The sequence below is a fragment of the Pelecanus crispus genome, chromosome 18 (assembly GCF_030463565.1).
Source record: "Pelecanus crispus isolate bPelCri1 chromosome 18, bPelCri1.pri, whole genome shotgun sequence".
NCBI classification, from domain to species: domain Eukaryota; kingdom Metazoa; phylum Chordata; class Aves; order Pelecaniformes; family Pelecanidae; genus Pelecanus; species Pelecanus crispus.
The window spans coordinates 3,284,859-3,387,319 of NC_134660.1; the positions used below are offsets into that span (position 1 = coordinate 3,284,859).

Consider the following 102,461-nt stretch of genomic DNA (forward strand, 5'->3'; position numbering starts at 1 on the left):
TTCAATTTGTCTGACTTGATCTTCAAGCCTTCAGTTCTTATTATTCCTCTCTCAGCTAAGTTAAAGAGCCCTTTAATACCTAGCAGTTTTCTCCCTGGGAAGGTACTTGCACACTGTAATCAAGGCACATCTCAGGCTACTTTTCGATAAGCTAAACAGATTGAGCTCTAAGTCTCTGCTAAACACCCAGCCTCAGGAAAGGGCCAATCTGAGGCGCTGCCAAGCAGAGCGGAGCCGGGTTTTTTTTTTTTTCAGCTGGTGCATTGAAAGGTGAATTGTCGCTTTCTGATGCACTGATGATAAATGAAATGGGCTGTATAAAAATAAATCGTTGCATTCACCTTGCTCTGGAGAGGTCTGTGAGCACACACGGCTGCCAGAGGCATGGGGGTGCTGGGGAAGGAGGATGGGGGTGCTTCTGGGGCTGTGCCCGACCCCTCGCCAAGCCCTGGCCTGACAGCCTGCGGGACGCTCACCTGCGAAAGAGCAGGTGGAAAACACCTTGGCTGCACTTTTGCCAGCAAAACTTGCTGCAGCAGCTGTTTGCTGCAGGTCTAATGGTGCCTGTCTCCACTTACAGGCAGGGAGTTATGATGGCCGGGAAGGTAAGTGCTTCAGGGAGCTGAGATAAGCAAAGATGCTCCAAGCTACAGACTTAAATCCAGAGGTTATTGACAGGGGATGTGTCAGTGCACAAGAACCGGTCCAGCAGCCCTCTCTAATGCCTGGCTACTGACAGGGCAATTGGAGTGATGAAGTGGGGCTTCAGGCTGGTTTAATCACAGCACAAGCCTGCCCGGTGCTGCCCGAAGGGCCAGGTACGTCTGGTGCTCTCCATGGAGGCACAGCCACGCTTGTGTGATGGGGGGGGACGGGAGGGGGGTGGCACAGGGCAGGGTGCAGCCCCCTCCAGGGAGCGCAGCCCTGGGCTGTGAGAGGAGGGGGGGGGGAGCAGAGGGGCCCCCCAGCCTGGGGGCTGACCCATGGGGGAGGACGAGCGGTGCAAAGCAAAGACACTGTGCCGGTGCACGGGGAGAGCCTGCCGGGAGCAGGCTGGGGCTGGGGACGCGCTCGGGTAGCCCCACGACACGCAGACCTGGTCAGACACAGATGTTCAGCCTCCCTGAGTCCCTGTGGCTCCAAAGCCGGTTTATCAGCACGCTCCAGACCCGATCAATGCGGGAGTGACCTGAATGGCTGATCAGGGGGGAGCAGCCACTGCCTCTGCCCTGGGCTGAGGGATGCATCAACAGCGCACTCAGAGGATGCTGCCCACGACAGCCGGGGCGGATTAACGGGGGTCGCAGGGATGCGTGTCCCCGCACCCTCACACAGGCTGCAGCCTGGGAACTCAGCCACGCGAGGCTGGCTCTGAAGGATGCCGGCTCTGAAGGACGCCGGCCAAGGTCGCAGCACCAATCGCTGCAGCTCGGCTGCTCCCTGCCGCCAGGCCCAAGGTGACCGAGCCCCCGGGAAGGAGAAGCCAGATGGGGCTGGTGTTAAAGCAGAGATACACAGGGAGGAACAAGCAGAGGCTGGATGCTGACCCACTTGCAAAACCCCAAGTCCCACAGAGCGATGCTGTCCTGGCCCTGTATCCCATGGGATCAGGTGCACCCCCTCAAAAGCAGGCAAGTTTGGATAAATGTTGGAGGAATTCTGGTTTTGGGCACGAACGTGGACAACCAGATCCATCTAGGCTGGCGAGAGGTCGTGCCACCCAGTGCTGCAGGCACCCATCAGGTTAACTCACAGCCTGGATTCTCCGAGCACAAATCAGGGCAATTTGAGCTTAGCAAAACGATCTGGGGTCCCTGCAGGAGGGATTCCGCCTGGGGAGAGGTAGGAGAGGCCATCCCAGCCCACAGAGAGCTACAAATAACCCAAACGGCCTCATTACCCAGTTTCTGATGAACAGGAGTTTGGTTTCATGTTTCCCCGGGGGCTAACTCCACCTGAAACTGGGCTATGCCTCATTCGGGCAGAAGCCACTGCCTTCAAAGTCAGGCAGGAGCGACACGCTCGCTCCGAGCACGCGTCCTTGCTGGTGGCAACCGCTGGCAGCGGCCCAACGGCGAGGAGCCCCGATGGCCGCAGTGCTGGGGTACCGCGCTCCCAGGGGTGGCTGCCCGGAGAGGGGATGAGTTTTGGATTCAGATCGCGCTCAGGCGCCCCTGCCTGCACTTGCAGCCGTGGGTGCCCGGTGGGAAAACGGCCCCTCGCCCTTCGCGGGAGCTCCTTGTGCCCAGCATGACCGGGCTGGGAGCACGGACAGACCGCGGCCCCCCGGAGCGACCCGCAGCCCGCCGGGCAACCGCGCTGCTTACCGGAGCGGGAGGACCCCGGGCCGGCCCCGGCACGCGTGGCCGCATCCCGCGGGGAAGGGGCACGCACGGAGCGGCGGGCACCGGCTGAGCATCCTCCCGCCGGCGGCCCGCATCCCCGGGCCGGGTCCGCTGCCCCGGGCGTCCCCGGGCATCGCCTTCATCCCACAGCCGGGCCGGGCCGGGGCTTCCCTCTAGCGACTGCGGGCGGGAGAGCACGGCGGGGCGGGGGGGGATGCGGGACCCGGGGCTGCGGCATCCCGGGCCCGGCCGCGGGGACCCCGACCCCCCGGCACCGAGCCCCCCGGGGTCCTGCCGCAAGCCCTGCGGCTCCCCGGCTCGGAAGCGAGGGGCCCGGCCAGCCCCGCTCCCCCGGGGCGGCCCCAGCTCAGCCCTCGGGGACACCCGGAGCTACCGGGGCAGGGGCACGGGCACGGGCACGGGCACGCAACCCCTGCCCGGAGCCCGGGGTGCCCAGGCAGGGCGACTCCAGCCCACACCGTGCCGGCCGCCCCTTTCAGCCTCAGCAGCCCTTTCATTTCTGCCAGAAGGTCAAATCCACCTGCAGCTCCAGGCTGCCTTCCCGCAGGGCTGAGCTGCCCCAGGCGGGGCTCGTCCTGGGCCACGGGAAGGTTTGGTCTCGGGTGGGTGGGTGAGGTGGGTGGCTCGGGCCAGTGTCTGCGGGGAAGGGTAGGGCTGGGGCAGCCCCACACGTGCAGCTCGCGCCAGGCACTCGCAGGTGCCTCCCCGGGGACCCCTGCGCTGCCAGCGCAGTGGGATCTGGCTCTCCAGTCGGTGATGGGGTGGTCCGGCTCCGCTGCGAGGGCTGCCCCGCATCGAACCTGCCTGCGCACAGCGAGCTGTCGCGATGAATGAACTCACCGGTGCTTCCCTCGTTCCCAGCGCACGCACGCGTTTTTAATGGAGGACCATCGAACTCACAAAACAGACCAGAAGCTGCCAGAGAAACGCTGGGCAGTGTCCTGGGCCCGTGTGAAATGGCTGCATCTCCTGGCAGGGCGGCATACCGGCTGTGGAGACAGCCCCCTGAGCCCAGCAGCGTTGGGGGGCAGGAGGGGAAGGCAGTGGCACGGGGAGCAGCTGCCAGCAGGCAGGGAAGGGTTTGGGTGCTTTTCCATCCCAGCGTTTTGTCCTTTTTGCGTGGGCACAGCAAAGCCTCCTCCTGGAGTAGCGGGCTCCAGCAAGGGATGTGCTGCAGCGGCTCGGTCCAGCAAGGAAAAGAGGAGCAAGCCATGGTGCTCTGTCTGCATGGGCCTGGAGGAAGGGTCCCATGCCAAGGGTGACGGGAAGGGTCCCACTGTCCCTGGAAGTGGCCTGGGAATAGTTCTGAGCAGAGCCCACGTTAGAAGGACAGGCCATGGGTGCTGGAGCAGTATTCCAGGTAGTCAAACTCCTCGATGGAGAACGTCACAGCACTCCACTTCTTGTACTTCCTCTTCTCAGCCGGTGTCTCCACCACGAAGTTTTTGATGCAGAGGATGGGCAGCTTCACCTGCCGGTAGATCATCTCCATTCCCCAGTCCTGTGTGGGCAGGGAGGGGACGGTCACACAGCCTGCGGCGCAGCATCCCCAGGCTGGGATGGGCATGGAGGCAGCTCTTTGCCCCCGGGGTACGTCCCCCTTTGGAGACAGCTGCCGTGTCCATGTCCCGCATGCACAGCACGCACATCACACGGACGTGTGCTGAAGGGACATACAGCTCCAGGCCTCAGCCAGGAGCTGGGGCACAAGGCACGGCCCCTCCAACGCTGACTGGGCTGCAGCCACGGCAGATCGTTGCGCTCACCTGGCTGCACTCACTGCACACGATGCGGCAGCCGGGCTCCCAGTCCTTGAAAGTCCGCTGGAACTGTATTTTCCCCGAGGAAACTCTGTAATACAACCTGCAAGGAAGGGGCCGAAAGACACCCTAAGGACGATGGTCCAGGGGACAGAAATGCAGGCGTGCTACCGTAGTCGCACAGTCCTACAAAGCCCCCACGACCTCCCTGGACCCATGTCCCCAAGAAAGAGCTGGCAGCAGGCTGCTGCCACCCCTGCCTGTCCTGGGTGCAGAGCGCAGCAGCCCATGCAAGTGAGGCCCCTGCCAGCACCCAGCTCCTACCCGAAGTTGGGGTTGATGTTAACGTGGTGCATGCCCTCCACGGTGCGGATGTCGCTGCCACGGCACACCGCCGTGTTGCAGTTGACGCAGTAGAGGTAAACATCGTCCGGGTCGTGCAGCTGCCGCCTCTCGCTGATCCTGGCCTCCTTCATTAGCCAGCTGGCCACGGCAGCTCGCTGCAGCTCCCTGATCTGCAGAGGGCAGTGGGAGGGGGGGGGGCAGGACAGCGGGGAGGACGGGGGTCAGCGCAGGGCAGTAGGCACGGACAGATGGCAGACGTGGCAAGACACACGGCCGCGGAGAGATGCACTGTCCCAGAGAGCGCGAGCCGCACGGCAGGATGGGCAGGGCAGGATGGGCACGCACTGCCCCGTGCACCTGATGCTACCCCCTCCCAGGAGCCGGTGCTGCCCCAAGGGGAGAGCAGGCGGCCAAAACCAGGGCGCAGAGGGCTGTGCCCAAGCAGCAGACACGGGCAGGAGCTGCCTGGCCCTCCTGGTGCTCAGGGCAGCACCCAGCGCTCACCTTGAGGCGGTACTCCTGCTCGGGCATGGCTTGCACCGCTCTGATCGCCCTCTCCATCAGCTCCACGAGGTCCTCGTTGAGCAGCTCACGGAAGACCTCTTTGCTGTTGGCTTTGGCGAGGATGGAGTAAACGCTGTTCTCAGCACGGGCACGGCCCCGAGCCTGCAGCAGAAGGGCCAAACGCTGCGGTCAGCCTCCCCGTGCCACCCTGCGAGGATGGGTGCACCCTCCGCACCCCGCTGCGCCTCGCCAAGGAGATGCTCTGCCAGGGGCTGGGCTCATCCCCAGGGAGCGGGGGCGGGATGCGAGAGCCGCCGTGTCCCACTACCGTGGCTTTGGGGTGTCCCAGCAGGCTGCCCCCAACATGGGGCCGGGCAGAGCGGCCGGGGGCAACCCGGGCAGATACCTGCATCATTGCGATCTCGTTGGTCATCAGCCCGTAGCGGACCACGATGTTGCACTCGGGGATATCCAGGCCCTCCTCGGCCACGCTGGTGGAGAAGAGCAGGTTGAGGGCTCCCTCGCGGAACAGCTTGATCACGTCCTGCTGCTCGTTCTGCGGGGAGAGGGGGGTGATGCTTCAGCAGCTGCGCAGGGCTCCGAGCCCCAGGCAGCACCCGCAGCACCCACAAAGCGTGCTGAGAGGGTTAGGGCTGGATCCCTTCCGGGACTCTGTCCGGCTCCTTCCCACCCTCTGCTCACCTGCGTCATGTGCCTGGTCTGGTTGCTGTAGCCGGCACCGGTGAGGACGGCAGCCCTGATGTGCTTCCCGCAGAGCACAGCCGTGTCCTGCAGCCAGCTGAGCAGGCTGTGGGCGCTCTGCCGGGTCTTGGTGAAGACGATGCCGCGAGAAGCGCCCAGGGGCTGGAAGTGCTCCCGCAGGATCTCCTCCAGCTTGCCCAGCCTGGGGTTCTCGTAGCGCCGGTCCCCAGCGAGCGCCTGAAGGCTCGGCCTGTTCTCTGCGCAGGCGAGCAGGGTGTCAGGGGGGCTGCCCACCCCCCCAAACACAGCCAGCGCCAACCCCCCTCCAGGCCCCTCCGTTACCCTCAAACGTGGTGGTGAGGAACTGCTCGGTGGGGTCCTTCATGTCCCGCTCGGTGGCGTAGAACTGCTGGAGGCACTGGAAGGCGTCGATCATCCGCACCGTGTCGTTGATCAGCAGAGCGTCGTTGTACTTGCGCAGGTGCAGCGCGCACACCCGCGTCTTGCGACAAAACGTCTCTGCCGCTGGCGAAGGCCGGGACATGCTACGGTCACAGCCTGGCCCTGTGGCTGCCGGCCGCGCCCCGCCGCACCCGCGCTGCCACCTCCTCACCTCTTTTCTCCAGCTCCATGATGCGCTGCTCGTAAATCTGCGTGCCAAAGTCCCGCGGCAGGCTGGGCATCTCCATGTACTGCTGGATCCGCTCCATCACCTTCTTCAGCCGCTCGCCAAAGGGGTCCTGGGAGCAGAGAGGGGCTCAGGACCCGAGGAATTGGGGACGTTGCTCCTTGGAGGAGCAGCTCAGAGCACCCGGCCTGAGGTTAGGGGCTGTTTGCATGGCAGGACGCGGACGGTTGCGGGATCCTCCTGCACCAAAGCTCTGGATCGAGCGATTCCTCAGACCGGCCTGCGCTACGCGGATGGAGAGACACAGCCCCCAGCCGCCCCTCACCTGCGCTCTCTCCTGGCAGAGGTCAAACTGCTTCCTGGGCTGGGGGACGTGGCTCCGCAGGTGCTGCAGCTCCTCCTGCGCCGATGTGATTTTCTCAGTGTCCAGGTTGGCACAGATCTGAGAGGGCGAGATCCCACTTCCAGCCCTGAGCCCCGGCAGCCCGGGGTGATGCAGCACACGGTGCTCGCTGGCACCCTGGCAAGTTCGGGGATGTCTCCCCCCGTGCTGCCCAGCACCTGCACATCAGGTTATCAATGCCCACCCCAAGGGACACCGTGCTACACCCCAGGAGAAACCGTGCCTGGGGCCGTTGCACCCTGTCTCGGTGCAGGACTGGGGTGCAGGACCCACCTGCAAGATGTGCTTTACAGCCCCCTCGAAGGAGGTTGCCCCTCCGGTGCCGGGGGATGCCGTCAGGCCCAGGACCTGCGGCAGGTCCTGCTGCCCACTGAGCTTGCGCTGGAGATAATTCAGCATGATTTTGTTGTAGACGGCTTCCTTGTGTGTGTGGTGGCACTCGTCTATCACCAGCAGCGAGAAATCTGCACCGGGTAAGGGAGGGGAGCGGGGTGAGCCACGCCGGCGGCGAAAACTCAGCTGGGGCAGTCCCACCCGAGCCCGGCCGTGGGGAGAGCAGCACCGGGGGTCCCGCGCCCACCCGTCAGCTCCACGTGCGTGTCCTCCTCCTTGCTGACCAGCGCGTTCTGCAGGATCTGGGCCGTGCAGATGACGACGTCGCTCTGCTTCACCACGCAGGCAAAGAAGCACTTGTGGCTGCTGTCCCCGCTGATGGCCTTCACCTTGAAGTCCTTCTGCAGCACATGGAACTCCTTCTTGGCGTGCTGGTCGACCAGGTGCACCTGCGCCCGCGAGAGCCCGCTCAGCCCCTGCCCGGGACCACCGCCCGGGAGCCTGCATCCGGCGGGCGCCAGCACCCCGTTATGGGTGGCAGGGGAGCGGGGTCGGGGGGCACCTTGTTGACCAGCACGGCCACCCTGCCGCCCCGTCGGCTCTCCAGGTGCTGCCGGCAGACGTGGACGGCGGCGCGGGTCTTGCCGGCACCCGTGGGCAGCCAGATGATGCTGTTGTGGCCACGCAGGGCCGGGGCCACCGCCTCCCGCTGGTACCCCCCGCAGCTCCATCCCGCTCCGCCGCTGCCGGTGCCGCTGCCGGTGCCGCTGCCGGTCCCGGCCAGGAAACGAAACTCGGGGCGGCGCGTCTGGCCGGGCCCCAGCGAAGGGGGGGCCCCAGCGAAGGGGGGGCCCCGCCGGCCGCGCTGCCGGGCCCGGGCGGGCAGCGGGGCCCGTGCTGAGGCGAACCGGGCTGAGGCGAACCGGGCTGAGCAGCGCTGCCCGCGCCCCCGCCGCCGCCCCCCCCCCCCCGCCCGCCCCGGCGCCTGCCCGGCCCGCAGCGACCGGGGAACCCCCCCCCGGGAGCCCCGGTCCCGGACAGAAACCGAAACCGAGCGGAGCTCCCGCAGCCGCGGCCCCCCCCTGCACCCCAGCCGGCTCCTGCTCCCCGGCCGGTCCGGGCACCCCAGGGCAGCACCGGGCACCCCGCTTCAGCACAGTGCACCCCAACCAGTCCGGGCACCCCAGGGCAGCACCGGGCACCCCGCTTCAGCCCTGTGCACCCCAACCAGTCCGGGCACCCCAGGGCAGCACCGGGCACCCCGCTTCAGCCCGGTGCACCCCAGGGCAGCACTGGGCACCCCAGGGCAGCACCGGGCACCCCCCTTCAGCACAGTGCACCCCAAACAGTCCGGGCACCCCAGGGCAGCACCGGGCACCCCGCTTCAGCCCTGTGCACCCCAGGGCAGCACCAGGCACCCCCCTTCAGCACAGTGCACCCCAACCAGTCCGGGCACCCCAGGGCAGCACCGGGCACCCCGCTTCAGCCCCGTGCACCCCAGGGCAGCACCGGGCACCCCAGGGCAGCACCAGGCAACCCCCTTCAGCACAGTGCACCCCAAACAGTCCGGGCACCCCAGGGCAGCACCGGGCACCCCCCTTCAGCACAGTGCACCCCCAAACAGTCCGGGCACCCCAGGGCAGCACCGGGCACCCCGCTTCAGCCCTGTGCACCCCAGGGCAGCACCAGGCACCCCCCTTCAGCACAGTGCACCCCAACCAGTCCGGGCACCCCAGGGCAGCACCGGGCACCCCGCTTCAGCCCCGTGCACCCCAGGGCAGCACTGGGCACCCCAGGGCAGCACCGGGCAACCCCCTTCAGCACAGTGCACCCCAAACAGTCCGGGCACCCCAGGGCAGCACCAGGCACCCCGCTTCAGCCCCGTGCACCCCAGGGCAGCACCAGGCACCCCAGGGCAGCACAGTGCACCCCAACCAGTCCGGGCACCCCAGGGCAGCCCCGGGCACCCTGCTTCAGCCCCGTGCACCCCAACCAGTCCGGGCACCCCACTTCAGCCCCGTGCACCCCAACCAGTCTGGGCACCCCAGGGCAGCACCAGGCACCCCGCTTCAGTCCCGTGCACCCCAACCAGTCCGGGCACCCCAGGGCAGCACCAGGCACCCCGCTTCAGCCCCGTGCACTCCAACCAGTCCAGGCACCCCAGGGCAGCACCGGGCACCCCACTTTGACCCGGTGCACCGCAACCAGTCCAGGCACCCCAGAGGCTCTCCACATCCTCCCCACATCGAGCTGCTCCTGTCCCTGCTCAAATATCCTCTCCCATCCCAGTCTGCCAGCTGGGATGCAGCTGGGTCTGCACAATGACATTTATTTAAAAAAAAAAAAACAACACAAAAAACCAAAAAAACCAAACCCCAAAACAAGAAACAAAACAACAGTCAAGTGGAATGGATGGCAGGGAAGGGGTGGAGGGGGCTGGTCCCACCCTGGCAAGGCCAGCGAGCTGCAGAGCATCACCAGCACCCACACAGCGAGATGGCGGCATGGGGCGGGGGGGGGGGTAAGGCAGCAGGCGACCAAGCGAGGCTGGGGGACAAGTCAATGCTGGGGTTGGGTGCTCCCCAGCCCAGCACCCAAAGAGGCGGGGGGGGAGCAGGGCCTGCGAGGCGTGAGGAGGCGGCAGCAAGAGGGGAGGGGAGCAGGAGCTGACCCCGCACCCAGGGGCACGGCTGGCTCCCCGCTGGGGCAGAGCAGGGGGAGCAGGGCCCAGCGCAGCACCCGGCAGCCCCCTGCCCCAGGAGCCGGAGCAGCAGCCAGGGCAGCCCAGCCCTCAGCGCTCCCGGCCAGGCAGCAGGAGCAGGCAGGGAGGGTTGTGCAGGCAGGGAGCACTGTAGGGACCAGGGCTGAGTGCCTGCCTGGGGCAGAGCTGCCCCCAGAGGGAGGGAAGAGCTGATAGAGGCAGCAGGAGCTGGGGGGTGCAGGGGCAAAGCACCCCCTCACAGCAGGACCCTGGCCCACGAGCAGCATCTCTGCCTGCAGCCGGGGGCAGGCAGGGCTGAGCCCTGCCGTACATTCAACGAGAGGGGCAGGGGCTGCCTGTGCGTGGACGGAAGCAGAAAACCAAAGCACTTGTGTGCCCCTGCCCTGTTGCAGAGAGCCGGGGCAGAAGGCACGACCCTGGGGAGGAGGGAAGTGCTGGTGCTGGGGGTCCTGGCCCCCAGGGAGAGGCAGGAACTCAGCGCTGCCCCTGCTCCAGCCAGATCCCCGTGAGGCAGCTCCAGGAGAGGCAGCCGACAGCTCGGGGATAAAAGCACCGGGCACCCCCTGCTCCCCTCACACCCCCCGCCAAGGGAAGGCCCAGCTCCCCCGGGCTGCTCAGCAGCAACAAACCCTCCAGCAGCCCCTGCCCACGGCGCGGGGCCAGGGCCCGCGGGGAGCCCTGCCCCTCCCAGGGGGGTGCCGGTGGCCAAGGCGCATCCAGGCCCGCTCCCCTACTTGTCGATGAGCCCCCCCTCCTTGAGCTTGAAGTAGAAGAACTTCTCCAGGGTGTTGGCACACTTGCAGTAGTCGCTGTCGGGCGGGTTGTACTCGCGGCAGTTGGTGATGATGCGCTGCAGGTCGGCGATGAACAGCTTCTTGGTGACGTAGTAGCGGTTCTTCAGGCGCTCGGTCATGGTCTTGAGGTCTGGGGGTGGGGAAGGGTCAGGTCCCCCGCCCCAGACACCAACCTGACGCACCCACTGCCCCAGCCAGGACACCCCCTCCCCAGCACAGAGCCCACAGACAGGGGGGTCTGCAGCCCTCCCTCCGCCACCCTGCCCCGGTGGTCCGGGCACAACCACCTACCGATGGGGAAGCGGATGATTTCGTAGTAATCCGGTGCCTCCGACTTCTTCACCGGCTCCATGAAGGGCCAGGCGCTGGGGTGGGTCTGGGGAGAGGGCAGGGAGCAAGTTAGAGCAGCGAGCGCAGGCAGCCCCTGCCTGCCCCAGCACACAGGGGTCCTGCGCCCCCCGTGCACCTGGGTCACCCCACCTGCCCCCCAAGGGCACAGCCCAGGACAGCCTGTCCCCGGGGAGGGAGCTCCAAGGGCTGTCGGGGGGACGGGCACCCCAGAGCAGAGGGTCCCTGGCTGCCCGCACCTTGATCTGGGCCAGGAGGTTCTTCAGGGTGTTGTAAAGCTGGTCCGGATCCTTCAGCTCTTTTCTGCAGGACAAAGCTAGTGCCCATCAGCTCAAGGGTGGGCAGCCTCTCTCCATCCCAGTGCTCCCACCTCCCCATCCCAGTGCTCCCACCTCCCCACCCCAGCGCCGCAGCGAGGAGCAGCCTGAGCCGAGCCCCCGCAGCCCAGCTGCTGCAGGACACCCACCCCCCCTGCACAGCACTCACCCCTTCTCCTTCCCCAGGGGTTTCCATCCTGTTTCTCCTGCAAATCAAGGGTCAATGTCACCACGTCTGCCCCCACGCCCGCGGGCGAGGGAGGATGGAGTCCTCCTGCCAGACAGCCCTTCCCCACCAGAAGCCGGCAGGACTCACGGATGCCGGGGACGCTCTCGATGGGGATCTGCCGCACGCCCTCCTTGAAGCAGGTCAGGCCAGGGTAGACCTTGCGGATCTGCGCTTGCTTCCTCTCAATCAGCTTCTTGATGATCTGCGGGTGGAAGCGGGGACGGTGGAAGCGGGGACGGTGGAAGCGGGGATGGTGGAAGCGGGGACGGTGGAAGCGGGGACGGTGGAAGCGGGGACGGTGGAAGCGGGGACAACTGCAGGATGCTCCAGGGAGCCAAACCGTGACGTGGGACCCCACAGACCCAGAACACCGGCTGCACCCACTGCCCAGGGCCAGAGCCAACCCCAGCCACCGTAAGTGCCACCGCAGTGTCCCATCTCTGCCCCACAAGCCTGCTCCCAGGGGAGATTCAAGGGACAGTTCTCAGAGCCAACACATCCCCACTTCCCCTCCCCTGCCTTCAGGAGGCAGCAGGCAGGGGCCAGAGCAGGCAGAGCCTGGCAGCTCCTGCCTGCGCAAGGTACCTCTTTCTGCTTCTTGATAATGTGGGAGAGCTCGGTGTAGGGGATGCGGGGGTTCAGCTCACACTCCATCAGGGTCGCCCCCTCATAGTCCTTGATGTAGCCCAGGTAGCGGCTCTTGGGGACCTTGATGTCCTTGGAAAAGCCCTAGGAGGGAGAGGGCAGGTGGGAGGGGGCTGGTGGGCAGGAGGGCTGAGGGGAGCCGCCCCGGGGGAAGGAGCCCACCTGCTTCTTGAAGTAGCCGATGGCGTACTCATCCGCGTAGGTGAGGAAGTAGAGGATATTGTGCTTGATGTGGTACTCCTTCAGGTGGTTCATCAGGTGCGTCCCGTAGCCCTGGGGGAGCCACCGTGAGACACGGACCACCCCCCGTGCCCCCAGGCAGCCCGAGTGGGACAGGATGCACGGTCCCCTCCCACCCACGGACACGGGCAGCTGGAAGACGTCCCCAGAGCAGTTGCTGCCACTCGGGGCTGGCCAGCGCCGAGCGGGTCTGGGCTACCCCAGAGGTTGGGGACACCCCCGTGCTCTCCCAGCTACAGCGGGTGCATCCTGCTCCCCCTGCAGCCCCCCACCCACCGCCCCGCTCCTCCCCACCCTCGCGCTGTGCCGTGCCCACCACCCGCCTCCTCGCTCTCACCTTCACTTGCTCGTTGGACGTGACGGCACAGAAGACTATCTCTGTGAAGCCCTGGGTGGGGAACATGCGGAAGCAGATCCCACCGATCACTCGGCCGTCCTTGATCAGTGCCAGGGTCTTGTGCTTCCTGCAGGCAGCGAGGCCAAGGGTGAGACGGGAGCCCCCCCTGTGCCGGCTCCCCCAGCACCCCCCAAGCCACGCACGGGTCAAAGACGAGGCGAGTGATGTACTCCTTGGGCATGCGGGGCAGCTGGTGCGAGAAGACATTCTGCAAGCCCACCAGCCACATCAGGATCTTCTTGTTGGACTTCTGCGAGAGCGAGTTGCCGATGACGTGGAACTCGATGATGCCGCGGCGCTCCTCCAGCCGGGCCGTCTCGTCCCGTGCCGCGTTTGCCGACAGCAGGCTGGTCTGGGGGGGGGTGCGGGGGGTGTCACTGACCCCAGCATACCCTCTGCGTGGGCCCAGCCAGGCCCCAGCACACCACGAAAGCAGCTCTGCAGGCCCTGGAGAGCGCTGGTGCCGCTTCAGTGCCCCCCACCCCGTACCTCGGGGCCCAGCATGGCAGCGGGGTCCGTGATGGTCAGCATGACCTCGTTCACCAGCTCCATGGGGATGTCTCCCATTACGCGGATCCGCTTGGCGTCTTCCAGCGTCAGGCTCTCGGGCAGCTTCCGCTTCTCCCCTGCGGCACAGAGCAGAGCGGCACATCCAGCACCGGGAGGGACCAAGGGAGGTCCCAGCTCCCCCAGCGCCGGGCTCACACCGGCCCTACCTGGCAGGGGCTCTGGGGTGCTGGCATCCATGCTCGCGGCAGAGCTGCTGTTGCTGAGCTTCTTGCTGAAGAGCGGAGTGGTGGGCACAGCAACGGTGCTGACCGTGGCTGGAAGAGACCAACAATGCCTGTGACTGCCAGAAAGCAGCTCGCCGTGCCGTGGCAGCCCAGCCACCGCCACTGGCCAAGGCTCACCCACCACCTTGGCCCTTTATCCTACGACCCTCAAGCAGGGGGGGCTGCTCCCCGAGATACCTGGGCGAGACACCAGCTGGGCACCCTCCGCAGCCGGTACGGTGAAATCAGCCTCCCAGATTGGAGAGTTCTCACCGTAGATCTCCTCCTCCAGCATGGACAGGAACCTGGCAGGGAGTGGCACGTCAGCCGGCACCAGGCATGCACAGCTCCACGGCTCCGCACACGGTGGGGAGCGCAGGCAGTCGTGCTTGGTGTGCGAGTACCCCGAGGCGGGCAAGCCTCCTCGGCGGCGCAGCAGCCGTTCCCGCATCGGGCACCTACTTGGGGAAGTGGGTGAGGATCAGTGTCCGCTTCTCCGGCACCAGCTTGTCCTTCTCCACCCGGAACTTCTCCAGCAGCTGCCGGCGGGTGACCGTGAAGATGGATTTCAGGAGGCTGCGCCCGAAGACGTGAGTGGTCTCATAGCGGGGAAGGCTGTCGCAGCTCTGCGGCACGTGGCAGTAGCACAGCCACCTAGGAGACAAGAACACGCTCCAGTGACGGGGCTGGGACGCACAACCCCAGAGCATCCGCATCCCTCTGGGGAATACGCTGCTGGGAGCGGGGACGAGGAGAGCTGGGAAGAGGCGAAGACCCCAGGAGTCAGGGGTCAGCCCCACGCAGGGGTGGGAGGAGCGGGCAGACCCCCAGGCTGGCTGGCTCAGACCCCCACCCGCCCTCACCTCGTGTAGTTGACCTTGTAGGTGGCCACATCGTCGTTCTGGGAGCGCTGCCGGAACTGGGACGGCGTCTCCAGCTTCCAGTAGTTGAGGCAGAGCAGGAACATCTTGGAGAGCTCGTACATGGTCTGCCGCTCCTTGGGCGGCAAGTGGCTGAACTTGTACTGGACGAAGTTCAGGACTCCCTGGGGAGAGGAAGGGGTGATGGAGGGGCACTGGGTGCTGCGCCAGACCCTTCAGTTGCTGCCCCCCAAAGAGGGAGGAGACCATGCAAGAGCAGCGAAACACAGGACAAGCCATCAGTGCAACACGTGAGCCTGACAGCTGCCTCACCTGCTCAATGTTTGGTTTCTCGAAGGGGGGGCTCCCCAGGGACCCCTCGACCACAGGCTGGCTCATCTGCAGGATGCACTTCCGCAGGAGCTGCGAAAAGACCGTCGGACACGGTTACGGACCGAGGTCCCAAGACCAGGCACACCATGAGCAGTGGAAGTGGCAGAACGCTGCTGCGGGGCTGCACCGATTTACACAGCCAGGAAGGTGCCAGGGTCCACCTCGGAACATGCCCGTTTCTTCCCTGGAAACCTCCCTCCCAGAGGAATTCAAGGCCAGGAGAGCAGTGGCTCCCAGGACAGCGTCGGCGTTTCAGGCCTCCGGCTGGGCTGGTGGGATGGCTCAGAGCCACAGACCACAGCTCCCAGCAGAGCAGGCAGAGGACGAGCAGCGGGACAGCAGCCCCAGCTGCCCAGCGATGCTGAGGGACCCCTGCGCAACATGCCCAGCCCCAGACACACCTTGAACAGGTAGAAATACACCTGCTTGGTGTCCGTGTCCTCCTCCTTGTGCACCGACATGAAGAGGTTTTCCACGTCCACCACCATACCCAGCAACCGGTTGATCTCCTCCTCCGAGACGTTCTCCAGGTGGGACACGTGATCCGCTGCGGCAGAGAGAAAATTGCGGTGAGACCGGGGGGGGGTCAGCACCGCTCCCCTTCCCCGGGGAGGTCCCGGACGCCCTGCGGGGGGTTACCCAGCGCATGGCCGCAGCTCCGGCAGGGCTCGCTCAGGTTGGTCACCGGCTGCTGCAGGTCCATGCGGGGGGCGGTGGGAGGGTTGGGGTTCTTCCAGCCATTGCACTTGCAGGCATCATTGGCCTGGGACGAGGGACAGGAGAGGCCGTCACGCAGCAGCCCGTGCACCGCCTCGTGCCAGGGCTGCCGCCTTCTCCGGCCAAACAACTCCCCCCGCAAAGTCTCCTCCACCTGTCCCACCCATCTCTCTTTACCCACCCCAGCTTTCCTCAGCACCCACCCTGCATGACCCAGCACCCTAACACTCTCTCGCACTTCTCCTACGTGCAACCCCAGGATCCTGCAGCCCCTGCCCATGGATGTCCTTGCACCTCCCTTACACAACTCAGCGCTCTCCTCCTGCACAGCCCAGCACCCACTCCTGCATCCCACGCACGGTCCAGCAAGCTCTTCCTGCGCCCCCCAGCCACACACAGCCCAGCACCTCCTTCCTGCACCCCACACACGGCCCAGTACCCCCCTCCTGCACCCCCTGTCCACGCACATCCTTGCACCTCCCATCCTGCACCCCCTGCCCAGCTCAGCACCTCCCCTCCTGCATCCCCTACCCATGCATGTCCTTGCATCTCCCTCCTGCATCTCCTGCCCAGTATACATCCTTGCATCCTCCTCCTGCACCTCATGCATGGTCCTGCACCCCATGCATGGCTAAGCACCCCCCTCCCGCACCCCCCACCCATGCACGCCATTGCATGCCCCTCCTGCACCCCCTGCCCAATGCACATCTTTGCACCCCCCTCCCGTACCCCCCGCCCAGCTCAGCACCCCTCTCCTGCAACCTCCTGTCCATGCACACCCTTGCACCACCTTTCTGCACCCCCTACGTGCTCCTCCTGCACCCCCTGCCCATGCACGTCCTTGCATCCCCCTCCTGCACCCCTTGCCCAGCTCAACACCCCACTCCTGCATCTCCTACCCAATGCACATCCTTGTATCCCCCTCCTGCACCTCCCACCCAGCTCAGCACCCCCCTCCTGCAACCTCCTGTCCATGCACACCCTTGCACCACCTTCCTGCACCCCCTACGTGCTCCTCCTGCACCCCCCTACCCATGCACGCTCTTGCACCCCCCCTCCTGCACCCCCCACCCAGCTCAGCACCCCCCTCCTGCAACCTCCCGTCCATGCACGCCTTTGCACCCCCCTCCTGCACCCCCTACGTGCTCCTCCTGCACCCCCCACCCATGCACGCCCTTGCATCCCCCTCCCGCACCCCCCGCCCAGCTCAGCACCCCCCTCCTGCAACCTCCTCTACATGCACACCCTTGCACCACCTTCCTGCACCCCCTACGTGCTCCTCCCGCACCCCTTGCCCATGCACGCCCTTGCACCCCCCTCCTGCAACCTCCCGCCCATGCACGCCTTCGCACCCCCCTCCTGCACCCCCTACGTGCTCCTCCTGCACCCCCCACCCATGCACGCCCTTGCACCCCCCTCCCGCACCCCCTGCCCAGCTCAGCACCCCACTCCTGCATCTCCTACCCAATGCACGTCCTTGTACCCCCCTCCTGCACCCCGTGCACGGCTCAGCACCCCCCTCCCGCACCCCCTTGCCCAGCAACCCCCGCCGGTTCTGCCCGGTGCCGGTCCAGCCCACCTTGCAGGCCGAGAAGACCCCCAGCTTCTCCAGCTTCTTGCCGCGGGGGAACCCCCGCACTTGCGCCTTGCGCTGACTCGCCCGCTGCTGCTGGCTCAGCCCCGGCCTCGCCGGGTCGCTGGATCCCGCTCCTCCCGCCGCAGCCCCGCTCCCAGCTCCGCCGCTCCCCGCCGTCGCCGTTCCCGGGCCCGGCGGGGGCCGCCCGGGCTGCGCGGCCTCCAGCTCCGCCATGCCGGGCCCGGCGTGCGCTCCGCGCTTACTGCGCCTGCGCGCCGGGCACGCCGGGATCGGTAGTCCGCCGCGGCGGGGGGGGGGGGGCCGTCCGGTGCTCCCGGGGCCGGTTCACGCCGCACGCAGCCCCGGGCGGGAGCTCCGCTCCCGCCCGGGGCTGCGTGCGGCGTGAACCGGCCAAAGAGGGTCGAGGTCCGCGCCCGACGGGGACCGACGGCCCCGAAAGTTCCTCCCGGGGCAGCGCCGGGCCATCACTACCCGGAGGAGCCCGCCCGTTCCCCCGGTAACCGGTTACCGCGCCCGGCTCGGCCGTGCTCGGCGCTGCACGGCGCGCTCCGCTCCAAATATGGAGTTCGGCCCCGCCTTCCCTACCAAATATGGGCCGAGACCACGCCCACCGCGCCCGCACGCCCCGCCTCCTTATTATGGAGAAGGGGTGTGGCCACACTGCAGCGCCCCGCCTCCTCCGTCCAATAGGGAGCGTGGCCCCGCCCCGCCCGCGGCGTGTGCCCGCCTCCCGGGCTACTTCTACGACGTGGCCACGCCCCCTTGCAGCCCATTTATGGGAGGACACGCCCATTTGTCCGCTGAGGGGGCGTGGCTTGGCGGCAGGCCGGGTCACGAAGGAGCGGGCAGCGCCTGGAAAGTGCCAGCAATGGCGGGGCGGGGGGCACGGTACGAGGCACGCTGGCACGGCACGGGGGGGGGGGGGATGCTGGCACGGCTCCCGGCCGAGCGTGTACAGCACGGGAGTGTCCCAGCCCCATCCCCAAAACGGGAGCCGGGTGCCCAAAGGCCGCCCGGGGGGGGATGCTCAGGGCCCCCCCGGGGATGCTCAGCGCTGTGCGCGTGCTGCAGCCCCTCAACCAACCTCCGCTGCCAAGGCAGGGCTTGGGGAGAGGTGCCAGGGCCGTGCCCTGTGCCAGCACAGCCCGGCTCCCCGGGCTGCCGTCCCGCTGCGTGAGCTCAGCCAGAAGCGTTGCAAAGCCCGGGGCCAGGCGAGAACAGCAAACGCAGAAGCCACACAAATAAAAGTCGGGAATATTTATTACATATCAAAAATGCTACATGCTTTGCGCAGAGACCCCCCCCACCGGGCTGTCACACAGCCCCCGGCACGGTCCTGCCCTGCGACCAGCAGCTGCCCCAGCAGCCGGGCTCAGCCCAGCCCCGTGCTGCTCCCTGTCACGCCTTGGCCCGCTCGGCTCCGTCGTCGGTGCTGGCTGCCGGCTGTGCCACCGCCGGCCCCAGCTGGATGGGCACGTTCCTCTCCGGGGCGGCCGGCAGCGCCAGCTTGGGGGCCTCGATGCGGAGCTGCCCATCCTTGGACAGGGAGCACGTCAGCGCCTCGGCGTCCACCTCCTCGGGCACGTCCCACTCCCGCTTCAGCACCTCGTACTTGTAGGAGAAGGAGCCCTTCTCGTCTGTGCTCTGCGTCTCCTTCTGCCCCACCAGCACCACCTTCCTGCCCACCACCTTCACCGACAGCTGCTCGGGAGCAAAGTCCTTCACATCCTGGCAGATGGAGAAGCCCTCCCCGGAGCTCTGGGTCAGGGCTGCGCTGGTGCTCGGGGCTCGCTCTGCGGCAATGCCGATCCGGCTGGGGCCTGTCCCGCTGCTCAGGAACTGCTCAAAGCTGCTCATGAACTCCCGAGCTCTCTCCATCTCCAGCCGCAGCTCTCGCTCCAGCTCGGCAAAGAGGGTGCCTGGATGCGGCCAAAGGGTGCGGATGGGTCCCAGCCATGGGAACAGTGAGCTGGACGCGGGTGGCATGAAGTGCAGGCGGCAAAGCATCTCTGCTCCTGGTGCGCGGTTCCGGTGTACGCTCCCGGTGCGTGCGGCTCAGCTCTGTGCAGAGACTGAAGCGGTGCTGGGCTGGTGCCGGGGAGCAGCGGGTTTTATCCTCCCCTGCTCAGGGGTGTGCCCCTTCTAGAACACTCTCTCCCCACGCACCCTCCTGGAGCCATCACCTATTTTTGAGAGGCTGATTATCTGTCAGCCAAAATAGCAGCGCCTGCTTCTGGGACGAGTCACACACCGCAAATAGGGAGCTGCAGTCAGCGCCGGGGGCTCGAGTTTCTGCAGAGCCACCGTGATGCAGCAACGCCGGCGGCCCCGCCGGCCAACGGGGCCAGCAAAGCCCTTCCCGTGGCCCCCACGCCGGGGGGCTCGGTGGAGCGCAGGTTGCGCTGTGCCAGGAGCGCGTCACTTCGGCCAGCGCGGGGCCAGTCCCACCCCTAAAGCAACGTGTTCCTACGTCACCCGCTGCCAGACGCCTCTCGCACTTTCTAGCAGCCCCCCCCCTGCCCCGGGGGCCACCCGCTGTCCTGTCCCAGCCTGTGCACCCCGCCTGGGGAGGGGCCCACAGGCCGGTTTCTGATCTCTCATGGGGGTCCCTCCCCGGGCAGCTGAGGGTCCTGCAAAGCGGGCGAGGGGCAGAGGGGCTCTGCTGCCTGCAGATGGGGGGGGGGGACAGGCCACAGGCAAGCGGGGGGGAAGGCAGGAAAGAGAGGAGCCCGGCCCCGCTCCCTGCCTGGGAAGCAGAAAGATCACAGATTTTTGGCAGGGGTGGCTCAGGCATCCCGTTCGGAGGCTGAGGTGATGCTGCTAATTATAAGCCAGGAGAGCAGAGCTGCAAGACTAAGGGCGAAGGTATGCTGGGCACGACGTAAAAGGTGCCTCTCCTCATGGATGAGTAACAAGAATGAGCTGGAACGGGCTGGAAAGAGCTGAGCTCTTCTCCCGAGGATGACGTGATGTGCAGGATGAGGCCACACCTCCCGGGAAGGGAAATAAAAGCTGCGGGCGGCAGCACCAGGGCACAGCGCTCCCAGTCCACTGGAGAGAGGACAGTTGGAGAGCCAGCAGCAGCAGCAGCAGCAGCAGCAGCAGCAGCACCAGCAGCAGCACCAGCAGCAATGTTTTGCCGAATGCACCTCGCACCATTCGCCTCCAGCTCCCTGGCTACCCGGCTGGGCACGGTGAGGACCCTCTGGCCGCATGCAGAGACCATCTTCACTGAGCTGCAGCAGGAGATGGAGAAAGCTCGGGAGTTCATGAGCAGCTTCGAGCAGCTCCTGACCAGCCACGGAGCCACCGCCATAGAGCGAGCCCCGAGCACCAGCGCAGCCCTGACCCAGAGCTCCGGGGAGGGCTTCTCCGTCTGCCAGGACGTCAAGAACTTCACTCCCGAGCAGCTGTCGGTGAAGGTGGTGGGCAGGAAGGTGGTGCTGGTGGGGCAGAAGGAGACGCAGAGCACAGACGAGAAGGGCTCCTTCTCCTACAAGTACGAGGTGCTGAAGCGGGAGTGGGACGTGCCCGAGGAGGTGGACGCCGAGGCGCTGACGTGCTCCCTGTCCAAGGATGGGCAGCTCCGCATCGAGGCCCCCAAGCTGGCGCTGCCGGCCGCCCCAGAGAGGAATGTGCCCATCCAGGTCAGCCCTGCAGGACCACAGCCTGGACCAGCCTCCGAGGACGGAGCCACCCACAAAGCCTAGGTGTAACGGGAGGGGAACCGACGGCCCGCGGCAGGACCAGAGAAGATAGCAGCAAGCCTTGGGTTTTAGCCCAGACAAGCTCCATCAGCAATTATGTCATTTTTTTCACTATACTGGAATGTTTTTGTATCCAATAAAAATACTTTTGCATAGAACCTGCTTGTGCTCTCCTGGTGTTGATTGATGGGGAGGCTGGGCCCTGGTCTCAGCTCTTGATGCCAGAGGAGCTGGATGCACAGAGAGGGAAGAACCTCTCTTAGTGCCTCAGGGCAGCACAAAATGGGGCCAACAGCGGACCCAGGGGGAGGGAAGGGATCAGCAGGCACGGTGCTGCTTGGGGTGGGGGAGGCAGGAAGCTCCCAAGCAGGGAGGGGCAGCCCCATTCACCTGTACTGGAGCAGAGGCAGGGAGCAGGCAGCTGCCTTCACCCCTCCTCATGCTGCTGCCAGCACCTGTACCAGCTCCACAGCCCCTCACTCCCTGGCCGATGCCACTGAATGGGAAGACAACTGTGCTGGAAGGCCTGGGTGTAGGGTGCCCCTGTTGTAGCCACACCTTTCCCACACCAAGCAGCTTGGAAAGGGGCTCCTGGAGCACCCTCTGGGATCCCAGGAGCAGGGAGGGTGAAGCCCAGTTCCAGGCACTGAGTGTCAACACCCATGCTCAGGCCTGGGCAGGCAGCAGGTATGCAGGCAGGCACGCCTGTTTGTGCTAAGGTGGCTCTGAGCTCGGACAACCCTTCCCCATGGCAGCACAGTGCCAGCAGTGAGGAGGCTCTGGTCTGCAGGGCACTGCTGTGTGGTTTTGTGGCCAGCAACAGCTCCCCAGCCCTGATACCAAACAGCACATGCTCAGGCAGCAGCAAGACAGCCCTTAGAGCATCGCAGGCTCCTTCACAGAGAGGGAGACCCAGAGTCCTGGAAGGAGCCAGAAATGAAGCCCTGTCAACCAGGAACAAGATGCCAGCAGATGGCAACAGCACCCCACTTTGTGCTCACAAGATTGTTCAGAGTTGGGATTGGGGAGCCCTTCTCCAACAGGTCCCTCTCTTGCTGCCTGGGAAATACACAGCATCAGCCCAAACCACAGTGGAAGCGATGAGGCCACAGACAGCCTGCAGATGAGCAGTCGCACTCCCTCGCAAGGGATGGAAACAAGCAGCACCCACAGCACCAGGTGAGCAAAGCCCAGCTGACATTGCTGGAGCCCTCACACCACAGGCAGCCCATGCTTCAGCCAGGCATCAGGAACCAGGTCACTGAGTCACTCCAGACCCTTCCTGCTTCCAGGACTTTAAGGAAATCCAGCATGAGCAAGAGGCACCAAGACCTTGGATAGAGGATGAAGCCCACATGAGCCAAGGCTGTTCACACAGACTTTATTTGCAAGTACCCTGCAGAGCTTTTCAGAGCCCCAACACCGCAAGCCAAGGGCAAGCCCAGCCCAGGGATGGTCACAGTTGACTGCAGCCATGCCTCTTCACAGAGATTCGGCAGCAGCCACACAGCTGAGGAGAGGCAGCAGGTTCAAGCACCAGCACATCACAATCTTCAAGCTCTCCCAAGCGCTTACAGTGCTGGCCCAGCAGCACACGTAGTAGTGGTAGAGCTGCAAGGGGATGCTCTGGTTTCCATATTGACTCCAGGTCTCACCCACGGGTGCAGGGATCTCCAAGTCCATGCAGCAGTGACAGGAGAGTAGCTTCTTTCAAGGCCATCATCCATTTTGTTCATTAACACTTGAACACAGCATTCCTAAGCCTGTCCAGTTATCAAGCTGAGCTCCTCTGCATACTGCTCCCCCCACCTCTTCCCAACTTGAGCCATAGATGGTTTCCCTAGAAGCATTAGGCAATTAAAAATTCCCCACTATTTACCTCAAACTTCCTTGCATGCTGCTGCACAGCACGCCACAAGCTTACCAAACCACCTGCAGCCTCAGTGCAAGGAGTTCCTGCCTCTCGAGGGAGCTGGCTGCTGCAGGAGCAGCTGGCACAGCACGCAGAGGTCCGAGGGCAAGCAGCCCACGTTCCTCCCTGCCCCGGGAAGGAAGGCCACGCATCCCGACAGAAGAGCCGGGTGCTGTACACACCACAGGCAGCCTCCCGCATCTCAGCCTCCAGCACAACTGTACGTTCTGGTCCGCTCCCCTTCTGGTTTGAGCTGATTAAGAAACATGAACATTGTTGATTATGATAGGTTTATAAAAATTTTTTTTAATCACACAAAACTGAAGTTTGTGATGAAGACTAAGTTGACAGTTCCTCTTAAATACCAGTATGCATAAGACATTGCATTAGGCACTAGGCAGCAGCCAACATCAGTTAGAGTGTGGCAACAGAAACCATTTTAATACCTCCCTTCATACTTTGTGGAGTTACAGGCTTTTGTAATACAATTGTTTGACAAGTTATCTGAGGTTTCCCCCACCCCACCTCTGTACATCAGTAAACCATGTGTATTCACACTAGAGTAGGGTTAACAACATTAGTGGCATCACAACCATCAAAAAAAGGACAATTTTCTATACAAGATTTTTGCAAAAGTTGCAACAGGATTAGTGCATTACGACAGAACCAGAGATAGAAAAGAGTTGGCATGCTAGAGTCCAACACAAATAAAGACAACAGGCAGCTAGTTGTATGTACTATATTGACAAGATACTGATTGGTTACATGAAGAAACAGACAATACAAAATACAGAAGAAACCAGTTTTGCTTCCCTCTGCCCCACCCCAGAATACTCATAATTCATTTTGGTCAATAAGTGGCTAAAAAGCCAGAGTTTGTCACTATGTGCTACAGTTTAGTGGTTGTTCTAGGTATTTTGTACTGGCATTAGCCTTAGCTTTTACCTACGGGTAATTTTCAACAAGGTTGTCTAGTCTCAATATCCCTTTCTTTCTAACAGGGAACTACAGTACTGTGGGACCTGGGTGCTGCTGGCCCTCACCCGTGGGAAGGGCTGAGCTGGCTGGGCAGACACCAGGTCATGCATCCACCACCACCAGAAAGAGGGAAGAGCAGAAGTTCGTAATATTAAAAAAGTGACTTAAGACTTAGAATTGAATTAGTATTTGTACAGAAAGGTGCAGGTGGAAGAACTCCCTCCAGCCTATGATCAGAAAGGGATGGAGAAATCACAGCAGCCACCGGCAGCAGCCGCTCTACGGTAAGTGCGATTGTTAGCATGGATTCCAGTCATGTCATTCAAGGGCTCCGTCGGGTGGGAACAGCTGCTCAATTGCTGCAGCACTGGCTCCTGCTAGGCTGACTGCTCTCCTGAAGGTCAACCACCCGATTCCTACCTGGGCCACCAGGAGCATTCTGGGGTTCATTTTTTGGCAGTTTCTTGGCTAGAAAGAAAGAAGACATTAGTAGGCTCCTCCACAGAGGCCAACCTCCTCCCCACCACAGACCGGGCTCAGCCCTCCTCTTCAGGAGTTTGGGATTGGACACTGCTTGCAGCATGAGTACACAGCAAGCAAACCCACTTTTAGTTCTGGCTGTCAATCCTGCTCCTTCCTTACTCACCACCCCAGATAAAGGGAGAGAGGGAACAGGCAGAGGCTCCAGATACTCAGGGAGTGACTGTTCACAAAAGCATAGCGAACTGGTCATCTACTCCAGTAAGAGCCTCCAGACCCTGGCTGACACAGGAGCTCCCGTGGTTTCCCGTGGGCTGCACTGCTGGTGCTCAGAGCTACTCCAGCCACCCTTCTGCACACAAGCTGTTACCTATTGCCATGAAGATTTCATTCACATTCATCGCTGTCTTTGCTGACGTCTCCATGAACAGCAAGCTGTTGTCATCTGCATATGTTTGTGCATCCTACAAACAATCACAGCAGAGTGCTAAAGGCATCCTGCCAAGAGGAGGCCCAAGCAGGCTTCACACGCTTCACTTGTTGGCAAACTAAACACTGAAGGAACCCTGTCCCACCCCAGGCCAGACATTCCACCCCGGTCCCCTGACCCTGCCTGGCCAGGACAGCTGGGAGACATGCACTGCTGACCACACTGCATGGCTGCTGTCCCAGCGGCCGAGCTGGGGTACAGCAGCACAGACTGTTTGTGAGCCAAATGTAGACACAGCATGTCCCGAGCAGCACAACACCTTGTACTTTGGTTAGCTGGGAGAGTCATGCACACTGTAAATGCACCACAAGCAATCCTGTGCAGAGGCCTGAGATAAGAGCTTCTCCTTGAAAGTCTGCCTTAGACAAGGTAAGAGCTGTGAAGAGTAGAGAACAAGCTGGGAACGATTCTTCATGTGTCTTGTATCTAAAAGACGCTGTTTCATACACTGCTGAAGACAGCCCCAGGTGAGTAAGGCACCAGAAAAGACTGAAGACAGAAGCTTGAGCTCTGTGGGCCTTATTCTCCACATTCATCGTAACTGTTACCAACAAGAGCTACAGGTGCTGTGAAAGGAGTGCATGGGAAAGGCAGGCTACAGTTCCCTTTGAGTGGCATCCTAGCATCCTCAGCAGCATAAATCTGGACTTCCACTCTCCCTCAAAGCATTTTGCACACAGCCACCATCTCCCCCCACTTAAGCAAAAAAGCTGCTTTCCTGACTTGCTCAGGTAACAACTGATCTGGTTTCCCACTCACCTGGAAGTCCACAGCTCTCTTGGTAGCAAGGTCTGCCTTGTTTCCTGCTAGTGCAATTACAATATTGGGGCTAGCCTGCCTCTGCAACTCTTTCACCCAGTTCTTGGCTCGTACAAATGTGTCCTGGAAGTAAACAGGAGGCAGCAGTCAGGAAGGGCAGCCTCTTAATCCACAGTGAAGATATGATTAGAACAAGTCTTTCGTGTAAGAAGTGTTCTGCCTCTACAGCACTTTGTAGCAGGGTCCTTTATAGCTTAAGACAGCCTTGGTCAGAACTGAGGAAGAGGCCATTAGCAGTTTTCAAGAAACTCAGTACCTGCAGGCAGGCATCTGCAGGGACTCTGAACCCAGACACTCTCCTGGGGAACGGAGAAGCCTCAGCTGCAAGCACAGACGCCTCCTTCCCCAGCAAAGGCTCACGGCCCTACACAGTACTCACTGTGTTAGTGATGTCGTAGACGACAATGGCTGCCTGGGCGCCTCGGTAATACATCGGTGCCAGGCTGTGATACCGCTCTTGTCCTGCTGTATCCCATATTTCAAACTTCACTGTTGTGTCATCCAGGCAGACTGTCTGTGTTAGGAAGGCAGCTGAAAGAGAAGGTGTATGTTTGCCTTAGCTCCAGCTGGAGAGCCCAGCAGCAAGAGCCAGGAGCTTGGAGCAGTTCTGCTTTTGCATGGAGGGAGCAGAAGCCCCAGGCAGCGGCCAGTGCAGTGCCACTTGCTGTGGAAGTTGCAGCTCTGCTGTATCATCAAGCTCCTCACACACAGGAACCCAAGAGCCACCACAGAGCCAACAGGAAGGTGGCCCTGACAGCCCAGGCAGCAGCCAGCCACTGGAGCAACAGCGCTGCCAGTCCCTTCCCCAGCCTCCTCTCACTGATCATACAGTACAGCTGCAACACGGCCAGGATTAGCTTTGGAGAGCACCACAGCACTGAAGTCAGCCCAGTTACACTGCATTCCCCCATTTAGTAACTGGTTATTTTCTTGTTCTGGTGAGTATAACACCATGCGTTACAACTAGGATGAAGGCAACCAGCCTTGGATACAGACTGAAGCAGAACAGCAGAGTGTTCACATGGCCCTCGGCAACAGAGCATTAAGCCCTGCTTGCCCATAAGCTATACTTACAGCTATACTTACTCCCCGCATGCGTTACTATAGGGACAAATCAAGCCTTTTCTCAGTACACACCTCCTAATGTCACTGCCCAGAGACCCAGGCACCAACTGACCTTTGATTGGTGACACCGTGCTAATGATTTCAAGCTAAAGAACTACTAGACCTGAAAGAGCTGTGAAGTAGTTAACAGTATCAGGCTAGAAACAACCCCAAAATCCCACGTCACAGTCTAAAAAGGTAATTTAAGGGCTATAAACCAAGCTGAAGGCCTCAGTTCTAATTAAAAGCAGGAATTCAAGCAGTGGAAGTGAAGACGCCTTAGAGGCAGAGCACATGGTTGCCATAGCATTATTCTCTGCTGCGCCGATCTTCACACCAATAAACAAGTTGTAAACCAGGAGTTAAAGCATTAGATGCTTGACTATTTATAACAAAAACCCCAGACTGGATTGAAATAGCCATTAATACTTCTGATACCTCTGGACCGCATTAGTGAGGCCAGCATCTTCTAGCCATAGGCATTTGGGGTTGGCACTCACCTCCAATCGTGCTCTCCTGGTACTCGTGGAACTGCCCCTTCACAAAGCGCAGAACAAGGCTGGACTTCCCCACTGCCGACTCTCCCAAGAGCACAAGTTTAAACTGGCAGATTTTGTTTCCAGCAGCTGGTCCATTCGGTCGAGCAGCTCCACCTCGACCTGCCATTGTGGCCTAAGTGCAGGAGTGCCAAGAGTTAAGGATGCTGCTGGTTCTGCACTGGGATCCACCTGGAGGCAGGTTGCAACTGGAAGAGGAGGTCAGAGTTAGTGACACACTCATGGACCAGCCGTACCAGTTCTAGAGGGTGGGTTTGATCTGCAACCACCATCAGCACAGGCAGGTGGCGATTCCTTCCCACAGTGGAAAGTTATCAACTGCGTGTACCACAGCACTATCGGGCAGTTTCTGCCAGTCAGCAGCTCCTTCAGCAGGATCTCAAGTCTTCTGAGCCTCCTCGTAGGAGGGATATTGGTAACACAAGCTCTCCTCCCCCCCAGCAGGCCCTCCAGCACTTCCACTGTGTGTGGATGTCACCCACACCTTGCTAGGGTGAGGCAAGTAAAGAACAGCCAGCACGCCAACTGGTGTTATTAGAGCTTCATCTATTAAAACAACAATTACTCAGTTGATGGAGGTAACTGAGTTGACCTTTAGGTCCTTCCTCCTCTCCTGAGTTCACAAGGTAGCAACTTCAGACCGTCAATGCAACACACGTTCAAGTGACCCTCATAAGCCATTACAGGAAGCAGTCCTGTATGTCAGTCCTTCAGATCACCAGGCATTCAGACAAAGGGAGTTTCTATATTCAGTCTGTTAGCTTAGAGGCACTCGCACCAAGCCACTAAATACAGCATCTTAGATCAGGCCTGAAGAAGGCCTTTGAATTGCTATGCAAGCAAGTCACTTGGCAGCAGCCACTCTCCAGGCACAGGCTGTGTATTCAGAAACTGAAAGCAACTACTCCCCATCCCTGCTGCAAGTACCTACTTACCACCCAAGAGTCTCAACAGCTTGATCCAAATGCAGAGGCAACACCTAATGCTTCCCACACCCTGTCCCAGCTGCCTCATTGCCCTTATCCCACATCATTCCAGGTCATCAGGTTACCAGCCACATTCTTCATGAGAAGACTGTTCAAATCCGGCTACGCTGAACAGCACAAACAGGTAGCATCACCCATGGTCAGAACTCCCCAGCACTCAATTCAACAGCACCAAATCTCTAGAGTTGTGCAGAAGCACAAAACCACGGCAAGAGCAGCAAGACAAGCTGGTGTACATCCATACTTAACCACAAGTGAAGTCTCAGTGCCTTCCTAACCATCTCAACTGCATGCAGCAGAGAACAGGAATGCCTTCAAAGTGCACAGTTATACAGATTTAGGCATATTTCCTGTTCTCATTACAACTCCCACTTCCTGTCAATAAATGCTATAACTGACTGCATCTGCTCTGTACCAGCACTTTCCCTTCAACTCTCATAACCCAAGCTCCTTGTTGACAGAGACAACTGCAAAAAAATCCCCATAAGCTTAACTTCTCCTTGTTCTGAGTGTACCCCCAAGGAAACTCTGGGTACACTCTGAGTACATCCAGCATTCACCCAGCAAATACCAGATTCCTATGAATGAGAAGCTTAAAGCAAGTTGAAATGGGTCTGACCTGGAGCAGTGCGTCTTGTGAATAAGGCTCAGGCCTCATACAGAGGCTTACCAAAGAAGAGCTTCAAATACCTGCTTTCCAGAGCAAAGCCTGTCCAGTTGTGACTGCTGTGAGGCTACTTCATGCCTCAAGTTTCAACTCAATTCCATAGTTTGATAGGAAACCTACAGCCATTTCAGTCTGAGAGCTCATCCAGAGGGATAGCCCATTAGTGTCACCAGCTGGAAAAACCTCTTCAGCTTTCAAAGCACAAAAGCACTTGAGCATACTCTGACCTACAGAGACATCCAACCTCAAATTGTTTTGACCAGGAGGCAAGTTAGAAACCCACTGTTAAGCCAGTACCATTCACTGAAGCTAGCAGGTAGGACAGAAGCCATGAGGAGCAACTTCTCAATGCAGTGAGATGTTTCAGTAGCCCGAGCTGTGAAGCAGCCATTGCTTTGAGCAGCCTGCCCAGTCTTGGGTTAAGTCAGTGAAGAAATTGCAATTCAGAGCTAGGTCCTTGCAAAGGCTAGTAACACTGTCAGGACCCCCACCTCCTCTTCAGACAAAGGACAAACACTGTTTTGACAGGATGAGAAAGCTTAATAAGAAGGAAATCAGCAACTTGTTTTGCTGGATGCTGAGGAAGCAGCATTTTGCAGCTCCGGCCAGGAGCAGCTTGGTTACCACCAGGTTCGAGAGACAGCAGCAGCTCTACATCTCTACCAGCCTGAAAAAGTTTCCACCTTTTAGAGTTTCTCCTCTAACCAGAGTTTGCAAAGGAACAGCTTTTGCTTGTTTAACCTTGTATTCATTTACCAGGGCAGTCTATCAGCAATACGTAAGCTCTGTTGCTGTTTCAGACTAACATTCTGCACATTAAATACCACGTGAATCATGCCTCTACTGAGTTATGACCTCCTGAAATATGATAGGGGTGCTTCCCAGAGAAAACAAGGAAATGAGCTTGTTGACATCCTCAAGTCTTAGTGTGATCTGTATTTCACAGATCTTAAGTCATTTAGCTATCTGGTTGTGCCACGTGAACTCAGAATTAAGCAAGCATGTCTGTATGTCCAACTCATCACTGAGAGCTACTGATCAGAGCAAGCAGTCAAGCACAGAGTCTGTGACCACTTTTAATTATGGAGAACCTGATCATCATCTAAAGATGGCTTGAAGTTTGGCTGCAGGATTATATGAATTCATGTCCACCTGAAGCTGCCAGATCTTTCAGATGTTTGGGTGGAATTTATGCAGTTCAGATGACCCTAACTGCAGCCATCTCTAAGGGTCTCAGGCTAAGAACATCCACAAGATCAGAATGACCAGCTTAGTATTTCTGCTGACATCCAGAGAAAGACCAAATAATTGACATGAGCAACTACCAAAGCTGCAGACAGCGAGAACTCTCCATTACAGGAGGACCACTTTGGCACTTTTTGCTAATGCCAACATCTTTGAGGATTTCTATGTTCCCATCAGAAACAGAACTCCACTCTGCTGAATGCAGAAGTAACAGCCAGCTAAACTACACAGCCTGGATCTGCACTAGATGTGAGAGATCTCACTAGTGTGAGAAACTGAGTGCTTCATGCTGTATGAAGCCATTCCTGATGCTCAGGGAGGCATCCCCTATTCCAGCAGAGTGGATTGGGCACACACCTCTCCCTGCTCCCCATGAGTACGCTGACACTCAAGCCATGGCTCAGTCAGACCAAAATAACTACAGCAGTGCTGTGCAGACAAGTGAAAGCAGCTGAAATTGCAGCTTGCCTTACTAATTCAAGAAGTCAAGACCATGAGAAGGAAGGGTATGATAGGGCACTCTTGTAATCAAGATTAACAAGTATTAGTTTCCCTACTAGCTCCTTGTACCTAGTGCAACTCAGCAGCTCATGATGTCACGAGATCCATAAAAAGGCACACGCTGGTTTGTTTGCCCTACCTGCCTCCTGCTTACTGAAGCACACACAGGAGCACTGCATCACACAGGCAAAAAAAAGTACCTTTTTTTTATTGTAAACTCTTGGAACAGTCTCTTGTTTGCTTTGAGATCAAAGACAAGTTTCAATGCCTGATGCTGTCCAACGTCCAAGAACTCTAGGTCTACCACTTCTGCAGTCTGTGCTCCTCTCAACACCTCACATGTTCGCCAGGATTTGCTGTAGGGGCTCATACACTCCCGTGAATACCGAAATCAAGAATCAATGCCCTACATGAGAAAGTGCATGCCAGCACTGCTGCATTCTCAGCCTACCCAAGAGCAAGGCAGTTCTCCAGAGCTGTTAGGATGCTTGAGAATAGCACAAGAGCTCATTTCAAACAAACCAGCCCAGTACAAGAACCCCAATCTCCACAGGGCAACTACTATCAGATCCCCATGTTAACCCCTGCATGAGACAATTGCTTCCCAAGACTCCCTATCACCAGAAAGCTCCTAGTTTAAGGTGTCAGAAGTTCAGAATTGGGTATTTTTGCCCTGTGTTCACCCAGTAGCAAGGACTACTGTGAAAGCTGGCAATATTTAGAACCCCAATCCTGAAGACTCTAGTTACCCAAGAGGACTGCTTCTGCTCTCAGCTATGCAAGAAACAATTTCACTGGGGATTTGTTGGCTTAGAATCAAAATACTCAAGACAAAAGCCCCAGTGAAGTATTTATCTTGTTAAATAGCTGACAGCATTACATGAATTTCTTGGCAAAGCAACCCCTGAAGTTACTGAGCGTTTTTGCTTCACCTATCACTGAATGGGCAGCTAGCCACCACTAGCAGGAAGCTCCTGCTACCTTGCTCCCACCCAGAACTGGCAAGTCAGCCTTAGGACCCAGATCCACAAGCAACTTCCATGAGCAGGACCAGCAGCAAGCGTGGGACCCACCAGAACAACACGCAGACTCCACTAGCCCAGATTAGCATAACATGGAGTGTCAGCCTGGTTCTTCCAACACATCAATATGATTAATAAGCACAAACTTCAAAAGCCTTACTGCAGTAGGGCCCACACTGCAGAGGAAGGAGTAACAGATCCAGCTCTTGCTGATGAGATGAACCAGGAAAGAGACTTGCAAGTACATACCTCAGCTCCATAAAGTCCAATCAGTTTTAATACTTCATCTTTCTACACACAACATGCACTTCCCTCCACAAACAAAGAACACTTAGTCTCCTGATCAGTAAGGTTATAATCTGGAGCTTCAGTAACAGCCCTAAATTGGGGAACCAGTCATTGCAGTTGTCAGGAGCTGCGCTACAGACATAAAATGTAGATTCACAGACGTAAATCAGCCCAGACAGCAATTTCAGTGTAAAAAACGTGGAGTACTTCTATCATAAGTTAAAGTCACGATTTCTCTGTGGAGTCTCATGCCCAAGCCTCCCAAAGACTTGGGAACACTCAGTTTAATTTAGAGGTAAATAGGATTTACATCAGAAAAAGTTAATTAATTTTCATTGGTAGCTACAGTTCTGAGTAAATGTAGTAGAATCTGTAACAGCAGCTCCTTTTCACACTTCTAATGCACACCCCTGTTTCCTGACACCTGCAGAGCCACAGCCTCCAAAGCAGCCCCAGCAGCTGGCTGTTTTTCAAAACAGCTTTTCAAAAACAATTTTATCAGACATTTCAAGGCCAATACCCTGCAGCTACCACTCAATCCAGTGCAGATGCTAAGTGCAGCGGAGCTAGCAGGACCATACAACATGCAGCCGTGCCCAGCTGGGCAACCCAGGGCCAAGCCAGCAGAAGAGGCCTTTCCATCGCCTCACAATGCAAGCCGAAACCCGGTCTTATGAAAGACAGTTGCCAAGGACAGTGAAATGGAGCCATCTGCCTTTGGTCACGTCTAAAGCTAGATTAACAAAGCCTTAAGGCAAGACAAACCCAAAAGAAGTCACAATGAAGGCCACGTTTCTGATACTTCTCAGGGCCTCATACATGAGGCCCTACTGACAAGCTGCTGCTCAGTGTCAAGCGCAAGTGGTCAAAGGAGATCTGAGAAGATCTGATCTGAACAGGCAGCGCTGTACTTGGACAGGATTGTCTGAAGTTCAGACCAACTCACAATACATTGTTATACACAGAAAGCTACTGCTCAGTTTGAGGCTAAGTCTCATTTGCTAGATGTCATCTGCTGGAACTAGGCAAGTCAGCTCTACAACTCTTCAGATACTATGAAGCCAGGAATACCCATGCATCCTACAAAGCTGATCTGACTTTGGGAAGACAAGGCAAAGATCACAGCCTGCATGACTGAGTCAAGAAGTGTGGTACTTCAGTGAAAGGGAGTTATGAAGCTCCCTCAAGCCTTCTTCCAGACAGTTTATACCCATACACATCCCCTCAGAAGGGGTTCCTAGGTTTTAGTGGTTATCCTTTACCAGGAATTCTTGAAAAGACCTCATGAGGTAAAAAGACATTTACCTTACTGATGCTACCTTGGAGCTACATTTTTTTATACTCAGAGTTGAATAGGTATCAGCAACAGGAGTTATTACCATGTTGGTCACACAGGCACCACAAGGAAGCTCCACACCTAATCCAGTGGGGGTTTTAACTCTGCAGAATAGCATGACTAATTGCTGTTAAAACTGCACTTAGTGTCCTATTAGATCACCGTAGCTGAACAGAGAAACATGCAGTGAGGGCAGGCTGAGGTGTAGTGCTTCCACCCAGTCCTCATGTATCAGGAAAGCAACAGGGATAACACCAGGGCCACCAAACCCCCAGTTGCACTGACACAAGTGAACTCACACCACACGTGAGTGACAGAAGACCCATGAGTGCAAGCTGTCAGCACTGCTTCAGTCAAGCTCTAATTAGCTGAGCTATGGAGACACAGTTGCAAAGATTGCCTTAAAAGAGCTGAATGAGCCACGGCAGCTTTCTACCAAGCATTATCAAGGCATAAATTGCAGCAAAAGACTTCTGTGGAAGAGTTTTGCATCACCTTCATTTTCCATAAGCTTCTCACTAGCTGTAGGGAGCAAAGCCTCCATATTCCCTGTCCTCACATTAACTCCCTCTTGGAGGTCTTACCTACTTTTAGTTACCCTTGATACTGCAGGAACTTAGTCCTACCTCACAGAAGATGAGGCACAGCTATGCTGAAGGAGTAACTGGCAAGTGCAGTCTGGAGCACCTCCAAATTGAAAAAAAGCATCAGTTTTTACTTCTGCAGGCAAGGTTCTTTTAACTCCTGTTCTTGATACTGTCCACTGCTCAGCACACCCTCAAAAGACACAGCTTAATTTTTTTTTCCAGAAGTCCAGCAACATGTGCCTTTAGATAGCACCTACTACTCTGCGAACAAGAAGGCAAGATCATTAACAATGCAGAGCAGAACATTGCCATCTTCACTGCAAAAAGTCAGTGACCTTCATAATATCTTTTCCAGACTGCACAAAGATCTCTTGCCTCTAGCAGCTCCTTATTTGGAGCTCTACCAAATAAAAGCAAACACAAAACCCAGCCTTTTCTTATCTGTTTATGTAGAACTACCCCAGCAGTTCATTCCTGTGCTCCATGGGAGGGAAGCGTTCCTTTCAGGGTTTAGATGAAGCTTTATTCTTCCCCCGATACTGTCACTTCCAGGAAGGCTCATTGTTTCTGGCTAGTATTTGGAGCATTTTCATAGTGTTACTCTGATGACTTAACAGAACTTGCATAAGAGGACTTCAAACTTCATACCCCAAGGGAAGAAAACAGCTGATTCGACTGTTTCTACATTCTACCCTCTTTTAAGTCTGCTGACCGAAATACTTTGGGCTACACCCACTTCATTAGAAGCGTTCCCATTTCATTTCCTGTGTCTGAAAGCACTTGGCATTCTTTCCCCCTCCCTTTTCAGGGAAATGCCATGACCACCTATCTGCTAAACATGTGGTGGTTTAAGAAGTTAGGATCAAGAGTTGATGACTAGCAGGGCCTACAGCAATTCTAGAGCTGATCCCTCTTTTAGATGCAGAAGAGCTTTGCTGTGATGGAGACAATTCCACTTCTCATCACAACAGTCAAGTTTGGCCAAACAAAGTATGAATACATTACTAGACAGTTTTGTTTCAGACACTGCCCAATCCATTACTGTTTCACTAGTAAAGCAAAGGAACCTAACCCAACTCTGTTCATAGTAAAGCTACACAAATGTTTTATTTTACTATATTCATATCCACACATCAAGCTGGCCTTCCCCTTACTGCTCTCTAGTAACTTAAATCCTTCTTCAGGAGTCCCATTTCATCTTGCCTGTGTTGCTCCCTCACCTGAAGGGGTATCAGCACCTACTTAAACAGCCTCGAGGGACCTACACTGCCTGGCACTATCTTAAAACAAATGTAGTCTAAATTAGCCAACAGTCTCTTAGAGGGAAAGATTGCCTCTAGAGGTAGATTTTTGGTACAAAAGTAGTTGACTGTTCAGGCATACTGTTGCAACTCAAGAGAAGTCTGAGGTTCGATAACTGAGTCTCAGCACTGAAATCTAAGCATTGCTTTGCTTAACCTCACAGGTCCATACAGACTTGCGCTTTACCTGCTCTCCTCACTCCAAGAACAAACCAACGTTGTCTTGTAGCTGCCTACACAGGCTATTCTGAATTCTTCACCCCTTTTCAGTCACAGCTCTTTCACCTTATTATCCAGTTAAGCTAAAAAAGGTGAAAGCCTCTTAGAGTCAAGGCAGTAGTGAATATTAATGGGATATTCCAAGAAAGTTCACTCAGACAGCATGCACATCAGGCCAACATGAATCAGAAGTATCTTTCTTTTTTTGGTCTCAACCAAGCTTTGGAGTCCTGCCTTCAGAGTAGGCTCAGGAGTCCTAACTTAGTGCAAAGCAGAATTGATGTCATGCTGTAAGCAGGGCAGCTCAAATATGTGTTGACCCACCACACAAAAAGCTAAGAATAGTAGATGCAAGTTGTTCCACATAAGACTTAAAATAGTACCTCGGCATATTCTCTTCCCTCTGATTTCCTTACATGCTTGGAAACAGTCAAGGTCAGAACTCCCGACAGCCACATACAATGCAACAAGCTAAAGGTCAGCTGAGATCGGGTCAACACTGTATTTGGTCTCACTGCCAGACCAGTTTACAGCAAGAGTCAGTTAGCAGAGAGCAGCTATGACTCTCATGGCTCCTCACAGCTCCCACCCAGCCCCAGAAGTTTTAGCAGCACCTTGAGCTTACCATGAATAAGGTTCAAGCAGCCTTCACAGGATTTAGTACCACAAACCTGTTGCTCACACTTACATCTGCACTATTAGCCTTTGCAGGATCACATACCGGCTACGCTCTCAGCTTACACGCACCAGTCTCTCCTGCTGCACCAAAGATCCAAGGACAGCCTTGCATCCGAGCACATCTGGGTCTCCTTCCAGCCAAGCTACAAGACTTTCTTGTGTTTCAGTTCTTCAAGAGCTTGCAGCACCACTTATTTCACTTCACAGACACCCCTCAGAGGGGGCACAGGGGCTGTGTTTGTCACCAGCAGCAATACAGAATAGTCTCCATTCCACTAGAACCTATTTTCAGCAGATAAAGTCACATCCTTCATTTAGGCAGTTCTCTACTCAGGAACCTGGCCAGGCTTTCAAGATTTCTAGAGTTTCTGTTCCCACCTCAGCAGCTGACTAGCTACAACAAAGTATTATACCACTTCTATCCTTACAGGCACCACACCTTCCCTAAATTCTATTTAACTTTCATGCAGTCATCACTGCAAGAGAGCACTACAGGAGAGACAAAGGAGTTGGGAAACAGCAGTCAGGCAGACCCAGCAAATCCACAGCAGGCACCTGCACTTGCTGCCGAGCGAGCCTTTCCTACTTGTGAAGGAAAACAGCCCAAAGGAATGCCAAACCGGAGACCCCACAAGGCAGACATGACGGGAACATCACCTTTGACGCATTGATCTCTCCAGTTAGCACAGCTCCCTTCCCCGGTTACAGCTCACTACGAGATCAGTGCCACGCTCCACAAGGCCGGAGCCGCCGGTGCACCGTGGCAACGCCACTCTCCCGCCTCGCCCGGCTTCCCAGCGGGACCGCCTCGCCCAGGGCCGGCGAGGGGAGGGTTCGTTCGGACAGCTGGGCAGGCCGGAGCCCCCCGCCCCGCTGACGGCACCGCCAGCTCGCTCCGGACCCCGGCTCACGCAGCCCGACGGCGCAGCCGGGACGCGGCGCCTCCGAGCCCCCGCTCTGCTCCCACCGCGGCTGCCTCCTCCTCCGCCGGCCAGGCGGGCTCCCGGGGAGCCGGGTCTGCGGCGCACGGGCCCGGTGCAGCCGGGCCCCCAGGCCAGGCACCGCCCGGGGCAGGGCTCGGCACCGAGCCACGCCAGGCACCGCCTGCCCGGAGCCCCCGCGGGCCGCAGCGGTGCGGGACGAGCGGGCCCCGCCGCCCCCGGCCCCACTCACCGCCCGGAGCGCCGCTCCCCCCGCCGCAGGTGAGTCTCACAGGCCCCGGCCCTCACTTCCGCCTTTACCCGTTCCGCTTCCGGATCCGCCCACCCCTTCCGCTTCCAGCCCGCCGGCCACAGGCAGCGGCAGCTGCCAATCAGCGAGGCCCCGCCCAACAGAGGCCACGCCCCCTCGGGGGGACGCACCGCCTCACGTGAGCCGGGCGGGGTCAGGTTTGGGCGCGCCCGTCGCGGGGGGCGATGGGAGTTGTAGTCCTGGGGGGGGGGGAAACCCGGGAGTGTCCTCCCGGGAACGGGGGTCCCGGTGCGGGGGGGGCGAGCGGCGACCCTGGGCAGGCCCCGCGCAGGGGCGGGGGAGGCGCGGGCAGAGACTGACCCGGAGCCGGGGCTGGAAAAATAGAGCCTTTATTTCCCGTTGGGGCGGGGGGGACCGGCATAAACTGCAGCCACCGGAGAGCCGGCAGCCGCGGAGGGAGGCGTCGTGTCCCCCGGGGCACCCCCCGGAGCCTCCCCGCCTCGGAGATACCCCCCCCCGCCCCGAGCCTCCGAACCGGCCCCGGGGGGGCAGCGCTGCCCGGCCCCATCCCACGGCCCCCCGGGCATGGCGGGGGTCCCGGGAGGGGCTGTCGGGCCTGGCCTGGTTGTACAAAAGACCCCGTAGGCAAAGAGTATAAAATCGTATCAAAATCCCTGCTGGTGTCAGGCCGGGGCGAGCGCTGCGCCCTGGGGTGCTCCTGCGGGAGCGGGGTGGTGGGTGCGGGGTGCCCCCCGCCGCTGCCCCGCGCCGGCGGTTGCCTCCCGGGGGGCTCGGGCTGGCGGAGGCAGACCCGGAGACCGGGGTGAGGCCGGAGCTGGCGTGTCCCGGGCAGCGAGGAGCGGGGCGGCAGGCAAGGGTGCCCCGGGGCGAGGGTGCCCCAGGGCGAGGGTCCCCCAGGGGTGAGGGTCCCCCGGGGCGAGGGCCCCCTGCCACCACCCCGGTGCCCGCGGGGTCAGTGGGAGCTGGTGGAGCTGGAGCGGGGCTGCAGGCGGGCACGGGGCCGACCGCCGGCCGAGCAGCCGGGGAAGGAGTGGGCAGAGCGGGGCGGCAGTGAGAGGGGCTGCGAGGCCGAGGCCTGGCGGGGGTCAGGGCTGGGGGTGTCCCCCCCCCGCGATGGGCATGGCCCCTCGGCGCCCACCCAGGGGTGCGTGGCGGGGCTGGGGGCGGCGTGGGCCGAGCGGCTGCGGACGGGGCAGCGTTTGGCCCGGGGGCTGGCGGAGGGAGAGCTGTGGGAACTGGGGGGCACGGGTGGGGGCGAGGGGGGCACCGGGGCGGAGGGCGGGGAGGGCCGGGGGGGCGTCGAGGTGGCGGCGGGCAGGCGGTAGGGGCAGGCGGGGGGCTGCGGGGCGCCCAGGCGGCCCTGGAGCAGCTCCATCATGCGCTGCAGCTCCCGGCTGAGGTGGGAAACCTCCTGGTTGAGGTGGTTGATCTGGAAGGGGAGGAAGAGCGGTGAGCCCCGGCGGATGCCCCCAGCCAAGGGGGCTTTCGGGGATGCGTTCCCGGCCCCCACCGCACCTCCTGGTTGAGCCTCTTGATGTTCTGCTTTATCTCCTCCGCCTCCATCGCCAGGGCTGGGCTGCCTGCGTCAGTCCCTGCCGGGGAAGACGCAAGGGTTCCCTGAGCCCCCCAGTCCTGCAGCCAGCACCCCCAGCCTTGCCCGGCGGCTGCCGGAGGTACCTGACGTGGGGGAGTCCCTCGCTGCGCTCTGCAGCGGGGGGTCCACATTGAAGCAGAAAGTTTGTGGCTCTGATGTCCTCCCGTTGTCTTCAATCCCGTCCACAACTCTAGGGCAGGGAGGAGGTGAGGGCTGGCCATCGGCATCCCCTCACCCCTCTGTCACCATTCCCAGTGGGATCCTGGAGACCCCACAGAGCCCGGCCAGCACAAACGTGTGGCAGTGGGACGAGCCACCAGCATGTCCCAGCCTTACCTGGGGCTGAGGTCTGGGGGTCCGTAGGCATGCAGGGAGGGGATGAGGAGCTTGGCCGGCCTCCTGTCCGTGCCACCCTCCTGCGCCGGGAGCCGGGCATCCCTCCGGCACCGTGGAGAGGGGCTGCGGCCCCGGCTGCAGCGGGCTGGGGAGCGGCAGTTGCGCCGCAGGGCTGAGATCTGGCATAGCTCATCGCCCAGGAGGCTGCTCAGGGAGCCACGGCGCGCCGGGCTGTTCAGCTGGGGCAGCAGCAGCTTGCGGCGGGTGATGGTGGCAGGTGAGTGCTGGAAGACCTCATCGGGCTCCTCCTCATCCTCCAGGATGGAGGGAAGGGGCTTCTCCGGAGCGGCACCGCTCTCCGGACGAGGCTGCGGGTGAGTGTGGGGAGGAGGTCAGGGCTGATCTCCGTGCAGGTGCCAAAGCCATGCACGGCCACCCCTGCCCCGTCCTCCCCCCCAGCACGGCACAAACCTGCGGTGCCTGCGACAGCCGTGGGGACCGGGAGTAGCGGCAGAGCCCCTGTGGGGAGAGCAGACGGCACCGGCTCAGCAGCACGCGGGATCCCTGCATGGCTCCACGGGGCCCAGCCGCAGGTAGCCACAGTGCTGGGCACGCATCCACCTGCTCCCCCCCTCGGCACGCAGCCCTTCCAGCCAAACAACCTCCGGCACCGTGCATCAGCCCCGTGCCCATCAGCCCAAGCACTGGCTTCTGCAGCCCCTTGCCCACTCTCCTTCCTCTGCTGCTGTCACGACACTGGTGAGCTGCCCAGCCTCAGCCTGCGTGTCCTGAGCCGGAACCACGGCTGCGCCCCAATTCCCAACCCCGGCTCAGCCATCAGAGCATCGGCTGCCCTGGGCGCATGCTGCTGGCCAGGGGAGGGTGCACAGGGCTTCTGCAGGACCTGGCAAGCTCCATTTGCATCCATCCACCCACCCCTGGTTTATTTACACCTCTCCTGGACAACGGACACATTGGGTTTTGGTAGGGCTAGTTGGGGTCTAGAGAGCGACCTCCTGCCGCACCTCCGCAGGGCCTGGGGGCGGTGGGTACCGGGGGGAGATGCTCTGGAGGAGCCCCCGGCTGCACGGTGCCCGTGCAGAGCCAGCAGCAGAGCTGCGGGAGGAAAAGCGCTGCAGAGCTATTTCTGCAGCAGAACATCCCCCCGGCTGCTGGAATCGGCAGCGTGACTAAACCCGGCAGCCCCCGGCGCTGCCTCCTGCGCTCCGGGGGGGCCCTGCCCCAGCTGGCTGTCCCATGGTGCCCCCCAGTCCCCTCCACCCCCATTTCCAAGCTCTCCATCCCTCTCAGCCTCCTGCATTGCAAACGCTCTTGCTTCCAACTCCCTGGGTTGCGCGGAGCAGGGGGAGCTGGGACGGGACGTACCTGGATGGCTGGGGTGGCACAGCCGCAGCCCCCGTCCCGGCCTCGGAGCCTGAGGACCACGAGCAGGGAGTGGACAAACTCCCGTGCGGAACCCCAGCCCTGCTCCGGTCTCCGGGGCCGTGAGGACGGGAAGGGGCCTGCGAGGGAGGACACGCACCCACCTCCATCTCGCTGCCCTCCCGCAGGTTGAAGGTCAGGTCCTGGTGGATGTCCGCCGTGAACTTGCTGGCGTACTCGGGGTAGAGCTGCAGCACCTCGCAGAGCCCCCGCAGCCCGATGTACTGCAGGTCGCAGTAGGTCAGCGCCTTCACGTCCGCGTTGGTCTTGATCACTTGGTCCGTGCTGCACAGGTCGGCTCCGATCAAATCCCCTTTGCCTGCAGGAGGGGACCGGGGTGGGCTAGCGGTGCGAGCCCCGGGCCCCTTGCCTGGCTGGGGAGCAGAAGGGGCTGGGGGAGAGCCCACGCCGCTTGCCCTCACCCAGGATGGCCAGGACCACGTTGTCCTTCAGCACCTCAAGGGAGCCGGAGCAGACAAAGTAGTTGGCCTGCAGCGCATCGCCCTGGCGCAGCAGGTACTCCCCCGGCGCGCAGAACGAGGTCTTGATGTGAAGCGAGAGGGAGCGGAGGCAGCCCCGGCTGGCCGTCTCGAAGACGGACAGCTGCAGGATGTCTTTGTTGAGGTGCATGGCCACGTCCGCGCGCAGCTCATCGGGGAAGTCGTGCAGCAGCTGGGGAGATGGGGCCGTGGTGCTGGGGTGCGGGTGGCAGGGAGAAGCCTTCCCCGCAGCCTGCCAGCCCCAGGGGACAGATCCCCCGCCGGAGCAGAGCATCTCGCTGCTCAGCTGCCCTGGCTGCCTCGGCAGAGCCCAGCAGTCCCGGCTGGCAAAGGCGGGACAGCTCTGGCCACGGTGATCGTAGAATCATAGAATCATTTAGGTTGGAAAAGACCTTTAAGATCATCCAGTCCAACCATTAACCCAACACTGCCAAGTCCACCACTAAACCAGTTAAGGGGAGAGTAGCAATTTCATGTTTCCTGGCTTGGTGGCTGGATCATTTATAATGAAAGTAAAAACCAGGAATCATTAAGGTTGCAAAGGAGCTCTAAGATCATCATTCCAATCATCAACCCAACACCACCATGCCCACTAAACCATGTCCCAGAGTGCCACGTCTACCCGTTTTTTGAACACATCCAGGGATGGTGACTCCACCACCTCTCTGGGCAGCCTGTTCCAATGCTTGACCACCCTTTCTGTGAAGAAATTTTTCCTAATATCTGATCTAAACCTACCCTGGCGCAGCTTGAGCCCATTTCCTCTCGTCCTATCGTTATCTACTTGGGAGAAGAGCCCAACACCCACCTCACTACAATCTCCTGTCAGGCAGCTGTAGAGAGCGATAAGGTCTCCCCTCAGCCTCCTCTTCTCCAGACTAAACAACCCCAGTTCCCTCAACCGCTCCCTCTGCTCCATGTGCCTGTCCCGCTTCCCCAAGCTAGCAGGAATCTGCCCCAGTCCTGGCACCCAGCTCTGGTCCCTCCAGCAACAGAGCGTGCACATGTGCACATCTGCGCACACACACACACATACTTGCACACTCATAGCTGGCCCTGCCAGCCCCGTCACCCCCACACTGGGTGCAGGATGGGGGGCTGGCCCAGCCTGGCCAAAACTTCCTACCTCGTTAGCATCGATGCCGTTGTTCACTGACCAGGTGGTCTGGAAGTACTCCAGCATCCTCTGCTTGAGCTGCTGGGGCAGGCGGTGGACACGGATGAAGTCCTTGAGGTCCTTCATGCGGGTGTGGTAGAGCGAGCGGCGGGAGTACATGCGCTGGATGATGGCCGTGACGTTGCCAAAGACAACGGCGTGCATCAGCGCTGGGGGCCGGGAGGGCAATTTCAGGCCCACCGAGGGGGTCGGCGGGGTGGAGAGCTGCGGCATACGGGGGCCCGGGCAGGGTCTGGGCTCTGCCCCCACCAACAATGCGGGGCTGAGGAGTGCAGCACGGGGGGCTTCTCCCCTAACCCCAGCCTCAGGGCTGTCCCCCAGGGCACACGTGTTCATCGCCTCCCGCAGTGCCCTGTCCTGCCCAGGTACCCGTGGCAGCCGCTGCTCCAGCAGCCGGAGATGAAGCCCCCCGAGCCCTGCCCCGCTCCCCGCCTCACCCCCAATGAGCATGGTGCAGATGGAGAAGATCTTCTCGGCATCGGTGTTGGCGCAGACGTTGCCGAAGCCCACGCTGGTCAGGCTGCTGAGGGTGAAGTAGAGGGAGGCGATGTAGGCGCTGCGGATGGAGGGGCCCCCCACCGAGTTGTTGATGTAGGGAGCCTCCAGCCTCTTGCCCAGCTCGTGCAGCCAGCCTGCCAAGCACAGCCAGGGGTTAGCGCTCGCCAAGGGGCCCGGTGCTCAGCACAGCTCCCATCCCTGCCCCGGCCTCTCTTTGTCCCACGGGACTGCCCTCTGCTCGCTCCTCCTGCCAGCGGCACGGGGGGACCCAGGCGTCCTGAGCGTGCCCCCACCCCGCGCAGCCCCCGCAGCCGGGCAGCCCCGCTCACCGATGTCCCAGGTCTGGGGGTCGTTGCTCTCCATCTCCTTGCGGCCGATGACGTACCAGATGCATGCCATCCAGTGGGCCAGCAGCGCGAACATGGACATGAGCAGGGTGAGCACCATGGCGCTGTACTGCGAGTAGCGATCCAGCTTCTGCAGCAGCCGCAGCAGCCGCAGCAGCCGCACCGTCTTCAGCAGGTGAACCAGCGAGGTCTGGGGAGCGGGGCAAGCGGGTGAACACAGCGGAGCTGCAGGCAGGGGCGGGAAGGGACCCCCCCACCACCACCACCTCCCCGGGGACAGGGACCCTTCGCCACCCCCCACAGCTGCCAGGAGGGTTGTGGGCTGCAGGGCCGGCTGGGAAGAGCTCGTCCCCAAGCAGGCTTCCACCAGCGCCCAGCAGGCAGCTGGGGTCACAGCTTGTCAGGGCACTGAATCACCCCAGGATATTTGGGGTGTTGGAGAGGGGAGGGAGGTGACCAGCAGGAGGGGAAGCAGGCAGCAGTGGCTTTACTATCAGAGGCTGCGTTTCATGAAGCTGTGCTGGCAGAAAGCTGATCTAATCTATTTGCAAGGGGAAGCCTCAGCAAGATGCTGTGCCTTGCCTGCAGAGATCCTGGATGAAGAGAGCCAGAGATGCCCTGGCTTAGGCAGGTGGGTTTGGTTGTGCAGCAATGCCAAGTGCCCCAGGGCCTCCCACCTCGCACAAAGCTCCTGTCTCGTCCTTTGCCTCCTGCCAGCACTGCACCGGGCACCTCACAGGAGCCCAGGGCTGCAGACCAGGCAGGGGCACTGGGCAGGGGCTGTGCCGGAGCAGACGCCGGGGTCAGACCCCACCGAGGCGGGTCAGGATGGACCCACTCCCTGGCTGGCTCAGCTCCGCTCCCCGCTGCACAGAGGGTCCCTGCCGGGGCTGCCCATCCTGGCAGCCGCAGCCCTGAGACCTCGGTCCCTTGGCAGCATTTTGCAGGAAAGTGCTGCTTGTGCCCTCGCACTGCGCTCTCCCCTCCCAGGGCACTGCTGCCCATGCCCCCCGGCTCATCCGGCCCTGGCAGAGGCAGCGGCGATGACAGCCCCTGCCGCGGTTGCGGTTGTTTTCCTGCCTGGCAGCACCGCCGGGGCACAAGTGGAGCCAGGTTTGGCTCAGGGGGGCAGTTCCAGCCCCAAGTGCCCTCGTCCTCCCTGCACACTGCTCTGCCTCCAATAAGCGTAATTACAGCCTCTGCACTCACCCCAATTAGCAGAGGATGGGAAGAGGCTGGTGCCAGCAGCGCACTTGTGCAGCCCATCGCACCCACTGCGCTGCGGGGCCCCTCGAGAGCCCGGGGAGGCTCAGGCTGGGACCTGCCTTTGTCACCGGCATATGCCCTGTGTGCCCGCACGCGTGGTCAGCCCCCCTGCCAGAGCGGGCGACACACAAGTGCCCCTCGCTGCAACAGTGTGTGCGCGCTGGGTATTTGCACTCGGACGTGGAGCTGCTCCACTGCTTGGGCAGAGAACAGGCGTGCTGGGTGCTGGGTGCTGGGTGCTGGGTGCAGGGCGGGCGCCTGCCTGCAGCTCCTGGAGCGGTGCCTTGGCAGTTACTGTCATTTGTGGCAGCCGCTGGTTAAATTAAGATGCGTGGGAGGCTTCCCGCTATAGCTGCCATCGCTGCTTCCCCTCGCTGCCCGTGCTGCTCCCAGGCAGGTACGTGAAGAGCGGATCCCTGTGAAAGGGGCCACCTCCGCCCCGCTGCCCCTCGCCCGTGGCATGAGTGGCACTCACCACGGTCACGTTGAAGACGTAGAGCAGATCGAAGGGCAGAGCGGCGATCAGATCCACGAAGAACCAGGTGGCCACGTAATGGATGCAGATGGAGCGGGGGTCGTACACCACCTGGCCCGACTGGCTCACGTATGTCGTCCGGAAATTCAGGATGATGTCTGCCCCAGGGAGAGCAGGACCAGCCCTCACTGCCCCGCCATGGCCGGGGGAGCTGGGCTGGGGTCTGCAGCCAACCCGGGTCCCACTTCCAGGGTGCTCCGCACCAGCAGCAGGGGCAAAGTGGTGCCAGCTCCCTTCTCCATCACCCCTCAGGTCCGCTCCTCTGGCCGCATCCCTGCCCTGCCCAGCCGCGTCCCCCATCCCACATGGGTGCTCAGCCCTGCGCACGGACCTACCCAGGATGAAGAGCATCTCCACGGCGATGTCGCTGACGATGGTGCTGCGGGCGGCCGAGAGGCTGTCCTCCGTGCCCGTGAAGCAGACGTTGTAGGGGACGGTGATGGCCACGTAGAAGGTGGCCAACAGGATCAGCCAGTCCCAGAGGGCCTTGAAGATGCTGTAGTGGAGCAGGATGAAGCGGGACTTCTGCACCGAGGCCACTTTGTACTCGGGGATGGACGGCTTGTTCTCAAACACGTTCTGGGGGAGCAAGCAGCAGGGTGGCACACGGATGGCACAGGGGCTGTCCCCCACGAGGGGGTGGAGGCCATCACAGCCCCCCCTCCTCCTGAGTCCCGCCAGCCTGGGGTGATGGACACACATTTCCGACGGGGCACAGGGGCTGTGCTGAGGTCACCCTCAGAGACGGGCACGGAACGCCCGATTACAGCACAGAAATCAATGCTATGCTAATGCTATTAACAGTAAGCCACCGGCACTGCCAGCTGCTGCCCAGAACTGTCCCCAGGTGCCAATTTGCGTGCTGGGGCAAAGCCACCTCCACCCTTTGCAGGGACACGGCACTGCTGGGGGACAGCGAGAGCCCAGCCTGGGCGAGGGGAGAGCTGCGCCCGTCCCCCGCAAGCCCCCATGATTCAAGACTGGCATACTGAAACCCGTTGCCTGCTTGCCAGCTCTGGGCCCCCGGCCGCTCTCAGCCTGTGACAGACCCCCCACCCTGGCCCCATGTCTGCAGGCAGTGCCCATCGCTGCGGCCATGCCCAGGGACCCTGCGCTGGGCCGCTGCAGCCGCGCAAATGGGCTGGCACAGAGACGACACCGGTCCCTGCTGCTGCTGGAAGCCCCGCTGCTTGCGCACCCGCAGCTGCCACAGCCTGGTAACGGTGCTCCCCGGGGCCGGCACGGCTGTGCCATGAGCGAGTGGCTGGGTTTTCCCCAGCTAACGTGTGAGGAGAGGCGCAGCCCTGCGAGAGCTGCCAGAAGATCTGCTCTCCTCACAGCAAGCTCCAGGCACCCGCTGGTCTCTGCTGCTGCCAACAAACCAAATTTGCAGCCTGGACCACAGTGCAGCTGCTGGGGATGGAGGGCATTTTGGTGCCTGGGGAGGCCGCTGAGGTGCATGCATGGGAACAGCATCCCAGCAAGACCGGGCTCTGCTGCGGGGCTGGTCCCAGGAGAGCCGCAGCACTGCCAGCCCGCCCACAGCCCCAGCCTGGGAGGCAGCGGGTGAAGCTGAGGACTCCCCCAGGTCCTTACACGGTTGATTTTCATCTCGCTGTGGTCCCTCCGGGCAAACTGGCTGCTGAGCCGGTGCAGCACCGTCCGGCCCTGCCTCTGTGCTGCCCACAGGTGTGAGCTCCTGGGCTTCTTGTTCCTCTGCTTCTCTGCAGCAGACAAGACACGCTGGGTTAGTGGGAGTGCTGTGCCACTGCTGGTGCAACAGAGCAGGGGCTGCCTCGGGGACCCCTCCTTGCACGGGTGCACAAAGGCGGGCAGGACCCAGCAGGGAACCGGGAGCCCCTTTGCCATGCGCCCACTGCGCACGCCACTCCCCAGATCCTGTCCCCATCCCACAGCCACGGCTCACCCTCTTTCTTGTCACCCAGGTGGCTCCTGCCCCGGGTCTCTGTGATGTCCTTGAAGGAGAAGAGGAAGAGTACCACCTCCCCCTTCTCATTCTTGATGGGCATGATGTCCAGCAGGCACCAGAACGCGGCTCCTGCATGCGGGAGAAGGGCGGTGAAGGCAGGACAGTCCCCTCGCCACTCGGCAGCTTCACCCCGGGGCCAGCACGGGGCCAAGTCCCAGCCAGAGCCGCAGGCAGGGCCCCAGCCCCGGGCACCACTCACCACCCTTCTTGTAGAAGCAGACCTCGGTCTGGTACTCCTGCCTGCCGTCCAGCACCTTCTCGATGCGCTGCAGGACAGGCTCGCTGGTCTCGGCCCCGTAGAGGAAGCGGCAGCTGCAGTTCTTCTGCATGACCTCGGTGCGGGCGAAGCCGGTGAGGTCGCAGAAGCCGTCGGAGCAGTAGACGATGGGGAAGCCGCGGCGGACCTGCGCGTTGGCCAGGATGAAGTTGCTGTCTGAAAGGAGACGCAGCCGCCCCTGAGGGCTCGGGGCCACCCTGGGGGGCTCGAAGGGGAGCCCAGCCCTCCCGGCCCACCTCAGGTCCCTCTGGGAAGATGAGCTGGGTCTCTGTCTGGCTGCCGGCTCATTCATCTCCCAGCCGCTCATTCATCCCCTGCCCCCCAAGGCCCCGTCCTGGGCAGGACCGCACAGTCCACGTCCAGCCCAGCCCCATGCACTGGAAGGGGAAGGAGCCCAGATCCAGTTCCTGGCTCCCATCACCAGAGACACGATCCCAAGTAAAGCGATTCACGCCTCCCCCTTGCCATCTGCCGCTCCCACCTCCCGCCAGGGCTCAGGCAGCTTAGCGGGAGCAGCGGCAAACCCAGCCGGGTGCTGCCAGCCCAGAGGTGCCGGGCTGCAGCGCTGGGACCTCCAGCCCCAGGCACGGCACTGCGGCACCATGGTGGCACCCACCGAGAGGGTAGGAGAAAAGCCATGAACCTGGGGTGAGTGGAAGGCCCATGCCAAGCTGGCACAAGTTGGAGATGAAACGCAGCATCCTTGATCTGTCACAGCACCGCGGAGCCTCCCCAGCATCATTCCTGTGCCAGTGGGGAGATGGCACCAGGAAGAGGAAAGCCCTTGCCAGCCCCGTGCCCTGCCCAGCTGCAGAGTGGCCACTTCCATGCCACAGCTCCCCAGCCGCGGGCCGGGCAGGGGCTCTCCCCCCAGGGCTGCAGCGGCTCCTTGCTGCAGGCTCTGCGCCGGTGGGGCAGATAGCCTCGTGCTAAAAGAGTGCCAAGGAAGCGGGGTGCGTGGCTGGCGCGGGCTGTGTTTGCACCCAGCCAGGGCAGACTGGGGTGTCCCCAGCCCACGGATCCTCAGCTCAAAACCCCTGCACGCCCATGGCCCAGGCACCAGGAGCGGGCGAGACATGGCCTGCCCTCTCTTGCAGCACAGGAGGGGAGCCTGCAGCAGATTACAGCGCCTGGGCACCCAGAGCAGAGCAGGACAGCGCAGGCAAGGCAAGGGCAGAGGAGGTTGCAGGAAGGAGGGGATGGCAGCCGCAGGCAGCCCTGGTGCGATGGGGGTGCAGCGGGGCCACCACAGCACGGCTCAACCCCGGATTAGCTTGGAGAAGCAAAAATAGCTTGAAGCTGTGACTAAGGCCAGATTTTGGCTCTGGGGAGCCAGGATTACAGTGTTGTCCAGGATGTGTTATTAGAAAAGAAAAAAAAAGATCTCGCATTTGAGAGCAGCTCTGCTGAGAAGGGTGAAGCAGCTCGGGGGGGGCTCGGCAGCCCCCTGCCATGGTGGCCAGCTTGCCTGGGTGGGCACCCTCGGGCCCAGCGGGCAGCAGCTGCCTGGGAGAGGCAGGGTTAACTCGCACGGCGTATCGCTGCGACTAAAGCCCCTCTCCATGGCAGATAAAGCCGATAAGAGACACATCAAACCAGCAAAGCCAGACTTTGTTTAAAAGTGCCTGGAAGGCGGGCTGGGCAGCTGCAGGCAGGGTGCTGCGGGGCAAATTCCCAGGGTTCGGGTCATTTCAGGCAGCTCCCATGGGGACCATCCTCCTTGGAGGGCCAGATCCAGCCCTGGGGAGCCCAGGGCCAGCAGAGCTGGGGACACCAGTCCCTGCTGCCTCTGGGGGCTCTGCTGACGCCACAGCAGAGCTGGGGGAACTCCCCCCAGCTCAGCAGAGGGGCAGGGGCGTGCGGACCCCGGCGCCGTGCTCAGCCTCTGCCCCTGTGGAGGGACAGTCGTAGGATCAGCGGTGTGAGGCACCCATGGCTCTGCCCTGGCACCTCTGGGCGCAGCTCGGTCTGAGCTGGGGAGGGCTCAGAGGGTTGGCTGCCTTGTTACGCATTGCAGTCTCAAAGGTAACATCCCAAATGAGAGCTCCTATGGGCAAACGACACCCTGTGTCATCTGGGATGCTCCTCATCATGCCAGGCCAGGAGCTGGCCCAGCATGGCAGCCAACGCGTGTCCCAGGGGTGCTCCTGGTGCCCCAGCAGTGCCGTGGGAGGTGGCTGCAGGCTCCCAGTGCCGGCTTCATGCCGGTCCCTCCCAGCAAGGTGAGAGACATCCAGCCCTGCAGGGAGCTGGCCCGGGAGGCCTCTGCTCCAGGTCATTCTCGGGGGGCCTGGGGTCAGCCCTGAACACGACCCATCCCCGCGTGGCTGCGTGGTGCCAGCGGTGCTGGGAGCTGGCACGTGGCACTCCGGCATGATCCGCTCCCCAACATGCCAAGGCCTTAATCCATCCTGGCTCCAGCACATGGACACGGACATGGAGGGGAGCCCGGATCCTGGGGACACACCAGAACCTTCAGCCATGGCAAGTGGCCCCAAAACGGATGGCGCTGGGACAGCACAGACCCTTCTCCCCGCCCCTGCCAAAACGCCGTTACCGGTATCCACCCTTCCAGGGACGTAACCCCAAGCAAGCGGGCGCGCTGCTAACGGGGGGCTCGGGGTGGGCTGCCCTGTGCAGCACCGGGGCTTCCCAAGGGCCCCACGATGCTGTGGGGGTGACAGGCACAGGCTGCGCCCCACGGCCACCCCCTGGCTCCGGGGGACCGCGGCTGCTCCTCGGAGCAGCACCCCAACCCCGGGGGTCAGGCAGGACCCACACGTGTCCCCCCCCCCCCGGGACCGGCCACCGCTCGGGCACGGGACGGGGCAAAGCCGGGCCCATGGGGGCTCCCGGGGCGGCCTGGGCGGGGTGAGCCCGGCCGTGCCCCCTCCCCGGGGCCCCCCCTGCGCCCCGGGGCCCCCCCTGCGCCCCGGGGCCGGCGCGGCCCCTCCCGCCGCTCCCGGGCTCTGTCCCTGGTGCTGAGCGCGGCCGCGCCGGCCCCGGGCGGGGCTGAGCGGGGCTGCCCGGGACGCGGCGGGTACCGGGGGTCCGGGAGCACCGAGCCCGGCCACGGACACGAGGGGTCCCCGGGACGGCGCAGAGTGCGTGGACGGTCGCGTCCCGCCGAGCCGCGGGGGCTCCGGTACCGGGATGAGCCCCGGCCCTCCCCGCCGCGCCTCCCCCCGCCCCGGCCCCGCCGCGCCTCCCCCGGCCCCAGCCCTACGGGTGCCATCGAAGCGGGTGGCGATGGTGTCCAGGAAGGTGTTCTGCGGCGCCAGCAGCCCCTTCATCACCGGCATGGTCCCGCCGGGCCGCGGCCGCGGGGCTGGGCTCCGCCGCCGCCCCGGGGCCCTCCGCAGGTGCGGCCCCGGCGCCGCGGGCTGATCCCGGCTCGGCTCGGCTCGGCCCGGCCCGGCCCGCCCGGGGCCCCCGCCCCGCCCCCGCCCCGCCCCGGGCCCTGCGCGCCGCCGGCACCGGGAGGGGCCTCGGCACCGGCGGGCACCGGCACCCGCTCGCGGGCAGGTCGCTCCGTCCCGGGGGCACCGGGTTGGTGGCGCCGGGACCGGCTCGGCGCCGGGACTGGCTCGGCACCGGGAACTGCTCGGCACCGGGAACTGCTCGGCACCGGGACCGGCGCAGCACCGGGAACCGCTCGGCACCGGGAACCGCTCGGCACCGGGAACTGCTCGGCACCGGGAACTGCTCGGCACAGGGACCGGCGCAGCACCGGGACCCGCTCGGCACCGGGACCCCCTCGGCACCGGGACCCGCTCGGCACCGGGAGGCACTGTCTCCCCGGGCCCATGGAGGCTGCGGAAGGGGCAGGAGCCCCACCCGGGGCTCAGCCGGGGGGCTGCAGGGCAAAGCCGTGTCCTGCAGGACCCCCCGAGGGGCACCCAGGGGTGACAGGACCCAGCCGGAGCCCTCCCCAGGACCCTGCGCGGGGACAGGGTGGTGGGGTGGGGATCAGGGACCTGAGGCCACGACAGGGTCACCCGAGGCTCCCTGCTGCTGCAGTGGGGAGCGCTCCGAGCCCTTTACGGGGGCTTTGCAAACACCCCCCGCTCCCGGGCAGCCTGGTCGAGCTCGGTTCGCCCCAGTTCTCGCCCTGCATCCACCCAGCTGGGCCTGTGCACGCCCCCAGCGCAGGCACCCCAGGTGAGCCCGCGTCCAGGCACCATGGAGGAAGGCAGCAGCCTCGCCGGCTGCCCCCCGAGCAGAGCCATGCCCCCCTGGTCCCTCCCCAGAATTGAGGCAGAGCCGGCTAACGTCAGGCTACCATTTATTGTAAAAGGCCAGCGGTGCCTGCGGTGCCCTGAGCAGGCTCGGTCAGGGCCAGGCGGAGGTATGTAAAAGTGCTATGTACACCGAGCTCCGGGCGTGTGTCCCCAGGGTCTGTCCCCCCAGGGATCCCCTCTCTGCTCCCACTGCCCCCACCCCTCTCAGTAAAAGCTCTTCGCAGCTCCCTGGGCCTGGCTTTTGGTCAGGTCCTTCCCCGAGTGTCCCTGGCATTCCCTGGGGCTGGCAGGGCTGGTGTCAGCGCCCTGCAGAGCGAGCGTTGGCTGGGCATCCGTGCCCGTGGGGCAACCCGATGCATCGTGGCAGGTGGTGCCAGGGTGCTCCCCGCGCTTGCCCATGGTGAGGATGCCAGCGGCATGGTTGCCGGAGCCATGCAGCAGACGGTAGAGCCGGCTCTGGAAGGCCGGCGGGATGCTCTTCCTCTTGCCCAACGTCAGGATGCCGGCGGCGTGGTTGCCCATGCCGTGCAGGAGGTCATAGATGCGGCAGGAGCAGGTCTTCTGCCGGCAGCACTCGGGCAGGCTCTGCCGGGCCGCGGCCAGGGAGCAGAGCAGGAGCAGGAACAAGAGGCAGGCAGCTCGCTGGAGCTGCCGGAGCAACGGGCAGCGTTAGTGCAGGGCAGCCAGCAGCGGCGGAGAGTGGGGGGCTGCACAGCCCCGGGGCTGCCCCCCAGTCCTGCCATGCCCGCTGGTGTCTCAGCTCCCGTCTGCCCTGGTCACTGCAGCGCTGCCTGCTTGTCCCCGACACCGTGGGGGCCCAGCCCCACACCTGGGGTGCACCTGCAGCATCACCCTCCGGTACCCTGGGGCACAGCCAGCACCGCACCCTCAGGGGAGCTGGGAGTGCTGCTCCCCGCACCCCAGCGACCACAGCCCCCACCCATGCTGTGCCCACAGCCAGACGCGGGTGCCCTCAGCGGCACGCCTGCCCTGCGCTGGTGCAAGGCAGCCGCAGCAAACGCCCTCCGCTCACCGCAGAGTGCCACGGGACGAGCAGCAGGAGTACCCACACTCAATGCCGCAGGCGCCACGCACCCAGCTCCCTCCCTGAGGAGCCCACGCGGGGCTGATCCCCCCCGGTCGGCTGTTGGCTGTGGTCGGGGAGATCCTGGGGAGAAGCCACGCACTCGGGGCTTCCCAAGGAACCAGCCAGGCCCTCCTACACCCCCAGACCCCTGTACCCACAGCCCAACCTCCCCCCTCGCTGCCCTCCCGGCCCCATGGGCTGCAGCACCCCGGCCCCACCTTGGCGTTGGGCACCTCCATCCTTCCTGGGGTCTTCAGGCGGCCGAGCGGCGCTGGGGCATGTCCCGCCAGGCAGCTGAGAGCACAGCGCCCTGCGCTGCCCGCCGCAGCCGCCTCTTTATAGGGCCCGGCACAATAGTGCTGCCAAAAATACCGTCGAGGCCAGGCGGGAGCGGCCAGTCTCTGGGAGACACGGGCGCGCTGTGGCCGGTAGCTCGGAGACCGGCCAGGCCTTTCCCCTCATTTGCAGCTCCTCATTGTGTGGGTGCTGGCGGGCCAGGCACGGTGGCCGGGGTGCGTGGCACTAATGAGGCTGTAATTGCCCACGGGCCCCGCTGCCGGGCCGGCACAAAGGGGCTGAAGGTCAGCGCTGGGGAGGTGCTGGCCTGCTCCTGACAGCGGCAGCGTGCGGGTCCGCTCCTCGTGGCCCCATTAAGCTAATTATCTCCCGAACAAAGGGATGCTGGGCTGCCGCACGGCTCCTTGACGCGGGGAGCCGTCACCCTCTGCTCGGCTGGCGCCGGGGGAGCAATGATGCCACCCGGGTGCCTGTCCCCAGTGCCGCCCTCCATCCCCTTTGGTGACTCCATCCCACCTCGGCCCCTCACCAGGTGCGCGGAGGGAGCAGCAGGGCACCAGCGTGGGTCTCGCACTCTTTATAACGCTCCGCAGCCCCGGTCTGACCCCAGACCGCCCCTCGCCTATTGCTTGTGCCGGGACCCCCTCACCCTGGGGGACGAGCCCCGATGTTTCCCTGATGCCAGAAGCCACATCTGCTGCCCAGGCTGGCGTGCAGCAGCCCCCCCGACCGCTGCACCCCAGAGCCTCCCCGCCCCTCTGCACAGCAGGGGCTCCAGTGACGCTGGGGAGGGGAAGGGACCCGCTGCCCCACGGAGAGGGGACAGGGATCGGCCAGGACCCTCCCACCAGGGAGATTTTCCCTGGAGCTGGCAAGGCAAAGCCTGCAGCCCTGGCCGGGGGCCGCGCCCAGACCCGGGGCTGCTTTTTAAGAGGAGTCTGGCAGAGCAGGCTGGGGGTACATGCACTCAGCACCGGGGTGCCAGCATCCCTGCCGGCCCCGCAGCAGGGCACTTGCTCCGCAAGCGGATGGGGGGGATGGATGAGGCGCCGGGAGCTCGGGGCGGGAGGCAAGCAGGAGTGGGGACACCCCTGCCCAACCTCCCCACCGGGCCCCGCCACAGCCCCTCGGCATGGCAGAGCGCAGGCACCCAGCCCCGCACACCTCCCTCCACGCACACTGAGCCTGCGGGCAGGCAGCTGCCCGTCCGTGGGCAGGCTGGGGCTCCCTGATCCCTGTGGCCGGGGGGGTGCTCAGTCCGGGCCCCCGAGCCCCAGGCCGGGGTCAGCAGGATGCCATGTCGCCACCTCCTTCTGTCTCGGGGATAGGCTCCAGCGGGGCGCGCAGCCGGGAGGGCTCCGGCGAGGCCGAGCCGTTCCTGCCGATGCCGCAGGACTGTCCCGCGTTGTGGATCTGCCACAGGTTGTCCAGCGCCTCCGCCTTGGCGTGCTTGAGGAGGTCAGCCTGGCCCTGCGTGGGGAGAGGGCGTCAGGGGCCGGCCCCGGGGCTGCGCCACTCGGGCTGCCCGGACCCCCCGTGCCAAGCATCGGTTGCCCCACCGGCCACCACCCATGCGGGGGGCTCGCTGGGCGCGGGCACCGCCCAAATGGGCCCATGCCATCCCAGCACTCACGGAGCATCCCCTGGGTGCGGGTCGGTGGGGCGCGGGCGGCAGGGTGGGGCGGGGAGGGGGCCGCGTAGCCCTCGCCCATCACCTTCAGGACGGTGATGTTCCAGGCGAAGCTCTCCAGCGCCTTCTGCAGCTTGCGGCCCCGCAGCCCCTCCTTGGCCTCGATGCGGTGCAGTTCCTTGTGGAAGTCCATGCCTGCGCAGACGGAAGCGTCGCTCAGCGGGCGCAGGCCCGCGTGCACAGGGACGGCCACTGCCCGCGATGGACCGAGCCGGAGGGACGCCCTTCACCCGGCACAGGGATGCAGCCTGGGTGGGCTCCTCACTGCCCCAGCAGCCCCGAGCCCCTTCCACGCCAGGAGCGAGGGGCCGACAGAGCCCCCACCACCACGCTCGGCCCCAGCCCTTGGCAGTTTTGGGCCCTGGAGGCCATGGGGTCCAGAAGGGCAGCGACTATCCCGGGCAGAGGCATGGCTCTTGCGCACCACAGCCCACCTGGGGGGCTAAAAGCGGGGCCGCCAGCCCCCCCCCAGAGCGCAGGCCCCCGCGCTGTGCACCGCGTGACGTCCTCGTGAGCGGGTGCTATATTTACCTCTCCTGACGCAGCACCGGCTCCGGGCCCACATGAGGGCTCCCACGCAAGGCTGCTCGCCCACGCGCTGTCAATCAGCACGCCCCCAGCCCCGCACCCCCACCCACAGCCGGCACCTCCCCGGACCCCGCAGCACCCACCAGCCGGGCGCAGGCCAGGCTGGCGCCGCAGGGGTTTGTCCGCGGCACAGCCGGGGTGAAAGCAGGGACGGGCAGCACCCTGGGCACGGGGCTGGGGGTTGCAGCCCCCAAACCACTGCCTGCCACCGCCTCGAGGGGCCGGGCAGAGGCAGCAGTGGTGGCTGCACACCCCAGAGCCCCTCTGCCCTGTGACACCCCCCCGCAGCACAGCAGCGGGGCTCCCGCAGCCCGAGCGGCGCAGGAGGGCGCAGAGTCCACCCGTGCCCCGCACCCCAGCCCCGCAGCACACGACCCCCCCCGCTGCCGCTCTCCCCGGCGCTGGCAGCAGCGGCGAAGCCGAAAGCCAAGAGCTCGGGGAGATTTCCGGGCTGCCGCGCAGGCAGGGAACAAACAGGGCTGCTGGCAGCAAGGCTGGTACCGGCTGGGGGTGGCAGAGCGGGGCCCCCTCCTTCCTCCCCAGCCCCTCCAGCTCCTGGCTGCTCCCCCAGCCCCGTGGGGAGCCCACACGAGCCCCTGGGCTGGCAGCCCCCCCGCACCTGGGGTAGCCCAGGCTGTCCCTGCAGGGCCCCAGCTCCAGAGGGGCTACGCAGCCCTCGGTGCCTGGAGCGGGGCCGGGGGTCCCGGGCAGCCGCCGGGGTGGGGGCAACACTGGGGGGAAGGAGAGGGGCAGGCAGCCGGCAGCACCTGCCTGTGTGGGTTCAGCCATGTGTCTTGGAAGTCGTAACATTCAGTTGCCACTTCTACCGTCAGCCCCAGTCTGTTATTTCTGGTGCTAATTATATTCGGGTGTTTGGCAGCTAATGACTCTTCTCCGCTTCCTCATCAGCCTCCTCCGCTCCCCTCCCTCTCTCCCCTCCCGCACAGCCCCTGCAGCCCACCCGCCCAGCACCCTGCCCTGCTGCAGGCAGCCCCACACCCTCGCACCCCGGCAGCACCCGGTAGCCTCCCACGCCCACCCCATGCTGCTGGGACATGGGAAAACCGCAGAGCCGGGCTTGGGGCCGCCCCAGCTGGAAATCGCTCTCCCCGGCTGGCCCCAGCTGCTCTGCCACTGAACTCTGGCCCTGGCACACACCCGCCCGGGGTGCAGGCACGCACCCCTCATCCTCCGCCGCGCGCTGCAGGTGCGCAAGTGCATGGCCAAAAATGCCGGCACACTTGGCCATGCCTATGCCCAGGTCTGGAGCTTGGTGCCAGAGCCCCTGAACTGTCCCCTGCGGGGACACGTGCCCCCAGCCCAGAGCAGAGGCACGGCACCCCCGCGCCCGGCCCCCCCAGGGATGTGCCCGGGTCTGCGGCACGAAGCAGTGCCAGGGCTGGGTCTCCCTTCCCGGGACCCACCTGCCTGCTGCGCCTGGATGAGCTTGCCGTACACCGCGTCGGCGGACTCGATCAGCGTCCGGCTGGTCTGGATCATCTGGGGAGAGGGGCGGCGTGAGGAGCTGGGCAGCCCCCCGGCCCCCACCCACCCGCAGCAGAGAGGATGGGGAGAAGGGGCTCAGGCAGGGGCTGCCCCTCGCCCCAGCGCGGTGGCCGGGGTCCGCCCCTCCTCGCCCGGCCACGCGCAGCCAGGTGCGGTGTGACCAGCGCCTGGCCGGCAGCCAGGTCCCCCCTCCAACACAAAGGAAGGAAGCGGCTCCGGCTGCCGCTATTAATGGGATTTCTCCTGCCAGGCGGGACCGCAGGACGCCCCACCAGCCGGCCTCAGCAGCGCGGGCAGGGGAACGGGGGCTGCGGGGTCCCAGGGCTCGCACCGAGCCGGGTGAGCCTGTGCCTCGACAAGACTCCTCCCTGGGCAGCCCCCCACCAGCCTCCCCCTGCACCGGCATGGGTGCAGCGAGTTCGGGGTTCCCCATCCTGGGTAGGGCGATGGTCCCAGTGCCGCCGGCCCCGCAGAGCATCCCCACGAGGAGCTGAGCCCTGGCGGGATGGCGCTTACCGTCTCGTAGGCGGTGAGGACCTTGCGCAGCAGGTCTGGGATGGGGCCCTGGGCTTCCATGGGGGGGTACTGCTCTGCCAGGTTGAGGGTGACGCTGGGCGCGCTGTCACTGTGCAGCAGCCACGCGGCCACCGTCAGGATGCACTGCTTCATGTTGGCGGCGGGCGTCAGCCCGCACAGCTCCTTGAAGGAGACCAGCGCGTTCTGCGGGCAGAAACCGGCATCAGGGGCTCAGCCTGGGAGGGCCTCTAAGAGCCCCCCCGCTGGGAATGTCCCCGTTTCCCCCAGCTCTCTGCTCCAGACAAGGCTCCTCGCCTGCATCCCCGAGGAAGAGGGGCGATGCACGGGCTCCCCACCGCTCACGGTCTGGCCCCGTCCTCCCCCGCAGAAACCAGGTCCCCCAGTGCCTCCACGGGGTCCATACCTGCACGTTCTCCCGCAGGTCGGTGGCCTCCCGCAGCGGCTGGGTGGCCGTCCGGAAGACCTCGTCAATGGCCTTGATGCCAGTGGCCTTGGTGGAGGTGTACTCCCGCACCCGGCGGCCCCGGCGCCCCGCCAGCCCCCGCCGGTGCCCCTTGCCCCCACCGCGGCGGTCAGTGATGGCCACGTGCACGAAGAGGGTGGCGTGGGGCAGGGGCTCCCCAGCCAGGGACTGGAGGGGGACGTGGCGGTAGCCAGGCTGCAGGCACTCGAAGGGGATGGTGTACTGGGCGATGAACTCGTCGCCGATGTAGTCGTCGTCCAGCACGACGAAGCGCAGGACGGCCAGCTCCGGCAGGTTGATCTGGAACTCCAAGCTCTCGTCGAAGACAGGGTTGTCCCCGCTCTGCAGGGCCGTCTTGGTGCGGTGCTCGGCACAGTCGGCCGGGATGCCGTGGATCTCGGCACAGACGTAGGGCTCCACCACCTCTCCCTTGGCCCCTGAGCCCTTGGGCTTGGGCAGGTTCTGCCCACTGATGACCTTGAGGTGCAGGAGCTGGGCGGGCACCCCAGGCAAGGAGTCCTTGGCGTTGGCACTGAAGTAGGAGACCTCCTCCCGCATGATGGCGGGGCGGAGGACGTAGCCGCAGGCCCCGTTCTGCCGGAACCAGCCCGCATTCAGGTCCATCATGAGCCCCGGCGTCTGGTAGTTCATGGCCACCATCTGGCAGCCGCACTTCCAGAAGTCCTGGGGGTTCATGTTGCTGGCGTCAATGCGCATGGGGCTGGGGTAGATGCGGGAGAGGAACCGCTTGTTGTAGCTCACCAGCTCGGCCGGGCACTCGTTGGCGAAGCGTCCCGCCTCCACCTCGCTGAAGGAGCACATCTCCCAGTAGCGCTGCCCGCGCCGCGAGCTCTCGAAGTCCTGGAAGGGAACAGCCTGGCAGAGGCTCACCAGCTCCGAGAGCTCCCGGCTGAGGCGCACCCGCCGCGGGCCTCCTCCCTCCGGCACCTCCTGGTCCTCCTGGCCCAGCCGCCGCGCCAGCTCCCAGCCTTCCTCCTCGTCCGACACCTCCCCCTCGCTGTCCTCGCAGCCGGGCGGCAGCTTCTTGCCCTTGATGAGGATGCGGCCCTTGAGCTGCTCTGGGGAGGGCAGGTAGGACGCGGCGGGGTTGGGGGGCTCCAGGTACAGCTTCTCCCCCAGCGTCTTGCGCAGGCACTGGGCGGCGAGGCGCTGCTGGGGGGCCGAGCACCGCACCACCAGGCAGAGGATGAGGGGGTAGGCGGAGGCGGCGAAGGCGTGCTGGTCGATCAGCCCCACCACGGCACGGAAGGGCACGCAGGAGGCGGCTGAGGGGCTGGTGTAGACCACGGGCTCGCCCTCAGGGCCGTCCCACAGCACCAGTTCGATGCTGCGGCAGCCCAGGCCCAGGGCGCTGATGTAGCCATTGATGTCCGAGCGGCCCCAGAAGTTGTCCTCCAGCAGGCAGGCGCTGTGGGCAGAGCTGATGTAGTAGTGGGAGAGGGGCTGCGCCATGTCCTGGCACACCTTGCGGTGCTGCGGGTCAAAGATGGAGCAGTCGGCGGAGAGCAGGTAGCGCGTGAAGCCATCGATGGCCAGGTAGCCCTTCTCCCGGCCCTCCTTTGAGGGCTCGTACTTGCCGACGATCTCCAAGCACTTCTCCTCTGTCACCCCCTCCATGCCCTGCTCCACCTCCAGGAACATCAGCAGGTCCTTCAGACCCAGGTACTCCTTGTTGCTGGAGAACTGCACCAGCAGGAAGAAGATCTCGGGGCGGGTGCAGAGCTCACAGTACGCCTCCACGAAAAGATCGCAGGCCACCTCCGCACCAGGCCGCTCGCTGGCCTTCTGCAGCTCCTTGAACTTCAGCTCGATGGTGGAGGTCTTCATGCCTGGGTTGAGCGCTTTGATCAGCTGCACGGCCCGGGACACGGGGATGCGGCCAGACTTCTCCAGGTCGGCGAGGTCGAAGACGGAGGAGATCCAGGAGGTCCGCAGGCTCGGGTGGCCAGTCCCGGGCGCCTCGGGGGTGTGCTTTCCGTAGGACACCAGGTACCGGAGCCCCATCACCCAGGCGCTCACCACATCGGCCGAGCTGGCCACCAGGTCCAGGGACTCGTAGTTGTCTCCGTAGATGATGGAGAAGGCACACTCATCCGGGAACTGGTCGGAGAGGCCATTGCTGCGCAGGATGGGTGTCTTCTTGCCCACACGCACCTCTTTGACCGACTTGATCTCAATCTTGGCCTTCTCCGAATCCTTCTTGGAGGGCTCCCAGCGCACGGAGCGCATGTCAGCGTCCAGGATGAAGAAGCGGCTGTACATGCGGGAGTTGGAGCGCACCTTCTTCAGCTCGCAGCCCTCCAGCATGAAGGAGATGCAGGCAGCCGTGCTGTTGATCTTGCGGTCGTTGGGCATGGTGCTGAAGGACACCGTCTTCTTCTTCTGTGGCGGCCGCTGCCGGGAGCCATCCTGCCAGGGCGGGAGAAGGGGGCAGAGCCGTCAGGGATGGGACAGGCAGCGCACTTACCACCAGCTCCCGGCACCCTCCCGCTGCATGCTCTCCCACCCTAGCCCCAATGCACAGCGCAGCACCCCACGGTGCCCCAGGGTGCCCCAGCACCACGCGAAGCCCAGTCCGCCCCAGTCCAACCCTCTCCCCGGAGGCTGGGAGCAGGCTCCAGCCCTGGCCTCCCCCACAGCTCGCTGCCTGGCTTATTTTAACTCTGCTTTCCTTCCTTCCTTCCTGCTCCCGGCCCTGAGCTGGACCCTTCCCTACTGCTCACTCACCCTTGGAGACACGGCCACGCACAGGCAGCCCGGCACGGTCCCTGTCTCCCCAGCCTGGGGACACCGGAGGAAAACAGGCGCCCGGCAGGGCCAGCCTGTGCCCACAGCAGCCCCATCCCTGCAGAGGGGCACACGCCACGGCCCCTCACGCCTTCCCCCGCACCCTGGGCAGCAGCCCCGGGCACCATGGCAGCGGGGTGTGAGGATGCCTCGGGCGCCCCGAGGCGATGCATGGGCAGAGCAGCTCCTGGGGAGCCCCAGCCAGACACCCCACTCCGTCTGCCGGGGAGCGGTGCAGGACGGCCACCCGCAAGCGCCACGCGCTGGGGATGAGCACGGCCCACGGTCCTGTCCCGCAGAGCCTGCGGCTGCTGCTGCCTGTACGGGGTCACAGGGGGTACGGGCTGTCTGCTGCCTGCACCCCATGCCCACACTCTGCCCGCACCCCTGCGCCAGCCCTGCCCCTCGGCGGGGAAGGGGGTCCTGCTGCTAAGGGGGTGGGGGATGAGGCGGAACAGCAGGGTCGGGAGCATATTATGGCATGGATTTCATTAAGTAGTGCAGCAGGAGGAGATTTAATCTATTTCTTCAAGATTATGGTGAGTCACCTCTAATCTCGTGGTGTCTCCGGAAGAGGCAGGTCCTGCCCAGCTGCCCAGTTTGGGGGAGAGGGGGTGTCCCCCTCCAGCACCCCAAGAGCTTCCAGACTTCCCGTGTGGGGCTGCCGCAGGGTGGGCAGCAGCCTGGGCAAGCACATCCCCGTGCCTGACCCCAAAGGGTCTGGATCTGCCCCCGGGGGGCCAGGCAGCCCCAGCCCATGGCAATCGGGATGGGTCACGCAGGCAGCCGGCACCCCAGGGGTGCCCAGGACACAGCGTCCTGGGGAAGGGGGAACCAGCCCCAGCCCTCAGCCCCGCGCTAGAGCAGGCTGGATCCTGCCGGCCCGGAGGGACATGACTTCCCGGGCAGGGGTTCTTTCTGCAGCCTCGGTGCCTGCCGGCGAAGGCCGACCCCACTCAGCATCGTGCGGGGGCTATTTCCCCCAGCTCGGCTGCAGGAGCTGTTTGCATCCTCTCGCTGCCAGATTGCTCTGGGGAGCCGGCCGAGCGCCAGGACCCTGCCTCCGTGCCAGCCAGCTCCCGGGGGTTGTCCCCTGCTCAGCGGGCTCTCGGGAACCCCCCAGCCAGCAGCAGCTGCCCCCTCCCCTCTGCAGCCTCCCCGGGCAGTGGGGTGGTGATGCGGGGCATCCCCCAGAGCCCCACCATCGACCTGGGACAATCACCCCAAAGGCTGAGCCAGGGACCCAGCTGCCAGGGGCCACCGTGCCGGGGTGCAGGACCCCGGGCCAGCCCCGGCCGGCGGGGAGCTCAGCGGCAGGTCATGCCATCAGCCAGCCCCACGGGGAAGGACTTGCCGCCGGGACGTTTCCTGCGAGCAGCAATCTGAGCACCCCACTGACAGGCAGCCCCAGCCCTCGCTCCCCGCGGGGTGATGGCTGGCACCGGGGAGCGGCCCCCTCCTGCCCTGCGTAGGACCCCCGCACCTCTGTGGACCGGCTCCCCGCCCCGGCACACCCCACCCCGGGCGGCTCTGCACTGGGCCCCACAGCTAAAAACAGGAAATCCATCCGGAAAGGAAACACGGGCGGGGGGCCTGCGTGCACCCAGCACTCGGGGACCTGCCTCCAGCTGTGCCCACCGCAGACAGCCAGACCCACCCCTCCGGCACCAGCCCCGCCGGGCCCCATGCCACCCTTGGCTCAGGGCGAAAACCTGAACACCTTCCCTGCAGCCCCCCCGTCCCCCAGGGCTTGAGCAAGGGGAGGGGGTGACTGCTGCAGCGCTTTGGGGTGCAGATGCCTGGCGCAGACCTGAGCGTGCCCCACGGCAGACGGGCTCTGCTCTCACCATCCGCACAGGTGAACCTCAGCGGGTGCCACTGCCACCCTGGTCCAGGAGCTTCCAGTGTTTGCACCCAGCGGCAGCAGCCGTGTGGGACCTCCTGTCCACAGCTGCCCGCCGGCTTCACAGACCGGCCCGGGGACCAGTGGGGAAAAGCCACTGCTCCCCGGCAACCCATTGCACGGGCGCTTTCCAGGCGGGCTTCCACCCTGGGGACGCCCTGCTAAGTGCTCCGCAAGGCAACGGGCAGGAGCGGTGTGGGCAGGAGCGGTGTGGGCAGGAGCGGTGCGGGCAGCCGGGGCCGCAGAGCTCCATCAGGTGATAAGTAGGTCAGCAGCGGAGGCAGGAGGATGCGGCACCCATGGCCGCGGGAGCATGGAGCATCCCTGGCCACAGGGCAGGGCTCCAGCAGGAGCAGGGCATCCCGCACGCTGTGCCGCCAAGCTGGCAGCAAGCGGGCAGGGCTCCTGCCAGCGCTGCCACACACATGGCACCCACAGAGTCTGGCTGTGCGGAGGGAAGACGCGCGGACCACGATGCCGATGCCAGCCGTGATGTCAACGGCGAGCGCGGGCATCCAGCTGGGCACGGAGGGCACGTCCAAACCCAGCTGCCCGCGCTCTGCCCAGCTCCGCAGCGTGTGCTAAGCACCTCTTCAGCCCATTACCTCCCACGATTAGTGCCCCGGCAAGCGCGGTAGTCCTAATCTCAGCCGCCACGTGACCGCCGTCATTACCCGGCCAAGCAACCCGCTCCCAAGCACAGGGATGGGAAAGGGCCCATCGTCCGCCCCTCCCTTCCCGTTATCCCCCGAGGCCCAGCCGGGGGGGGTCCCCGCCACACAGCAGCTCGTGACAGCAGGAGACAGAGGAACTGAAAGCCTGTGGGGCTGAGCCGCCTCGGCCTGACCGCAGCTCTGCTGCCCAGCCAGGGGAGCAGGACTGCGGCCGCCCCAGCAGCAGGACCCCTCTCCCGGCCATGGTTGTGTGCGGCGGGACCGCATTTCGCCCCGGGGACGGGGCTGTTCCCCAGCCTGGCTGTGCCGTGACTCACCCACAGCCCGTTTCCCCAGATCCCGGTTCTTCCCACTGCCCCCATCCTGGGCTGGGCAGCGCGAGCAGGGATGCGGGCAGCAGGCAGCAGCCGGCAGCACTGGAGCGGAGGCAGTGGGAGGCCAGGCACAGCCAGGGCTTTTCTCCCGTCGTTTGTTCCCTGCCAAGAAGATAGCGAGTGACACATCCACTCCCCGCAGCACCAGCTGCCGCTACCCAGCAAGGGGCCGTGGAGCCAGAGCCCCGTGCAGAGGCACCGCACAGCTCCTGGGGCTGGCGCGGGGTGGGGAGAGGGCCCACCCAGGGGACAGGACAGCGGGGTGCTGGGGAAGGGTCACGTCCCGCAGATGGGAGGAACAGATCCAGTACCCCCCCAGTCCCTCTCCAGCATCCCCCCAGCCCACCTGACCTCCAGCCCGCTCCGCTTCCAGCCTGAGAAGAAAGCAGGGAGCAGGTTCTCTAGCAGGGAGCAAGTTCTCTAGCCAGGGCATGGAGATGCCACCCTCCCCGTCGCTGCACAGAGCCAGCTCTGCGGCCACCGGGCACAGCCAGCCCTGGGTTCCACCGGCCCCAGCACAGCCACCAGTTCTCACTTTCAGACTCAGTCCTCCAGCCTTGTCTGGAAATCCCAAAAAATAACAGAGCTGGCAGCTCTGTTAAGAGCTAACAGCTCTTCCCACATGTGCCTCCACTTCGTCAGCAGCCTGCCCGGCCCGCTGCCGGCAGCTCGGTTGTGCCTTTGCTCCAAGCTGTAGCTGGGCTCGTGGCCCCGTGCCCCCTCCCTGCCCCACAGCCCCAGCACCGGCACCGTGGCTGAGCTGCGGGCGCAGCCCCTGACCCCCACCCACCACTGTGCAGGGGAGCAGCGAAGCTGCCGCAGACCCCGCAGCATGGGAACAGCCTTGGCCTCCCCCAGGGATCCGGGGTCAGGCAGCTGCTCCCCAGGTCCTGCTGGGGCTGGTTGGGGACCCAACCTGCTGGAGGTCCCCACGGACCCTTCCTGTCACCACCACCCTCTCCCCAGCCGCTGTGCAGAGCTGGCCCAAGCCGCCCCCTCCAACCGGGGAGAGCCCAGGCACAGGGGGGTCTCAGCCGGTGGCGGCAGAGGGGCTGGCAGAGGACGCGCCCTGTCCCCTGTCCCTGCTCAGGGACAGGAGAGCTGTGCTGGGGAAGCAGCACGACCGCTGACTCCAAACGGGTGCAGGCAGGAGGAGCGTGGCGTGGGCGGCCGGTGGCCGCTCAGTCCCACAGGCAGCGTGGCTGCCGCTGTCCCCTGCCTGCCAGCGTCACCCCAAGGAGGGGCTCAGCACGGTCGGGGCCCTGGGGCGCAGACAGGCTCAGCCCGGGGAACTCACGGCTGTGGGACTCGGGACCTGCAACCCTCCAGCACCAGGGCAGGATCAGGCCCCAGATGGACTCAGAGACACATGACGGACCAGCACAGGCTGGGGATGCTGGCCAGGTCTGACCTGCTCCAGCGCCAGCACCCTCCCCCACCAGCACTGGCCCTGGGCCACCGGGCCACCCGACCTTCATGTGAGGCCAAATCCCGTGGTGACGCACGGCGGTGATGGGGGATGCGCCCAGCCCGGGGACAAGCGAGGGGTTCACCTCCAGCCCACGGCGCCCGCGGCTGGTTCCTGGGCAGGGAGCGGTGGGGAGGCATGCTGTCCGGCCCCGGGAGGAGCAGGAGACCCCCGTGAGCTCCCCAAGGAAACCGGGCACAGATGGTGCACCGGCCTCTGGCTGCACAGGAGCACCGAGAGGTCTCCTTGCCGTCACCACGCAGGGCACATCCCGGCCGCTCTCGCAACAGTTCACAGTGGGAGCCCAGGCGGGCACGGGTAAGGGCGCAGGGTCCCTCCGGCTGCCCTGAGGAGGGGCCGATGCCTCTGCCCAGGGAACCAGGTCCTGGAGGCAGAAGACCGGGGCTGGACTGGCACCGCAGGAACAGCCCACACACAGGGTATTAATAGCACCGGAGCAATCCCGGCTTAAAATAGGCTGCCAGGAGTGGGGAGGCGGGTCCCGGGCAGACGTGACCTATTGTGTCAGCGAGCATCGGCGGCATAAGCACAATTAGGGGGGCTCATTTAGGAAAGCACGCCTGTGACCCACTGCCCACCCACGTGGGAGACCCCCAGAGACCCTCCCTGGCCCACGGCCCCACTGGTGCCCCCAACCAGCCACGGCACAGCTCCGGGGAGGCGTTGGGAGCAGGTTGGGAGCTGGCCAGGCCGGGCCCAAGGCTCAGCGCCTTCGCAGGAGGGAGCACAGGAAAGCGGAAGGCACTCAGGAATCAGGAGCAAGCGACTCCTCACTGGCACCCATGGGTGCCCTGAGCAGGACAGGGCGATATTGCAGCGTGGCTCCCACAGCAGGAGCAGCGTGGCGGTGCAGGGGACCCGTGGCAACGGCGGTGGCTGGACGGGGCAATCCACGGCCACGCAAAGAGGACAGGCCTGGCCCGGCAGCGCACGAAGCCCGAGCCAGGCTTTGCCCTTGGGGACCCAGGGTGCCGGGCAGGGCGAGGAGATGCCATGCTGGCCCTGGCAAAAGCAGCCCCGGCGAGCCCGGTGCTGCGGGTGGGGGGCAAAGCCCCGCGCCCGGCCGGGCGGGCGACCCCCGGGCACCGATCCGGGGCTGCAGCTGCCCCACGGCTCCACGAAGCCGCCCCACGGGTGCGGGCAGCGCCCGGCCGGGCACGGCGGGAGCCCGGGGGCACGGTGGGCACGGTGGGCACCGCGGGCTGGCAGGGCCGGTGCCCGCTGCCTCCGGGGCCGGGGGGACGCGCAGCTCCCGCGGGGGGCACGGCTGGGTCCCCCGAGCGCTGCGCAGGTCCCGGGGGACACCGGAGCCGGCTCCGGGGCGGGGAGGGGCCGGTGCGGGGCCGGTGCGGGGCTCTCACCTTCATGATGCTGGCCCGGGGCGCGGCGGGCGCGGGGCTCCGCTCCGCCGAGTCCTCACGGCTGCTGCTGCCCGAGCCCGAACCGGGGCTGCCGCCGCCGCCGCCGCCGCCGCGGGGCCCGTTGGGCAGCGGCGGGGCGGGGCGGGGCGAGCCCGGCGGCGGGGCGCCCCGGGGCCCCTCCGCCATCCCCCGCGGCCTCAGGGCAGCGGCCGCCGCGGGGCCCCGGGCGCCCCCGGAGCCTGCGCCCGCCGCCGCTGCGGGCTCAGTGGCGGAGCGGGCGGGAGGCGGCGCGGCCGGGAGGAGGGGACGGGCCGGGCCGGGGGCGGGGACGCGGATGGGGACGGGGACGGCGCGGCCCCCCCCCCCGCCCACCCCGCCCCGGGCTGCAGCGGCGGGGACGGGCACCGGGCACCGGGCACCGGGCACCGGCACCTCCCGCCGCCGGGCTCTCCCCCCGCCCCGGCCTCCGCCCAGCGCCGCAGCGCCCGGGCTCGGCGGCCGCCCCATCCCGGTGGGAGCCCAGCCAAGCCCGCACCCTGCAGCCGGGCACCCAAACCCAGCCCACGCCCTGCAGCCTGGTACCCGAAACGAGCCTGCACCCTGCAGCCTGGCACCCAAACCCAGCCCACGCCCTGCAGCCTGGCACCCGAGACAAGCCTGCACCCTGCAGCCTGACACACAAAGCGACCTTGCGCCCTGCAGCCTGGCACCCGAGACAAGCCTGCACCCTGCAGCCTGACACACAAAGCGACCTTGCGCCCTGCAGCCTGGCACCCGAAACAAGCCTGCAGCCTGACACACAAATCGACCTTGCGCCCTGCAGCCTGGCACCCAAGACAAGCCTGCACCCTGCAGCCTGACACACAAAGCGACCTTGCAGCCTGGCACCTGAAACAAGCCTGCACCCTGCAGCCTGGCTCTCAAATCCGCCTTGCACCCTACAGCCTGGCACCTGAAACAAGCCTGCAGCCTGACACACAAACCGACCTTGCGCCCTGCAGCCTGGCACCCGAGACAAGCCTGCACCCTGCAGCCTGGCTCTCAAATCCGCCTTGCACCCTGCAGCCTGGCACCTGAAACAAGCCTGCAGCCTGACACACAAATCGACCTTGCGCCCTGCAGCCTGGCACCCACACCCTGCAGCCCAGCACCCAAAGTGAGCCTGCAACCTGCAGCCTGGCATGTGTGGCACGGGCAGCAGGACCAGCAGCCCCACTGGGGTCTCTGCGCTGGATCCAGTTGCACGTCTCTGCCAGCGCAGGGCTGCCCGGGACCCCCAGAGCCCATTTTCACCACCCTGGCTTCTATCCAGCCACCACCCGCCCCGGTCCCCACTAAACCCCAGCCCGTACCCTGCTGGTGCCAGGCACACCTGATGCCAGCTGGCCCAGCACCCGTGTCCCCACCGCGCCGGCAGCAATCCAGGCTCACTACCCCTGCCCAGGCATCCTCCCCACAGCCGCAGGCACCGCTTCTTCCCTACTTGCACCAGGAATTTTGCCCCAGGCTTTTCAGATGGCAGGAAGGGGCCTTAGTCCGGCTCCATCCCCAACAGAGGTTTTGGCTGTGCCGGGGCAGGGGGGAGATGCTTTGCGCAGACCCTGTTCAAGAACTTGTCCCCTGCCGGCAGCCTGGCTTGTCCCCACCGCAGTAGCAGCTGCCTGCACAGCAGGTTTCCCAAGCACCATGGCTCACCAGACCTTAAAAATAAACCTTAACAAGCAGGAGGGGAAAGGACCAGTCCCTCCTGCCCGGTACATTTGTGCCTCAAAGGCACAAACAGCCCCACACTCCCAGAGCCCCAGCCAGATGCTGAACTGGTTAAATATTCATGGCTGCCCCTTCCCCAGGACCCCCAAGGAAACAACAGCAGCATCTTCTCAATCACCAGAGCAGAGTCGGGGCTGTCATCAAGAAATCTCTTTAATGAGGATTAAAAATAATAGTACTAAAAAAAATCAATCCCAGAGCGCTGCCCTTTATTTATTTTTTGAGTGATAATCCTCCTTTATTTTGCTTCTGGTTTTTTAAACACTAAAAGCAGCCCTTGCTGGAGCTTATAATTTCCTAAACCAGCAGACGTGGGCTGGAGCCCGGTGGAGGGGCTGCTCCACAGCAGCCGGCACCTGCCACCACCGGCCACCCTGCCCACAGTGTCCCTGCCTGCGGTGTCCCTGCCAGGGGACAAAATGCCACAGGGCCCCCGAGCTCAGCATGGGATGAGCCAAGCTCCTGCGCAGGCCTGAGGCTCCACTGCTCCTCCTGGCTCTTGGGGAGGTTTCCGCTGTCCCCCCCTGCACCGGCTGTGGGCTGTGACAGCTGAAGTGTCCCTTGAGAAAGGCACGGGCACCCGCTCCGCTGCGGCTGCCTGCGGGCATCGCTAAGGTACTGAGCAGAGCGGGGCGAGCCGTGGCAGGACCCGGCTGCCCCGTGACGCTCACAAGTGCCCGCTGTCCCACCATGTGCCGAGAACAGTCCCGCGAAGGGCCAGCTCTGCTGGCAACTGCCCGGGGCCGGGCCCAGGGCTGGGGTGTGCCGCAGGTCCTGCTCCATCCCCGCGGGCAGCACCGAGCGGGGTGCCCACCGGTGCCTGGCGCCTGCTGCCACCGCGGAGCAGGGGCACGGTCGAGCTGGCTGCTGGCTCCATCCGCTACGCTCAGCCAAACCCTCCGGGGCCGGGCACCCTCGCCCCCGACGCCCCCTGCTAGGGACTCAGCCCCGCTCCCTCCCCGCAGGGTGCATGCCAAGCGAACCCCAGGGCGGGAGGGCTGCGGGACCCCCCGGGCTGCCCTAGGAGATGACGGTGCTCTGGATGAGCTGCAGCAGCCGCTCCTCCCGCAGGACCCTGGGCATGGGGAGGGGGGAGCCCAGGGCCTCCCGCAGCCGGGCGAAGGCCCCGGCCCCCACCAGGTGCAGGCGCAAGGGCCCGATGCTGCCCTTGAAGCGGAAGGACTTATAGATGGGGAAATCCTCCTGGAGACACTGGTCCAGCTGCAGAGAGAGGACGGGTTGCCCACACTGGTCCAACACCGGCCTTCCCAGTGGAGCAGCCATCACCCCCCGCCGCAGCCAAGCATCCCGGCGGCGCAGAGGCTGCCAGGCCAGCACCGCCACCGCGCGGCTGCGGCCACCCTGCTGCCTGCCAGGCGGGGTGCAGGCAGGGCGCAGGCAGCGAGGCTGGCCTGCCTGCGGGAACCTGCCCCAGAGCAGAGCCCGCGTCCCCCCTCACCTTGTAGCGCTGCCCCTCCGACAGGTCCCGCAGGCCCCGCAGCTCCACGAACACCTCGTAGTGGGGGGCACAGACCCCCGAAGAGGCGCCTGCAGCAGCACCGCGAGCACGTTAAAGTCGCCCGCAGCCCCCGGCCCCGCCGGACGCAGGTGCCCTGGGGCCGAGCAGGGTGCAGGAGGGTGGGCAGAGCCCCGGGCAGCGCTGGCAGCACTTTTGGGGGGACTCAGGCAGCTCGCGGGGGGACTCACCCAGCAGGGCACTCTCCACACAGATGTAGTCAACCAGGCGAGCGCCCGGCCACATGCCCACGGCTCGGCACAGGCTCTGGAAGAACCGCTCCTCAGGGATGCTCTCGCCCCGCACGCTCAGCGCCTGGCTCTCCCTGCGGTGCAGGGGGCCAGGGTGGGTGCCCCGTGCCGGGGGTGCCCTGGGCAGCGTCCCATCTGGACCCTGCCTGGCACAGGACCCCCCACGCAGCCCCCCGAGGTGAGGGGCAGGGGCTGGCGTGTCCTCACCTGCGCACGGGCTCCACCACGGGACACTGCTTGTGGAAGCCGGCCACCCTCAGCACCTCCCCGGCACGGCACCTGCGTGGGCAGCGGGAGCGTGAGGGGGGCCGGTGCTGGGCGCATGGGGCTGGGGTGGGCAGCCCCCCCGGACCACCGCAGCAGGGAGGAGGCACCTGTACTCTCCCAGCCGGGCCGTCAGGACCAGCCCATACTCGCGTCCCTCCCAGAGCTCGCCCAGCAGCACCGTCCGCGGCTCCTCCTCGGCCGGGCAAGGCAGGAACTCGCAGAAAGCCCAGTCAGGGCACAGCAGGAAGCGGGGTGCTGGCTCCTCCGGCCACAGGTTCACACCGAGCAGGGCTGGGCAGAGGGCAGCACGTGTCAGCGTGAGCCCCCCAGACCACCCCCCATCCCTGCCCACACCGCCTGACCCCCCTCCAAGGGGGAACTTCCCGGCCGGGTGCCAGGACAGAGCTGTTTTTGGAGAGCAGGCAGGTCTCTCCAGGGAGGGACATGGCACAGAGATGCACCCACGTCTGTGGGACAGGGGGTTCATGCTGCCATATGGCAGCAGTTCCCCTCGTGCACCCAGGGCAGGCCATGGGGACAGCCCCACGCGGGGGACACTCACCTCCTGCCGCCCGGTAGAAGGGGCAGTAGAAAGGCAGCCCCTTGCAGTCAGCCTGGCGGAGGGCGTCGCAGTAGAGCTGCTCCGCGCCGTGCGCTGTCCCCACCACCACCACCTCCAGCTGCGGCCACAGGCGCCGCACGATGCCCTCGAAGCCGTGGGCACACTCGGCCCGGAGCTCGGCCGCCCGGGCGCTGTCGGGGGTCAGCAGCGCCTGCAGCCGGGCCCGCGCACCCTCGGGCAGCCCGGGCTGGGGGCTCAGCCTGCCCAGCGCCAGGTCCTGGGCCAGCCCGGGCCAGCTGGCGCGCAGGTCCGCCAGCGCATCGTGCAGCTCGGCGGCCAGCGCGGCCTCCAGCACACGCAGGGCACGCTCCTGCAGGGCGAAGAGCAGCTGCACCCGCAGAGCAGCAGCCCGCGAGGGCAGGGCACCCGCCTCGGCCGGGGTGCAGTAGAGGGTGGGCAGGGGCCAGCCCGCCGGGGCGCGGGGGTGGCTGGGCGCCCAGGAGAGCAGGGCCGTGCCCCGGGGAGCCAGCGCCTGCGGGAAGGCGACGCGGAGGGTGTCCAGGTAGAGCAGGGACCCCTGCGTGGGGAGAGCGGGGGGTCAGGCAGGGCGGACCGGGGCAGCAGCGCTGGCTTCCCTGCGTGGGGTGCCTGCGCTCCGCTCCCTGCGTGGGGTGCCTGCGCTCCCCTCCCTGCCCCGTCACCCCCGTACCTGCAGAGGGGGGTCGGTGCCCCAGCAGCTGCGGAGCAGAGCCCAGGGGCGCAGCGGGGTGACCTGCCCGCCGGGCACCCCATCGGGGCAGCTCTGCCCCAGGGGGTGCTGCTCCCGGAAAGCCTCCGAGCCTGCGGAAAAAGGCACGGGGTGAGGGGAGGCGACCCCCGGGATCCCCCCCCACACACACACACCCAGCCCCCGCCCCAGGGCTCCGCCGCCCCCCTCTCACCGCGGGCCGTGCCGGGGGGCAGCAGCCGCCGCAGCCGCCGCTCCTGGCTGGGCCGCACCTCGCTGCCCAGCAGCTCCAGCCGCCGCCGGTACCAGCCCGCGGCACGGAGCAGCGCGGAGCGGGCCAGGCCGTGCCGCAGCGCGGGGAGGGCGGGCAGGGCCACGGCCACGGCCACGGCCACGGCCACGGCCACCGCCACCGCCACCGCCACCGCCACCAGCATCCCGCGCCGCGCACCGCCGCTGCCGGCACAGCGCGACCGCCGCCCCCGAGCAGGGACCCGAGCACCGGGACCCCCCTCGCCCCGGCCCCCCCCCCTCCCCTCCCCGGTTATTCCGCCTCCGGCAGAAATGACGGTGAATGACCGCGACCGGCGCCGCCCCGCCGTCAGCTCCGCCTTTTCGTTTTTATTTTCGTTTTCTCCTTTATACAAAAAAAAAAAAAAAAAACAAAAACCACCCAAACCCCCAAACAAAACAAAAACCCAACCCGCGACGCGGCCTCGGCCTTCCACGCGCAGCGAGAATTAAATGGCAATTAAAACCCAAGAGCAATCCCCCCCCCCCCCCCGCCCCGTTCTCCACGCCTCGGCAAGAAAAGGCTCTTTTTAAAAAAAAAAAAAAAAAAAAAGTGCAATTTGTCTGCTTTGCTTTGCTTTTCCCCTGGGAAAACGTCCCCAACTCCGGTCCGCCCCGTATCACCCCCCCGGTATCAGGGCGAGCCCCCCGGGCCGCCCCCAGGGCCCGCCCTGCCCGTGCCGGGGGGCTGCAGGTGGGGGCCCGGGCCCCTGCTCGCCCCCCGGCACTCAGGGAGGGGACGCGGGGACGTGGACCCCAACCCTGCACCTGGCCGTGTGTCATCCAGAGATTGGGGAGCACAGGGCCACCCACGTCCCCCGGGGGCCACCCTGGGCCGAGGGGCTCCTCTCCCCCCCTGCACTTACCCAGGCAGGGACCTGCCCCCTCCCCAAGACACACGTGAAACCCAGAGCTTTTGTGTTACAAAAATATTCCGTGCTTTATTTACTCTGTGGTAGAAAAATAACATGGCCAGGACCCCAGAGCTTCTCGGCCAGGGTGAGGGGAGAGGCGGGGAGGGGGCAGAGGGCTCTGCTCCCCCCCAAACTGCCCGCACTGCCTGACCGCCCTCGCGCCCTGCCTCCCTCACGCTGCACCGGCTCCGGAGGGGGGATGCCAATGCCAGGAGCATCCTTGGGGGGCCAGAGGAGGAGACGAGGTCCAGGAGGGGACCCCACCACCGCAGAGCACCGGCACAGGCCAGAGGGGACCCCAGCAGACACCCCCCCCCCACCCCCCCGCCCCGTGCCAGAGTCCGGTGCGCCCACGCACCCCCTGGGAACGGAGCCACGGGGTAGAACAAGAAGGCGACACGTACATTCTTAGTGACAACTGCTAAAGCGAACCGAGGCCGGACGCCCGGCCCCTGCCCCGAGCAGCCCCTCGGCGGGGAGCAGGGTGGCTCCAGGGCCGGTGCTTGCAGAAGCGGAAAGCCGAAGCTGGGCCTTTTAAAAGGAACATACAGGAAAACCATGCGACAAATCCGCTGCCGTTTATACAAGGGCATAAACACCAAAGAGCCGGACGCCAGCCTGCGTTTTGGGGCTGCACAGAGCAAATCTCCGGGGCAGGGCCCACCCGCCGCCCCCGGCACAGAGACACGAACACAGCACAATCCCCGCAGCGCCGGGGCCGGAGGCGGGGGGCCAGGCGCCCGCCCGTCACGACTGGGCGTGGGGGATCCACTGACTGTCCATGGGGCGCCGCAGCAGCTCCTCCACGTGCCTCGCCACGTCCATGGTGTCGTCCAGGTCGAAGTCACCCTCGGGGTCCAGCACAGTGTCGGGGCTGCGGGAGGCAGGGGGTGAGGGGGTGGACTGGCCGCAGCAGGCGGGGGGCGGGTGATGCGATACCTACTTCTGGGCGTACATGTTGTAATGGGTCTGGGAGCAGACGGCGGGCGAGGGAGCCTGGTCCATGTAGGTGGCCCCTCCGGGGGCAGAATCGCCTGACGCGCTGACAAACCTGCGGGGACGGCGGCTCATGAGTGCTGGCACGGGATGGGACGGGCTCCCCCGGGGTGAAGCTGCGCTCTGGGAATTCCCACCACCTCCAACCAGCATCTCCCGAGGCCGGCGGGGTGCTGGCAGGGGACCCAAAGCCCACACCCACAAACAGGGACAACCTGCAGGGTCCCCAGCCCCCTGGGTAGCAGCACGGCGAGGGGGGGGCCGCCTGCCTTCCTGGGGAATGCGCAGCCCTGCCTCTGCCGCGGGCCTGTGCTGTCGGCCCCCAGCGCCAGCTCGGCACCGATGGGGCCCTTGGCGGTGCCAGAGCCCGAGAGCAGAGGCACCCCGGGCTGCCGGCCGCCCCAGCCAGCTTGCCAGGGACCATCCCATGGGACTGCCCAGGGTCTGCATCCAGGGTCAGACTTACTCTGGCACCACTTGCTTGATCTGTGGCTTCACGTATCCATCCACGGCTTTAGCTGGAGGAAAGAAGGCAGCGCTAAGGCCCTGAGCTGCTGGCATGTGCCGCGAGCCTGCGGTGGGGCTGGGGGCTCGCGCAGGGCCAGCTGCAGAGTCCCCGCGGGGCTGGATGCAGCCCCGGGGCGGAGGGATGCCGCGATCCCCGGCTCCACCCCGGTCCGATGCACAAAGGAGAGGGACGCGCGTGGGGTGAAGGGGCAGCGCTACCTGGCGTGGACTCACAGAGAACCGGCGTGTAGTACTTGGAGAACACCTCATCCTTGGGCCGGTCAGGGAACACGTAGATAAGGTAACTGAGGTCCCCGAGGCGGTCAGCCAGGGAGCGGATGGAGAAGTCCCTGGTGGTGAAAGGCATCAGGTTCCAGAACATCCTCTCAGCTGGAAGACAAGAGCAAGGACCGTGGTGACGCCCAGAGCTGGCGGCGGCTCCTGGCCCCGCTCCGGATACGGGATCGCGTCGAACATCAGATGGCATCTCCTGCGCTGCATCCCTCCCCCGGCAACATTTAAGGGCAAAACACAGGTGCCCAGAAAACAGGATCAGCCAGGAGGCACAGTGAACTGGACGCATGTCTGTCCTCATCCAGGCATGTGGGGGGCAGATTCTCCCCGGCCGCAGGGGCCTGCACGGGGCTTCACGGTTGCAACTCAGCCACACGAGCCTCCAAAGGGTGCTCTCAGCAAGAACAGTAACAAGCAGACTCGCTGCACAGCGTCAGGCAACCCGTGCAATCCCCTTGCACCAGGAAGCACCACGGAGTCGCTGCGTTTTATACAGCCACGAGTAAGACCCCGTGGTTGGGTCGGACGGTTTAGCCCAGTCCTTCCTCCCCGCCAACGCCAGCGCTCGGGCTGGATGCGGCCATGGCTGCAGCGAGCAACAGCAGCGCCGCTCCCCGTGGGGCAGCCAAGGTGTTCCCAAAGGCTCCTGCAGTTGCCCCTTTCCCGAGGAAGCCTCCCACATGCCCGGCCGCGGCGGTGCCGGTGCCCAGCTGAGACAGGAGGTGCCGGAGGAGCAGCACCAGCAGCACCAGCAGCACGGGCACAAGACGGCTGAGTCCCAGGCGGGGGCCAGGGACAGTGGGGCAGGGGGCTGCCAGCTCCCGCTGTGCACTCACAGGAGTCGAACTTCCACGCGATGGTGATGCCGCCAATCTCCGAGTCGCTGAACCGCAGCAGGAAGGTCCCGTCAGGCTTGTTGATGAGCAGGTCGTGAGCCTGCTGCTTGTTGACGAAGCCCAGGATGGCCCTAGGCAGAGCAGGGGCGTCAGGGCTGGGCGGGCAGGGGGCCGGGCAGCACGGGGCAGGGCGGCTCTTACCCGTCATTCCAGTGCGGCTTCAGATGCTTCTTCAACACCTCCATGACCCCGTCAAACCACTGCCAGAAGGTGTAATTCCTCCCAGGCAGGTTTTCCTGTTGAAACCCCCAGAAAATGAGCGCTCCTGGCTCCAGCCCCATAGCTGCTGTTAAGCAGCACAAGCGTTTGGTGCAGCAGTGGAGACTCGGGGACCTGGACCGCAGGACAGCCTCCGGTGCTGCCAAACCAGGCGCAGGTCAGCCCGGCCAGGTGGCACAGCCCTGGGGGAGCGCCAGCAATGCCTCCCTGAGGATGCAGACCCCGTCTGTGGGCTCGACAGCACCCTGTGTCCCTCCAAGCGAGGAAGGCAACGCCTCCCGCCCTGCTGCAGCCAACAGCCATCTCGGTTTTGCACCACTCCAGCAAGAAACAGCTCCTTGGGAGGGCTGTGCCCCATCCAGCCCCCCGGCACAAGCACTGGTACCACAGGCGTAGCAAAGCCCCTGTCCCAGAGCACGGCGGGACCCCGAGGCTCCACGGCTCCCCTGGCACAGAGCCCAGCCCGCTCACCCGGTTGAACTGGGACCAGGACACCGTGGTGCTGCTGTAGTCTTCCAGGTGGGAGCTGGTGCTGTTGAAGAGCTTCTGCGCCAGGAACACCAAGTTCTCCTTGGTCAGCCCGCGGCTGCTCTGCACCTCCGCCTTGAACTTCATGTTGAGCGCCTCGCAGAGCTGCGGCCACTGCACCTTGTCGGGCACGGCGAAGGGCACGCGGCCCTGGGGGGGCACAGAGCAGGGTCAGCACCGAGCTCTGCCTGGCACGTCCCTGCCAGGAGACTGAGCCCAACTCCCACAGCCCCCGGGGCGGACGGGTCCTGTCCTGCCCCGCCATGGCGCTGGCACTCACGGGCTCGGCGAAGGCATTGTCCCAGAGCACGGTGGCCGTGGCGTTGTTGTCCTGGCTCCCGTGCACAATCACCACCACGGGCAGGGACAGCGTCTGCCGGGAGGAAGACCAGGATTGGCTGTGGGGCACCGTGGGAGCATCACCCATGGGCACCCCTGGGCCACCCCAGCCTGCACGGGCACCCCGTGGCCCCAGCCCAGCCCCACACCCCTGGGCGCAGTGCCCATGGCTCGCCCAGACCCTGCAGAGGGGACGTGGCTGGTGGCTTTACCTTCACTTGGAAGACCAGCTCATTGCCACCAACACTGAACTGCGACTCAAAGAGGATGGTGAACTTCTCCTCCGTCACTGACTCAGCCCCGCGGCGGTCCGAGCGCTTGATCCGCTTCAGGGACTGCGGGGACACGAGGGGATGAGCACGAGGGGAGAGATGGGGACATGGGGGGACACCGGGGTGAACACGGTGAGGATGCAGCACAGATGGGGACACGAGGGGTGAACAGAGGGACACGAGGGGACAGGAGGGAGGGCGCGAGCGTCGGGAGGGGGCAGCTGGCGGCGCTCACCATGTTGCGGAAGTGGGCGCTGAGCGTCCCCGTGGCCTGGTGATACTCCATCACGCAGCAGTTGTTGAGGATCTCCCCACTGCTCTCACTGCCACGGGAAGGTGCAGGGTCAGGGGGACCAGCGGGACCGGGAGCCCACATGAGGTGCGGCCCCCTGCACCCCCAGCTCCAGGTCCTGCTCCCTCGGCAGCCCCAGCCCCCCGCAGCAGCCCAGTCCCCCCCCGCAGCACACCCCCAGCCCCCCGGGCATTACTTGCGGGTGCTCTCATTCTTCAGCAGGGCCTTGGCTTGCTGCTCGCTGATGATGGTGGCCTTCACCTGGGGGGGGTTCATGTGCACGTTCAGCTTCCCCCCCACCAGGAGCCGCACGGTGGCTGCGAACTTGGTCTGCGTCTTCAGCACCTGGGGGGGCTGCTTCTCGATGATGAAGGTGCTGGGGGGGCACGGGGATCAGGGGCAGGCAGGCAGAGCAGCCCCAACCAGGCCCCCCCAACCCTGTCAGGTGCCTCAGCCGAGCCAGGCCCCCACCTCTACCTGGTCACCAGGGCGGAGATGATGTCGGTGATGGTGCTGTTCAGCTCCGACAGCATGTCCTCCACTGGGCCCGGGATCGGCAGCTGCTGGCACAAGTGCTCAGCCCGGCGGATCTGCTGCCGGTTCTGCCAGATGATCTCTGCCAGCTTCTCGCACCTGGGGGGAGCGGGGCTCAGCACCGCGCCGGGGCTCAGCACCCTGTCCCGCCCCACCAGGCACAGCTGGTGCCAGCACCCACCAGGTCTGCAGCACGTCCAGGGTGCCCTCGGGGGGGCCCCCATTCCCCGCCAGCTGTTGCCGACGCTTCCACTGGATCAGCTCATCGTCCAGGATGGTCGTTTGCTGCTTGCGCAGCAGCTGCAGCGTCTTCTGGTGCTTCTCAGCCAAGTCCTGCGAGGCGGGACGGCGTTACGGGGTGCAGGGATGGCGGCACAGCTGGCACGGGGCTGGGGCGGCGGCACTCACCACGCGGTACTGCTGTAGTGTCTGGGCCTCCCGGTGCAGCCAGGCCTCCAGCGACGCCTTCTTCTGCTGCAGCGTCGTCTCCCGCGACAGGCGCTCCTGGGGACCCAGCTGGGAGAGCTGGGAGAACTGGGCTGGGGGACGGGGCGTGACGTTAGGGCCGGCACCACCAGCACCCCGACCCCATCACCCTCCAGCCCCCCGCGCACCTTGGAGGCGCATATTCTCTTGGTACTGGATGATGAAGTACTCCTGCGTCTGCTGCAGCTTCTTGAGCTCGCTCTCAGAGTCCTGTGTGATGAGCCGCAGCTCCTCGAAGGTCTGGTTGATCTGCAGGTGCTTCTGGGACATGGCGTCCACCAAGGAGCCGGCCGGCGAGGGGCTCTGCAGGGGGAGCGCTCAGCATGGCAAGGGGGACCCTCCCCATCCCCCTGGGTCCTGGGGGCAGCGGGGACCCAGAGCACCCCCTGCTTCAGGGCTGCTCCCGCGACCCCCGTGCTGGAGACCCCCAGCATCCCCTCATCCTGCGGGACCCGTTCCCTCACCCCCCCGCGACACAGACGCCCCGTGGCCCCCACTCACGTTGTTCGCCTCCCGCACCAGCCGCTGCTCGTGGTAGAGGATGTGCCGGATGCAGCGCACCAGCTCCATGGGGCACCGGTCATACGTGTTCTGCAGGGAGAGGGCAACCTGAGCCAGGCACGGGGCAGGGACCCCCCCGGCCCCGCAGCCCCCACCTGTGGCCCCCTCACTTGCCTGCAGCTGCGTGGCGTAGTGCCCCAGCTTGATCTTCAGCAGGAAGCCGTCTTCACCCACTTGGTGGTCCGCCTTCTTCTGCAGCTCCTGGATCAGCCCCTCCAGCAGCTGCGTCGCCTTCACATTCTCCTGGGGGTTGTCGAGGTCGATGGAATCCCTGCGCGCGTGGAGCAGAGCGGTGGCGTCAGGGCAGCTCCGGCCCCGCTCGGAGGCTCCCCGGCAGACGGGGGCACCCGCCGGCATCCCCCACAGGGACAGGGACCCCGCCGACATACCACGCCTGGCTCTCGATCCACTGTGACAGGTAGTGCCGCACCTCGATGGGGAAGTGCTGCCCGTAGAGCGCCTGCATCTGCCGCAGGGCTTCGCCCTGGAGCTGCTGCGCCTGGATCCACACCGCCATGGCTCACCACCTGCCAGGGAGAGGGGCTCGTCACGTCACCGCGGCCGGGCGCTGCGCCCACGGGTGGGGGTCCGGCCCCGCCTGCCCCCACAAGCCCTTTGCAGGTTCCTCCACGTTCAGGAAGCCCTTTGCAGATTCCTCCGGGTTCATGAAGGCCTTTGCAGGTTCCTCCGGGTTCCCCAGGGTTGCCGGAGCTGCCTCCAGCTGCCAAAGGAAGGGGCATGTGGGGGCAGGGGACGCCAGCTCTGAGTCACCCCCCCTCTTTTCTAGGAAGCACCCTGGGGTGCTCCGGGGCCATGAACGTGCCTCTGCGCTGCCTCTCCACATGGTAATCATTTCCCCTTGCTGCGCCACGGGATCGCAGCCATCGCTGGCCACGCAAATGAGGAAACAGGGCCGGGGGGAGGGCTGGCGAGAAATCCCGGGTGATGCAGAGCAGAGGCTCCCACGCACTCGCCCCGGCTCCTGCCCACACCCGGGCAGTGCCAGCGGGCAGAGGGGCAGGAGCGGCCCCGGCCCTGAGGGCCCACATGGCACCGCAGCCCCCGTGGGTCCTCGGTCCCGCGGCCACTGCGTGCCCCGGGCACCAGCGCCACGGAGGAGACGCCGGCAGGAGCGCGGAGCTTCTCAAAGCAAGTTTTGGGGCGGCTCTGGCTCCAGGCGGGAGCGCTGCCAGATCCCACCCGCCACGCAGCGCCCGTGCCCCGGCTCACACGGGGCGGCCGCGGCAAGCGGGGAGAAAGGACGGCCAGGGATAGCACCTATAAAAAGCCAGAGTGTCCCCAGTTATATCTGCAGCTTGGTGGGGCCTGGAAAAACAACCTGGCAGTCGAGTGTTTGAGGGTGACGCGATGGTGAGCAAGGAGGGAGGGCCCGGGGGGCTTGCGGCCCCTCCGAGCCAAGGATGCAGCAATGAACAGCATTTACACACGCTCACACCCAAACCACCTGGGATTTAGTGTCATGTGGAGGTGCTGGGAAGGGGCACGAGGCCTCGGGCTGCGTCCCAAGGCCGAGTGGCCGGGACGGGATCTGGTTACTGCACCGGCCGGTGACAAGCAGAGGGAGCAGGGGACGGTGCCGGTGGGGGCTGCACCTCCTTCGCTCCCCGAAGCGCTTTGTTCAGCCTCAGAAATACCCGGTGGCCCGAGGGGCTCCAGAAGCAGCCGGTGCCGTTCCGCGGGCAGGGGCACCGGCGGCAGGAGGTCCAAGCCGCGGCCGGAGCCCCTGAGCCCTGCACACCCACCCCCTGTACAGGAAGAGGAACAATAACCAAGAGTTGGCTAAAAATGAATTTTTCCCCTATAAAAAGGGAGGAACATTTCCACATTCACAGAAATCACTGAGTCTAAAATCCTGCTGGCAAGGAGGGGCCTGGGGAGGCATAAAAACGCAGGCAAGGAGGGGAAGGGAAGGTGGGATGGCCGACAGCAGGATGCGAGCTGGCGGTTAGAAATTGCGGACGCTCGATAAAGGGCATCGGTGAGAACCGTGAGTTCCCGGAGCAGTGGGGACGTCTGCACGGACACAGAGCAAACAAACACTGCCCTGCCTATCGAGAAAATGGTGATCTCTTCCCATCTTGCGGTGACAAAACACTTCCTATTCCACTCCAGCGTGTTGTTAAGCAACGAGTCTCAGGCTGCTGCTGTGGTGAGCCGGCAGACACTGCGCTGGGCTGGCACCGGCCTGGCAGCAGGAGCGTGAGCATCGCTGCCGGGGCGCCTGGCGGAAGGCGAGCCAGCATCACATCAGCCTTTACAAGGGGACCGTGCAGCGGCCGATGGTGGCATGGCTCACCCAGCACATGCCCTGACCGAAGGCAGGGCCGTCCCCGGGGGCCATGCCACCCCCGTGGATAAGCACGCCCCAAAAAAACACTCATGCCAAGCTTGGACACGACCTCCATGGGCATCACCAATGCAACAGCAGGCGTTTCTCCAAGCATCTCATTTTTGTCTCACCTGCGGACTGACACACCAAACCTCCCCGAGAGCCACAGGGTGCCCTGAGTGCCCCAGCACAAGTCACCAGAGCTGCCTGCCATGAGCAAACGAGGCTTTCCGGCCATGAGACCCGGCAAGGCTGGGGCAACAGCTCTGCTTCAGCAAGAGGTACAGCAGCATGGTCCCAGTGTGCAGCTGGAGCCGCAGCCAGAGCCACCGGCCTTTCCAGGCAGCCCTGCGCTCCTGCGCGTGGCCGGCAGTGCCCTGGCTTGGGCCATGCCCAGCACCATGCTCCTCGGCGGCACTGCTGGCTGCCCAGGGTGAGCGCTCGCAGGGACCTCCTTGGAGCCTTGGGATGGTTACGCCCCGGGACCAGCTCCATCCTCGCGCTCCCCCGGCCGGTGCATCATCCTGGCCCCGCAGCCACCTGGCTCAGGAAACCTCTCCAGGGTCAGGCAAGCAGGGCCCGCTCCAGCCCACCGGCGTTTACCCACCTCCGGCACCATCCCCAGCCCACCAGCCCCGGCACTCGCTGCGGCTCCCGCACCCTGGCAGGGACAGGCAGCGCTGCTGCAGCGTCGCACGTTGCCACAGGTCAGCCGTGCTGCAGCCACCAGCCACACACATGCCAAAATGATTGCAAGAGACAGATAATTGCAGTGGTTTAAGCTACTTTGCATTTACTTGCTGGCAGTGAGCTATAACCCACCCATTACTGCAGCTTGGTTAACCAGCAGCAACTCAACAAGCCACAGCAACGTGCTCACCGGTGACTTTTATCGCCCGCGAAGCGGCACACACGGCAGCTTCCTTGAGGTAGGACAAGTGCCATGGAGAGGGACCTGAGCCCTGTGGGAACAGTGCAGGCAGGGGAGGCACAGAGGCAGGGGAGACACCGGCAGTCATTGCTTCTGCACCCAACAGCCCCACTCGCCGCTGCCGACAGGGAGGCACCGCCAAACCAGCCGCAAAATGGGTGAAGCCCACCCAAAAGGGGCTCTCAGAGGGTGAGAGGCAGAGGAGAGGATGGGCAGGAGGAGGCTGGCAGCACCGCTGGGGCCGGCCAGGGAACCCGATGTGACCACACCAGGGACGGGCCGCAGCCGCAGCCCTGGGGGCAGGAGCGGTGGCATTTCCCGGCTGCGGCAGCAGGCTGGCGCCAGCGCCGGGTCACAAGCTGCAGGAAAGCCAGAGTGAGCCAGAGCGCGTCCGTGGGCAGACAAAAGGAGGGAAATGCCTCACAGGGCGAGGCCACCGGCGGCACCTTCCCACGTGCCACAGGCACGGCAAAGCCCAAACATGGGCAGCACCCGCTCAAGGGCCGGTGCACGCACGGCCACAGATGCTCACAGGATGCTCGCTGCACGCAGCCGCAGGATGCTCACAGCCACCCTGGGGACCTCCCCGCAGGCAGGACACCCCTGCCCTGGTGCCGGCACAGCCTGTGACCACAGCCCCTTGCCCAGTCCTGTGCCCTGCAGAGCCAGGCAGGGGCTGAGAGCCAGGCAATGCCCCAGGGGAGCCATGGCAAAGGGCTCTGGCCATAACCCCCCCGCTCCCGCACACCTGGCCCACGCAGCCCCTCCACCGCGGTGGCTCCTGCACTGCCCTTTGCCCGGTGCTCTCCCGGTCCGGGGGTCTCCAGAGCGGCGTCCTCCCCTGGGCAGGGGCACAAGCGTTTCCCCCGGCGCTGGACTCCGGCAGGCAGCGACCCTGCGCCCGCCGCGGCTGCCTCCTCCCGCCGCAGTAAACACACAGACACGTGGTTTCTCGGCATCTCCGGGAGCCCACGATCGCTTCCAGGTCAGAGCCAGCCTCGCCTGTGGCCACAGGGCCAGACCCTGCACGCCTCGTAGCCGGTGCTGCCTGGGGGGGGCTCTGGTCCTGCCCCAGCCAGCGCTGCTGCTGCTGCTCCCCGGCAGCCCCGGTGGGAAGGGATCCTGCGTCCCCCCAAGAAGTGCAGCCACAAGCAGGCTCCCTCCCAGGGCAGGATCTGGCCCCCAGCCAGGCCCCGGGAATGGCAGTGCTGGCAGCCAACAGCAGCCGCTTGGCACACAGCACCGCTCCGGCTCCCCCGACACAGACACCCACCCCCCCGCCCACAATGGCTCGCCTCCCTGCCCGCACCACCTCACCCCAGGGGACCCGCTGGAGCCCCCGGGCAGCCCGCCGGCCCCACTCAGCTGGACCCCTGCCTAGGGCTCCCCCAGCTCGGCCCCCCTCGCACGTGGGCCTGCCCGCTGCGGGCAGCGAGTGCCGCTGCGCCCCACATCCTGCCCCGCAGCTGGGGGGCACAGGGAGCCCCACAGCCCCAGGGCCGTCCCAGCTGGGGGCTCCCCCATGCACGGGCTTGGTGGGGCCGGCAGACCCCCAGGGCTTGGCGCAGTTCCCGGCTCCTCCAGGGCACAGGAACCGCAGCCCCGGCTCGGCACGGGGTGCCCCATCCCTGCACTCACCCAGGGTCGGGCACCGCTCTGCCCCACGCGCCACTCCGGTGTCCTGGCCCCCGGGCAGCCCGGCCGCGGCTCCAGGCAGGCGCTGCCGGCACAGCCGGGCTCCCGGGGCAGCCGTTTCACAGGCTGTGTGCTACAGGAAGGAGCGGAGAGCAGCTATTTCCTTCCAAAATGTCAGCTGCCTGCGCAGGGCAGTCAGCCTCAGGCTGCCGGCAGTTCCCTCTGCCACTGCTGCGTGCGTGGTGCCCGCCGAGGGAGCGGGGCCAGCACCCACACTGCGCTCGGCCCCGGACTCCTCCCCAGTGCTGGAGCGGGGCACAGCCTCTGCCCTCAGTGGGTCGGTGGGGCTGAGCCCCCCTGAGCCCCCACGGGCGGCTGGCAGCCGGGGATGGGACCCCAGGGACCGATGCAGGAGCTCAGCATGGGGGGAGACGTGACGGACTCACGTGCACCCCCCCGGCTCCGCTCACACCCCCCCGGCACACAGCACCAGGGCAGAGCCTGCACCGGGAACACCGGGGTGCCGGTGAGGAGCCCCCAGACCCCCTGGCCCCGCTCGGAGCTGCCGGAGGGGGCTGGCGGGCACCGGGGCACGGCGGAGCCGGTGCGGAGGGAGCCATGGCGCTGGGAACGGGGCAGCTCGCCCGTTTCACGCCTGCCTGTGGTTTCCAGCTTTCGGCTGGGAGGCGGCAGCACCCGCCAGGCGCGGGAGGTGAGCTCCTTCTAGAAGCTCGGTGCTTTGATGGGTTTTGTTTGTCTCCCGCAGAAGAGCGGTGGCAGCCGACGGCTTTGCTCCGGCGGCAGCCGACCGCCCTGGCCTGCCAGAGCCCCCGGCCCACGCTGGAAACTGCCGGGGCCAGGTGAGCGGGGCCAGGAGCCGCGGGGCTCACGTAAGAGGCAGGGCAAGCTCTGGAAACACAACGTGCCCCCCCGAGGGCAGAGGCGATGGGCGCCGCAGGCGGTGGGCAGAGCCCAGACTGGCAGTGCCAGCACCAGCTGGGCTTCCCGGCAGCTTTGGGAGCCAAAAATGGAGAACTCGCACTGTGACAGGAACAAGGAAACCCCATGCACGGTCTGACACTGCCCAGGGAGAAAACGGCCCCCGACACAGGTGGAGATGCCCCAGCCGGGGACCGGCGCTGCCGCACAAGTGCTGGGGGGCTCAGAGCCGGGGGCTGCCTGCAGCTCGGCTCACGCCACGGCCCTGGGGCTGTACCTGCCCACTGGCATTTGCCGCCCTCAGGAGCGTTTTTTCTCCCCTCTTCAGATTTTCCCTTCCAACCACAGAGGCCCAGAAACCTGCGTCAAACCAAAACCACCAAAATACCCAATGAAATCCCAGCAAAATGCCTCAAATCCAGGGGCTGGGACGTAAAGAGAAAACCACCCCAGTGCACTGAGAGTTGTCCTGGTGCTGCTGAGGCCAGATACGGGCGCTGCCCCGGCGCTGGCGGGATTTCCTCAAACGCCGAGCACGGAGCAGGACCGGCACCGGCAGGACCTGGGTCCCCACGGCAGAGCACGGGGGCCACGGCTACGCTGCCACCACCCCGGCCGAGCTCGCCGCAGCGCAGGCAAGAGGGCCAGCCCCCCCGCCCCAGCCCTGTCCCTCGGGGTCACCCCGGCGAGCCGAGCCTGCCCCACCATACGGGGCCACCCGCCTGGCCCCGGCACAATGAGCCGGCTGTGCCGGACCCCGCGCGGGCTGGGCTGGAGGCTGCGGCTGCTCAGGAACAACGGGGGCCTGTCTGGGTGCTGGGGGGGGGGCCGAGGGCCGAGCAGAGCGCGGCAGCGCAGCCCAGGCAGCCTGCCCACCCAGACACGCAGGCAGCCAGTGCCAGAGCGGGAGCCAGGTGCCGGCGGGCAGGACGCACCATGCAGCCACACCGGCAGAGCCGAGCGCCCACCCGGCCCCCGTGGGCACGAGTCCAGCACAGATCCTGCGGGACATCTGCCGTGGGGAGCCCAATCCCCGCCAGCACCGGTGCTACCCTTGCCATAAACCCACAGACAGGATTAGAGAGGCCTGGGTAGAGCTTTAATTACTCCCGGCTCCCTGGGGCCAAGCAGCCGAATTAACTGGCTGCGGGGCTGGTGCGGCAGGGAGCTGCCAGCTCTGACGCCTCAGGGTCCCGGGGCTTCCCCTGGGCTCAGTGGGGGGATCCCGGGGCGGGTGCGGAGCCACTGCTCACCATAGCATCCCAGCTCCGGCCGGGCACCGGCCCTTGCCAGGGAGGGGATGCACAACCGCCACGTGCCAGGGCACTTGATGAAGGTATTTTCCCTCCGCAACAATAACGACCCACCCCAGCCCCCTGTAACGCTGTGCTGAGGGCGAAGCACCTGCCTGCCGGAGGTGCAGCCCCCGGGGACTCACACGCCGCCCTCGCGCCTTCCCAGCAGGAAGGGTCCAGCTCCGGTCCCCGTCCTCCATCCCAGGAGGGAAGAGGCATCAGCCCTGACACGGCCCTGGGGAAGGGCTGGGAGGTGACAGCATCCCAGCGACTGCGCCAAGGATGGGGCAGAAGCTTCAGGCTTAGGAACAGGCCAGGCAGATCTGCGACAAGGGAGAAGCCCCTGCACCCCCGCCAGCCGGTTCATCCTTGTGTCGCCCCTTCCAACAAACCAGCCAAGCAGAGCAGCCACCGCCCAGGGACCCCGCAAATGCCCCGGGGTCCCGTGGGTCCCGCGCCAGCCCTCAGCACTGAGGCCGCCTCCAGCACAGCCCTGGGCTCGCTGCTAATCCCTGCTCAGACCAGCACCAGCCACCCAGGGATGGGCTGGTCAGAAGGACCTGAGGATTAAGCTCATTTCAGCGTCGAATTAGTCCCGATTGGGGTCTGGAGACACAATTTCATTTTATCTGCCACGCTCCAGCGAGCGCATACAATCGCACTAATCCGGTCGCCGGCCAGGCTGGATTTGCAGAGCAGGACCCAGGCGGGCCGGGGGAGACACGGGCAGCACAGGCACCGGCTGCACCACTCCGGCCGCATCCATCCCCCTCCGGCCAACGCCATGCTGGTGCTCTCCACGTGGCAGGGGAGACGGTGCAGGAGCCTCCCCCACCGCCGGCACAGCCATCCCGCGGGACCAGCCTGGCCTGCACACCATGGCACGGGCGCCTGGGGCAGGAAAGGGACGGCAGGGGAGCAGGGACAGGCAGAGGGACACCAGCACATGAGGGCACCCACTGCCCTGCCCGACCACCCCGCCCGAGGAAGAGGCACCGACCACACTGTGAGACGGCGCAGGGTACGTGCAGGACCCACCGCGCAGCTGCAGTTGGGCGGGCAAACCCTCACACATCTTCAGGAGCAAACACCGAACGCGGGCTGCAAGCGCCCAGCTGCACACAAGGGTACTCGGGCAACGGGGGACACTGGGTGCTGCTCTACACCCACCGCCAACAGCAGCCGGCACGGAGCCTGCAAAAATGCTCGCCAGCCCTCTGCCTCGCCAGCCCTCTGCCTCGCCAGCCCTCGCAGACGTCCCAGCCCAGCAGCACCCCGTGGTCCCTGCTCGAGGGCAGGCTCAGGCAGCACCCTGCGGCACAGCGCCGGGCTCCTGCCGCCGCGTGCCGACAGCCCAGCGACGTGTCTGGTCAACAGGAAAACTCCCGGGAGTCACAGCCTCCCGCCACAGCGGGCAGGAGGCCCTGTGCTGTCAGGCACTAAAAGGAGCGGAGGTGCGGGACAGGCAGGTGCCCCCCGGTGCAGCCCCTGCACCCCCACCACGCTCCTCCGGGCCCCTCCGGGCCATTCGGGGTTCGTGCCCCAGCAGCCCCACACTTGGAGATGCTCTCACACCAGGTTGGCAGCTCAGAAGGGAGGGGGGGTAAAGCCTTGCCTTCAGAAGAGGGGGCACGCAGACACCCAGGGACGCTGCCAGGAGGGGGGACTAGTTGGAAAGGGAATAAAAAGCCAAAACACCAATGGTTTCTGCAACAACAATCTCATTCAGAAGAGGTAAACCTCAGTCAAACCTGGGCCAGAGTTAAACCCAACGTTCATCCCCAATGCACACAAATGCATCCAGGTGGGAGAGCTGGGTTTTGGCTTTCCTTGCCCCGGAACACGCTCCGCAGCCCCAGGAGCGGCAGCAGCCACTGACGGTGCCGGGGCTGAGCAGAGCCCTGGCCTCTGAGCCGCACCGTGAGCTCCCCACCTAAGCGTTTCCAAAAGGCTCAGGTGACTAATGGGGTTATAAACGGAGCGCACGGGGCCAGGGCAGCTGTGCCGCCCAGAGCTGCAGCCCAAAAGCGCCAGGGACGCATGTTAACACCACCAAATAGGACAGAGATCATTTTACAGCTGTTTTAGCCGGTATGAAGCACTCGGATAAGCGGCCAGTGAGAGCTGCCTCTTTCTCTGCTAAAAGCTTTGCAGACAGCCATCGAGCGAGAGGGACAAAAAGCCAGACAGAGCATGCACCCAGCGCTCAGCCGCTCGGCGGCCGGGGCTGTGCTGATGCCGCGCCGGCGCTTCGAGCTCTGCCCCAGCCTTTTCCCCAATTCCCTCCCTGGCAGAGCTGTGCTATAAACCAGCGTTTACATCTCACAACAACAGGAAGACACAAAGTTGCAGCGAAAAATGGAGATTGCAAAACTCACCAGTGACTGTTTGAACAGGGAGCCAGTTGTGACCATGCTACGATTTGGCTATACCACCGCGGCTGCGCGAGCCCGGCGAGAAGCCGCCCGGCAGCACATCGCTCCCCGGCTTGGCAGCAAGCAGGAGCTGGCACTAGGGGAAATGCAGGGCACGAAGTGTGCCCGCCTGCGAGCAGCCAGCGTTCCCGGCCCCTCTGGTGCAGCTAGATGGGTGGATTCTGCTTTATCAGCAAGTCAGCTCAGCCCTATCGGCCAGGAAGCCGTGTTCGCATGTGTGCCTCCCCCTCGACATTTCCCAACGCAGCGGGAGAAGCGGTTCACGGCAGCCTACCTTTTATCAGCCAGCAGATGTTGCTAGAACTGTTGCTGCACGTAAAATTCAGGCATGCCCAGCGCCGCTTGGATCCTGCACCGGCCACGCGGTGCCAGGGTAAACACCCCCGCCCCCTTCCTCCTGGGATCAAAACACTTGGGGGTTGCAAAATAGACACCCCATGAAAGGAAAGGCATGCCACAGAAACATTACAGCTGTCGAGGCTACTTCTCCCAGAGCATGCTGGAGCCCCAGAGCTAGCAGCCGGCACAGCCTCCCAGGCCGGAGCCGCCTGTGCGGCCGCGGAGCCGAGCCCTGATCCGTCCCGGTGAGGCGGGCACCGGCGAGCCCCTGCCTCCGTCCCCCAGCACACGCAGCCCTGCGCTGGCTCCCCCGCTGCAGGCACCACCGCGGTGCGTTCGGCCCCGTAACGCAGAGGCTGCTCCCAGGGCAGCCCCCGCAGCCGCGCGGTGGGAAGCCGGCAGCCGCTGCAGCCCCGCGGGGCAGAGGGACCGCGGCCCCGGCACGGGTGCCCGGGGGATGCTAATGGGAGGGAGGTCCTGCTCAACCCCCGCGCCATCCTGCCGTGCCCGGGCTCCCGCCGGCTCCCCGGGGCTGCCGTGAAGCCTGTCGAGCACAGCCCAGCTTACAGTAATTCCTTGCAAACCAGAAAGTCATTTCCCAGCTGATGGGGCCACTTTACTGTACTCAGCACAGCACCGTCACCACCCGCTGCCCCACCACCCACGCCGTAGAGGAGTACAAGGAGCAGGGATTTTTCGTAAGCAGAGTATCTGGGTTTTGCTATCACTCGAGAAGAGAGGTGGGAAACCCCACAGCAAAGACTTCACAGCCGCTTTGGAGTCAGCACTTCCCCTGCAGCGAGAGGGGAAGGTCCCTCCAGAGGCTCCATGCAACCCTGCACGGAGCATCCCCAGCTGCAGCTCCCCGAGCCCAGCACCGGTGCCAGCATCCCTCGTCCTGTCCCAAAACATCGGCCTCGGGACAAGGTGGGCGTACCAAAGCCGGCGAGGTGGCTCTAGTGACAACTGCCGGGGGGGCAAACACCCCCTGAGGGGGGACACTGCCAAAGTGTCATGAAGCACAGAGTGGGCGACGGCCGCCCGTCACGCCCCGTTCCCAGCCCAGCTCTCCGCGTCCCCGGGCACGGGCTGTTGGCACCTCGCAACCTGCACCGGAGCTCCTCCTCCACGTGGCTGCACATGCGGTGCAGCACGGCACAGCCCTCCCTGGCCCCAGGGACGAGCCCTGCTCTCCAGGGATGGTTATAAAACCCAAGGAGATGGTCTCCACCCTCACATCCAGCGCCTCAGGGACCTGGAAGCCATGTCAGGTTGGGCTGCGATCACGACGGCTTTGGGAATGCCCAGGGCTTGCTGCTGCAGTCCACAGGCAGGTAAGCCCGACACCCCCAGCGCCTCTCCCTCACCGGAGCCACATGGACGGGGCAGAGCCAGGCTCGGTGCCGGACCCCAAGCACATCTCCCTGCAGGGTGGGATCGCTGCGCTGGTGCAAACGCATCAAAGCACGATGGCAAACCTCGGCTCGAAATCACCACCGAGAGAGCACCGCAACGGCAGCCAGCCCCGCCGCACCAGTGCAGGGCTGTGCTCCCCGTGACAGGCGCAGAGCCTTCCTCCCGAAGTCGGGGTACAGGGGCGAGGGGGAACAAAGCTCCCACAGCACAGGGCTCGCTCCCTGGTGCCCGCGGTGGTGGGCAGGCTCTCCAGACCACCCCACAGCGCACGAAACGACTGCCTCCGCGGACACCGGCTGCCAGGGCTTGCGCAGCTCCGGCTGCAGCCGTGAGTGCTGCCGGGGACGCGGGCCTGGCCACCGGCAGCCGGTGGGGTGAGCCAGCCCGGGGCCAGGAACGTCCAACAAAGCGACCCGTGCTGCGGGGACTTCGTGTGCCACATCCCTGCCACGGGCGAGCCACGCGGCCCTACCACGGCAGCGCCGTCCCCCGCGCTCCTCGGCAACGCACACCAACCACGGCCAACAAATCGCTTGTTGTCACTGCCTGTCCCCTGCCCTCTGCCACGGGGCTCCCCTGAGCGCGTGGGCTCCTGCCAAGCCTCACCACGAGTTCACGCGAGCCCACGGCCCCAGCTCCGCGCTGCGGCTGACGTCGGCGGCGTTACCGTGGTCAGCAGTTCTGGAGGAGGCAGAGCCGGGGATCCCTCGGCAGAGCCACTGCCCGCACCCCGGTGCCAACGCGACTTGGGCACCGCAGACCCGGTGCCACTTGACGTCACGGCGAGGAGCTGCCCGGAGCCCAGCCTGGCGCGAGCCCGGTGGCCGGCTGGCTGGGCGCAGAGCCCTGACAGCTCCCGTATCCCGCCGGACAGGTGGCGGCTGCCGCTCCCCGGGGCTCGCAGTCACCCGGCCGCGCGCCCCGGCTGACGCACGAGCTGGGTGAAAGGCCACCGGGCGCTGCAGTCCCCCCCGGGTGTCACCGCTCCCGCCTCGCACGGGGGGAACGTTCTCCATCCAGCTTCGACTCTGCCCGGCAGCGTGGAGCCCTGCGTCCCACCGCCGGCGAGCGGGACCCCCGCTCCCGTTGCGTTGCCGCGATGCGGTGTGCTGCCCGCGGCGGGACCCCCGCCTGCCGGGGCTCGGGGCTCGGGGCCCGGGGCTCGGGGCCGGCCCCCCCCGGCGCCGGTTTCGGCGCTGCCCCGGCGGCCACGGCTCAGGCAGGGCCCGGCCCGGGGCGGCGGGAACCGGCCGCGCTCCGGGATGCGCCGCGGCCCCGGGCACCGGCACGGCCCCGCCGCCCCCCCCCGCCCCCCGGGGAACGCCGCGGCGGGGGCGGCCCCGCGCGCTGCCCGCGCCCCTGCCCGCACCGTGCGCGGCCCCCCCGCCCGCAGCGGGGCCGCGGGCCCGGCCGGAGCCCCCGCAGCGCCCCGAGCGCGGCCCCGCCGAGGAGCTGCGCCCGGCCGGGAGTTACGAAACACCCAAAATATTTACCGACGGGCGGAGGGAGGGGAGGGGAGGGACGGGAGCCCCCCGCCCTCCGCCGCAGGTGCCGCCGGCCCCGGCCCCGCCGCCCGGCTACGATCGCGGAAAGCGAAAGCGGCCCCGGCGGCGATGGCGGCCCCGCTCCCGCCCGTACCTGCGGCCGCGGCGGCGGCTGCGGCTCCGCTGCTCCGGCGGCTCTCGGCGCTCGGCTCCGCCGCCGCTCTGCCCCCTCCGGCCGCCGCCGCCGCCGCCTGCGCCGTCCCCCGCCGCCGCCGCCCGGCCCGGCCCGGCCCGCGCGGCACCGCCCCCCCCGCGGCACCGCCCCCCGCCCGCCCCCGCCGCGCCACCGGCACCGGGCAGCGGCACCGGGCAGCGGCAGAGCCCAAAGCAGTTGCAAGCTTCAGCACCGGCTACGGCGGGGGGCAAACCGGAGTTTGGCACCGGCTACCAGGGAACCCCAAACCAGTACCGGGCGTCGGTGCTGGGCACGGGGGTGCCCAAACCGGTACCGGCCGCTGGCAGCGGCAGGAGCCAGCACCAGGCACCGGCACGGGGCCCTTGCGCCTGGGGGGTCCCACCCCAACACCAGCACTGGCAGCGGGGGGGGCCCACTGCAGCACCGGGCACTGGCACCAGGATCAGGCCCCCGGCACCAGACGTGGCCCCACGGGCACCGGGATCCCCCGTCCGCACCTCTCCCTTCTCCCGCATCCTCCCTGGTCCCCCGGGGCCCTGGCCATTTCCCCCCCTGCCCACGGGACGGGCTCTTCCCCCGCACCCTGCGGCCACCGCAGCCGCCCACCCACCCCGCTGCGTGCCGGCCGCCCCTCTGGCCTGCAGCAAAGGTGCGAATGCTGCCCGTTGCACCTATTAATATTTCTTAATGGTTTCTTTGTGGTGCGCTGCCTGCAGGCCTCGGCTGCCTCCTCGCTCGTCCCGAACCTCTCAGAGCAGAGGCTGCGCAGGTTCCTGCACCCAGGGAGAATAGGTTTCCCGTGGGAGCCATGTGGAGCTTGCTGGGGTTTGGATGTGAGTACGAGGAGAGAAAGGAAATCCCATCCCGTCAAGTGCAGAATGAGTAATGCCACTGCCCCGGCTCCTTGCGGCTCCACAGGCTTCCTCCCTTCTGGTAACTCAGCCATGGGAGCACGGGGGGCACGAGGGGTGCGGTGCTGGGGCTGTGCCAGCGGCTCAGGCTGGGCTCGCAGGGAAAGGCTCCCACGCTGCAGGGCCGGAGGTGCCAGCCAGCCTGGGGATGCAAGGGGAGGCCACCATCCAAGCTTGGGGAAAGTGGGACTCTGCCAGCCCAGGGAGCTCCCGGGGCGAGGAGCCTTCAGGGACGGGAGTCATCCAAAAGGCGAGACCGGCGGGGATGTGTGTAGCAGCCACGAGCCACCTCCTGATGACAGAGTCCCCTCAGGTTTCCTTAATCCCTGCACGTGCCCGCACAGCGCAGCAGCCGCTCGAGCAGGTACATCCACACCGGGGTGCAGCGCCGGGCCGCTGGCCCTGGCAGGATTCAGGTGGTGCCACAGCCGAGGATGGGCACCGTTGGAGGACAGGAGCACCGGCCCCGCGTCGTGGGGTCTGTGGGGTTTATCAGCTCCAGCCAAGCACCTGCTGTGCCAGACCTGGGCACCCCACATGCGCCTGGTCGGGGTTCCCCAGACCCCGGTGTCCTGTTCCCTCGCCGCTGTGGTACCGGGCGGCTGCACACACAGCTGCAGGAGTGCCTTGTGGCAGTGACTGCGCCGGGCCCTCCATGTGAAACAAGCTCAGCTCCCCTGTTTGGACACGGATGCCCTCGCCTGCTGCAGGCCCCGGTCTGACGCTGTGAGGCCGCGTGCACGGCTGGCATCCGCACCACGGCGGGGTGCCCAGTGCTGCCGCAGCCTCGTGCACCAACGGGGCGAGGATGCTGGGAGTGAAGGCAGGGGAACGGGCACCAGTGCATCTCCCTCTCCCAAGCTGCCACGTCCTCCGCAAGCTGTAAGGAGACCCAAAGCACTACCTGGAGCTCTGGCATCCCCCAAACAGGGAAAGGTGGCAGCAGCCATGAGAAAACCAGCCCGAGTGGCTCTTGCACAGCTGCCTGCCCACACCAAACACCTCCCAGGCAGCACCGGCACCTCGGGGCAATGGGGTACCCCGGGTGTCGGGGCACCCCGGGCAGTGGGCAGCTGCTGTGCGGTGGCAGGGAGAGGTGACTGGGCAGGAAGCAATATTGGGCGTGCTCGTTTCTGCTTGAGCGCTCTTGCCAGCCGCATGGGATCTCCTGGGCTTTCGCTTTCGTTACCAGTTAATCTTCTGCGGCCTGAAAAAACTCTGGAGGGAAGTTCAGTGGGTGCACGGTGCCGTCCCGCTCTGGCCTGGGAGAAGCGTGGGTGACCCCTGCCCAGGGCTGGTGAGCACCCAGCGCCAGCCCCGGGAAGCTGGGAAATATGGGCTCAGTTCTTCTTCCTGGAGTGCTGGTGCTGGGACAGGATCGTTCTCAGCACAGTTAATACACCGGCAATTGCAAATCACTCAGCCGTTACGTAAAAGCACGGTCCCAAATTCTCACCTCTCCATTTTTTTAATCTATTGCTTTTGTAGTAAAGTCTGCTTTCCTTCAGGAGCATGCAGCCGTGGGAGCTGGCTGGCAGGGAAGCGAGCCCAGGGGACAGCGCTGTGAGCCCTGGAAGCCAGGGCCACGGCAGGAACACGGCAGGATGCCCACGTACCTTTGTCCAGCCAGCAAAGCCACAGCCTTCCCTGGAGTGCCGCAGCCTTCCGGGCTCTGCTGCCCAGACTGACACCCCCAAACAGCCCTTCTCCAGCTCCAGCTCCTCATCGCCTGGCCCGTCTCCACGCGTCCAAGAGATAAATATCCGTGGGCTGGGCAGCACCTGCTCACATGCAAATGCCAGCCACAAACCGGTGCTTTTCAGCTCACCTCCTCCCCGCCAGCATTCGCTACGTGCCCAGAGCAGCCCAGGATGAACAGCATGGCCCGGGGGGACAAGTGGCTCCAGCCCGAGCAGCTCCCAGCTCCCACCAAACGTTTCATCGCCTGCGCTCGTACCCTCAGGAGGCATCTCATGCACATGGGGCTGACACATTGCTGCTGAGCTGCTGCCAGGAGAGTCCTGGCTGCCGTTCCCAGCGCTCCCGTGGTGCTCCAGACATCACGGGGAGGTGAGCTGGGACCCTGGCGAGCCAGGGACGGGCACCCAGCATGGGGCCAGCATCTCCCATGCTGTCTTTTTCCACTAAGACAATGGAAAGGAATGGGGAAATCTGCAGAAGGACTGCACTCCCTGCACTCCCTGCCTTGGCTGGGGACGCTCACACTCTAGCGAGTTGCATCACACGGACAAATGGCTTTCACAATCCCTGGCCCACATAACCCATCGGCGCAGTCATCCAGGCACTGGCTGCTCCAGCCGAGAAAATCAAGGTCAAACGCAATGTCTGCAGCTGCCAGGCCTCCAGCCGGGCACAGCGAGTCCAGGCAGCTCTGGAGGGTCCTGGGGACACGGTGGTCCCCGTGCTAGAGACCCGCACAGCTACACGTGCTCGGGAGGGCTGGAAAATGTACACAAAACATCCTCTGTTCCCTCTTCCCTTCCCTCTGACTTCTCCCTCCCCTTTTTGGTAGGAAGGGGAAAAAAAAGGGGGGAAGAAATTAGTGATGGGAGAGAAAGTGGAGAGTGCTCCATGCCAAGAGAGCAAATGGAATCAAATCAAATCAAATCAGAGTTTCGTTTCAAACAGATCCCAAGGAAAACTCCAAGCTGGCTGTTACCCAAGGATGTTACCCAAGAGGAATTATTCCTTTCTGGAGGGAGGAAGGGAATGGGGGAACAGCGGCTGCAGCAGTAACTGATGGAGGGCTGCCCTGGTTCTGCCCCGGCAATGCCCCGGTGCTGCCCCGGTGCTGCCCCAGCAGCTGTGGTGGTGCTGGTGGTGGCTCTTGGGGACAAGAGGGCCACATCGGACCCTCCCAGAGACAGGCAGCCCCAGGATCTGTCCGGGCAGGACAGACTCTGCAAACAGCAGAGGAGGCTCCTGGGCATGGCCGGCGTTCCCCCCTCCGCCATCTCACCTGGTCCTGCTTCGGTGCAGAGCAGCCAGACCCTGCCATGAAAGAGCTGGCGCTGGGGCAGTGCATCAGCACCCAGGGGATCTAAGGGGCAACACCAGCACCTCTGGGCAGGGCAGGAAAGGTGAATTTTCCAGCCAACCGAGCACGGCAAAGCGCCTGAGCTCGCTCACAACCCCAGCAAGCTCCCGGCACTGCTGGGTCCCTGCTCTCATCGGAACAACTCCTGTATTGGACTGAGGAAGTCTCAAAAAACCTCTGGGAAGGTAAACAGTGTCCAGGCTGAGCTGCGGCCAAACACTTTGTCATCTCAGATGAGCTCAACAGGATGCCGAGTGACGCTGCACTTCAGGGGAGAGAGGGAGCATGGGGCTTCATAATTGATTTCCTAGAAAATTGCCTCTGTTTTTGGAGCAGGAGCGTGAGGAACGCAGGCAGAGTGGCCTTCTTCTCTAAGTGGCATCTCGAGGGTCTTAATTATTTCTCAGGAGTGGAAGCATTTATTTAGGCAGTCGCTGGAGAGGTCCCAAGGCTGCTGGCTGTTGCCCTCCCCCCCCAAAGCCCTCCTGGCACATCCCATCCACGAGGCTCCTCCACATCCCTCTCTGCTGCTCCTGGGACGTGCAGGGCGCAGGGCTCGGCCAAAGCACAAATGCCCCGACCACGTCACCTGCAGGCAGGGCGCAGCCTCTACTCCATCCCCTCAAGTTCATCCGTGAGGCGGGAGGTCTTGCCGAGGACCCCAGCCTCGACCCATCCCTGCTTTGGGTCCCACGTCCCCGGATCTGTGTCGAGGCCAGAAAACCCTGTTGTGATAATCCAGCCCAGTTAATGAAAACCAGATGAATCCCCAAATTAGTCACAGCTTCATGTTTTCCCACCCCGTTTCAAACACGCAGCGAGGGCGAAGCTTCGGCAGGGCTGTGCTGGTCCCCTCCTGCCCGCCCCAGCAGCCCCGGGCCCCTTCTGCTCTGGGTGCGGGCGCCCGCGGGCAGGGGCTGCATCACGGGCTCGGCCACGCGAGCTCAGCGAGCTGCAGCCATCCCCCCCTGCGGCGGATTTCCCAGCACTGGAGCTGCTCCCGGGTCTCTGGCCAGTGCCGTCGCCGGCTCCTCGCCCCCAACAGCATTTGCTGAGCAGGCAGGAGTGCCTCGGGCAGCAGCGAAGAGCTGTGGCCATTGCCTTGTGGCTCTGCTTCCCAGGGCAGCTACGGCTGCCCCGGAGGAAGGTGCTGTCCTGGTGCCCAAGCACAGCACGTCCCGATTTCCCTGAGATGGGGTGAGAGGGATGCACCCAGCGCTGCCAAAGCCGGGGTGGCCGCTGGGCGTGGGGAATGGCCTGCCCGTGCCAGCGTGGCCATGCCATCCCCTGGGACCCGGGCATGACGCAGAGGGGTCGGGCTGGAGCCGGCCGGGTTATTTCTGCTGCTGCTGCGCCAGAAGTCATTTCCCGACAGGCTGTCAGAGCTGAAGGATGTGAAGGGAGGTCCCATCGGAGAGCGGGCCTGGATGGGCCCCATGGGGCTCTGACCCCACCGCGAGGGAGAGGATGCAAAACCCCCGGGACGGCGGAGCCGCGTCCTCCAGGCTGTTGTGGAGAGCAGGGATGGCAGCTGGCCAGGGGACAGAGTGGGCAGCACAGACCCTGCCAGGTCCCGGCCGGCCCGCGGGCAGTGCGCGGCTCAGAACCGACGGGCTGGGGGAAGCGGGAGGCACCCAGGAAGCTCGTCACCGCTGGAAGCTCGTCACCGCCGGAAGCTCGTCACCGTTGCAAACTTGGCCCTGCGGTGCCTCGTGCCAGCAGGAGGGGAGGACCTGCTCCAGCAAAAGACCTGAGAAATGGCATTTTGTCTGAGGGGGAATTTCCACAGGAAACCTCTGCTTCCAGCCACTCGGATATGGCTGGGAACAACCCCAGCAAACGCTCGGTCTCGGCAGCCAACAAGAGTTATTGCCTGGGCAAAGGCTCTTTGTTCCCTCACATCATTCATTCAGCTCAGAAAAACCAGCCAGATTTCTGCCTACTGAAAAACACGGGGCATCAGGAGCGGGGGCACCCGGGCAGCGCCCGGCTCCCCACCCCACACCGGTGCAGCCGCGCATCCCCGCGCTCGCCGGAGCGCTCCCCTCGGCAGAGCCCAGGTTGCCACAGTAACCGCTCCATCCCAGCCAGCTCCTGCCATAAACACGCTGCTGCGGGTCAGCCCGGTTCAGCGGCAGCTGTGCCAAGGCTGGGACCGCGTGGCAGCGCGGCCGCCCCGGCGGGGCCGAGGCCCCGTGGTGCTTCTGCAGGCAGAGCCACGGTCCCTGCCCTCCGGTGCGGGATGGCGGCACGGTGCAGCATGGCACGGCCAGGGTCGAGCCAGGCGGCAAGGGTGGGAACTGGCAGCCGGGGCTGAGGAGGAAGCATGAGGGGAGCGAAAGCAGGAACACAAAAGCGAGAGCAGCCCTGAACCACCCCAGGGCCGGACACTGCCCCTGCAGCGGCCGGAGCTGGAGGAGATGGCAGCTGCGCAGCTCCCAGGCGAAAGCTGCCCGCTCCATCCCGGCTGGCAGCTGTGGGACACTGCCCATGGGGTCCAGCTCCCGCGATCCGAGCAGGCACCCGGCTTCGGGGACGGTGGCAGGGGGACAGCTCGCACTCCCTGTGCTGGCCGCTTTCCAGCAGAGCTGATGTGCTTGGATGAAGGCAGAGGGATGCAGAGGGCTCCCGGGGATGCGGAGGGCTGCTGTCCCGGCTAACGGTGGCATGGTGCTAATTCCCAGACCTTGTTCTGGCAGACAGCGAGGGAACTGCGCCTCTAGAAGGAAAATAGGGGAAAAAACCCACCTGAGGAGCCCCCTTGGCAGGCTGGCAGCTTGGGGTACACAGGGCTTGGAAAGGGATTTTGGTCGAACCCCACCAGCCTCCTGAGCAGCTGAGCCTGGAAGCAGCGCTGGTCCATGGGGACGGTCAGGAGCCGCGGCGGGTCCAGCCTGGGGCCCTTTACCCTGCTTTGGGGCAAGGTGAGCCCTTGGCGTGGGCGCCTGCACAGCCAAGCGCCGCGCTCCGAGCCAGGATGGGTGCATGCAGGAAAGCAGGCAGGTCACGTCCCTCCGGCACGGCAGCCGCCAGCGGGGCTGGCAGATGGTGGCACTTGGGGACCGCGTTGTGCCGGAGCTCTGGGCCTGACCTCTGTCATACCTGGCAGCGGGCGCCGCCGCTGAGACCTTGCTTGGCTCAACTCTGCTGCATATTAAAGTTTGACAGTGATGCAATATTTGACTGTTGTTTTACAAGCGTTGGGAGGCAGGGATGGCTTTTGGCTTGGGCAGCGATGACTTGTGCTCTGCAGCTCAGCTCAAAGCCGCCCTCAACGAGGGCGTGACGAGGAGGAGGCTCAGATGAACATTTGGAGCAGAGCATCCCACCAGTTCCCAGTTCCACCGTGACAGCAGCACACAACCGGACAGAGGAAGGATGGAGAGGAGACCGCAGCGCCCGTCTACCCTGGCAAAGCAGCAGGTACAGAGCAGCATTTCATCGCTGCAGCCAGCCCTGCCCGAGCTCCACGGGGGTGCGGGCACAGAGCTGGGCACGGCCTCGGCCAGGGACTGGGGGCTGGCACTCGGGGACCGCGGGAGCCAGGGCCAGGGCAGGGCACCGACCCCCCCACGCTGGCCGGGGCCTTCACGCCACCCACGCGCTCACCACAGCCTGGCACCAGCACCCGGCGGAGCTGTGGGCAAACGTTCCTGCCCGCCCACGGCGCTCGGGTACGCGCTGCCCTGCTGCGTGCAGCCCATGCGCCCCGGAGCAGCCAGGTGCCAGGAGGGGCTGTGCCGGCTGCGTCCCCGGCTGCTGGGGACGCGCCTCTGCCCGTGCAATCTGAACTTGCGGTGGTTTGGAAACGTGAATGACGGCTGCAACGGGCTGCATGGGAGCAGCGGCGGTGCAGAGCTCGGGGGGCTCAGGGCACACTCAGCACGGTGGAGGGTGAGGGGAGCGGGGGGCTGGAACCTGTCGGGGCGGCTGCCCCCAGGCCAGGTGAGGGGGAGGTTTGTGGTTTCCCTGCCTTGTCGGAGCCGCTGTCATTGCAACAGCAGTCAGGGAGGGGGATGCTTGGCACAGCCACCCAGCACCGGCTGCGGCCACACGCGGCCACGCGCTTTCTCTGCTCGGTGCCTCTGCCCGCGCCCGCACCAGGTGACCCTCGGCGCTGCTGCGGCCCCACCGATGGGCACTGCTGCGGGGCACAGCCCCAGACTGCGCGGCCGACGTTGACTCCCCGCAGAGCAGCTCAGTGCTGCAGAGTGTTCAGAGCCGTGTCCCTGTGGAAAGACCCCGTGCAGCGCTGGGGAGGATGGAGAAGGGGAGCCTCCAGCAGGACCCCTGAGCCCTGGGGGTCTCTGTCTCCCACCCCCCCTTGCAGCTCTGCTATTTCAGTCGCTTGGTCCTGGGCACTGGGGCTGTAATCACAGCTGTGCTACAGCCTCTCTAATCCTCATCTGTGGGTTTATCCCCAAGGAACTGTCAATATTGCACGGGCTGGACTCGCCTGGGGCCAGCGGGACCCTGGGGCTCAGCCAGTTGCAGCCGGGGCCCCACGAGAGCCGCCTGCTCTGGGCTCCCTGCAGCATGGGGCTGCCCTGGCAGGTGGCTGCCCATCCCCACATGGCCACCCCGTCCCTGTCACGCAAGCATCTGCATCCCAAGCGGCTTATCTGCGCTTGGAAACCCTTAATCTGTTTGCACGTTTGGTTCAGACACCGTCCCTGCTTCAGACACCGTCCCTGCTTCCTCCCCGCTGTGCTGCCCAAGGCGGGAGCCATGGCCCCTGGGGAAGGACCAAAGCCGTCCCTGTGCCCTCCTTTCGGAGCACTAACCCCATTCCCCCCGTGCCCAGCCCTCCTGCCCAGGTCCCGCTGCAGCGCCCAGCACGGGGAGAAAGCAGGGAGCCCAGCCCTGCACAAACTGCAGCCCCCCAGGGATGGCCTGGGTGGCAGGAGGGGGGACAGGGGGGTGGCAGCTGCCCCCTGCCCTGGCTGCCCCCAGGTACCACAGGGGTGCAGCCAGCCAAGCCCAGCCCAGCGACCTTCCCCGGGCGCTTTCTCCTGCTGCAAATCAGGCCGTGGCACTTGCCAACTGCGCTGCCAACTGGAGCGCTCACAACAGCAACCCCTGAGATCAGATCGGAGGCCGATTAACCCCGTTATTCAAGAGCCGGCCCCCCCGGCTAAACCCAGGGAGCGGGGCAGGTTCCAACAGGGATGCAGCAGGGCGTGTGGGTGCAGGGAGATAAGAAACCACTTATCTGCAGGAACGCGGGACGGGATGCTACGTCCTGACAGCAAACGGTTGTGGCAACCCCAGGGTTTGTGTATGGGTAAGAAAAATCCCTTGTTCCAGGGTTTTCCACCCCATTCTGCAGCTGGCAGAGGGGAGCTGGGAACTGCCGGGGGAGGAGATGGGGGTTCCCTAGGGCTGGGCTGAGCCACATGCCCATGTGAGCCGCTCCCCACGCTGCACTGCCGGAGCCAGGCACACGATCCCCTGCAGCTGCCTTGGAGGCAGGAGTGGGTTTGCCAGCTCCATGCAGAGCCCTGCTTTGGTTTGATGGTGAAATGGAGGGTGCCGATGGGGCTGGTTCCCAGAGCAGGGACACGCAATGGCCTCGGAATTTAGCCCAAACCCAAGCAGGATGCTCCAGGGTGTGGGGAGGGCAGAGGAGGCTTCAGCGCCATCTCCAGCACTTTGAAGCCAGTTCCACAGGGGCTACGGCAAGTTTATTGAGCATGACCTGCATGAAAAATCCCTCTGCTAATCCTGCTCTGACAGAGCAATAATCTCTCCCTCTTAGCCTCATCAGAGCCCAAACCCTGCAAGGATCCCGCTGCTCTGTGGCTTTGCAGAGGGCCGCAGGTGGCAAGCGCTGGGGCTGCAGATCCCGCAGGAGATGCCGGTGCTCTTTGGGCAGCAGGGCGCCGGCCGCCCGCTCCCAGCCCAGCACACACACGCACCTTGCCCTGCAAAGCCTGGGACCTTGGTGCCCTCAGCAGCAGCCCAATGCACAGAGCTGTGGGCCGGGGTCTGTCCCTGCAGAGGGGCAGGGTGCAGGGTAGGGTGCAGGGCAGCATTGGGTGCTGGCTCCAGCGCATCCCCACGAGAGGGCAGGGCAGGCCAACGCTGCAGCCCTGGGCCTGTGGCCAGATCCCTGCGGGGGCCCCCAGGCAGCCACCCCCTCACCCAGCCCAGGGCCACGGCAGGAGAGGGACAGCAGGGAGAATCACTTGCACCCCGAGCCCGCTGACCCCCGGGGCAGAGGCACCCGCAGGGGGAATGGCAGGGGTCCCACTGCAGCCCCAGGCACTACGGGGCAGGGAGCAGCCGGAGCAGGGCCCCAGCGCAGCTACGTCCTCCCACGCTGGCACCAAGAGTTTCCTTTACGCAAGCAGAGGAGACCCAGGCGCTGAAACCCAGCTCTGGGGCTGCGGCGCAGCGATAGACCCCCCCGCCGCCGCCATCCCCCCGCTCCCTCGAGGAAGAGCCCTGCCGTGCTCCGATAAGGCGGGCAGCCCGAGAGCAGCCTGCCCACGCATGCCGGGCAGCGGCGCAGGCCAGGTGCAGGCAGCACCGGGGCGGGCGGGTTTGCGCCGAGCAAACCGCAGCTCTGGCGTCAGGGCCAGCGTTTCGCTGACAGAGGCCCCAGTTCCCGGAGCAGGGTAAGGCAGGCGCCGCACGCAGACAGCTGAACTCACACCCCGAGACCACGTCGCTTCAGAGCCTTTATTTTGGAGAAAGTTAAAGCCTGTAGATACAGCAATAAAATATACAAAAAAATAAAAATTTTTACAGTATTAAATGCTGCCCAGGGCTACAGTGACTGCAGCTGGAGGCAGCTACATGCGAGCACAGGGGCAAACTGCCCTCGTCCCCTCTGAGCACCACCCAACTTCAAAGGGGGGCCAGCCACGGACACCCTCTCCTGCCCACACACAGCTAAGGGGGCTGGCCCGGACCCCACAGCCCTCTCTCCCTTCCCAGCTGGGGGGTTGTGGGGATGCCCCACGGTCTTTACTGGGCAGAAAAGCCAGAGCTACACGATGGGTCTGCTCTGCACCACAGCAGCGTCACTGGTACAGATGATCAAGGGTTTCTCTCTACCCAGGGCCAAATCAAGACACATCAGAGACCTGTAAAGCCTGATTC

The 102,461-nt window shown here is 64.6% G+C and overlaps 10 protein-coding genes across 14 annotated transcripts; 1 reads left to right on the forward strand and 9 right to left on the reverse strand.

Annotated features, from left to right (window-relative positions):
- Window positions 1–3,237: 3,237 nt before the first annotated feature.
- On the reverse strand, window positions 3,238–9,276 carry DHX58 (DExH-box helicase 58). The gene is given in 14 exon segments (XM_075723024.1): window positions 3,238–3,867; window positions 4,133–4,229; window positions 4,451–4,641; window positions 4,976–5,137; window positions 5,382–5,531; window positions 5,678–5,934; window positions 6,020–6,202; window positions 6,291–6,417; window positions 6,631–6,747; window positions 6,982–7,172; window positions 7,289–7,490; window positions 7,604–7,759; window positions 7,761–7,849; window positions 9,189–9,276. Coding segments are annotated over 14 exon segments (2,190 nt in total). The 3' UTR covers window positions 3,238–3,687.
- Window positions 9,277–10,493: 1,217 nt separating this feature from the next.
- KAT2A (lysine acetyltransferase 2A) lies at window positions 10,494–17,286 on the reverse strand. Its single transcript, XM_075722722.1, has 18 exons — window positions 17,056–17,286; window positions 15,399–15,522; window positions 15,161–15,306; window positions 14,700–14,789; window positions 14,370–14,551; window positions 13,969–14,160; window positions 13,705–13,811; window positions 13,450–13,557; window positions 13,223–13,359; window positions 12,877–13,085; window positions 12,674–12,800; window positions 12,259–12,369; window positions 12,037–12,180; window positions 11,539–11,653; window positions 11,392–11,428; window positions 11,145–11,208; window positions 10,849–10,933; window positions 10,494–10,687 (listed from the first exon to the last, which is right to left on the reverse strand). The coding sequence occupies exons 1-18, from the start codon at window positions 17,284–17,286 to the stop codon at window positions 10,494–10,496; spliced, it is 2,403 nt and encodes an 800-aa protein (XP_075578837.1).
- A 1,185-nt stretch (window positions 17,287–18,471) lies between these two features.
- LOC142595222 (heat shock protein 30C-like) lies at window positions 18,472–19,080 on the reverse strand. The gene has a single exon (XM_075722942.1). It carries the CDS (start codon window positions 19,078–19,080, stop codon window positions 18,472–18,474), a length of 609 nt encoding a protein of 202 aa, XP_075579057.1.
- Window positions 19,081–20,204: 1,124 nt separating this feature from the next.
- LOC104033870 (heat shock protein 30-like) lies at window positions 20,205–21,025 on the forward strand. The gene has a single exon (XM_009486667.2). It carries the CDS (start codon window positions 20,205–20,207, stop codon window positions 20,781–20,783), a length of 579 nt encoding a protein of 192 aa, XP_009484942.1. The 3' UTR covers window positions 20,784–21,025.
- Window positions 21,026–22,096: 1,071 nt separating this feature from the next.
- On the reverse strand, window positions 22,097–37,178 carry RAB5C (RAB5C, member RAS oncogene family). Of its 4 annotated transcripts, none has more exons than XR_012831726.1 (7): window positions 37,124–37,178; window positions 27,064–27,308; window positions 25,839–25,990; window positions 25,400–25,522; window positions 24,521–24,614; window positions 22,705–24,138; window positions 22,097–22,112 (listed from the first exon to the last, which is right to left on the reverse strand). XR_012831726.1 is itself a non-coding variant. In XM_075722720.1 (6 exons), the coding sequence occupies exons 2-6, from the start codon at window positions 27,227–27,229 to the stop codon at window positions 24,023–24,025; spliced, it is 651 nt and encodes a 216-aa protein (XP_075578835.1). In that variant the 5' UTR covers window positions 27,230–27,308; window positions 37,124–37,178; the 3' UTR covers window positions 22,142–24,022. The 4 variants fall into 4 exon arrangements, 2 of the variants coding, with proteins under 2 accessions (XP_075578835.1, XP_075578836.1); XR_012831727.1 differs by lacking the exon at window positions 22,097–22,112 and having other exon boundaries at window positions 22,142–22,945; window positions 23,866–24,138; XM_075722720.1 differs by lacking the exon at window positions 22,097–22,112 and having other exon boundaries at window positions 22,142–24,138.
- Window positions 37,179–38,114: 936 nt separating this feature from the next.
- KCNH4 (potassium voltage-gated channel subfamily H member 4) lies at window positions 38,115–50,427 on the reverse strand. The gene is made up of 16 exons (XM_075722668.1): window positions 50,352–50,427; window positions 47,048–47,281; window positions 46,786–46,917; window positions 46,455–46,582; window positions 45,194–45,437; window positions 44,799–44,956; window positions 43,040–43,247; window positions 42,650–42,844; window positions 42,162–42,361; window positions 40,958–41,207; window positions 40,640–40,854; window positions 39,564–39,611; window positions 39,093–39,460; window positions 38,840–38,946; window positions 38,678–38,754; window positions 38,115–38,591 (listed from the first exon to the last, which is right to left on the reverse strand). Exons 1-16 carry the CDS (start codon window positions 50,425–50,427, stop codon window positions 38,115–38,117), a joined length of 3,117 nt encoding a protein of 1,038 aa, XP_075578783.1.
- A 1,143-nt stretch (window positions 50,428–51,570) lies between these two features.
- On the reverse strand, window positions 51,571–52,692 carry HCRT (hypocretin neuropeptide precursor). 2 transcript variants are annotated; one of them, XM_075723043.1, is made up of 2 exons: window positions 52,672–52,692; window positions 51,571–52,008 (listed from the first exon to the last, which is right to left on the reverse strand). In XM_075723043.1, exons 1-2 carry the CDS (start codon window positions 52,690–52,692, stop codon window positions 51,571–51,573), a joined length of 459 nt encoding a protein of 152 aa, XP_075579158.1. The 2 variants fall into 2 exon arrangements, with proteins under 2 accessions (XP_075579158.1, XP_075579157.1); XM_075723042.1 differs by having other exon boundaries at window positions 51,571–52,014.
- A 1,342-nt stretch (window positions 52,693–54,034) lies between these two features.
- On the reverse strand, window positions 54,035–66,329 carry LOC142595193 (inactive phospholipase C-like protein 2). The gene is made up of 6 exons (XM_075722843.1): window positions 66,144–66,329; window positions 57,475–59,964; window positions 57,051–57,254; window positions 56,453–56,528; window positions 54,466–54,575; window positions 54,035–54,220 (listed from the first exon to the last, which is right to left on the reverse strand). Exons 1-6 carry the CDS (start codon window positions 66,327–66,329, stop codon window positions 54,035–54,037), a joined length of 3,252 nt encoding a protein of 1,083 aa, XP_075578958.1.
- A 2,604-nt stretch (window positions 66,330–68,933) lies between these two features.
- Window positions 68,934–71,673, reverse strand: GHDC (GH3 domain containing). The gene is made up of 8 exons (XM_075723118.1): window positions 71,451–71,673; window positions 71,219–71,349; window positions 70,510–71,086; window positions 70,055–70,238; window positions 69,888–69,959; window positions 69,621–69,754; window positions 69,373–69,461; window positions 68,934–69,134 (listed from the first exon to the last, which is right to left on the reverse strand). Exons 1-8 carry the CDS (start codon window positions 71,671–71,673, stop codon window positions 68,934–68,936), a joined length of 1,611 nt encoding a protein of 536 aa, XP_075579233.1.
- A 1,515-nt stretch (window positions 71,674–73,188) lies between these two features.
- Window positions 73,189–91,362, reverse strand: LOC142595337 (signal transducer and activator of transcription 5B). Its single transcript, XM_075723117.1, has 19 exons — window positions 91,344–91,362; window positions 78,755–78,892; window positions 78,480–78,636; window positions 78,306–78,395; window positions 77,933–78,107; window positions 77,727–77,857; window positions 77,500–77,651; window positions 77,262–77,417; window positions 76,981–77,160; window positions 76,728–76,815; window positions 76,433–76,555; window positions 76,162–76,254; window positions 75,825–76,031; window positions 75,276–75,370; window positions 75,075–75,205; window positions 74,164–74,334; window positions 73,904–73,955; window positions 73,385–73,492; window positions 73,189–73,315 (listed from the first exon to the last, which is right to left on the reverse strand). The coding sequence occupies exons 2-19, from the start codon at window positions 78,880–78,882 to the stop codon at window positions 73,189–73,191; spliced, it is 2,364 nt and encodes a 787-aa protein (XP_075579232.1). The 5' UTR covers window positions 78,883–78,892; window positions 91,344–91,362.
- Between the last annotated feature and the right edge of the window lie 11,099 nt (window positions 91,363–102,461).

What these genes read in the sequence shown, in the direction of transcription:
- KAT2A (XM_075722722.1), bottom strand. Translation starts at nt 17,286, where the DNA reads ATGGCGGAGCTGGAGGCCGCGCAGCCCGGGCGGCCCCCGCCGGGCCCG. An exon ending in TGTATTTCTACCTGTTCAAG is followed by an intron (nt 14,790 to 15,160) that starts GTGTGTCTGGGG and finishes GTCTTTTCGCAG; the next exon opens with CTCCTGCGGAAGTGCATCCT. An exon ending in ATCCTCACCCACTTCCCCAA is followed by an intron (nt 13,812 to 13,968) that starts GTAGGTGCCCGA and finishes ACTCCCTGCCAG; the next exon opens with GTTCCTGTCCATGCTGGAGG.
- LOC142595222 (XM_075722942.1), bottom strand. Translation starts at nt 19,080, where the DNA reads ATGCTTTGCCGCCTGCACTTCATGCCACCCGCGTCCAGCTCACTGTTC.
- LOC104033870 (XM_009486667.2), top strand. Translation starts at nt 20,205, where the DNA reads ATGTTTTGCCGAATGCACCTCGCACCATTCGCCTCCAGCTCCCTGGCT.
- RAB5C (XM_075722720.1), bottom strand. Translation starts at nt 27,229, where the DNA reads ATGGCAGGTCGAGGTGGAGCTGCTCGACCGAATGGACCAGCTGCTGGA. An exon ending in AGAGAGCTGTGGACTTCCAG is followed by an intron (nt 24,615 to 25,399) that starts GTGAGTGGGAAA and finishes GATTGTTTGTAG; the next exon opens with GATGCACAAACATATGCAGA. An exon ending in TGAAATCTTCATGGCAATAG is followed by an intron (nt 24,139 to 24,520) that starts GTAACAGCTTGT and finishes CTTTCTTTCTAG; the next exon opens with CCAAGAAACTGCCAAAAAAT.
- KCNH4 (XM_075722668.1), bottom strand. Translation starts at nt 50,427, where the DNA reads ATGCCGGTGATGAAGGGGCTGCTGGCGCCGCAGAACACCTTCCTGGAC. An exon ending in CCTGGGTGACAAGAAAGAGG is followed by an intron (nt 46,583 to 46,785) that starts GTGAGCCGTGGC and finishes TGTCTGCTGCAG; the next exon opens with AGAAGCAGAGGAACAAGAAG. An exon ending in GGCTGTCGCAGGCACCGCAG is followed by an intron (nt 39,461 to 39,563) that starts GTTTGTGCCGTG and finishes ACTCACCCGCAG; the next exon opens with CCTCGTCCGGAGAGCGGTGC.
- HCRT (XM_075723042.1), bottom strand. Translation starts at nt 52,692, where the DNA reads ATGGAGGTGCCCAACGCCAAG. An exon ending in TGGAGGTGCCCAACGCCAAG is followed by an intron (nt 52,015 to 52,671) that starts GTGGGGCCGGGG and finishes TTGCTCCGGCAG; the next exon opens with CTCCAGCGAGCTGCCTGCCT.
- LOC142595193 (XM_075722843.1), bottom strand. Translation starts at nt 66,329, where the DNA reads ATGGCGGAGGGGCCCCGGGGCGCCCCGCCGCCGGGCTCGCCCCGCCCC. An exon ending in TCCTCACCGCCTACGAGACG is followed by an intron (nt 56,529 to 57,050) that starts GTAAGCGCCATC and finishes CCCTCTCCCCAG; the next exon opens with ATGATCCAGACCAGCCGGAC. An exon ending in CATCCAGGCGCAGCAGGCAG is followed by an intron (nt 54,576 to 56,452) that starts GTGGGTCCCGGG and finishes CCGTCTGCGCAG; the next exon opens with GCATGGACTTCCACAAGGAA.
- GHDC (XM_075723118.1), bottom strand. Translation starts at nt 71,673, where the DNA reads ATGCTGGTGGCGGTGGCGGTGGCGGTGGCGGTGGCCGTGGCCGTGGCC. An exon ending in GCCCGGCTGGGAGAGTACAG is followed by an intron (nt 69,960 to 70,054) that starts GTGCCTCCTCCC and finishes CTGCCCACGCAG; the next exon opens with GTGCCGTGCCGGGGAGGTGC. An exon ending in CGGAGGGGCAGCGCTACAAG is followed by an intron (nt 69,135 to 69,372) that starts GTGAGGGGGGAC and finishes CTCTCTCTGCAG; the next exon opens with CTGGACCAGTGTCTCCAGGA.
- LOC142595337 (XM_075723117.1), bottom strand. Translation starts at nt 78,882, where the DNA reads ATGGCGGTGTGGATCCAGGCGCAGCAGCTCCAGGGCGAAGCCCTGCGG. An exon ending in AAGAATGAGAGCACCCGCAA is followed by an intron (nt 76,816 to 76,980) that starts GTAATGCCCGGG and finishes TTCCCGTGGCAG; the next exon opens with TGAGAGCAGTGGGGAGATCC. An exon ending in TACAACATGTACGCCCAGAA is followed by an intron (nt 73,316 to 73,384) that starts GTAGGTATCGCA and finishes TGCCTCCCGCAG; the next exon opens with CCCCGACACTGTGCTGGACC.